Source organism: Sorex fumeus, unplaced genomic scaffold (assembly GCF_029834395.1).
Source record: "Sorex fumeus unplaced genomic scaffold, SorFum_2.1 ptg000063l, whole genome shotgun sequence".
Taxonomy (NCBI): Eukaryota; Metazoa; Chordata; class Mammalia; order Eulipotyphla; family Soricidae; genus Sorex; species Sorex fumeus.
This window is the reverse complement of record NW_026606120.1, coordinates 51,131,308-51,258,716: the sequence shown is the minus strand read 5'-3', so window position 1 is coordinate 51,258,716 and position 127,409 is coordinate 51,131,308. Positions and strand designations below refer to the sequence as shown.

General features: G+C 44.9%; 3 protein-coding genes and 1 non-coding gene across 5 annotated transcripts; 3 read left to right on the top strand and 1 right to left on the bottom strand.

Annotated features, from left to right (window-relative positions):
* Window positions 1-16,257: 16,257 nt before the first annotated feature.
* Window positions 16,258-23,122, top strand: TEFM (transcription elongation factor, mitochondrial). Of its 2 annotated transcripts, none has more exons than XM_056126952.1 (4): window positions 16,258-16,349; window positions 17,314-17,774; window positions 20,503-20,652; window positions 22,101-23,122. In XM_056126952.1, the coding sequence occupies exons 1-4, from the start codon at window positions 16,298-16,300 to the stop codon at window positions 22,536-22,538; spliced, it is 1,101 nt and encodes a 366-aa protein (XP_055982927.1). In that variant the 5' UTR covers window positions 16,258-16,297; the 3' UTR covers window positions 22,539-23,122. The 2 variants fall into 2 exon arrangements, with proteins under 2 accessions (XP_055982927.1, XP_055982928.1); XM_056126953.1 differs by having other exon boundaries at window positions 16,264-16,328.
* Window positions 19,497-19,626, top strand: LOC130036342 (small nucleolar RNA SNORA9). The gene has a single exon (XR_008794378.1). It is a non-coding gene; the product is annotated as a small nucleolar RNA SNORA9 (small nucleolar RNA).
* Window positions 23,123-28,254: 5,132 nt separating the features above from the next.
* ATAD5 (ATPase family AAA domain containing 5) lies at window positions 28,255-75,140 on the bottom strand. The gene is made up of 23 exons (XM_056126513.1): window positions 75,078-75,140; window positions 68,677-70,553; window positions 65,569-65,665; window positions 60,613-60,777; window positions 59,573-59,696; window positions 57,814-57,895; window positions 51,484-51,668; window positions 47,991-48,148; window positions 46,630-46,789; window positions 45,483-45,809; window positions 43,722-43,818; window positions 41,277-41,356; window positions 40,657-40,793; window positions 40,411-40,561; window positions 38,572-38,736; window positions 37,834-37,967; window positions 36,925-37,018; window positions 35,389-35,453; window positions 34,130-34,310; window positions 31,254-31,432; window positions 29,390-30,246; window positions 28,608-28,766; window positions 28,255-28,514 (listed from the first exon to the last, which is right to left on the bottom strand). Exons 1-23 carry the CDS (start codon window positions 75,138-75,140, stop codon window positions 28,436-28,438), a joined length of 5,616 nt encoding a protein of 1,871 aa, XP_055982488.1. The 3' UTR covers window positions 28,255-28,435.
* Window positions 75,141-85,962: 10,822 nt separating this feature from the next.
* CRLF3 (cytokine receptor like factor 3) lies at window positions 85,963-125,822 on the top strand. The gene is made up of 8 exons (XM_056126851.1): window positions 85,963-86,171; window positions 103,008-103,215; window positions 107,335-107,422; window positions 108,100-108,277; window positions 112,235-112,457; window positions 114,090-114,222; window positions 122,687-122,799; window positions 124,134-125,822. Exons 1-8 carry the CDS (start codon window positions 86,055-86,057, stop codon window positions 124,388-124,390), a joined length of 1,317 nt encoding a protein of 438 aa, XP_055982826.1. The 5' UTR covers window positions 85,963-86,054; the 3' UTR covers window positions 124,391-125,822.
* Window positions 125,823-127,409: the final 1,587 nt, after the last annotated feature.

The following is a 127,409-nucleotide window of genomic DNA, read 5'->3' as shown; positions in this document are numbered from 1 at the left end:
ACATTCACTATCACTATCACTATCCTCCCATTGTTCATCGGTTTGCCCCAGCGGGCCCAGTAACATTGTGAAACTTGTTACTGTGTTTGGCATAGCCAATAAGTCACAGGTAGCTTGCCAGGCGTTGCCTTGCGGGCAAGGTACTCTCAGTAGCTTGCCGGGCTCTCGGAGGGGCGGAGGAATCGAACTCTGGTCAGCCATGTTGGCTGCATGAAGGCAAGCGCCCTACCCGCTCTGCTATCACTCCAGCCCTCCGCCTCACATTACTGATATTTATTTATATGTTTATATATTATCACCATCCCCGACACACACACACACACACGTTAGGTGCATGCTAAGTTTTGTTGTGTTTTTTTTGTTTGTTTGTTTGCTTTGGTTTTGGCCATACCCAGCAGTACTCAGAGCTTACTCTTGGTTCTCCTCTCAGAGATCACTGCTAGTGAGGCTTAGGGGACCATCTGGGGTGCCAGGGATAGAACTGGGTTGACCAGGAACAAGGCAGGCGCCTTCCCTGCTGTACTGTTTCTCCACTCTCAGATGCATGGACGTTTTATTTCTGTGTCTCTGATCACTTCTAGCAATGAAAAGCACCTGCACGTTTAGAAGTTAAAAATTAAACCAAACAAACTCCTATGACTGTATTGAACAGCAGAGTGTGGCTTCATCAGCACAGACAGGGCTGGGCACTGTCATTTATGAGATGTGATCTGTAAGACCTTGTGGGGTTTCGAACTTGACATTTCATCACCCCTTCCCCCTTCCTCGTTGTCCCTCATTAACAACATCTTCAGAGACCCTTGGGGCTTGGGAAGGCGTCTATTGCCTACACTGGCCAGCCTCTATAGGGGGATGCTCACGCTTCTTGAAGGATTGCAGTGATATTCCAGCTGGCCCGCCTGTGTCTTCCATTCCACATGTGTACCCACCAAAACACTTACGGCAATCGTGTGTAAGGAAATGGATCCAAAAACTCTAGTTCCATCTCTTACTTTCTGTGTGACCTTGGGCAAGTGTCTTCACATCTCTGGCCATCGGACTCCCTCCCCTGCTGTAAAAGAGGGTTAAGAGATGCACCAGATAGGGCGTCTGATAATTGCCAGTGCCTGGCATAGAAGCCCCTCCATGGAAGGGGGCTCTCTCTGTCCTCTGGAATGTTGTCACTCTGTGGGGCGAAGGGGTCACTCAGGGGTCAATTCTCCAGGAACCTGACCAAGAATAACCAGTCATTTGAGGTCTTGGAGGTGGAGGGAAAGGTCTCGCCCAGGAGCACTAGTGAGAGAGCCCTGCAGAGGTCGAAGGGTATGTGGCTGTTTACCGAAAGGAATAAAAGATGATTCACTTCCGCTGCTTCAGCTGGAAAAAGCAGGGACAGAAATAAATCTCCCAGGAGAAAGATGGGAAAGGAATTCTGAGGTATAAGGCAAGGGGCAGGGAAACTAGGGGGACCAAAAGGGGACAGGCCAAGGGTGTTATTTCTCCCCTGCCCAATGCCAGAGCAAAGTTGTGGGTTGGGATGGGGGATGGTTCTTGGGTACCTTCTGCCACCTTTGAATCTGTGCCCCCCCCCCCCACACACACCGCAGTCCCCCAAGAGCCAACCCAAAGGAAAACAGCATCTTCTTCACCGTGACGAGTTAGAGATTGAAGAGATTCCTTTAGTTTCTGCTCTTCCTGTCCTTAATTTCTAGAAGTTTCCATTGGATAGAAATCCAGCCTTCAGTGGAATTTCAGGCATCCTCTGAACAACAACTCAAAGTGCACTTTGGAGTCCATGTGCGCCCTCTAAGGGCAGAGCGTTATCCTCCGAGGAGTTAAGTTACCCAGGGTCAAGGCTCCAAACAGGGAGTGAGCAGGGCTGGGGCGAGGGCTCCAAGGCTGGAGCGTGCGTGAGTGTCTGAGTGGGATCCCCAACCTGGTACAGTTCCCAGCACCGGCGGGGAGCCCCCTTCTCCACAAAAATAATGAGGACAGAATGGGAGCCTAAATCCAGGTCTCTGTGTAGTGTGGCGGCTCCCATGCCACTTTTGTCAGGAAATCCCAAAGGACAGGCCTGGTCTCCCTTTGATCCTCCCATCCCTGAATTTTTTTTTCATTTTTGGAAAAGTTGTAGTAGGGGAGCTGGAGAGATAAGTATAGCAGGTAAGACATGTGTCTTGCAGTTGGCTGCGGTTCCATCCTCAGAAGCATATGAGCACTGCCAGGAGTGATCCTTGAGCATACCTGGGTGTGGCCCAAACCCTCTTACCTGGAGAAATAGGCTGGAGAGAGAGCCAAATGGGCTGAGTACATGATTTGCATGGCAGAAAGCTCAGTTTGATTTGCAGCATCACTAACCACTGCCATGAACTACCCACTAAGCATAGCGTCAGGAGGAGCCTCAGAGCAACCCAGGTGTCATGAAAAAAAAAATTGTAGTAAACTCAATATAACAAGCAACAAAGAGATAGTTCAAGTGGTAGAGCACATGCCTAACCTGTGAGAAATACTCTCAGTTTGGTCTCCAGTTCTGCATGGTCCACCGAGTAACTCTGCATCTGGACCTGGTGTCCCCCTGCACCACCAAGAATTGCTGGGAGTAACCAAGGGCCCCCCAACCTTTGCAAGAATTGGTCCTGTTTTTAAAATTTTCTAGGGACCAGAGAGAGAGAGGGAAAAAGGGAGGGAGAGAGAGAGAGAGACAGAGAGAGAGAAGGAAGGGCACTTGTCTTGCATGCAGAGAACTTGGGGTTCAATCCCCAGCACCCAATCTGGTTCCCCAAATGGGAACCATCAGTGACCCCTGATCCCAGACCCAGAGCACCACCAAGTTTTTTTTATGAAAACACTGTCACTGTCACTGTCCTCCTGTTGTTCATTGATTGACTCAAGCGTGCCCAGTAACGTCTCCATTGTGACAACTGTTACTGTTTTTGGCATATCGAATACGTCATGGGTAGCTTGCCAGGCTTTGCCGTGTGGGCGAGATAACTCTCGGTAGCTTGCTAGGCTCTCCGAGAGGGACAGAGGAATCGAACTCGGGTCAGCCATGTTGGCCGCTTGCAAGGCAAACACCCTACCCGCTGTACTATCACTCCAGCCCCTTATGAAAACAAAATAAATAAAAACTCCCCTCTAACATAAAATTGGCCGTTTTAACCATTAAGTGCATAATTCAGTGAAATCTTTTTTGTTGTTATTATTGTTTGGTTGGTTAGTTGTTAGGTTGATCGACACCACACTTGTCGATGCTTACAGCGTATTCCTGGCAGTTCACTCAGGGATCACTACTAGCAGGGCTTGGGGTGCCATATGGGATGCTGGAAAATGAATCTGGATCAGCTGCATGCAAAACACGTGCCCTACTCACTATACTATCACTTTGGCCACTGAGTGACATTGTTGTACCCATCAGTGGGTTGCAGCATGGACGTTTGTGTTTTGTTTCGTTGTCTTTGGGTCATACCCAGTGATGCCTGGGGATTACTCCTGGCTCTGCACTAAGGAATTACTCTTGGTGGTGCTTGGGGGACCATATGGGATGACGAGGATCGAACCCAGATTAGCCGCAAGGCAAACGTCCTCCCCACTGTACTATCACTCCAGCCCCCTATAGCATGATGTTTGTGATGAAAAAAATTTGGAAGTGGGGGGGATGGAGTGATAGCACAGCGGGTAGGGCATTTTCCTTGCACATGGCCAACCTGGGTTCGATTCCCAGCATCCTTGGTCCTCCAAGCACCGCCAGGAGTAATTCCTGAGTGCAGAGCCAGGAGTAACCCCTGAGCATTGCCGGGTGTGACACACACACACACACACACACACACACAAATTGGAAGTAGATCACGGAGATGGGTGTACCACTGGTGGATAATGGGCATAATCCAAGCTGAGCTCAGTGCTGGGAAACCTGAAGGTGCTCCTGAGAAAGGGCCCTGTGCCAAAGGCTGGTCAAAAGCATTGGGACAAGATGGACTGCAGCTGAACTAGAGTGATAGTGCAATGAGTAAGGAGATGAATCCAGGTTCAACCTCCAACATCCCATATGCTTCCCCAAGTACCACCAGGAGAGATTCCTGGATTCAGGAGTAAATCCTGGGCATACAGGTGGCCCCCTCCCCAAACCAAAAACAAACATAAAAGGACAGACTGGTCCATATAGCAACTATCTGGGGAGAGGCAACAGGCAGTGGGACATAGCTGTAAATAAAGTTGCCACAGCCCACCCTGCCTGCCCTGCTCACAGAATCAGTCACTGTCTTGGCCGAGCGGACCCAGCTGCAGGAGGGCTGGAAGGAAGCCTTCAACCGCATTCCCAGCCCCAGCCTGGGCTCAGCTCCCCAGGGAGGCTGCCATAACTTCTTGAAAAACTTACTGTTTATTCGTTTCCTACTTTAAAAAAATAATCAGGGGAAGTGTGGGAAATGTCACATAAAAGAAAACATGACCCACAATCCCAACCACTGTTTCATCAGGATGGCTGCAGGTCAGATTCGTTAAATGCCTTATTCTAGGGGCAAGAGCCCAAAGGGCTGGTTTGCCTGATTGGTTCCATCCCCAGCATCGCATGGAGCCCTCAGCAGTTCCCTGAATACTGAGTTGAGAGTAGACCCTTGAAGAATGCTGGGTGTGACCCAAAAACAAATGAACAAAAACAAAAGACAGAAATGCATTATTCCATGTAACAAACTGAGCTAGAGACTATTTTTCTGCCTGTTTTATAGAGAATTTAAGAAACTGTGTCCATGATTATACAATTGTGGTGATATACACGGGATGAAACATAGTACTAGAACTAGGATCGAAATCTAAATTGTCTAAAGCTGTTTCCATCAAAATACTAGATTGAGAGGGCCTGAGAGATTGTACAAGAGGGTAAAGAGCTGGTCTTACATAGTCATCCCTGATTCCATCTCCACACACCATGTGGTTCCTGGAGCATCACCAGAGCACGGAGCCGGGAGTAACCCCTGAGCATCACTGGGTGTGGCCCACATCTTCGCACAAGAATTAGATTGAGGAGTTGGAGTGATAGTACAGTGGGTAGGGCTTTTGCCTTGCATGCAGTCAACCCAGGTTTGATTCCCAGCATCCCATATGGTCCCCCGAGCACTGCCAGGAGTAATTCCTGAGTGCAGAACCAGGAGTAACCCCTGTGCATCACCGGGTGTGACCCAAAAAGAAAAAAATAATAGATTGAACCATATGGAGTTGACACAGAAAAGTGGTAATGTCATGCAGTTCACCCTAATGCTGCAATTTTTGGAGGAGGCACACCTGGTGGTGCTCAGGGCTGACTCTTGGATCTGTGCTTAGGGACCATTCCTGTGGGCTCATATGTGATGACAGGGATTGAACCCGAGTTAGCTGCATGCATGGCAAGCACCCTACTCACTGTTCTATCCACCCGGACCCCCACTGCTGCACTTCTTTTTGTTTGGGAGTCACACCAGCGGTGCTCAGTGCTTACTCCTGGCTCTGCACTCAGGGGTCACTCCAGGCTGGCTCAGGTAATGATATGGGGTGCTGAGGATTGAGCTGAGTAGGCCGAGTGCAAGGCAAATGCCCTTCCCACTATTCTACCGCTCCAGCCCCCTGTTACTCTTCTAATAGGCATGCCTGCCAGGGATCAAACCCAGGCATAGGGGACGACACGAGATTTGGGGATCGAACCCAGGTTGACTGCATGCAAGACAAGCACCTTAGCTGCTGATCTATTTCTCTGCCCTCCTGGAAACGTATTATTGATAGGGAGATCAAGAAAGTCCTCTCTGGAGGGGGGCGTTCTGGTCCGTCCTTCACGCCCTACCGAGGTCACCAGTTGCCCCCCACGAGCGGCTCCCCAGCACGGCCACAGTCCCAGAAGCACAAGGACTTAATGCAGAACCCGGCAGCTTGGAGCAGAAAAGTGAAAGGACTATGCGTTAATCCAGGCCATCAAGTCTGCTGGAGGGGAAAGGGTGTTGCCCCATTCGCCCTCTCTTCTCTGGAAAGAAGGATGGCGGCCGCATGGGAGCCTTGTGGACAGCAGGTACGAGCCGGGGATGTGGGGGCGACTAAAACCTCATGGGAAGGGGGGCGTTCCGGTCCGTCCTTCACGCCCTACCGAGGTCACCAGTTGCCCCCCACGAGCGGCTCTCCAGCACGGCCACAGCCCCAGAAGCACAAGGACTTAATGCAGAACCCAGCAGCTTGGAGCAGAAAAGTGAAAGGACTATGCGTTAATCCAGGCAATCATTTCTGCCCAGAGGGGAAAGGGTGTTGCTCCCTTCCGCCCTCCTCCCTCTGGAAAGAAAGATGGTGGCCACATGGGAGCCTTGTGGACAGCAGGTATGAGCCGGGGGTGTGGGGGCGACTAGAACCTCATGGGAAGGGGGGCGTTCCGGTCCGTCCTTCACGCCCTACCGAGGTCACCAGTCGCCCCCCACGAGCGGCTCTCCAGCACAGCCACGGCCCCAGAAGCACAAGGACTTAATGCAGAACCCAGCAGCTTGGAGCAGAAAAGTGAACGGACTATGCGTTGATCCAGGCCATCAAGTCTGCCGGAGGGGAAAGGGTGTTGCCCCATTCGCCCTCTCCTCTCTGGAAAGAAAGATGGCGGCCACATGGGAGCCTTGTGGACAGCAGGTACGAGCCGGGGGTGTGGGGGCGACTAAAACCTCATGGGAAGGGGGGCGTTCCGGTCCATCCTTCACGCCCTACCGAGGTCACCAGTTGCCCCCCACGAGCGGCTCTCCAGCACGGCCACAGCCCCAGAAGCACAAGGACTTAATGCAGAACCCAGCAGCTTGGAGCAGAAAAGTGAACGGACTATGCGTTGATCCAGGCCATCAAGTCTGCCGGAGGGGAAAGGGTGTTGCCCCATTCGCCCTCTCCTCTCTGGAAAGAAAGATGGCGGCCGCATGGGAGCCTTGTGGACAGCAGGTACGAGCCGGGGGTGTGGGGGCGACTAAAACCTCATGGGAAGGGGGGCGTTCCGGTCCATCCTTCACGCCCTACCGAGGTCACCAGTTGCCCCCCACGAGCGGCTCTCCAGCACGGCCACAGCCCCAGAAGCACAAGGACTTAATGCAGAACCCAGCAGCTTGGAGCAGAAAAGTGAAAGGACTATGCGTTAATCCAGGCAATCATTTCTGCCCAGAGGGGAAAGGGTGTTGCTCCCTTCCGCCCTCCTCCCTCTGGAAAGAAAGATGGCGGCCACATGGGAGCCTTGTGGACAGCAGGTATGAGCCGGGGGAGTGGGGGCGACTAAAACCTCATGGGTCGGGGGGCATTCCGGTCCGTCCTTCACGCCCTACCGAGGTCACCAGTCGCCCCCCACGAGCGGCTCTCCAGCACGGCCATGGCCCCAGAAGCACAAGGACTTAATGCAGAACCCAGCAGCTTGGAGCAGAAAAGTGAACGGACTATGCGTTGATCCAGGCCATCAAGTCTGCCGGAGGGGAAAGGGTGTTGCCTCATTCGCCCTCTCCTCTCTGGAAAGAAAGATGGCGGCCACATGGGAGCCTTGTGGACAGCAGGTATGAGCCGGGAGTGTGGGGGCGACTAAAACCTCATGGGAAGGGGGGTGTTTCGCTCCGCCCTTCACGCCCTACCGAGGCCACCGGTTGTCCCCCGCGAGCGGCTCTCCAGCACGGCCACGACTCCAGAACATAGAAACCAATTTCTTAACTATCTGACTTTCAGTAGAAATACCTCCAGGGTCAATAGGTAAAATAGCCTAAATCCAAAACCAACATTTAATTCTTGAACCCAGCTGTAGAAAGCAAATCACTTCACAATGCTTTTTCAGCATGTCTGATTTGGGGGGGGGGGTAAACTCTAAAAAATAGTGGTGAATCTTTTATTGAAACAATGAATCTAATCAAAGCAGATAGAGTGTTAACTAGAATTCATCTGCCTCACAGGGACGGGGAGGGGTGGGGGGTGGGGTTTTATTGGGGTTCTTCATGGTAAAAAATAAGTATTGGTAAAGGGAAATGTGGTTGATATTTGCATGACTGAGACATAAACCTGAAAGCTTTGTAACCTTTCCCACAGTGATTCAATAAATAAATTAAAAAAAAAAAAAAAAGAAAGTCCTCTCTGAGAGCCAGAGTGATAGTATAGCGGGCAGGGCATTTGCCTTGCAGGTGGCCAACCTGAGTTTTAATCCCTGGCATCCCATATGGTCCCCCAAGTACCTCCAGGAGTAATTCCTGAGTGCAGAGCCAGGAGTAACCCTTGAGCATCGTCAGATGTGACCCAAAAAAAGAAAAAAAGAAAGTCCTCTCTGAGGAGATGGCATGGAAGCAAAGATCTGAGGGAGGGGTTTGCAACAACCAGAAACCATGTAACATGCTTGGGGGCTGCGATCCATCTTTGAACACACGACTGTCCAAGCTCAGCCTCTTCTCCCTGCTCATGCTGTCCCCTCTCCTCCTCCAGCTCCTTCCTCCATTCCACAGCCCTCCCTCCCTGCTCCCACTGACCTGGCAAATTCCTGCTTCTGAACCAAGTCTTAGCCATTGCTACCTGCCCTTGCCTCCCCACTGAGATTCTCACAATTTTTGTATTTCTTTAATCACCATCAAATGATACTATGGGGCTCAAATGTGACAATCAAGTAATCTTTCCCTATAAACTCTTGGTGTCAATGTTGAGCCCGAAAAATATGTGCTGATGATTATCTGTGAAGTGTTCAGGACAGGCACATACAAAAAGATAAGAAAAATATTAGTAGCCGCAGGACTTGAGCGAAGGGGCCTGCAGCGAGACTGTCATTGGGTATGAGATTTCCTTTGAGTGTATTAAAAATGTTTGGGTGGGAGGCCAGAGTGATAGTACAGCGGGTAGGGCATTTGCTTTGTATGCAAGTGACCAGGTTTGATCCCCAGCACCCCTTAAAGTCCCTGGAGAGCTGCCAGGATTTTGTGATCCCTGAGTGAAGAGCCAGGAGTAAGTCCTGAACATCACCACACCCAAAGATTTTTGTTAAAATTGGCCAATGAGAATAGTCTGGGCATTTGCCTGTCATGCGACTGACCCAGGTTTGATCCCCGGCATCCCATATGGTTTCTGGGCATCATCAGGAGTAACGCCTGACTGCAAAGCCCAGAGTAACCTCTGAGCATTGCCTGGTGTAGCAAAAACAGAACAACAAAACAAGCAAAACAGAAGTAACATAAAATGAGGGACAAAAACCCAAAACTCGGGCCAGGAAGATGGCTCAGAGGGCTGAAGCACATACTTTGCATGCTGGAGCCCTGGGTTTGATTCCTGGATTCCCAAGGCCCCCTGTCTCCCCAGCAGTACCAGAAGCCATTGAAAAAAAAATGAATGGGGCCTGTTTTCTTTCCCTCACAAAATACCACTGGCAGGGTGAGCTGAAGAATCAGAGACACATCATGTGTACTGCCTGAGAGTCAGCTGTCCTTTTGTGAGGGCTCTGGCCTCCTTTGAGGAAGTGGATGATTTTGAAGAATAAGTAAACTTTACCACTAAATAAACATCAAAGTTTTTGGGATTTTGTTTTTGGGGTCACACCTGGTGGTGCTCAGGACTTCCTCCTAGCTCTGTGCTCAGGGATTACTCCTGGTGGGTTTGAGGAACCATATGGGTCGCTGGGGATTGAACTCGGTTCAGTTACATGCAAGGCAAGTACCCTACCCCCTGTACTATCTCTCTGGCCAAACCAAGCCCAAACATCCAATCTTTATGTGATGTATGTTTAATTCAAAATGACTTGGAGATTTAAACTTTTAAGTAAATCCTACTGAAGCCCAACAAATATACAGAAAAGTAAACAAATATTAAGTGCATCATTTGATAATTTTTTACAAAATGCACAAACATCTTTAACGAGCACCCAGAGCCAATAAAAATAATTAAAAGAGCATGACCAGCATTCCAGAAAGACATCCGTTTCCCCAAACATAGCCAGATTTTTATCATCATCAACTATTTTGCCTGCTTTTGAGCTTTTCATGAGTGCGTCACTTCTTTCAATGAACTTCATGCTTGTGAGAATCTTCCATGCTGCTGGGTATAGTTGAAGTTTATTCAAAATGGACAAAATCTTTTGACATCTGAAATAGTCCAGGAGATTTTTGTTTTATTTTGTTTTGTCTTGTAGCTGAAGCTTATTCAATATGTACAACAGCTTTTGATGTTCAAAATATTCCAGGGGAGTATTTCTAATTTTGTTTTGGGGTCACACCTGGCTGTACTCAGTTTACTCCTGGCTGTACACTCAGTGATCACTTCCTGATTGGGGGACCATATGAGATTCTAAGATTTGAACCCAGTGCAAGGCAAGTGTCCTAGCTGCTGTACTATTGTTCCAGCTCTAGGTCAGTTTTTTTAGCAATTTTTCTCCTCCAAATCTCATTGTGTTGACACCTGAACTTGACTTGTGCCTGGTCCCTTTTCATTTGCTTCATGAGATGAGAATATCGCTTTTCAATCTTATGGAAAACTGGATCCCTTATTCAATCCCAATACTGTAGCTCCTGAATTCTCTCCTTAAGAGCATTTCTTGGGACTAGAGTGATGCTTGTGACCAGGAGGATGCTTTCCCTACATGCAGCCAACCTAGGTTCAGTACCCGGCACCCCAAATGGTTCCCTGAGCATTCCAGGAGTGATTCCTGATCCCAGAGCCAAGAGTCAACCCCGAGTACTTCCAGGTGTAACCCAAAATCCAAACCAACAAAACACAGATTTTCTTAGCAAGGGGTTTGTCTCAGTGGCAGAGTAAGGCCTGGCGTGTGTGAAATGATACCCAGTACTCCCTGTCTTCCTCACCCTTCACACACATTCTCACAGGACAAGTCATTTCAGAGACTGACAGTCTGCACATCTCCACCCCAGTCCTCTACGACTGGCTATCTTCACCTGATGGCCTGTGGGTGAAAACTGTTTTTAATGAATCTTGCCTTAGTGAAAGCGAATAGGAAGTGTCAAGGTACACCACACACAGAAACGCCTTCTCACATCCTGGTTTTTGTCACTCAGATGTAGAGTTTTCTGGCTTCTCACACCCCTTACCTCACTATGTCAACCTGTTGATCTAAGGTTTCTTCTGACCTTTATGCAGGAGTATAGATTTATATAGCACTGTAGTACTGTCCTCCCATTGTTCATCAATTTGCTCGAGAGGGCCCAGTAACATCTCCATTGTGAGACTTGCTGTTACTGTGTTTGGTATATCGAATACGTCACAGGTAGCTTGCCAGGCTTTGCTGCATGGGTGAGATATTCTCAGTAGCTTGCCGGGCTCTCTGAGAGGGGTGGAGGAATCAAACTTGGCTCAGCCAGGCCAGCCGCGCGCAGGCAAATAGATGTATATCACTGTCACTGTCCTCCCTTTGTTCATCAATTTGCTCGAGCGGGCCCAGTAACATCTCCATTGTGACACTTGTTACTGTGTTTGGCATATCGAATACGTCACGGGTAGCTTGCCAGGCTTTGCTGTGCAGGCGAGATACTCTCAGTAGCTTGCAGGGCTCTACAAGAGGGGCGGACGAATCAAACTTGGGTCAGCCATGTTGGCTGCATGCAAGGCAAACGCCCTACCTGCTGTGCTAATAGATATATATATGAAATAAAAATTTGAAAAGTACATTTCTGGGGCCGGAGAGAATGTTATATGATGTCTAGTTTCTCTTCTTTCTTTTTTATTTTTTGTGAGCCACACCCGGGCTCAGGGGTTGCTCTGCATTCAGGGATCACTCCAGGCATCCAGGCAGTGGTCAGGCAACCACATGGAATTCTGGGAATTGAACCTGGATAGTCTGTGTGTAAGGCAAACACCCACTATCTCTTCATCCCTATCATTTACTTTTCCCTGGCAGTGCTCAGGGGCTACTCCTGGCTTTAGCTCTGGGGATCGGGGGTGGCTCCTGACAGTGCTCAGAGGACCATGCAGCACTAGGAGTTGAACAGGCTTCTGCCTGTCCTCTAGAAATCTGAGCCATCTCCCAGATCTGTAGACACATATATTTTGTTTTGTCTTGTTTCTTTGGCTTTTTGGGTCACTCCCAGTGATACTCAGAGGTCACTCTTGGCGGTGCTTGGGTGACCAGATAGGATGCCGGGGATTGAACCTGAGTCAGCTGCATGCAAGGCAAATGCCTTTCCTGATGTACTATCACTCTGGCCCCAAGCGTATTTTTATTTCACATGTATATCTGTATAAATAAAAATTTTTAAAAAATTAAATTTTTATTTCACATGTCAAGGTGAATCAAGTTTATAAAGAATAGAAATTAGCTAGCAGGTTAGCCCTAGTGATGTAAGGGGTGTGAGGGGTCAGGGATCTTTATGTTTGAGCCACAAAAACCAGGAAGTGTGAAGGCATTTCTGAGGAAGACGAAGACTCTCACTTTGAACACACTGACTCTGATTCACAGCAGAGCTTACACAGCAGCCATCTCTCTCCCAACCTCTATTCAAAGTGTCGTTGTGAGGAATGCGGAACTTTCCCCTCAGGTCATTAATAATTAGCTCTCAAGAAGAGATGATGCTTTAATAAGGGAACTAACCTTTATTGAGCCTTGATTAGATGTCAGGCTCTCTGGAGCCCATTTCTCCTGAATCCTTTTAGCGGCCCTGTGAGGCAGAAACCACCAATTCCATTTTACAAATGAGGAAGCTGAGGCTTACTTAAAAAGAGGATAAGAAACTGGAAGACTGAACAGTTTGCAAGTGATTTCTTGCATCTGGCCAGGGAGCCATGTCAGCTCTAAGGGCGTCTGCATCACGGTTTCCTCATTTCCTCACAGCTTTGTGTAATAGTGTCCGAGGGCTGCTGTACACATGACTGAAAACTGGGGGCCTTTAGCATAATGTGTTCTTTTGTAGCTCCAGAGGCTGGAAGCCCAAAATCACAGGGTCAGTAAAGTTGGTTCCTTCTGAGAGTGAACCTAGGTGAGGGTGACTGTTGGTGGTTCTGGCCTTCATGCCACTCTCTCCATTTTCATCTTTCTGTATGAATTCCTGTCCCGCTGGATTAGTACTCCCACTTCCTGGTCCAGTGTGACCTCATTTTCAGTAATTACATCAGCAAAGACCTGATTTCCAAAGAAGGACACATTCTGAGGCACTGCGGATCAGGTGACTACATCAGGTCTTTCATTGCCTGGATTTTGGTTTCTGTCTTCTGGGTCCCACTCAGTCAGGCTGAGGGGCTACTATGGGCTACGTGCTGCTCCTTGGGGTGTTTGGAGGAGCATGTGGTATTGGAGACCACACAGATCACCCCTGCAGTGCTTGCTCCACACCCTGTGATGTTCAGGTCCATTATGGTGCAGGGGCTCAAAAGGCTCTGGGATTGGAGAGACAGTACAGGAAGTAAGGTGTTTGCCCTGCAGGTGGCTGATGGCAATGCATATGGTCCCCTGTGCACTGACAGGAGTGATCTCTGAGCACACAGGCAGGGAGGGGTAAACTCTGAGCAGCTCCACTGTGGCTCCCAAGCCAACAAACAAAATGGGGCTTAGGTGCAAACAAGGCATGCATTTTTGTTGTTGTTTTTTGCTTTTTGGGTCATACTGGCAATGCACAGGGGTTACTCCTGGTTCTGCATTCAGGAATTACTCCTGGAAGTGTTCAGGGGACCATTTGGGATGCTGGGAATTGAACAGGGTTGGCCACATGCAAGGCAAATGCCCCTATCTTCTGCTGTGCTATCTTGCCAGCCCCAAGGCATGCATTTTTTTGTTTTGTTTTTTGGGTCACACCCAGCGATGCACAGGAATTACTCCTAGCGGGGGAACCATATGGGATGCTGAAAATTGAATGGCCACGTGCAAGGCAAATGCCCAACTGGCTGTGCTATTGCTCCAGCCCCAAGGCATGCATTTTAATCCTTCTACTATCTCCACCAAAACATGTATTTCTGGAGGGATACAATTCAACCCATGCAACCTTATTGCAAAAATAAATCCAGAGCCAGAGAGTGGAGAGGGTGCTTTACCTTGCATGCAGCCAACCTGGGTTTCATCCCTGGCACCTGACACGGTCCTCTAGCCTACCAGGGGTGATCCCTGAGCACAGAGTTTGGAGTAAGCCCTGAGCACTGCTGGGTGTGGCCCAAAAACCAAAAAAAGAAGAAAAAGAAAAAAGAAAAAAATTCAGGGATTGGGGGAAATATTTCCCATTGATTTCAATGATTTTTCCACAAAAGATTAACTTTTTATTTTTGGTGGGAGAGGGGGCACATCTGATACGTGGGGTTCACTCTGGGCAGTTCTAGGGAATCATAATTGGTGCTGGGAATTAGACTTGGGTCAGCTGCATGCAAGGCAAGCAAACGCCTTAACCCTGTACTATTTCTCTGGTTCAAGTATTTATTAGACTCCTAAATTCTGCCCAAATTGACAGTATTTCTAAAATCCTCACAAGTAATTCTAATGAATACTTTTGATTCTCCATGTCCTGTCTCTTGGACAACATCTACACACTCAGCTGCACAAAATCACAGATCCACTAACTCTCCTTCCAAACTGCACTCTGAGAGAGAATGGCTAGTCTAAGTGTGAGATACAATTGAAGGAGTCAGGAAACTGCCTTGGATGGAAATATATCCCTTTGTGCAGACAATGAAGTCTAACAATGACAACTTTCAAGCATTCTCTTAAGCAAACATCTTCGGGCTTGTACAAAGACCTGGTTTCTTCGGTCACCCCCACACCTTTCCATCGTCCATCAGGTTTTTCTTGCAAGTCTGTACACAGTGTCTTTATTAATTTACCTCATTCCTATAACTTGGGAATTCTGGGGTGAGGTCACACCTAGCAGTGCTCAGGACTTACTCCTGGCCCTGCACTCAGAGATCACTCTTGGCAGGATTTGGGGTACTATATGTGGTTTTGGGAATCAAACCTGGGTCAGCAGTGCTAGGCAAGAGCCCTACTTGCTGTTCTATCTCTCTGCCCTTTAACCTAGACTTGTGTAGAAATGGCCCCACTCTCTGAGTGTGGATTCTGTTATTTCAGTAAACTGCTTGCTCTATTTTACAGTACTGCAGTGAGCACCGTTTCTCAACCCTTTTCCAGCTGTGGCCCCCTTCCATCCTTGCTTCCTTTCTATGGTACCCCTGTCTGAATAACTGCCCCTCTAGTCCCCTGCTTTGTCCTCCTGCAGTTTTGATCTATTCACCCCTTGGAATATCCTCACAGGGATAAAGTAGATTCCATGAAGAGATGACTAGCTTAATTCTTTTATCTAAAATGCTTGACATGCTGAGAAAGTCCTTCTTAGTTGGGACCAGAATACTCAGCACATTCACTGACCTGGAAAGGGCTCAGAATATTATATACATCCAGCTGCCACTCATTACTGGAACTGGCTCAGGATATTCTCTAAACAGTTCCCTGTCACTCAATCCACATTCTGCCAAACTGCTGAAAGCAGAAACTTCTTGATTGAACAGCCCAAGAGAGACACACAAAAAGACCCACCGAGACAATGCGAGGGGGACCAATTTCTCAGATCTCCATCATGTCAGTCCAATCAATTAATTCTCTAATACTCTAACAATAAAACAATTTTTTCCCCTTCTCCTTACTTCTTGGTTTTGAGGCCACAGCCAAAGGTGCTCAGGGCTTACTTATTCCTGCTGCACTGTCTTTCGGGTCCTCCCATCCGATTTTCAGGGCTCAAAGTTAAAGTCACTTCTGAGCCGGATCGAGAGTTCAGCAGGTAGGGCACTTGCCCTGCACGCGGCCGACTTGGGCTCGATCCCGGGCAGCCCTTGCGGTCCCTCGAATCCCCTAGGAGTGATCCCTGTGCTCAGAGCCAGGAGTAATCCTGAAGACTGCCTGGGGGTGGCCGCAAACAAAATAGGGATAGGGCTGGAGCAATAGCACAGCGGGTAGGGCGTTTGTCTTGCACGCGGCCAACCCGGGTTCGATTCGCAGCATCCCATATGGTCCTCTGAGCACCGCCAGGGGTAACTCCTGAGCACAGAGCCAGGAGGAACCCCTGTGCATTGCCGGGTATGACCCAAAAAGCAAAAAAAAAAACAAAAAAAAAAAAACCCAAAACAGGGATAAAGTCACCTCTCTCCCCGCGCCTCTCTCTAACCGCCAGCTCGCACTCGGTTCCCGGGTCGGTCGCATTCGTTGTCCCCGGAAATGAGGTTCCTTCCCGCACCACCCACGCCCGCTCCCCGCGTCCCAGCAGCGAAGGTCTGCGGGGTCCCGGGCCCCTCGGCGCTAGCGGCCGCTCCCGCCGGCCAGGAACGGGCTCCGGAGGGCACTTCCGGGCAGGGCACACCGGAACCGGAAGCCGCAGAGGGCGCGTGGCTTGTGGGCTGCGTCCGGGTAACTGCAAACATGAGCGTCACTAGTCTCCTTTTGGCGGGAGGTAGGGCTCCCGGGCTGCTGGGTGCGTATTCCGACCGCGTCCGTCCCGGTGGATCTCTGCCCGTCCAGGCTTCCTTCTACAGCCCTAGCTGAGCCGGGATACGGCCGTGGCCCCGGTGTGGCCCCTGCCCGACCCTTCGCTCGGAGGTTTCCCGCACTAAGCGGCTCGCGTGCCACGGGGGGCTGCGGAGTCCCAGTGACTTTCTGCTGGTTTCCAGCCATTCTGATGGCTCTCCCATCGTTTCTTCTTGCAGAAACATAGTCGTGATAGAGATCTTGAAAATATGTAAGAAAATTAAAACGGCCTTCAAATCTACCGGTCAACTAAAACATTTCGTATGAACTTGATTTTATTTGGCTCCACTAGGTAGCAAATTAGTGAATTTTTGAAATCAGTGGAAATAAATATCCTTAACGAGATCCCTCTAATGTTAAAATATTTCCAAACAAAACAGAACAAACCACGAAAACAGACCAAAACGTGTTAAGATACTTGCTTTCTTGGCTGGGTGGGGGTGGTGGGTAGGGAGGAGACTCCCTTTAACAACCCCAGGGTGCTGGATATAAATCCGGGACTTCAGCAAAGCAGCACTTGAACCTGTTTAGTGATCGGTTTCCCTGGTTCAAATATTTGATGGACATAAGATTTCTTCTTTTTTTTTTTTGCTTTTTGGGTCACACCCCGCGATGCACAGGAGTTACTTCTGGTTCATGCACTCAGGAATTACTCCTGGCGGTGCTCAGGGGACCATATGGGATGCTGGGAATCGAACCTAGGTTGGCTGCGTGCAAGGCAAACGCCCTACCCGCTGTGCTATTGCTCCAGCCTAAGATTTCTAGGTAGTAAAATTTAGACACAGAATGAGAAATTTCATGAATAAAAAACCTAAGGAATTTTTAAAATGCAGGTATATAAATATACATTTTTTTAAAAAGGGAAAGGAAGTAAGATAGTCAGATTTATATTTTGTTAATTTTATTCTTAGTGAAGTGGAGATGTTTCCCAGTTCCGCTAGAGTCATCCTTGTTCCATGCTCTTCCTAATTCCTGCTGCCGGAGAAAATCCACTTCTCCAGAAATTACACCAAATGCTGATGCTTGTGATGAAAAGACAAAAGCACCTGGAAAAGCACTTGACCAGCTCTTCTCTTCAGAACAGCAAACTTCCATCTTGCATGTACTGAATACAGCATCTAATAAAGAACTTGAAGCTTTCAGGCTGCTTCGTGGAAGAAAGTCTACCAACATTGTAGCACACAGAGAAAAGTTTGGGCCATTTCAGAATTTGGAGAGTTTAATGAATGTGCCTTTGTTCCAGTATAAAACTACCGTTCAAGTGTGTAACTCCATTCTTTGTCCAGGGACTAGAGGAAAGAAAAAACAGTCACAGGAAAACCGACTCTTGAAAAAGCTCATCAAGCCTGAGATAGAATTAGAAAGACTTAAGGTATGTCCTTTAACTTAGTGTTTGTTAAATTCCCTAAACAGGTAACAGGGCCAGAAATGTAGCTCAGCAATACAGTCTCTGTCTTACATGTATGAGACCTGGGGTTCAGTCCCAACAATGAGAAAAAAATTTTGAGAACCTATTCTGCAGAACACTGTTCTGAGCACCAAGACAACCAGTGGTTCTTCAGGCAACTTACATTTTAGTTGGTGGATACAGACCTGCATATACAAATACGTAACAAATATACAAAGCAGAATGTGATTAAAACCAAAGAATGAGATATAAGTAAAATCACAGTTTTAAGGAGGGAGAACTGTGGGCTTTGACTGTTGGGGAATTTTACTCAACCTGGATCTTGAAGGGGGATAATCAGGCTTGCTGGGGCAGAACAGGATTCCAGGACGTAAAAACAGTAAATGCAGAGAAGAAGGCCTGTAACAGTCCTGTTTACAAGGAACGTTGAGATGTTTGGCTGTGCTGAGGGTCATGTTGGGAATAAAAAGAAATAAGGATGTAAAGATGGGTTCTGGCTGAGGAATCTTTCCAGAAGTATTTAAAGTTCTTTTAGTTTTGGGGGTCACATCCAGCAGTGTTTAGGGACTGCTCCTGGCAGTGCTTGGGGATCATGTGTATGTTGAGAACAAGGGCCAGCCATAAGCAAGGAAGCAAGTACTATCTCTCTGGCTTTAAAAACCACTTTTAAAGCAAATTTCCCCCCAGTGGTGTTTTTATTTAAAAACAGTTAAATGACTTGACACATCAAATATTAAACCCTGGAGGAACTTAAGTCCTGTGTAACATTGATAATTATTGATTAGTCTCAGTTTTGAGGGAAAGACGTTTCGGAAACATGATGAAAGCTTTAGATCCTCTTTAGGGTGGGTGGTGTATTGTAATTTAATTTTTGTTTGTTTGTTTTTGTTTGGGCGCCCAAACCCAGTGGTCAGGTCTTACTCGTGGCCCTACACTTAGGGATTACCTTTTGTCATGCCCAGTGGACCAAATAGGTACTGGGGATTGAACCCAAATCAGCTGCATGCAAGGCAAACACTCTTCCTACTGTATTCTCTCTGGGCCCCAGTTTTATTATCGTTTTTTTTTTTCCTTTTTGGGTCACACCCGGCAATGCTCAGGGATTTCTCCTGGCTCTGCACTCAGGAATTACTCCTGGTGGTGCTCGGGGAACCATATGGGATGCTGGGAATCAAACCCAAGTTGGCTGCATGCAAGGCAAATGCCTTACCCGCTGTGATGTTGCTCCAGCCCCTTTATTATGGTTTTATACACATAACACATGTAGAGTGTTGCTTATGTTTTCAAGGACTTCCTAATTGCATCCACAATATCCAACTGGAGCTCCTGCTGCTGCAGTTGATCTATAACTTAACTGAATCAAACTTTTCAGAGAATTGGAGTTTCATTCAAAGTTAGATTGAAATGACTCTTTTCACTCAGGCTCTAGTGAAATTGATCTTACTTAGAGAGTTGGCTTTTCAAGTCAGTTTTATTATTGGGAAAGCCCCACAGGAGGAGGCCTTGAGGAAAATGTTGCATCTGAGGTACTGTATACAGATTTTTCCAGTAATCTTTATGCACAATGAATTTTGAATCACTATCACTGTATCACTGTCATCCCATTAAATCATTTACCTAAAAAAAACCCCATTATTTTGTAGATGTGTTCATAGCCTAACTATTCTATCTTAAAAATATTTATTTCTGCAAGCCTTCAGCATGCTGGGATCTGAAGTGAACCTGTGCATTCCTACAGTGCTTGCAAGAACAATGAAATGGTTTGAGGTCTTGCCCTGATCCATCCAGAGTAAGGTTATAGAAAGTTCAGACAAATGAAAAATACATATATAATATATATTTGGAGCTGGAGAAATAGTACAGCAGGTAAGGTACTTGCCTTCCACAGAGCTGACCGGGTAGTATGCCCTCGCCCCGCAAAGACGTTTATTTATTTCTTAGCATTGAACCTACACACTAGTTTTACTCCACTCCTAAGTATAAGATGCCAGGTAGGTATCTGGGTGAAATAAGCTTATCCTTTTCTCTTCTCTCCAGCATCGATGTTCTGTGGTGGCATTTCCTAATACTCTATAGCAATCTTCCCTGCGTCACAGCAGCTGGCATAGTACCTGGCAACACTTTCCTTTTTTGATCCTGACAAAGAATAAAATCTCTTTGCCTTCAACTGATTGCCACTGGTTACTATTTAATAATTACTCTTGCATTTCTTTAATCATTCTGTTCCAGGGGCCAGGAGATAGCTCAGAGGGCAAGGATGCAAGCTTTGCATGTGGTTCCAGTCCCCAGCATGGTCCATTGTTATAGATGGGCGCTAACCCTGAGCACCAAGCCGAGAGTAGCCCCTAGCATGACAGAACATGCCCACAATGAAGCAATTCTTGGCTCATAAACTCTACATACAAGTCTATTATATAAGCTGATTTGACATTTTGACTTGTAGCTTAAAGTTTATATTAGTTGAGATGTTTACACTCCTAGAGCTTAGCCATAGTACAGTGGGGAGGGTGTTTGCCTTGCACACAGCTGACTTGGTTTGATCCCTGGCATCCCATATGACCCCCTGAGCATTGCCAGGAGTAATTCCTGAGCACAGAGCCAGGAGTAAACTCTGAGCATCACTAAGTGTGGTGCCCCCCAAACCCCCCCAAAAATGTTTACATTCATAAGTAAACTGGCCTTTCTGTTTTAGGCAATCAATAGTATTGTATCCATTGTTTTTGGTACTCGAAAAATTGCCTGGGCTCACCTTGATCGGAAATTATCAGTTTTGGACTGGCAGCAAAATGAATGTTGCCGACTGGTTAAAGGAACATACCCTACATCGAACTACTTTGAAAAGGTAAGGCAGTTGCATCTTCAATTCCTACCTGTCCTTGCTTATGTTTAATCTTCTAGTCCCAAAAGGAATGTAATAAAATAAGGATGGACTTTTTATGGTATTTACTACCCTTCTCTATTATGTTTTCCATCATCCTTAACTTTTGAAAACAGAATCTTTGTTTAGTTCAAGAAAAGCCATACATGGTATAGTGAGACAGTACAGCAGGGAATGCTTTTGCTTTGAATGCAGTGAACTTGCATTCTGAGTCTATTATATAAGCACCGCATATAGTACCCAGAGCTCTGCCAGGAGTAAGCCCTGAGCACTGCCCAAAACAAAAAGAGAAATGCAGAAATATGGAAGGCAGAAACTGTGTGTGTGGTGAAAGGGGACTCATTCTTCTGTTGCATGGGGCTGATCACTTTCTCCAACACCTTTTTGTACTATTAAACTTGTTTTAAGCTGGTTGCCTACGTGAGGCTGGAGTGATAGTAAAGTGCTGGCCTTGCATGTGGCTGAGGCAGGTTCAGTCTTCGGCATCCCATATGGTCCTCTCACCACTTCCAGGAATAACTCCTGAGTATCACCAGGTATGGCCCAAAAACAATAACAAAAAAAATTGGTTGCCTGTATTAGCTTTGCTTCTGGGCTTTCAACTCTGTTTTGTTGATCTCCGCATTTTTATTCCAAACGTAGGCTGTTTTAAAAGCTGTTGGGGGGTTTTGTTTGTTTTTGGGCCACACTAGCAGTACTCTTGCCTCTGCACGCAGGAATCACTCTTGGTAGTGCTTAGGGGACCATGTAGGATGATGTGGATTGAACCTGGGTTGGCCACTTGCAAAGCAATCACCTTACCCACTGTACTGTCTCTCCTGCCCCTTAAGACTGTTGCTTTGCAGTATAATTTGAATGCAGGGAGCTTAATGTCTCCATTTTTGTTTTCTCAGGTAGTTTCGGTTATCTGCAGAGGGGTGTCAGTGGGGAATTCAAAAATTTTGGGGGGTTGTTGGGCCACATCTGATTGGTGCTCAGGGGCCATTCTTGGGTCTGTGCTTTAGGGATCACTCCAGCTCAGGGGATTTAACTGGATGAACCATGTGCAAGGCAAGCCCCTTGCCTTCTCTATTATCTCTCTGGTCTGGTTTTCTTAAAAGTTCATATTCTTCACATTGTCTAATCCCAAAGCCAGTGAAGACTGCAAAAAAATAGGAAACATTTATAGACGAAGAAGCTGGCCAGGGAACTGGACCTGAAGACTAAATGGCTTGTCATAGTTCAGCTTCTTTCTTATAGAACAGGACCAGAAATCAGCTATTCTGATTCTCCCTAAAATGCTTGCCCAGTTAGAAATTGTCAAAAGCACTATAATGCAAGTTTTACAGTTGTTTTTTTTTTTTTTTTAAATAGAAATGGGTCAGATGGGCGGCCCAAATAATCAAACTTAATTTGTTTTTGTGTGTCTTTAGATTTCTTCCATCATTACAAAGATGCCTAGAGCGGACTTTTATATTCTGGAAAAAATCGGAATTTCCATTCAGAACTCAACACTGTTCCCTATCTTATTACACTTTCATATCATGGAAGCCATGCTGTACGCCTTATTAAACAAGACTTTTGCGCAGGACGGCCAGCAGCAAGTGCTGAGCATGAACCGGAATGCAGTGGGGAAGCACTTTGAACTGATGGTGGGTGACACCCGAACCAGCGGGAAAGAAATAGTGAAAAAGTTCCTCTCGGAGTCTGTGCTGAGCGCAGAGCCCCGGGTGTCCTTCCCCTCAGACAAGATCGTGCGCTACAGACAGCTGTTCTCATCTACTGAGCACAACCGAGTGGAAGAGGTGTATGATTCACTCTTACAAGCAGTTGCCTTTTTTGAATTGGTAGTTTTTGACGCTGAACCTTAAAATATTCTGAAGTTAACGTATTATTACCTGGTTTAATGTTGTATTACATCACTTTTTATTTGTGAATCCTGCAGTTAAGAATCCCGGCCAGGGATGGAGCTCAGAAATGGAGCACGTGTATTTCATGCATCAGGCTCCAGGTTCAATCTCTGGCACTGCTGAAGTGAAATAGTCATAGAGTCAAGTTCTGAGTGAGTGGAGAAAGCATGCAAAAATGGTTTCTTTGCTTTTTGGGTCACACATGGTGATGCCTAGGGGTTACTCCTGGCTCTGCACTCAGGAATCACTCCTGGCAGTGTTTGGGGGACCAGATGGGATGCCAGGTATCAAACCCGGGTCAGCCACATGCAAAGAAAATGCCCTATCTGCTGTACTATTGTTCTGGCCCTGCTGAAATGTTAATGCTTAACACTTAAACGCTTCAAGTCAGACTTCCGGCTGTTGACAGTGGGCAGGGTGTTTGCCTTGCATAAGGACAATCCAGCATCAATCCCTGCATCTCATATGGTTCCCTGAGCACCGCTAGAGGTGATTCTTGAGTGCAGAGCAAGGGGTACCTTAGAGTACTGCCAGGTGTGGGCCAAAACAAACAGAAAGAATAAAGTGAAATATAATTAAAACTCAGCTGTGGAATCCTGTCATTTTGGTGGTGACAGTGGCATTTTCTAATTATGTGTATAGAATGTACATTGATGCAAAAAGTGATTCCAGTCAAGCCTATAACAAGCAAGCTTTGTGTGTGTGTGTGTGTGTGTGTGTGTGTGTGCGTGCGCACGCACACATGCTCAATTGAGTGCATTGTGCATCCACTGCATGCGCAAGTGTGTGTACACATTTGTGCATCTATCATCCCAAGCAATGTTCAGAGGACCCAGGGGCAGAGATCTCAAGGTTTCGGCCTGGCAATGAGGTACTACTTGGGCCTAGTGCTAGGGGCCACCAGGGCTACAGTTGGGGATGCTGCTGTGTCAGGGACTAAACTCGGGGCCTTTGCGTGCCAGTCATGTCCTCTAGGTAACTCCACAACCTATAGGTCTTTTCTGACTGAAACATTGAGAAAAATAGCTCACCCTCTTGTCCACTCCATTTACATTACATTTGTCTTAATTCAGACCCTCAACTCACTTCGAATCCCTTTAATAGTAAAATATTTGTTTCTTTAAAAGACATTGGGGGCAGGGGCAGAACACAAAGAGATAATTTAGTGAGTAAGGTACTCGCCTTGCACACAGCTGACATGGGTTTATCCCTGGCATCCCACATGCTGCCAGGAGTGGGATGAGCCCACCAGGAATGATCCTTAAGCACTCACAAGTGTGGAGCCCTGCCACCCCGAGAAAGAGGTTCTATTTGGGGGGCTGGAAAGATAGTACAGTGATAAGTGTATTTGCCTTACGTGTGGCCAACTGGGGTTTGGTTCCCCATTACTCCATATGATCCCCTGAGTTCTGCCAGGAGTGATCCTTGAGTGCAATCAGGAGTAATCCCCAAGCACTGCCAGGTATGGCCCATAATAACAAAAACCTAAAAAGTAAAAGACATGGAGCTAGAGAGATAGTGCAGCAGGCATTTCACTTACCTTGAACGCAGGTGATCTGGGGTTCAATTCATAAGGGCCCCGGGCATCACCCGGAGTGATCTCTGAGCATAAGCCAGGAGTAAGTCCTGAATACTTCTGAGTATGGCTCCAAAACCAAAACAAATGAAATATATAGAGAATACATGGAATGGTAGAGACGAGAGAAAGCATCCAGGTAAAGTGATTGCACACGCCCAACCCAGGTTTGATCCTTGACATCCCATGTGGTCCCCTAGGTCCTACCAAGGATGATCCCTGAACACTGCTGGGTGTGGCCCCAAAGCCAAAAACAACAGAAACTTTCCAGCCGGACTGCTGCTAGGTTTGTGTGAGCACAACTGAAGAAATGCAGCCCTGGCCAGCACCATGGCTAAGTGTGCGGCACTGTGAACTGGTGCACAGCTCCTGCTGAGCACTAGGTGTGTGCCAGCTTGCAGCCCCACCCCACCCCCCGCCCAGGGGCCCCAAAATAAGAAGAAAGGATGGGGGAGGGGAGTGATAGGAATATGACTTCCCCCAAATTATGCTAAATTTTAAAAGAAGGGTTACTGAGGAGAGTATCTGTTTGTCCTTGCTTGTTCATGGGGGTGTTCAGGGCCTGTTCCTGGCACCGTGCTCAGGAGTGACCCCTGGTGCTCAGGATACCATACACAGTGCTAGAGAACAAACCAGGGTTTTGAGCTAAGTGCCACAAGCAAGCCAAGGTCTTAGGGCCCCTGCTGTCTCTGTTTATTTTTTCTTTTGTATTGGGGAGGGGGGTTGGCCACACCTGTTAGTATTTAGGGAGACCAGGTGGTGCCAGGAATCAAACCCGGGGCATTCACATGCAGGAATTGCTGCCCTTATTTCCTGACATATGTATTTTTTGAACATTTAAAATTCTGTGGGGGGCCGGAGCGATAGTACAGCAGGTAGGGTGTTTGCTGTGCACACGGCCGACCCGGGTTCAATATCCGGCATCCCATATGGTCCCCCAAGCACCGCCAGGAGTAATTCCTAAGTGCAGAGCCAGCAGTAACCCCTGAACATCGTCGGGTATGACCCAAAAAGAAAAAAAAATTCTATGGTACGATATGCCATAGAAATGCCTCCAGACCCCATGCCAAGCTGTCTCATCCGGGGCAACCTGGAGTGGGGTGGGTGAGTTCTCCTCCCCATCCCAATAGAGCTCCAGCAGCCAAAAACTTCCAGAACTCAATGACCGCCATGCTCACAGCTGATCTCCACAGGCTCAGACCAGCCTCACCTATGAGTGAATCTGCTGAAAAACCCAGGAAGGAATGTGGAACTTGTGAATAAAATCTCCAGGTTCACACAGCTGGGAACAGGTGACCTCCCTCCATCTCCCTATGTTTCTGTAGCCTGGCAGTCACTCCCAGGAACTGCCTCTCTGGTGCCATACAATCTCATTAATGGCCATGATCCGGAGACTCAGAAATATGGAGCTGGAGTGATAGTACAGCTACCTGTTTGCCTTGCACGTGGCCAACCTGGGTTGGATCCCCAGCATCCCTTGTGATCCCCCCAGCACTGCCAGGAGTAATTCCTGAGTCCATAGCCGGGATTAACCCCTGAGCATCGCTGGGTGTGACCCAAAAGCCAAAAAAAAAAAAAAAAAAAAACCCCAAAAAACTAAGAGACTCAAATAAATCTCTCGGAAGAGACCAACACAGAACAATATGCCATAGAGATGCCTCTGAACCTCAAAGTCAGCATCCAGTTTAAAACAAAATTAATAATTTAATTCAGCTGTATAACAATATTTAAAATTTTAGAATCGCGGGGCTGGAGCGACAGCACAGCGGGTAGGGCGTTTGCCTTGCACGCAGTCAAGATGGCTGATACAGGTTCGATTCCCAGCATCCCATACGGTCCCCCAAGCACCGCCAGGAGTGATTCCTGAGTGCATGAGCCAGGAGTAACCCCTGAGCATCGCTGGGTGTGACCCAAAAAGCAAAAAAAAAAAAATTTTTAGAATCGCTGGAGCACATGGCTGGGAACATCTTATTCTTATACAAGGGCTTTTGGCTCAAGGATGAAATACAACAACCTTCACATAAAATAAATAAATAAAATAAAATTTTATGGTGTTATTTTACTTGGTTTTTCAATCGAAATAACTCTAGTAAATTCTAATAAAAGAACAAACGTAAAGATAAGTATAAATAGTGGAAATTCTTATTTAAAAAAAAATGCTTCAAGGCTGGAGAAAAGAGTACAGGGGTTAAAGTGCTTTCTTTGCACATGGCCAACCCTGGTTAAGATCCCTAGCACCACCAGAAATGATCCTTAAGCATAAACCCAGGAGTAATCCCTGAGCACCACTGGGTATAACCCCCAAATCTGAAAAAATAAGTGCTTCAGAAAAAAATTGGCATACATAGCGGTGCTCAGGAATCACTCCTGGTGGTCTTAGGGGACCATATGCAGTACCAGAAATCCAATCCAGGGTGGCCATATGTAAGGCAAGTGCCTTCTCTGCTGTACTATCTCTCCACCCCAGAAGATCATATTTGCTTTTTTATAGAGATGAAATTAGTAAGTCTAAATCCAAACTTGTATAAGATCCATTTGTATCCAGTTGATTACATCAAAAACTTCTGTTTGGGGCTGGAGAGATAGCACAGCAGGTAGGGCGTTTGCCTTGTACGCGGCCAACCCGGGTTCTATTCCCAGCATCCCATATGGTCCCCTGAGCACCGCGAGGAGTAACTCCTGAGTGCAGAGCCAGGAGTAACCCCTGTGCACCGCCAGGTGTGACCCAAAAAGAAAAACAAAAAACAAAAAACAAAAAAACCCTTCTGTTTAAATACTGCATAAAACACTTTAGCCTTTAATTAAATCAGTACGAGAAAAGTTTGAACAAATAAGAGTTAATATCTTCATACACATTTATATACATATATATCTTCAGCTGTACAAAGTCAGGATCCTTACCTTTGGAGTTGAAATTATAATTCACCAGATAATGTAACAGAATATTTATATATAAAAATCTTGAAATAGGAAATCATTTTGATAGACTTAATTAACTGATTAAAAATGATATTAAGTGAAACCTGATGTTTTAAAATGTTATGACTAAAAATATACATTTTCTCCAAACCCATAGCCTTAAGTGGAAAAAAGCTATTACATAGAAACCCTTGATTAGAATTCTTCTTAGTGAATGGCAGTTTGTCAAAATAGATATATTAATATCATCAATATCTTTATGAAATAAAATATTAATGATATGAAAATCCAAGAAGTGAAATGTACAAAATAGCTCTACAAGACAGCTCATTGGAGTTGGCAAAATATACATGATACATAGTAACTAAAACAGTTTATAAAAATATTATTAAATTCATAATTTTAATTTCATTTTGTCAACAAAATCAGTGGCAAAATATGCTGGGGAATATGACAGAAAAAATCGTATCAGACAAATTTTTCTTTCAGGGAGCGAGGGAAGGGTCTGGGCCACTCTTGGCAGTATTCAATGGCTATTCCTGGCTTTTTTACTTAGGTGTGACCCCGGGAAATGCTCAGGGGAGCATCTGTGTCTCTGGGGATGGAACTGGAGTCAGCAGCAGGCAAGACAAGCACCTGAATGAGTCCCTGTACTATCTCTCCAGGATGATCTTTTTAAAAAAATTAAGCATAATTTACTTACTAGTCAGTTTTCTTATGTATTATATATGCACTTTTGTATTTTTATACTATACAAATATATTAAGGAGGGGCTGGAGCAATAGTACAGTGAATAGGGCATTTGCCCTCCATGTGGCTGATTGGGTTCGATCCCTGGCATACCTTATGGTCCCCTGAGCACAACCAGGAGTAATTCCTGAGTGCAGAGCCAAGAGTAACTCCTGAGCGTGATTGTGTGTGCCTCCCACCCCACCAAAAAAAATGATTAATGAAAATTCTCACCTCACTGATTCATATTTACAACTTGATGGTACTAAAACTTGATTGGAGAGAAGTAGATTAAAGATAGCAGGAAAAGGGGGAAATTATGGGTTACTTTAGTATGGAAACATCTTTAGAAATACCTAAGTGAACACTTTCTAGAATCAGCTCACTCACATACAAAAATACTCCAGTAATGTTAAATCAGACCATAGTAAAAATTCAGGGGGGGGGAAAAAAACACTAAAACACAATAATAAATACAATATGTAATTCAATTTTTTCATTTAAATACTTGCATACTAATAAAAATATAGTCTGTTTTAAATGTACATTGAGAAATTAAAACTCCCCCATGAAAATCAATATAAAAATGTATAAAACATCATAATCTGTACAAGGCATTATTAATGTAAAATTATTAAGGAAAGCCAGCTGCCAGGGTATTCAAAGTCTCTTTTGAAAGGTTAAGATGAATTCCTTCAAGATAGTGCAGAAACCTATCAAAATTACAAAAAAAAATTATTTAGTATTTTCATCAGATGAGAATAGTTATTAATCTTGAGATAGCCATTTGAAAGGTTACGCTTTACCTTCTTTTACTTTTGCCTTGTTCTTTCAGCTTCTCAGTCTGACAAATGTTTCGAAGAGTTGGCAAATAGTCAGTTACACTAGCTTGTCTATTACCCAGGTTCAGAAGAGATCGGCTAGAAAATACACTTTTAATGACAGCTATTCTCTTCCAAGCGTTGCTGAAATTAAAAGCAGGACATAACATTTTTATTGTAATTTGCAAAAAAATACAAAAATCGCAAACACAGTCCGCATTTGGTTCTTCCTTCTCTCTGCTTCTAATCTAGACTGGACTAAGGAGATTACAGACTAATTTATATACCAACAAACCAAAAAATGTTTTAACAGCTACCTGTTTTCTACCACGACAAATCCAAACCCCATCTCTATCACTCCAAGTCTCCCAAATCTATCACAACCTAATATCTCATTTTTTCACCAAGGAATTAATCAGTCTGGTCTCCTTAACAGGCTACAGTAAAAGCCATACTACTAATATTGTGGTCTTACCATTATCAAAAGTCCAGCATTTCAAAATTACTAAGAAAAACAGCAATGATTCTTTGTGTTTTGGGTCACACATGGCTGTACTCAGGAATTACTCCTAGCTCTTTGCTTAGGGATCATTCCTGGCAGGGCTTGGAGGACTACAATGGGGGTGTCAGGGATTGAATATGGGTCGGCCATGCAAGACAGTCATACTATCTGCTGTACTATCTCTCCAGCTCCAAAAAGAGTAATCATTTTCCCTTAAGCATTTAGTAGTAAAAAATAAATAAAGGCAAAAGGAAGGAACACTTACTCTAAATTAGCTGCTGAATGGTTGAAATACACATTGTTCCGCTTTTGAGAAACATAACTTGTAAGATCTTCAGTTGGATCACTTCCTAATTTCTTGCAAGCATTCAAGGTTTCTAGTGCTTTTGAAAGAGTAGAAGAACATTTGGTAAAGCTGAGAGCTTGTACAGCTGCTTTTAATTCCCCAGAGTTTTGAGAAGTCCACCCATCATTTTTCTCAAGCCTGCACTCATCACAAAGGCCACTTTTAACCTTTCCATTTGTCCAGCTAAAGTCATCTTTACCAAATTCCTTCTGTTCCCTTACATCAGTCAAAAGGGCATCTAAGAAGGACATATTATCCATAAACTCAGTGAGAGAATTTAAACAGTGCGAAACAAGGGCAGAACTTCTTTTTTCTGCCACTGTTTTAGGAGGACAAGGAAGTGATTCCATATTCAACTCTAAAGATTTGTTCTGTTTCTTTGTCTCTGGATTGCTTTCCTTGTCTTGGGCTTCGTTCTCTTCTGAATTGCAGGCAGGGGTTATGCTGCTCAGTTCATCAGAAAAATCCAATCCTGTGTCAATTAAGTCACTATCATCCAAAGTTATGATCTTTTTCTTATGTTTCTTTTTCTGCGTTTTTTTCGATAGCTGTCCCTCTTCAGTATGCTTCCTTGCAAGACATTTTGCATTATTCGTTGCTGCACTGGTGTCCACATTTACTGAAGGACCAGAAAGGTTTTCCAATTCAGGAATGATACCAACAGGTAAAGGTAGAATGAACTCAAGATTACTATGTAAGAAATCTACTTTCTGTATTTGGAATTCTGTAAGAAGCTGGATGAATTTATGCCATTCTTCCTTTGTTCTAACTGTGTGCTGAAAAACAATTTTGGGGAAAAAAAGGTTATGAAGGCATATAATTTTTAAATATTTTTCTACACATGCAAATACAATGTCATTCCTATTCTTCCTTCAAAGTAATGATTTTGTAGCTCTTAATGATTGTAAGGTCTTCCGCTGGATCACTTCCGACTTTCTTGCAAGCATTTAAGGTTTCCAATGCTTTTGAAAGAGTAGAACAACATTTGGTAAAGCTGAGAGTTTCTACAGCTGTTTTTAATTCCCCAGAACTTTGAGAAGTACACCCATCATTTCTCTCAAGCTTATACTTATCACGAAGACCACTTTGAACCTTTCCATTTGTCCAGCTAAGGCATTTAAATTATAATTAGTTCTAATTTTATTAACCTATCCTCCCTTAATATATCAAAATAGACTGAGTCTAAAAATTAAGAAAATCTGACTTGAAGTGATAGAACAGAGGGTAAAGTGCTTGCCTTGGTTCCCTGAGCCCTGCCAGGAGTGAGTCCTAATTGCAGAGCCAAGAGTAAGTCCAGAACAAATACAGGTATGCCTCCCGCCCCACTGATCCTGACCCCCACAAAAAAAATTAAAACTGAGGGATAAGAAAAGAGTACAAAGGATAGGACACTTGCTTTGCACGTGGCAAGCCCCAGCTTTCAATCCTAATCATCACATCTGGCCTCCCAAACATCAGTCAAAAGAAGTAATCTCTGAGCACAGAGCCAGGAGTAAGCCTTAGGCATGCCAGATGTGGTCCCAAAATAAAACAAAACACACACCAAAATATAAAATTATTCTTATTTGAAATAGACTTCCAAGTCCTATTCTAATTCCCATAATAGACATTTAAAGCAATATCCAAGAAAACTGGAGTCTAAAGGCACCATGTATTAAAACCACAAATCTGAAGCCTGTACAAATTTTAGGCAAATTTAAGGTAACCTAGGAAAAGACAGAAAAGTGTTGAAAGGATGAAAAAGACCTTAAATTTAATATTCCAAATCAGACACTGGAAATACCTTTAAAAATGAAAACAAGTCTTCAGATGGGGAAAAGATGTTCTTCAGGCCAAACACAGTTTCAGCACAGCCTGTGGCACATTTAGGAAGGTCTGAAGGAGTCCTCTGACTATTTTTAGAGTTATTTTTAGAAAAAGGGTCATCGTTGGAGCAAACAAGCTGTACATTTGTATTTTCTCCTACAAAATAAATAAAAGAAAATCCTATCTATCCAAATTTTAACTAATTATATAGTAGGCAAACATTTAAACATCATTCGACATCTCTTGGACCCTCATATACCCTCTCATATACCCTTTCCTTGTTTTTCTCCACTTAAGTATATAATTCATTAAGATGATTTAATACAGGGGCTAGAGCAATAGCACAGCGGGTAGGGCATTTGCCTTGCACGCGGCCGACCCAAGTTTGATTCCCAGCATCCCATATGGTCCCCTCAGCACCGCCAGGAGTAATTCCTGAGTGGAGAGCCACTGTGAGGGGTTACAGGAGTAACCCCTGTGTATTGACGGGTGTGACCAAAAAAGAAAGAAAAAGAAAGATTATTTAATACAAACATTACGTCAAATTTACACTGGTAAAATGGGGTAGTGATGAGGAACTTACAAGTCAATTGAAAAAAATGCCTCGCATGCATGACGTACCTGCTCCACACTTAAAGATAAGATATGGACCCAACTGATATACCAAGAGTAGTACCCCACATTTGATGGGGGTAAAGTAGAAGGCAACCAATCTTGATCTTAATACACACACACACACACACACACACACACACGCACACACACAGAGATAGATATAAGCACACAAAGCTCAACCTGTAACAACATGTTAGTGATATTCTATACAAGGGTTTTATGGCTCCAAAGTGAGACACAATTTTCACACACTTTCCTCTACGGAAACCTTTTTGGATCATTTTAGCAATACAAAACAAATTACTTAACATCTGCCTTTGGGACAGGCTGGGTAGTGGTGAGAAAATTCAAAATAATGGTGGTGGGATTGGTGTTGAAATACTGAATGTAATAAATTATTGTGAACAACTTTATAAAAATAAAATTTAAAAAAAAAAGATAAGAGGCTGGAGCGATAGTACAGCGAGTAGGGCGTTGGCCTCGCACGCGGCTGACCCGGGTTCAATTCCCAGCATCCTATATGGTCCCCTGAGCACTGCCACGAGTAATTCCTGAGTGCAGAGCCAGGAGTAATCCCTGTGCATCACCAGGTGTGACCCAAAAAGAAAAAAAAAAGATAAGGGTCCATGTGGCTTAGTAGCAGAGTACCTGCCTTGCATCCTGAACCTCTAGTTTAATATTTAGTGATCAAAATGCAAGCACTTCAACTAAGCAAATCATAATCACAATAACCGCTTAAAAATGTATATCCCCAGACCAGAGAGATAGATCAGTGCACTGTGCACGCTGCTCAGGACAGCACCTAGGACTGCACCCTTGTTGGTAGTAGTACTGGGGATAAATCCAGGGCCTTAAATGATTGTGCTGCATACGTGTTCATAGCAGACTCTGTCAGACTAACCCTCCCTGGTAACTGAGGTGGACTGAGTGGAAAGTGGAAGCTCTCTGGCTCCCCACTTTACCCAAGCCAACACTCTGTAAGTCAGCCAGGAGTCAGGTGACCTGTAACAGAATCCCAGCCACTCACTTCTCCCTCCTGCAACTTTTCTCTGATCTTACCAATTCATCTTCTGCTGGCTCCGGTCAGAGCCTCAAGAAGACGGGTAATATACTCCCATGGCTTCCAATCCCCTCCAATAGTACTGCAATCCCTAGAAACTCAGAGGCAACAACCATCTGCTCCATAGAGCCTAAACGGACATTTATATGCTGCCTTTAGTTACTCTCTGTCTAGCCTGATCTATCTAACCTTTCCCTCTTTAGGCTACACCTGGCAATGCTCAGGGGTTACTCTTGGCTCTAGACTCAGGAATTACTCCTGGCAGTGCTCGGGCAACCATCTGGGATGCCAAGGATTGAATCCAAGTAGGCTGCATGCCTGGCCCCTTTTGCTTACTATTCCAACACGTAATTAGAATGGTCTTTATATTCTTCTGTAGCAGATAGGTGGCAGGAGGGTCCCAGGCAATTCTTTTTTTCCTTTAGTAATGAAGTCACTTAATAACTAGCTCTGAAGTTGTCCAGCATCAGGAAAGTTAGAACCCTTTGAGATGCAGATACTAATTAAGCTCTCTGGAGAAACTGAGGCACCAAATAGAGAAAGGTGGATCCTTCAGAAAAGGAACTCAAAGAGAAACTAAAGACCATGATAAAAATATAAAAAGCCCAGGGTCAGAACAACAGTACAGCGGGTAGGGGTCTGCCTTGCATGTGTTCAATAATAAATAAAAAGACCATCAAGAATCCAAGAAACTTCCCCTCTTACCCAGGCAAGGGCAGTCTGAGAAAAGCTCTAGGATAAAACCACCTCTGTAAAGGCACACGGGCAGCATTCTCTAGCACCAGCAACTCAGCCTGAGATGCATCACGCCTTTATTTGACTTGATGTCGCATTCTCTAACCTGGGGATCCCCACATTTCAATTTAAGTTGCATACTCTTGACTCTTTTCCCTCTGAAGGAACCCATGTTCCTTTTGAACACCAACAAGATAACTGGATGTTGAAATGTTTATAATCTTCCAAATCTTTTGGTGCTCCAAACCTTTTTTTGTTGTTTTTCTGGGGCCACACCAGGCAATGCTCAGGGCTTACTCCTGACTTGGTACTCAGGAATCACTCCTGGAGTCACTCCTGGAGGGCTCAGGCAAGCACTATACCCGCTGTAATCTTTCTCCAGTCCCAGTATATTTTTAACATAGTCTTTGTATAGAAATTTCTTTTACAACAGATAAACTTACGACAAAGAAATAGTGGTCTTTCTTCAAAAAATCCACCTCCACTTCTGATCCAGAATTGTAAGTAGAGGATACTTTTTCTTATATCACAAGTATTCGCAGTTAAAAACGTAACAAAGTCTTTTACATCTGTTCTAAAATTTTCAGTCAAGCAAATCATCTGTAGGTAGCTGGCAACATTAAGCTGACAGAGAAAGGGGAAGAGAGAAAGGGAGAATTTAGAGGTTCAGAAACATATCAAAACACATTTCCTAAAAGTAAAAGTTTTTAGATACTCAGATTTCAAATTTTGCTGAATTTTGTTGATTATTAAGGTACCCCAAAGAGGTGGAGGGAATGAAGCGATAGTACAGTGGGCAGCGTATCTGCGTTGTACAAAGCCAATTTGGGTTTGAAACCTTGGCATCCCATATGGTCTCCCCCGCCGGCACTGTCAGGAATGATTCCTAAGCACAGGGCCATAAGTAAACTCTGAGCATCCCAGGGTATGGCCCCTAAACCAGAAAGTAAAATAAAACTGCAAGGAAACTTTAATAGGTGATTCTCCAACCCGAACCCCGAGGGAGGCCACATGCAATAGTGCTCTGGAGCTACTCCTGGCTCTGTGTTCAAAGAATTCTCCTGGAGGGGCCAAGGGACCATTCACAGTGCCAAGGATTGGCTACTTTTGAGGCAAGCGCCCCACCCCTGTATTATCTCTCTGGGCTCTACCAACCACCTATGGTGACTGCAGAATGAACACTTTTTGTTGGGGGGAGGAGGGGCTGTGCATTATCAGACGAGATCGGGCGCATTCAGGGTGGTATGGCCGTAGACAATATGGGCTGAAGCGATATGTGGTATGGGCTGAAGTGATAGCACAGCGGTAGGGAGTATGCCTTGCACTCAGCCAGGTCAAGCCGGGTTCGATTCCTTTGCCCCTCTTGGAGAGCCCAGCAAGCTACCGAGAATATCTCGCCCGTGTGGCAAAGCCTAGCAAGCTACCCACGATGTATTCGATATGCCAAATACAGTAACAAGTCTCAAAATGGCGATATTACTGGTCCCGCTCCAGCAAATCAATGAACAATGGGTGGACAGTGTTTGACAGTGTGCATTATCAGAGGCCACACGTAGGTGCTGTTCCAGGGCTTTTTAGACTTTCTCTAAAACTCAAAAAGTTAAAAAAAAAATCCTCAGTAACATTTTAAATGTTTAACAAATATCAAGGTAACCCAACTTCATTTATATCTAACTTATGATCCTCAAAATTCAAAACTTACCAATGAAGGAGTGCTGAAATTAATTTCTTCAAAATAGCCATCAAACATTAATTTAAATGTTGGATCTGTAAGAAAAAAAACATTTTAAAAAACATTAACATTATGAAAATAACTGATTCTGCATTTCAACTGTAATAAGAAAGAAACTAACCTGCAAAGTCCTCATGTGCAAAGAAAGGCAAGCACCTTACCTGTTGTACTTTTCTCTCTGGCTCTGAAATTTTTTTCTTTTTGCATGGGGGTTGGGAGGAGACTAATGCCATGAACAGTAGAAACAAGGGCCAAGAGGACTGGTCCATCGTTGGAGGCTTGCCACAAGTGGGGAGTGGGTGGGGGGGGCAGTTAGAATAGAGAAGGGACTAACATGACAATGACAGTTGGGAATGATGACTGTATATGATAACCTGTATTGCAACCTGTACCTGTATTGCAAACTGTAATTGCCCAGAAGGAGAGAGAAAGAAGAGAGAGATGGGATGTCGGGGATCAACCAGATCAGCTACATGCAGAGCAAGCACCTTAACTGCTGTACTATCTCTCCGGGCCCAAAGAATTTTTTCTTTTTTAATGTGGTCGGTGACATGTATAATGACCTCATGAAGAGTGATAAGGCAGGTACTCTTCCTATAGCTATATCCCTAGCCCAAAAGCACATTTTTTTTTTGTCTTTTTAGGTCACACCCAGTAATGCTCAGGGGTGTCTCCTGGCTCTGCATTCAGGGATCACTCCTGGCAGTGCTGGAGGACCTATGGGATGCCGGGGATCAAACCCGGGTTGGCCGCATGCAAGGCAAATGCCCTACCCACTATACTATCACTCTGGCCCCCAAAAGCACCTTTTTAACAAGAAGAGCATTTTTAACAACAACAACAACAAAATCAGCTTTCCAGCCGAGATAAGTACTGGGAGGTTCACTCCATGGCTTGGAGGCCAGCCCCACATGCTAGGGGAAAAGGCAGCTCACATAGAGAAGGGAGCACAAAGTAAAGAGTGTTGGGAGGATCCTCCCAGGATGAAAATAGACTATAGACTGAACATGATTGCCACTTAATGCCTTTTTTGCAAACCACAGCACCCAAAAGGAGAGAGAGAACAAAAGGGAATGCCCTGCCACAGAGGCAAGGTGGGATGGGGGGATAGGGGGGTGGGAGGGATACTGGGATCACTGGTGGTGAAGAATGGGCACTGGTGAAGGAATGGGTACTCAATCACTGTATAATTGAAACCCAAGTACAAAAATTTATAAGTCTACAATTGTACCTCAGGTGTTTCACTAATAAAAATTAAAAAAAAAAAAGGGCTGGAGTGATAGTACAGCGGGTAGGGCCTTGCACCTGGCTGACCTGGGTTTGATTCCCAGAATCCCATATGGTCCCTTGAGCACCGCCAGGAGTAATTCCTGAGTGCAAAGCCAGGAGTAACCCCTGTGCATCTCCAAGTGTGACCCAAAAAAGCAAAAAAAAAAAAAAAAAAAAAATCAGCTTTCCCAAAATATTTTAACTAAAAGAAATAACTATCAAATCACTGTTACCTACCACTTGTAGTAAGGATGACAGGCCTCTTAGTGGTTGCCATGAATGTTTTGATTGCATTCAAAAACCCAGCATCTTCTTCAAAAATGACATCAACCTAAGAACCATACATTGAAATGTTAATGTACCGAGTAACAAAACACATATCACATAATAGTTGTGCAGACACAGCAGCTTAATTATATGTTGGTTAGGGATAAAGTTTATGAATTTATTAATACTATGAAGTTAGGCCACATTCCAAGCTTACATTGTATTACACTATTCAAGAGTTAAAAAAAAAAGATCAAATATTAAAGTAACCAATTAAATCCGTCACTTATTTAATAATTTAATATTTAATAACTAAGCATGGATCAGATAAATTCTACATTTACTAAACAATAATTCATAACCTTTACTTGCATTAATCATCTCTTGGAAAAGTTCTATGGTAGCGATAATTTTATTTAAAGTAAATACAAATGAAAAAAAAAATCAATAAGCTGCAAGCATCCCTAACATTTACAGGTAGCAGCCTCAGGTGCAGGGGGATGTTTTGTTTATTCACTTGGGGAAGAACTTGTCAGGGTTCTGAGTGAAATTTTTCCTGGAAAAGGGGGCAGTAAGCCAAATAAATATAAGAGCCTCTTTTTTAGAGTACAATACTCAAGAGTCTTTAGAATAGCTTTTAGAGGCTGGAGCAATAGTACAGTGGGTAGGGATTTTGCTTGCATGCGACCAACCCAGGTTCCATCCCCAGTATCTCATACAGTCCCCCAAGCACCACCAAGAGTGATTCCTGAGTATAAAGCCAGGAGTAACTCCTGCACATCACCAGGTTTGACCCCAAAACAAACAAAACATAAAAAAAAATAGCATAAGCTTTCATCACAAGATATCACTCACAAATGTACACCTCTATAAACCTACCTCCTCAAAAAGAATAAGAGACGTTGCATTTTTCCTGTTGAGTTCCTCTGCTCCAAATTCTTTGACATTTGAGTTTGTTGTGTTTGTAGAACTAGTCTGAAAAATTTGTTTCTGTTCAAAAGAATTTGTGATTCCTGCATAGATAAAATTATTTTAGATAAAATTAACTTTTAACAGAACACTATTTCCACAGAAGAAGCTAAAACAAAAAACCATATCAAAATTCAAACAAAATACTAAACCTTCTATATGTAGGATATTCAGTATAGCTGAGATTTAGTAAAAATAAGAACTAGTGGGGCCGGAGTGATAGTACAGTGGGAAGGGTGTTGGCCTTCCATACACTTAACCCACGCTCAATCCCTGGCATCCCATATGGTCCCTTGAGTCCTTCCAGGAATAATTTCTAAGTGCAGAGCCAGGAGTAACTCCTGAGCATCGCCAGGTATGTCCCCAAAACAAAACAAAATAAAAGAACTCATGATAGTTGATAATACTTTAATGTGTCTGGATCATTAACATCAAAATGTCAAATTATAGGCTGGGCAGATAGAACAAAGGAGCACATGTTCTGTATGTGGGAGCCCCAAGTTTGATCACTGAAATAGGTCCCTGAGCACCACAGGGCACAGCCCCAAGCACAGACCCCTGAGCACTGCTGAGTGTGGCCCAAAAGTAAAATGAAAAGATTCCCAGCATCCATGCTCGTAATTTAGTATTTTCAACTTAGTGTCTTACCTTTATTTTTTTCCAGAAGTGCTTCATTATTTTTCGTCTTGGAAGATACTTTAAAATAATTTGCCAAAGTTTTGGGAAGTGCTCGCTTTGCTCCACTGCTTTTTGGTGATGAGGGAGGAAGTTTCCTTGGTGAGGTAACAACTTTCCGAGGAGAATTTAATTTTTCTGCCAGAAACAAATTAGATTTAAAGGTAAATAACTCCAGATAATTCAGAAATCATCTCACAGAGAGCTGGGAATAGTGCTTTCCACAGGCAAGGTGTCAAACTCACCCTAGAGCATAGGATGAATAGGATAATACCTAAATAATGTAATATGATGCCTAAAAAATGTAATAATAATGCCTGCTAATGTCTACCTAAATAATGCAATATAACACCTAAATGTCTGCCTAAATAATGTAATAAAATTAGTCCTGGACTAAATGTAGTATGGTCCAACCAAAAAAACACTTACTAGATTTGAAAATTACAATTTATAATAGGTACATGCCAAAATAAAGTTCAAGAACAGGGGCTGGAGCAACAGTACAGCAAGTAAGGCATTTGCCTTGAACACAGCCAACCCGGGTTTGATTTCTAGCCTCCATAAGGTCCCCTGAGCATGCCAGGAATAGGTCCTGGGAATTGTTGGCTGTGGCCCCAAAACAAACACACGAACAAAGTTCAAGAACAGCTGTAGGCAGGGCCTGGGAATAACTCAGCTGTCGAGCACCTGCCTTGCAAACCTGAGGCTCGTGAGGCTACCAGTTCACTCCCCAGGCACCATCCTACATGTCTGAGTGGATCCCAGCAGCTCGGCAGTGAGATCCCAACAAAGCCCGAGGCTCTCTGGTACATGTACCTATGGTCACTGCAGTAAGGTTTATAATCACCAAGGTCTGGAAACAACCAAGTACCCAACAACAGATAAATGGATAAATGAATGTGGGGTATAGACATAATGGAATACTATTCGACTACGAGCAAAGATGGAATCTTGCATTTTTTCCTATAACCTGGATGGAGCGGAGTCATGGAAAGCGCAATGAGTCAAAAGGACAAGGATAAATACTGGATGATCTCAGTCACAGGTGAAGTAGAAAGAAACAGAGGGAAAGACACAGACCATGTTCAGTTGAAAAATAAAAACCAAAAACCCGAAGATTCTGTCTAGAGAACTGAGTCTGCCAAGTGGGGAGGTAGAGGGGAATGGAGGAGCATGGAAGAAAAGGGACCTAGTGACACAGGTGGAGGGATACTGACACTCTTGTGATGGGTGAGATACAGTAATGTTGGATGCCAAAAACATCAAAAATATTAAAGCAATAATGGAATAGTATACTTCATCCATGAGCCTGCGGGTTTGATCCCTACCACTGCCCCAACATGCTTAGTGCTGTCCTGCTATTCAAGATCCCCAGTGTCACAGCAGAGGGACAATTACTGGTGACCATAAGTGGGTGTGTGTGCCAAAAATAAATAAGTGTGCAACCTGTCAAGCACCAAAGATGTGAGCACTGCAACTGACAGCACAACCACACCAGTTCTTGGAATAATCATGAAGGGAAGTGGAAAATAAAAATAAATAAAATAATAGGGTCTGGAGCAATAGTACAGCGAGTATGGGGCTTGCTTTGCAAGTGGCTGACTTGGGGTTTGATCCCTGGCATCCCAAATGGTCTCCTGAGTACCACCAGGAGTAATTCTTGAGTGCAGAGCCAGGTAAATTTGAGGGAAGACACATGGATATGTACAAGAAAAGATAAAAAAAAATGGCACCATGCTAGTTACCAAAATCACTTTTTGAGACAATTTTCCCCTCCAAAGAATCATGACTGAAGGAAACCGATTTACTTACTTGGTGACTTGCCTAGGTTGTAGTTATTAAAAATACAAGGCTTTTGTGAATTGACACCTTGCTTGTCCACTTGATGGGACTGGGTAGCTTCCTTCAGTTGAGACAGAATTTGCCTACCATTGCGCTGAGAAGAAGCATTCACTTCAAATATCTGAAAGAAAAATACAGGGGCAAGAAAGGCAGGATGGCTTGCATTTTCTTAAAACGCCGCTTGAATGATGACAGCGGTGCTCTCCCCTGACTGACCTTGAATCCCAGCTCCTGAGCACATGCGTACACCGCAGCTGTCTTCCCCACCCCGGTCGGCCCTGTTATAAGCATGGTGTTGCACAGGCGGGTGTCTTCGTCATCTGAGCTGCCTTTAAAATCCGCATCTGACAGATCTGAAACATCATTTAAATGCACATAAAACATTCATTGTTTAAGCAATAATTCTGCCTTGCAAAACCCAATGGTCCACATCCATTTATCATCTTACTGATAAATGCGGAAAACATGACCTCGAATGTAGTGGAGCACATATATGCCTTGTATGAATGAGGAAGCCCAGGGTACAATTCCCAACACTGCATATACACATTATTATTATTATTATTGTTATTATTATTATTATTATTATTTTTACCCAGTAACTCTACAAATGTTTAATGAAACAAGAAAAATGACTCAAGGGGTTGCAGTGATAGCACAGCAGGTAGGGCGTTTGCCTTGCACGTGGCCTGACCCAGGTTAGATTCCCAGCATCCCATATGGTCCCCTCAGCACAGCCAGGAGTAATTCCTGAGTGCATGAACCAGGAGTAACCCCTGTGCATCGCTGGGTGTGACCCCAAAAAGCAAAACAAAACAAAAAAAGACTCAAAATACCTTCCTGTTTTTCCTCCCTTCTTCCCTTCAAATTTTGTCTTTCTTCCAATTCAGCTCTTCTTTTCCAGTCCTTCAGCCAACTGACAAAAGAAAATAGATATTATTAAAAAAAATTCACAGAACATAGGTATTTCTTAAATTAGACATTAAATAACATCTACAGGTAGTTAAGATCTATTGTTAGTTCTTAAGTACTTCACAGTGCTTCGGAATCCACATAAAAATAAAATGCCTTTGGAGCATTGGGATAGGGGGTGGGAGGGATACTGGGATCACTGGTGGTAAAGAATGGGCACTGGTGAAGGAATGGGTACTCAATCACTGTATAATTGAAACCCAAGTACAAAAATTTATAAGTCTACAATTGTACCTCAGGTGTTTCACTAATAAAAATTTTTAAAAAAATGCTGGAGTGATAGCACAGCGAGTAGGGCGTTTGCCTTGCACATGGTCGACCTGGGTTCGATCCCCAGCATCCCATATGGTCCCCCGAGCACCGCCAGGAGCGATTCCTGAGTGCATGAGCCAGGAGTAACCCCTGTGCATCGCCGAGTGTGACCCAAAAAGCAAAAAAAAAAAAAAAAAAAAAAAGGAAAAGCCTAAAAGTACATGAGTATGAGAAAAGATAAAATACACTCACCTGAAAAAACAAACAAAAAACAAAAACCAGAAAACAGAAAACAGCAACTATGAATTCCTCAGGTAGACTGCATCACACCATGAAGGGTGTCATTATACATTCCTCATGTTACTACTTAAACTCAGTCTAACATACAAGGTAAAGTATAAGCAGAAAAATCAAGTTCTAGTCTGAAGCTCAAACACCTGAGTTGAAGTTCAGTTTAAATCACTTTCTAAACAGACAACCTAATAAATGGTTCAACCTCTACTGCTTATCTCTGACATGAGGACAATGTGTCTACCTTCACATACTGCTCTAACGAGTAAATAAATGGGCTATGGGGCTAGGTGAGATGGTTCAAAGGGCTGGAGTACATGCAAGCAAGAGTCCTGGGTTCTAGCCCTGACACCACCAGTTCCCTGTGCATTGCAGGGTGTTACTCCAAAACCAAAAACATACATCTTCTAGAACAATCAAGTCCTTAGAACACTGCCAGGTTCCAAATGTTAATTATCATGGATTCAACACCTTACATGAGATCCTTGGGGCAAGATGAGTTTCAGAACTCAGGCTTAATAGTACAAAGGCAATTTGGTACATATACCACTTATAATAACCCTAATGGAATTTGCGGCAGTACCTTCAAATTCACTTCATATTTTTTTCTAGTTGAAAAAAAATTCATGGAGGCAAGAAGGAAGAACATCAGGTAAGGTACTAGCTTTGCAAGCAGCTAAATGGATTCAATACCAAGCACCACATATGATCCCTTAAGCAACAGAAATGATCCCTGAGCACAGAGCCAGGAGTAAGCCCTGAGTACAACTAGGTGTGGGGGTATACTCCCCTTGCCAAATTTATGCTCCGATCTCAATACAGACCAGTACTCCCAATCAGTACCCGCCTGGACCACCTCCTCCCAATCCCACTGTGGGGTAGGAACTGATGCTATGAAGGATGGCCTCTGCCTATTTTTGGTTTCTTTTGAGTCACATCCCCTGGTGCCTGGGGCTTACTTTCACTCTGTGCTCAGGGATCATTCCTGACTAGCTCAAAGGACCATACGGGGTGCCAGGAGTCCAACCGAAACCAGATAAAGACCATAATAAATTTTATATAATAAAGTTAATACTTTTTGTTTTCAAATCTTTCTGGAAGTGTAAACTGTTCCAAAAATATTATAGAACTGAATTAACAGCAATATATCCTATTTATTAGAAAAAAGGAATATATGCATAAAAATATCGGGGGGGGTTGAAGAGAGATTATAGTGGGTAGGATGTTTGCCTTGCACACACCACACTCAGGCTGGATCTCTAGCAACCCACATGGTCCCCTGAGTATGGCTACGAGTGACCTCTGAGCACAAGGAGTAAGCCCTGAGCACAGCTGGTGAAAAACACAAAACAAAAAATATTTTTATGGGAGGTTTTACATTTAAATAGTGGTAAGAAGCAAGAGATTTACTTTCTATTTTAAATGCATAATTTTTAAGATTTTTATCACACCTTATTTATAATTATTGGACTTTAGTACAAATAAAATTAAAAAGTAAAACAATTCATAAGGGTCGGAGCAATAGTACAGCTGTAGGGCATTTGCCTTGCATGTAATCGACCTGGGTTCAATCCCCAGCATCCCATATGGTTCCCCCCACCCAGCACTGCCAGGAACAATTCTGAGTGCAGAGCCAGAAGTAACCTCTGAGTATCGCTGGGTATGAACCCAAAAGCAATAAATAAGTAAATAAATGGATTAAAAAACTTTTTTTTAAATGAAACAATTCATGAACTACTTTTTATTTCTTTACAAATTTTACCAACCTGTGTAATTTTTTTATAGCTAGCTCATTGCCTATGAGTTCACTGGAGTTCTGAGGTTGATATTTTTCTGTCCAAAGGATATCTTCAGGTCCAGAATCTAAAGCAGAGAATATATATTAAAGAATGTGTTCACCACACACACACACACACACACACACACACACCAATTGCCCCCCCCCACCCCCGCCAGCAGCTTGCTGCAGAGATGCCTCCAGACTTTGCAATAGGCCACTTTCACTGGGCCACTCCAGGTGCTGTCCCTCCGCCTGCCCCCTAAGAATCCTGGTGGCCACCATCTTCTAGAACCCAACAAAAAGTCCATGTACACAGGAGAAGAAACAGCAAAGGCCAGGCGTCATGGGACAGGGGAGAAGCCAGGCTTTCTCCTTCCCCTCGCCCCAATGGGACTCTTAAGATGACGCCCACAAACTGCCCCCAGCTATTCATTAAGCTTCTACACAGCCACGATCCACAGACACACACACAAATCTCAGAACAAGCAGCTTGCTGCAGAGATCTCTCCAGACTCTATTAAAATTTTAGAATTCTTAGAGCTATGGAATTATATGCTATCCATAACAAGCAATACAAAACAAACTGTCTAACATTGCTTTTTCAGCAGGTTTGAGTGGTGGTGGGACTGGTGTTGAAATACTGAATGTAATCATAGTAGAGAGAGCGTATTGTGGAAATTGTCTGCCGCACAGGCAAGGGAAGGGTTCAAATGGGGGTGGATACTGGGTATTTTGGTGGTGGAAAATGTGCACTGGTGAAGGGAGGGGCAATTGATTACTGCATAACCAAAACTCAAATATGAAAGCTTTGCAACTATATCTCACGGTGAATCAGTAAAAAAGGGGGCGGGAAAAATGTGTGGTGGAGAATGGGCACTGGTGGAGGGACGGGTACTCAATCATTGTATAACTGAAACCCAAGCACGAAAGTTTGTAAGTCTACAACTGTATCTCATGGTGTTTCACTAATCAAAAAAAAAAAAATGTGTTCATCGACACAGCATAAAAACTCAGATATTTGTATTACTGCTTCAAAAAGAAAATGTTTATATCAATATTTATATTTACAAAACACCCGAGTAAGCAACTTCAAACTTTTTATTTGTAATTCTTCTTAACAGAGCTTTCCCCTCTTAAAAACTAAGCAACATAAAGTCTCATGACAAGTTTAAAAATGTATTTTAGGGGACAAGAAAAATAGTTTAAGGGCCAAGAGGGTATGCTTTGTGTGCAGACGGCCCAGGTCTGACCCCCAGAACTGTAAGTACTGCCAGGATTCACCAGAATTCAGGTGTAATCCTAGAGCAATGCTGGGTGTAGCCCAAACCAAATATAAGTACATAAAACAAAATTACATTTGGGGCCTGGGAGGAAGCTCAATATATAAGAACATAAGATTTGCATGTGGGGTGCTGGAGCAATAGCACAGCAGGTAGGGTGCCTGCCTTGCACGCGGCCGACCTGAGTTCGATTCCCAGCATTTCATATAGTCCCCCGAGCACCGCCAGGAGTGATTCCTGAGTGCAGAGCTAGGAGTAACCCCTGTGCATCAAGGGTGTGACCCCAAAAAAAAAGAAAAAAAAAAAGATTTGCATGTGGGAGGCCCAGGTTCAATCCCCGGTAATACATGGTCCCCTAGTAGCACCAGAAGTGACCTCCCTGCATCTACCCCAGAAGACCAGGAGTAGCCCAAATACTCCCAGGGGTTGTCCAAAAACAAAGTCCTAGGACCACAGGAGAAACTTACCAGAAACAGAAGACACTTCTGAGATAGAGCTTTCGTCATCTATTATCAGAACATCAGAATCTTCTACTGCTTCTGTTTCCACTTTACATGTTATGTTCAAAGCTGAATCCTTCTTCCTGAATGTTTTAGAGGACAGATCTTTGGAAGAATCAAATTTTGTCCCAGCAGAGAAGTTTCTTTTGTTAAGTTCTTCTGGCTTCCCGTTTACCATTTTTGGACTTTCTGAACACTCATTTGGTTTCTTTCTTTTTGACTTATGACATTCTGTTCCCACTCTTTTTCTTTTAGTTTCTTTCTTTTTGACATCATCCTCTGGATGTGAATTGTCTATTTGGAGAATCATAGAAATATGTACTTATTGATTAGAAATTGTTGACCAGAATTGTACAAAGGCTTATGGTGCTTGACTTGTATGCAGTCAACCCAGTTTCAATCCCAGGCACTACATATGGTCCCAAGCACTATCAGGAATGATCCCTGATCACAGAGCCAGGAGTAAGTCCTGAGCATAGCTGGTATAGTCCAACAACTCCCCACTAGGAAGAAAAAGATACACTTACCAATCAGCCAAAAAGAAAATGTAATACTACATAATCTTAACACCAATCCAAAATATTCTTATATTTCAAAATAGTCTTTTTTGATTTTTTTTTGGGCCATACCTGGCGGTGCTCAGGGGTTACTCCTGGCTCTGTACTATAGAAATCATTCCTGGTGGGCTCAGAGGACCATATAGGACTCTGGGAATTGAATCCAAGTTTGTCACATGCAAGGCAAGCACAGTTACCCGAGTCTCAACAGGACTGATCCCTGAACAGAGGCAGAAATAAGCTGGGGCACGGCCAGATGTGGCCCATAAAACAAAAAAATAATAAACCCCTAATACACTATAAGAAAGCTGGGTATCTTCTTTGAACTGCCCTTTGTATGTGCCACATATGTTAGTTACATTTATCTCACTCAGGTTTTCCTCAAATAATTACTTGAAAATAAGTAAAGCTGTGCTTGGGCTTGCATCTCTAGAACTTGGTAAGGGTTAACAAAGTACGATACATCAGTTGAACAATCCTCCCAGTCAAGAGTCAACAACTAAGCTTTAGTTTTCAAAATCGGAATGTTCACATAAACAATACCAATTATGACTAACCTTGTTTAAGATGACTCTCAGAAAGTACCTGATGCTCAGCCCTTTTTTTCAGTAGCAAAGAAAAATATTTCTTCAAAGGAAATTCAGGATTTGACCACCTAATTTCTTCCAGCAAAAGATTTCTAATTTCTTCAGTTAAGTCTTTCTTTCTCCCCATTAACTGCAATAAAGAACAAAATGCTGAATATCAGACCGACGTTATCTATTAGGAGTAATCATAATATTACCAACTACTTGTTAGCTGTGACAAGTCAATACCAGCGTAGGAATAACTCTAGTTACGAAATACAACCATGAGGGCAAAGCTGGCATTTGCATAGCTTTTGAAAGATTTAATTCGTTTTTATTCTCTCTCTCATTATTATACTTTACACACTGTATCGAATTGCAAAATATCTAAATGTGCTATAAAATTTAATATTCTTTTGAAATTAACTATCATTAGTTCTTTTATCAGGAGGCAAAGGAGGCAGGGTGGGCCATACCCAGTCATGCAGTCAACCCAGGCTTACTCCTGGCACTATACTTGGGGGTTACTCCTAGCATGCTTGGGGAACCATTCAGGGTACTGGGGATCAAATCCGTATCAGCTGCATGCAAAGCAAGTACCTTAGATGCTGTAGTCTCTTCAACCTCATTTATTCTTAAGACTTGTTTTTGATTTTGTTATCGTTGTTTTGGGGTCACACTCAACAATGCTCAGGGGTTACTCCAGGCTCTGCACACAAGAATCACTAGTGGCAGTGCTCAGGGGAGCATATGGGATGCCAGGGAACGATCATGGGTTAGCTGCATGCAGAGCAAACGCTCTACTTGCTGTACTATCTTTCTGGTTCTGCTTAAGATATTTTTAAACTTCTAGCAGTATTTAGGAACCTGAGAGATGGTACAGCAGGTAGGGCATTTCCCTTGTAAATACACAGCCCAGGTTCAATCTCTGATATCTTCTATGGTCCCCCAACCACCACCAGTAGTGATTCCTGAGTGCAGAATCAGGAATAACCCCGGTGCATCACCATGTGTGGCCCAAACAACCCACCTCCCATCCCCCAAATTAGACTCCTACAGAAAGCTAACTGTACACTAAAGAAGTAAGTATTTATCTTTGGAAGAGAGCATAGGAGTTAAAGCACTTTGCACAGTGTCAAACTCCTGTATAATACACCACCTAAGGTCATTCCTGAGCACAGAGCTAGTATACTCCCTAAGCACCACTGTGTGTGATATGAGCCTAACTCCTCCTCAGAGACCCCTTCCCCCCACTCCCCAACACACATACACACACAAACTTATCTTCATTGGTTTTATTCCCTAAAAGTTGTGGAAGAATCATCCTAAGGAGTGCATTTTCCAATACTTACCTTAATAGCAGACTTTTTAATTTCTGAATCTGAATTCAATGTTGAAAATTCACCAAGAGTCATAACACATTTTGAGATATCCATTATCTTTGTATTCTGTTCCTTAAGTTTAGTTAAGAGAGGACAAGTGGGTGATTTCAAATGCCACAAATGACATCCTAAAAATAAAAAAAAGAAAAAATATCTTAATTACTATTATTCACAAGCTATCTATTCATTCACTGAATGCCAAGCATGCAAATATGAGAAGCCTTCACAAACTACCACATAGCATAATAAATGCAAAAGTACCAACCCTGAGTGAGTACAGAGAATAAAATCTTAACCCTCAACAGTAGAAATTAATAAAAATTTTTATATAATTAAAAAAATAATTAAAATAATCTGCTCATCCCTCCCAATTGCTAAAAAATAAGAAAATACCAGCAAACTCTCAAGTGAGCCGTGCTACCCAGTGTTAAAATTTCAAGGGCACTTAGCATCCTGGTTTAAGGTTTAAAGCTTAAACTTTGAAGAAAGACCTGGATCTTATGAACTATGTGAATGTAAGCAAGACCCCAAACATGAATTTCTTCAGTTTTTAAGTATGGGTGACACCAGAACAAATTCTGAGTTGTTGCTGGGATTGCACTAACTCATGCTGGGGATAGAATCCAGGTTGGCCCTGTGCAAGGCAAATGCCCTATCTGCTGTACTATAGCTCTGACCCCAATTCCTCTTCATTTTAATACTGATGCAGAGAAGCCCATCCTGCTTGCCTCATTTGCTCATATGTACATAAATTTTATAGGATCATTCCTATAAAAATGAGCTTATCAAAATTACAAAGGAAAGGCACTGCTAATTTTTAAATTAAGAGTACAGGGTTGGAGCAATAGAATAGTACCTAGGGCGCTTGCCTTAATGTGGCCAATGCAGGTTTGATTCCTAGCATCCGTATGGCTCCCCAACCTTGCCAAGAGTGATACCTGAGTACAGAGTACAGAGTACAGAGTACAGAGTGATACAGAGTGAGTACAGAGAGAGCCAGGAATAAACCCCGAGCACTGCTGGATGTGGCCAAAAACAAAAACACAGAAAATAGTTAAAATTGGGGCTGGAGATGGTTCCCTGAGTACTACCAGAAGAGATTCCTGAGTGCAAAGCCAAGAGTAAGCCCTACCCATCACCAGGTATGGTCCCAAAAAACAAAGCAATAAAGCAACAAAAGAAAACAGTTAAAACATTCTGGCTCCTTGATCTTTGACTCCCAGCCTCCAGAACAGCTGGACTCATGGACACCTTCTGAGTAGTAAAACCTGGGAGGTGATGGGGGTGGAACTAGGTCATTCAAGGATCATGGCATCCTCCTCTGCTCTTCCTCTGGAATCAGTCACTCTGGGAGAAACAGACACATAGGCAGCCCCAAGGGAGGTCACAAATTGACAACCAAGGCCTCCTGTCAGCTGTCATGGTCATGAGACCTCTCAGAAGCAAATTCTTCAGGCCAGGTCAAGCCTTCAGGATAACACATCCTGGTGATCAACCATGAGCCACACCACCTAGCCATGTCGCTCCCAGAATCCCAACTCTCAGAAACAGTGAGACGGAGGCCTCTGCTGTATGAAGTCACTGCATTGGGGAGGAGCATATTCTAATCACCAGTTGTACTGATTTCTCAGTAAAGGGAGATTCACAGGGTCTAAGGAGAACATGTCCATGCTGGCAAAGGCCTTTCCAAGGATCTCCTTCCCTCTCCCTTGCCAAGGGAAGTCAGGTCTGGTGTGTGGGCTTGTGAGAGAAGGCTAGACAAACAACCAGGCCTGGGCTTCCCTGCATTACAGGCTATGTGACTCAGTGCTGGCAGAGGAGATGTAAGCAGAAGCTGATGAAGTTTCTCTGAGGAAGCTTTAAAGAAGATGAACTGGGGACTGGGACGATGGCTCAGTGATCAAGTACATACGTCGCATGTATAAAGCCCTGAATTCCAGCCCAGGTTACTGCAAAATAAAAAATGAAAGCTGGCAAACATATTCTTTCGCCAAAGAAAATACAACTGGAAAATGCTATACAAATCAAGACAGATAGTATAGCAGCTAAGGTACGTGCCTTGCATGCTCATGGCCAACCCACCCAGGTCTGATCCCAATCCTGCAGAGTCCCAAATCCTACCAAGAAGTTGTTTTCTGAGGACAGAACCAGGAACAAGTCCTGAGCATCACCAGGTTTGGCTCAAAAACCAACAATTTTTTTTTTCCCTTTTGGGTCACACCCGGAGATGCACAAGGGTAATTCTTGGCTCTGCACTCAGGAATTATCCCTGGCAGAGCTTAGGGGACCATATGCGATGCTGGGAATTGAACCTGGGTCGGCTGGGTACAAGGCAAATGCCCTACCCGCTGTGCTATCACTCCAGCCCCCCAAAACCAACATTTCTTTTTATTACAATTTTTATTTTATTTTGCTTTTTGGGTCACACCCAGCGATGCACAGGGGTTACTCCTGACTCTGCATTCAAGAATTACCCCTGACGGTGCTCAGTGGACCATGTGGGATGCCGGGAATTGAACCTGGGTTGGCCACGTGCAAGGCAAATGCCCTACTGCTGTGCTATTGCTCCAGACCCACCAACATTTTTTTTAAAAAAGAAGAAAAGAAAGAAGAGAAGGATGAGGAGGAGGAGTTAGAGGAAGAGGTGGAGGAGGAGGAAGAGGAAGAAAGAAAAAAAGAAAGGAAAGAAAGAAAAGAAAGAAGGAAAGAAGGAAGGAAGGAAAGAAGGAAGGAAAGAAAGAAAGAAAGAAAGAAAGAAAGAAAGAAAGAAAGAAAGAAAGAAGAAAAATAACTGTTGGGGCAGGAAAAAGTGCAAAAAACTGAGCACATGTTCTGCACACAGGAGGTCTGGGTTCTAGTCCTGTCCAAGCACAGCCAGGAGCAACCCCCTAGACAAAGGTATAAGGAGCCTCTGAATACCACCAGGTATGGCCCAAAACTGAAAATCAAACAAATTCTCACTAAAATCATTACAAAAGGGCTGGAATAGTATAGTGAGTAAGGCTCTTGTCTTCCATGCAGCCAACTTGGGTTTAATTCCCTGTACCCCACATAGTACCCCAAGCACTGCCAGGCACAGATCCCTGAGCACAGATCCAGAAGTAAGCCATGAGCACTGATAGGGGTGGCCTCCAAACAGAAACAAAAATTGACAATAAATATTATACATCATGGGGCTGGAGAGATAGCACAGCAGGTAGGGCAATTTGCTTTGCATGTGGCTGACCCAGGTTCAATCCCCGGCACCCTACATGGTTCACTGAACCTGCCAGGAGGGATCCCTGATTATAAAACCAGAAGTATGCCCTGAGCACTGCAGGCTGTGGTCAAAAAAAAAAGAGAAAAAAAAATAGAATGACACATTAATCTTAGCCTCATCCTAAATTACAAACATAGCTTTACACACATAACTTCTACCAGTTTAAAAGCAAATGAAGACTCAATGATTATAAATCAAACTTACCATCCTCTTTTTGTTGAACATGAACAACTCTCTGGAAACTGGTACTTGCTGCTTCATACACATCTAGTGCAGCAGCTTTCTTTGCAATTTGTCGTTTCAACAAATCCGGCAGACCACTCATCAGAAAATCACGCTTTGCTTTGAACTGCATGTCACAATTCTGAGATTTTTCAGATGTATCTTGACTTTTGAGAAAATGTAAGAAAGGACAACCAAATTATAGGTACATTTAGGATACCTTTTTATTTAATTTGAAACTATTTAATTGGCTGTGTTAGCTTATCAAAATCTGTTTTGCTTGTCACAAAAAGAAAAGTCTGGGGCTGGAGCAATAGCACAATGGGTAGGGCATTTGCCTTGCACGCGGCCGACCTGGGTTCAATTCCCAGCATCCCATATGGGTCCCCTGAGCAATGCCAGGGATGATTCCTGAGTGCAGAGCCAGGAGTAACCCCTTGTGCATTGCCAGGTGTGACCCAAAAGGAAAAAAAAAAAAGTTCATCAGAGTTAAAAATTAAATAGTTACTGACTTGAACAGTTACCAAGATGTCATCTTTGGGTAGTGATTGAGATTTTTTTCCCTCTTTGCTGTGAGTTTTCTTTTTCATCTTTTAGTGGGAGGGGCCCCAGAAGTTTGAGGCCACACCCAGCAGTACTTAGAGGCTATTCCTGGCACTCTGTTCAGGGATAACCCTAGCAGTGCTCAGTGGGCCAGAAGCATTGTCAAGGATCAAATCTAAAACCCCTGCAAGTAAGGCAAGTACATTGACCCTTGTACTCTCTCTATCCCTGTTTTCTTTCTTTTTTTGTTTGGGGGGTTGTGGGGTGTGTGATGAGATTTAGGTCACAACAGTTGATGCTCAGGGATCACTCTGGTGGTGCATGGGGAACCATATGTGGTACAAGGGAAGGAGCATTTGTCAGCCACATGCAATGCAAGTGCCTTAACCCCTGTACTATTTCTCCAACCCCACTTGCTTTCATTTTTAAATACAGGCATTTATATTCTAAACATAAAATAAGACCTGTGAGATTCTACATATACATATATAAATATACACGTTGTTATATATAAAACCCTGCTCTTTGTTTTTCTCTCTCTATATATGCATATATGTAAATTATATATGTATAGGTCATACTGGCAATGCTCAGGAATCACTCCTAGCAGTGCTTGGGTGTTAATATGTGATGCCTGGGACTGTTCAGCCATGTGTAAGGCAGGAGCCTAACCTGCTGTACTATCTGTTCGATCCTAATTTTTTTATTTTTATTGCTATGAAGGTCATACCTGGCTATGTTCAGGAACAGAAGTGATGGAGTAACAGAGAAGATCAGGTGGCTGGGACTGAATCCAGGGCTTCATACTTGCAAAATATACACTCTTACCCCTTAAACCACTTTCACTGCCTAAAAGTTATATGCTTCTTTTGTTTTGTTTGTCTTTGACCACACCCAATGGTGCAGAGGGCTTACTCTGGCTCTGTACTTCGGGATCACTCTTGATGGGGTTCAGAGGACCATATTGGCTGCTAAGGATAAAAGCTGGCTTGGTTGTGCAAGGCAGGTGCCCTACCTGCTGTAATATAGCCCCAAATTATACATTTTATTTGATTTTTTTTTTTTTGCTTTTTTTGAGGGGTCACACGCAGCAACGCTCAGGGGTTACTCCTGGCTCTGCACTCAGAAATTACTCCTGGCAGTGCGCGGGGGGTCATATGGGATGCCAGGGATTGAACCCGGGTCGGCCGTGTGCAAGGCAAACACCCTTCCCACTGTACTATTGCTCCGGTTCCCCAAATTATACATTTTAAATGGATGTGCTGGGTCTAAAGAGATAGTACAGTGGGAAGGGTGCTTGCTTTTCATGCAGCTGACCCAGGTTAAATCCCTGGCAACCCTGAGGTAGGAGGTTCCCTGTGCACAGAGCCAGACATAAGCCTTGAGCACCACCTGATATAGCCTAAAAACAAACAAACAAACAACTGAAATAAAACAGTGACCAGAGAGATAGTACAGAGGCTAGGGACCCTGCCTTGTATCAAATCTGGTTCAACCCCCAGCACCACATATAGTTCCCTAAGCCTCTGGTTCAACCCCCAGCACCACATATAGTTCCCTAAGCCTAAGAGGAGTAATCCCTAAGCTGACAAGAGTAAGCCAACTGTGGCCCAAAAAAGAACAATAAACAAATTGTGGTTGGCCGTACATCTTTTGATAACAGGATATATTCTAGGAAATGAGAAATGTGTAGTTAGGCATGCTGTCTTTGTAAGAATAACCCAGAATTCAAGTACATAAATCTAGATGGTATGCTTACTAGACACCGAGGGTATATGGTGCAGAGCAATGGTTTTTATCAGCTGGTCTGCAGACTAGTGCCAGTCCAAAGGCATAGAAGATGGAAATTTACTGATATATACTACTAGGATGATGGTCATAGACACAGTCCATCACTGATCAACACTGCTAACACATGACTGTATTACCATCATATAATGAAACTATTGGGCGCTCCACATCTTGGAAGCCAATCTCATGTGCTGGGGGAAAAGGCAGCTGGGATAGAGAAAGGACCACTAAGTAAATGATGGTTGGAGGGCTTGCTCGAGATGGTCGATATGTGCTGAAAGTAGACTATGAACCAAACACGATGGCGTCTTAAGACCTGTACTGCAAACCATAACACCAAGAAGGAGACAGAGAGTAAGAGGGAATGTACTTGCCATAGAGACAGGGGGGCAGGAAGAAGTGGGAGTGACGGGAGGGATACTGAAAATATTGGTGATGGAGAACGGGCACAGGAAGAGGGATGGGTAATACTGTATGACCGAAACATAATTATGCAAAGTTTGTAAGTCTGTAATTATATCTCAGTGATTCATTAAAATAAAAAATTAAAAAAAAAACCTCTTGGGAAATAAAGAACAGACTGAGATTACATCACCTTAACAGAAAGAAGTCAGTGTGCTTTCTGAACGATTTAATTTCTGATACTCTAGAAAAAGCAAACTAATCTATATTAACAGAAAGCAGATGAGAGGTTACACAGGATAGGTAGTGAGAAGCAGTTGTTAACTGTAAAGAAGCTCACATGAACTATCTTAAGTATGATAAATGTCCTATTTATCAAGTCATTCCACAGACATGTACATTTGTTAAACCTCCATCTGTTTTCTTAATATGAGTATATATAATTGCATACTTAAAATGAGTGTTATATGAGTGTACACTATGTTTAAAATAACACTAATATAAAAAATAAAGTGTCTTTTGGGGCCAGCAAGTAGGGGGCTTGCCTTGCATGCAACCAGCCAGAGTTTGATCCCTGGTATTCCATATGGTCTCCCTGAGCCCACCAGGAGTGATCTCTGAGTACAGAGCTAGGAGTAAACCCTGAGCATCAGCAGAAGCGTGACCCTAAAACCAAAAAAAGAGAGAAGAAGTGTCTTTTTATATTGAGCAATAGCAAGGAAGAAGGAATATAAAGCATAGGGACTGAAAAGATAGTACAGGGTTAAGGGCTTGCCTTCCATGTGGCTGACCCCAGTTCAATCCCCAGCACTGAATACAGTCCTCTGATTGCGGCACCACAGGGATCACTACTGAGCAGAGCCAGAAACAGCCCCTAAGCACTGCCAAATATGGCCCACCAAATTTAATAATTAAATAATAAAGCAAGCAAGCAAAATAATAATAATAATAATAATATAAAGGTAAAGGTAAAGGCCCTCCCGTTGATCGTCGATTTGCTCGAGCGGGCCCAGTAACGTCTCCATTGGAGACTTTGTTGTTACAGCCCTGGAGCGATAGCACAGCGGGTTAGGGCGTCTGCCTTGCACGCAGCCAACATGGCCAACCTGAGTTCGATTCCTCCGCCCCTCTCGGAGAGCCCGGCAAGCTACCGAGAGTATTCGATATGCCAAACCCAAAGAAGATAATAATAATAATATAATAATAATAATACAAAACCCTAATCTGGTACAAACAAACAACCTAAATAAAACAAAAACCCACATATGGGCTGGAGAGATGACATGGGTTGGATCCTAATACCTCACAGGCCCCACAGCAATACTGGGAGGAATCCTGACTCAGGAATACCTCCCATCATGACCAGTGTTGCCCAAAACCCTCCCCCTCCACCCTCAATGAATCAACAGTAACAGAAATTAAATTAACTGATCTATAATAGGAATCAGAACACTGGTAACAGTGGTGCTCAGGTGCTATTCCCAGCTCAGTGCTCAGGAGTCACTCTCAGCGGTGCTCACGGGACCATACGTGGTGCTAGAGATTGTACCCAGACCTCCTGTATGTAAACAACTGGCTCTAATCAACAGAGCCATTTCTTTCTTTTTTTTTTTTTTTTTTTGCTTTTTGGGTCACACCCAGCAATGCACAGGGGTTATTTCTGGCTCTGCACTCAAGAATTACTCCTGGCGGTGCTCAGGGGACGATATGGGATGCTGGGAATCGAACTCAGGTCAGCCGCGTGCAAGGCAAACGTCCTACCCTCTGTGCTAATGCTCCAGCCCCCAACAGAGCCATTTCTTTAACTGCAGTCACGGCAACCTTCTATTGTGACAGTGTAGGGGACTTAAAAGAAAAAAAGCATCATCAGGTCATGCCTGGACTCCTGTATCCATTCTAATCCTCCATTTCATTCTTGATGCAACAAACTAAACCAGGCCCAAAGCAATAGTGCAGCAGAGGTGGCGCTTGAACGTGGTTGACCTAAGTTCAATCTCTGCCACCTCAGATGGTCTTCCCAGCATTGTCAGGCAACAGTAAACTCTGAGCAACATCAGGTGTCGCCCAAAAAGATTTTATTTAACAATAATAAAAAAAACAATAATCCAACAGTCATATTACACTTTCCAAACACAGCAGTCAAAACTCTTGACTGTTATCATTTTTTTTTTTTTTTTGGTGGGAGGGCCACACCTAGCGGGGCTCTGGGGTTACTCCCAGCTCTGCACTCAAAAAATTACTACTGGCAGTGCACAGGGAACCATATGGGATGCTGAGAATCAAACCCAGGTCGGCAGCGTGCAAGTCGGAGATGCTGTACTATCTCCCCGACCACGCTTTTATTACTTTTGACATAGTGACCACATTCTTTCACTTGGCCTAAAGGTCCTACAAGGGCTGGCACCCCCTTTCCAGCTTCAGTGCATACTCCTATCACCTTTGATCTCTCTGCCCACATCGGAGGAGAACCCTTCTTCCCCTTGTATATTCCATGCTGCTCGCATCTTCGGGGCCTTTGCACAGAGGGTCCCCCCTCCTCAGCTCTGTTCCCCTAAACTCATCTTTTAGCTCAAATGTCATTTCCTCAGTGAAGTCTCTCTATGCTACCTCAAATCTATTTACTATAAATGGTGAGGTGCCAGAGAGATAGTACAGAAGAGAGGGTATTTGCTTTGCACATAGCTGACCTGTTTCAATTCCTGACATCCCATCTGGTCCCCTAACCACCATCAGGAGTAATTCCTGAGTGCAGTGCCAGGAGTAATCCCTGAGCATTGCCAGGTGTGCCCCCCCCCCAACAAAAAAGAAAAGAAAAACAAACAAAAAATGCAATTAATTCCTCTCCTCAGCACAACAGCAATATTTTTTGTTGTTTCAGGGCACACTCAGTGGGGTTGGTTCAGGGCTTGCCACTGGCTCAGGGATCACTTCTGGCAGGGCTCATGGGACCACATGGGAATGAAACCCTGGGTAGTCACATGTAAGCCAAGACCCTTACCCACTGTACTATCTCTCCTCAACTATAATTTGTTGCTTTTTATTCTCCTGAGAATAAGACATGTATCTTGTTTCCCCTTAATACTCTTAGTAGTAAAAAAAAAAAAAAAAAGCCTGGAATATAGTATTAAATATTGAGATTTAGCTTACAGTAAACTTTTTGCATTTTTTTTTTTTTTTTTGCTTTTTGGGTCACACCCGGCAATGCACAGGGGCCACTCCTGGCTCTGCGCTCAGGAATTACCCCTGGCGGTGCTCAGGGGACCATATGGGATGCTGGGAATTGAACCCGGGTCGGCTGCGTGCAAGGCAAACGCCCTACCCACTGTGCTATTGCTCCAGCCTCACTTTTTGTTATTTTTGTTTGCTAATTTTTCCAACTATTTTGTCCAGAGATAGCAGAAAATGTTTGGAAAAGATCAATATCTTCAAGCTGCAATTATACATTATCAATATCATCTTTAAAATGGACTTTTGAAGCTTCACATAATTTATGCACCATCTTATCAAAGTAAACATCTAAGGAGAATATACATTCAATAAAACTCTTTGGCATTTAAGTATCTATATTGGACTGACCTGTTTTCATCAAAACCAAGAACAGGATCAGCTGTTTTTTGAGACTTCCTGGTTACAAATAAAGGAGCAACTTTCATTTTTCCTTAGAAAAATAAGCATATAAGTTAGTATCAATGTTTATCATCTTCATTGTACTTACTTTCAAAATTACATTTTTTAGTTTTTTTGGTTTTTTTGCTTTTTGGGTCACACCTGGCAATGCACAGGGGTTACTCCTGGCTCATGCACTCAGGAGTTACTCCTGGCGGTGCTCAGGGGACCATATGGGATGCTGGGAATTGAACCCAGGTCGGCCACATGCAAGGCAAATGCCCTACCTGCTGTGCTATCACTCCAACCCCCACAATTACATTTTTTAAATAAAGATTCTTGGGGGCCAGAGGAGATAGCTCAGGGGTCAGGAGTGCACGCCTTGCATGTATAAGTTCTATCCAGATTCAAACTTTAGCACATGGCCCCTGTGCAAAGTAGGGAGCAACACAGGCAACCACCAGGGGTAGCTCCTGAGTATTGAGAATCACTAGGAGTAGCCCTGGAGCCCCCTGAACATATCCTGAGAGATGACCCCAGGAAACAAATAAATTTGAACAAACTTTGGAAGGCCAGAGAGATAGCACAGCAGCTAAGGCTGATCTAGATTTGATCCCTGATACCCTATATGGCTCCTGGAGCCTGACAGAGGTAATCCGGGAGTGCAGAACCAGGAGTAAGCCCTGGGCATAACTATGTATGGCCTCAAAACAAACAAAAAACCAAATCCCTTTTAATTGAAACACTTTCTATCGAATAATTCGGTCTGTCTTTTTTTTTTTGGAGGGGGTGGGCAATGTTCAAGGCCACTCCTGAGAGTACTTAGAGGACTGTGGGGTGCTGGGAATCAAACCTGGAATTACATACAAAGCGCTCCAGCCTCTGCACTCTCCATCTTTCAATAACAATATCAGTTATTTCAATACCAGAATCTCTCAGAGAACATTTTTAAACTAGATTCCTACAGCTCTGGAAATTCTTAGACAAGATGTTTAGAGAAAGATGGAAAGTTTTGTTGTTGGGGTTTTGTTTGTTTTATTTTGCAGGTGGGGGAGTCTAGACCATATCTGGCAGTGCTCAAGGGATCACCTGAAGCGCCAGAGACCAAACTGACGCTGACCACATGCAAGGTAAGCACCTTAATTCCAGAACTATCTCTCCAAACCTTACTGGTTTTTAAAAATATATATGCAGATAATTTTGATAAGTCTTATTTGGTAACACTGACTTAACTAGGAGTAAAAACTTAAAATAGGCAATTACTCTTTGTAAAACTATTCGTAACATTATTTTACTCATTAAAATAGACTTACTTTACTTATTAAAATATGTAACAAAGTTGAAAGTTTACATTTCATAGAACAAGAGATTCAAATAAGGCTACTGAGTGGTCACGGAGATGGCACCAAGGGCTGGAGTTCATACTTTGCGAGTGGGAGCTCCAGGTTAAATTCCTGGCACCCCATGGACTTCCAAGCACTGCGAGAGTAGCCCCTAGGCACCAAGTCAGGAGTAGCCTTGAGTTCTGCCAGGTATGATCAAATAAATAAATAAATAAAAGTATTCAGAACAGTTTACTCCCCTAAGACATTCTATTGCTTATCATAAGTGCTGCACTGTAGCACTGTCTTCCCGCTGTTTATCGATTTGCTCGAGCGGGCCCAATGACGTCTCCATCATGAGACTTGCTGTTACTGTGTTTGGTATAAGAGCTATCAAATATAATTACCAGGGATACTTTTAGGACCCTTAAGTTTTTTTCCTAGCACATCATTCAGATTCTGAAGTTTCTTCTGATTTTCCTCAGGATGCTTTAAAGAAGTAGGACTTGACTCTATTATTATTACAGAGTCCTAAAATAGAAGCAGAAAAAAAAAGTGTTCAGTATCAACTGTCAATACAGTTTCAAAAATTTCTAGTGCTGACGTCACAGACAAGATAATTATATTACCAATTTTATACATCTCCCAGTCGGATCTGAAAACACTTTCGTGTGGCAGTAGTGTATAATTATAACATACAAATTCATGTGATTAAAAAGTACATTCAAGGGTCATAGCAACAGTAGAGCAGGAAAGGCATTTGCCTTGCATATGGCCAACCCAGGTTCAATTTCTAGCATCCCATACGGTTCCCAGAGCACCGACAGGAGTAATTCCTGAGTGCAGAACCAGGAGTAACCCTGAGCACTGCAGGTGTGATCCCCCCTCAAAAAAAAAAAAAAGAAAGGAAAGGAGACAGCTGGAATGATCTTTCAAGGTCAGACTACAAGATGGAAAAAGTGAAACTGGGGGGAATTGAGTACTTATGCACATGAGGCACTCTCATAGTCCTACAAGTACCGCCAGGAGTAATTCCTGAGGGCAAAGCCTGGAATAACCCAAACACTGCTGGGTGTGACCACCCCTCCCAACCTCTGCAAAAAAAGAAAAGAGAAAAAGGGAAAGAAAAAACCTGGAATGGACATTTAAAAATCAGACTATAAGCTGGGAAAACTGAAATCTGGGGGGAACTGAGTACTTGTGCACATGAGGAAGGGCATTGTTTTGAAGAAAGGGAAGAGCTGGCTCAGCCTAGGAAGGCACTTGAATGACTGGGTAAGGATTCAGACTGTATTCTGTAAACATTAGCGAACCCAACACATTTACAGCAAAATTGATCATGATATTCCTTTACCACCCAGATTACCTTAAAATTCTGCATTGTCACTACACAGGTTATAAAGCACTGCAAACAGCACTACCAAAGTTTATACCAATAAATACTTACGTCTGTTTCTGATGATTTCTTCCTTTCAAGAACCATTTGATGTCTAGATGAACGCCTTACAGGTGTCACTATTTCTTCAGTAGCTTTTGATCTATTATTGTGTAAGGCTTTTGCTTTTTCAATCAGTTGTTTTGCTTTCGATACATTTTTTGAAGCCAGGCTTACCTAAACAAATATGTAAAAAAATACTTCTAAATTTTCAAATAGAGAGATGCCTCCAGACCCCGTGCCAGATTGAGTCTCATCTGGGACAACCCGGAATGGGGTGGGTGAGCCCCGCCACCCCACAGTTGCCACCACAACCCCAGGGCTAGAATGATAGCACAGCGGGTAAGGCGTTTGCCTTGCAAGTGGCCAACATGGCTGACCCAAGTTCGATTCCTCTGCCCCTCTCGGAGAGCCCGGCAAGCTACCGAGAGTATCTCACCCACACGGCAAAGCCTGGCAAGCTACCCGTGACGTATTGGATATGCCAAACACATTAACAAGTCTCAAAATGTTTCTGGCCCCGCTCAAGCAAATTGATGAACAACGGGAGGACAGTGACAGTGAAAATAAAAAACATGCAATAAAGTTTCTCTCAAAAACTTTCAGCTGTTATAAGTGGGAAGAAAAGAAAAAGATCATACAGTGGGGAAGGTGCCTGCCTGGCATGCAGCCAACCCATGTTCAATCCCTGGCATTCCATATGATCCCCTAAGCACCTCCATGAGTGATTCCTGAGTGCAGAGCCAGGAGTAACCCCTGAGCATCAATTGTTGGGTGTGGCCCAAAAACCAAAACTGGAAAAAAAAAAGAGATACCAACTTTCTGCCACAGCAGTTTTCATCCCATATTTATCACAGAATCACCTTGGTGGTTTTTTTTTTTTTTTCTCAATTCCAAGACCTATACTTACTCACCTTGGAACAAACAGCTTATTTTGCAAAAGCAACTAGTCTTTTACCTTTCCTCTCCCTTTAGAGCAGTAGTTTTTGAGTAAGGATGATATTTTTCCTTCCAAGGGATATCTGGACTGTCTGGACACATTTTTGGTCATCTTAACTAGGGATGCTGGCAAGTCGTGGGTAGAAGCCAAGACTACTATGAAATACCATGAAACCATACTGCTCATATATAAAGAAGGGAGATGCCATTTATAGAAGTAATTAATTTATAGACATTTACAACTTAGAGGAATAAAATTCAAATTCAATTATGACCCATAAGTATGCATCAGATTGCCTAAATCTTTCACTATTCTTTCAATTACTTTTCTAAGTGTTTTTCTCCACCCCCACCCCCCACCCCAGTTTTTGGGCTACACCTGGTAGTGTTCAAGACTTTTATTCTTGGCTTTGTGTTCAGGGTTTATTCCTGGTGGGCTCGGGGGACCATAGGAGATGCTAGAAATCAAATCTGGGTTGGTTGTGTACAAGGCAAGCGCCCTACCTGCTGTAAATATTCTTATCTATTCTATTTTTCTATACTTGTAAATTGCTTTTATCTCATATCTTCCTATTTTATTAAACTAGAGGAATAGAATAGTTAGTAAAATATTTTTGGCCGAGAGCTCAATATGCTGAGTACATGCTTTGCGTGCAATGAAGCCCAGACTCAATCCCCAGCATCAAATGGCCCTAGGATAACCAGGAGTAATTCCCAAACATACTGCCAGGTATGGTTCAAAACCAGAAAATAGGTCACTGTCACTGTCCTCCCATTGTTCATCGATTTCCTCAAGTGGGCCCAGTAACGTCTCCATTGTGACAATTGTTACTGTGTTTGGCATATTGAATACATCACGGGTAGTTTGCCAGGCTTTGCCATGCAGGTGAGATATTCTCGGTAGCTTGCCGGGCTCTCCGAGAGGGGCGGAGGGATCGAACTCGGGTCGGCCATGTTGGCCGCTTGCAAGGCAAACGCCTTACCCGCTGTGCTATCGCTCCAGCCCAGAAAATAGGCAAGTGAAAAATAATATTATAGTTAAGATACACAATCTAAGTTTACTGAGTACCCTCCAAAATTAAGCTCCCATATGACCCAGCAATTTCACTTTTGAATATCTATTCCCAGGACAAAAAAACACTCATTGAGGGGCTAGAGTGACAGCACAGCGGATAGGACATTTGCCTTGCACGTGGCCGACCCAGGTTCAATTCCCAGCATCCCATATGGTCCCCCGAGCAACACCAGGAGTAATTCCTGAGTGAAGAGCCAGGATGTGACCCAGAAAGCAAAATATCCCCCCTCAAAAAAAAAAACAAAACCCCTACTCATTGAGAAGAACATATACACACCATTATTCACTGCAGCACTCAGTAAAATAGCTAAGATTTGGAATCAACCTAGATGCCCAACAACAGGTAAGTGGATCATAAAGATGTGGTATATATATACACAATGGAATACTATACAACTGTAAGGAACGATGAAATCATGCAATTTTCAGCAACATGGATGGAACCAGAAGATAGTTAAATGAAATAAGCTAGAAGGAAAGGATAAACAAAGGATAAGGTAAAGGTAAAGGTAAAGGCCCTCCCGTTGATCGTCGATTTGCTCGAGCGGGCCCAGTAACGTCTCCATTGGAGACTTTGTTGTTACTGTGTCTGGCATATCGAATACTCTCGGTAGCTTGCCGGGCTCTCCGAGAGGGGTGGAGGAATCGAACTCGGGTTGGCCATGTTGGCCGCTTGTAAGGCGAACGCCCTACCCGCTGTGCTATCGACAAAGGATGCTATTACTTATATGAGGTGTTTAGAGTAACTGGATGAGGGAATACAATGTTTTAAAGGGGTGATACCCAGATCAAACTTGGCCCCATAATATAAAGGGGAGAAGGAAAGAAAGACTGGAGAGGGGGAAGAGAGACAGATGAGAAGCAATGGAGAAGCCAGGTCAGGGGATTAAGGTACAAAGATGGTGTTAAGGAATGATAAAACCAAATATCCAAACCACAGAGTCAACAAACTTTAACAACCAAACTTGACAAACCAAGCATGTCAGGAGGGGAAAAAGGTGGGGGGATAAGGGAGGAAAGCTGGGAACAGTGGTGGAGGAAAGTTGATACTGGTGGTGGGATTGGTGCTATTAATACTGAACACCTAAAACTCAACCATGGGAGTGTATGTGATGCCATCAGCAGGTCAGCCTATACCAGCGAGGTAAGTGGATCACAGCCTGATGGTGCCTTCAGACTTCCTAATACTTCAAAATTGCCACTATGCCTCTAGCCTGACTGCAACAACGGGGGACCAGTTTCCCGAGAAATTAAATGGCTAAAAGTTAGGTATCTGGGAGCCACACCCACAAACCATCTCCAGCTCAGTTGTACAAGCTCATTTATCAACCTTGCTTCAGTTTTTTTTTTTTTTCTTTTTGGGTCACACTTGGCGATGCACAAGTGTTACTGTTACTTCTGCCTCACGCACACAGGAATTACTCCTAGCGATGCCCGGGGGACCATATGGGATGCTGAGAATCGAACCCAGGTCGGCTGCGTGCAAGGCAAACGCCCTACCCACTGTGCTATCTGCTCCAGCCCCTCAGCCTTGCTTCAGAGACCATAAACAAATCTTGAAGGAGATCAAAAGCTGAAGTTAGTCACGGACCCATGCAAGGCTGAACAAAGCAGGGTAAATTGGAGGGGGCGGGTCAGCCTGGTGCCCACCCAGACAGAGTCCCTGGCAGCTGCTTGCTTCAACAATCCAAAATCAGGGCCCAGAGCAATAGTACAGTGGAGAGGTCATTTGCCTTGTATGCGGTCGATCTGGGTTCGATCCCAGCATCCCATATGGTCCCCCAAGCATTGCCAGGCGTGGTTCCAGAGTACAGAGACAGAACTAACTCCTGAGTGTCACTGGGTATGACCCAAAAAATGAAAAAGCAAAAACAAACCAAAGAAATCACCACCATGCCCTCAGTCAGACTCCACCATCTCGGGATGGACCTCATTGAGATATGATCTGCTGAAAATTCAGGTATGTGAATTTTGTGACAGAAATCTCCAGGATTTCTCAGGGTCCGGATGGACAACCTCCCCATACCTCTCTGTAGACTTCTGGAAGCCTCAGGAGTCACATCCACACCCCAACCTACCATCCACTTAAAAAAGGTACTCCAGCCTTACCTTCCCAATAAAAATACTGAATGCCCTGAACAAACATGATGACCTCTTAGTACCTGTATTGCAAACTATAATGCACAAAAGGAGAGAAAGGGGAAAAGTGCCTGCTATACAGGCAGGCTCGGAGGTGATGGTGAATGGTGGGAGGGAAATGGGAGATATGTGCACTAGTGGAAGATGTGGTGTGAAATGTAAACTGGTGGAAGAATGGGTGTTGGATCATTGTATGACTGAAACCCATGAACAGCTTTGTAATGGTCTATCTCACAGTGATTAAATAAAATATTTTTCAATAATAATAAAAAAAAACAAAGGGGGCTGGAGCAATAGCACAGTGGGTAGGGTGTTTGCCTTGCATGCGGCCCACCTGAGTTCAATTCCCAGCATCCCATATGGTCCCCTGAGCACCGCCAAGAGTAATTCCTGAGTGCAGAGCCAGGAGTAACCCCTGTGTATCGCCAGGTGTGACCCAAAAAGAAAAAAATAAATAAATAAATAAATAAATAAAATTTTATTTCAGCATTTGTCAATTTTCCTTTTCCCTGAACTATTTATTTGAAAAGTTAAATTTCAGATATTATCTCAACTCTTACAAAAATTGTATTGATTATTCTAGCTAAACTATTTTAATAAATTCTTTTTAGGGAAAATAATTTTTTTTTTAAAAAAAACCTCAACAATGAATAACTTTGTAAACTGTAAATCGTGGTGCTTTAATTAAAAAACAATTTTTTAAAAAGACACCCAATCGATGATATATGTGATTCTCTTGAATATCAATTCCAACACCAGTAGCTGGTATTTTAGGAAAGCAAAAATCACTACAGAATTCTCTACATATCAATTACCTTTCTAGTCTGAGAAGTGAAATCTTCATCTGTTGCTTCAGATTTCTTGGATCTTTTCTTAGATTTTTTTGGAGTACTAATTCTGGTAAATTTCATTCTGAAAAAATAAAAGAGAATATTCAGAAACACACTCATGGTCATAATGTTTAAGAATTTCAATTAGGAACCGGAGAGATAGTATAGCAAATAGGGTGCTTGCCTTCCACAGGGCTGACCAATTCCTGGTGTCCCGTGTGGTCCTGAGCTCACCAAAAGTGATCCTAAAGCATAACAGATATGTCCCCACCAAAAAAAGAAAGAATTGTGATGCTAGAGTGATGCTATGACTCTAGCATCACAGGTAGGGCACTCCCCTGCTCAAGGCAATTTCCGTTTGAACCCCAGCACAGTACATAGTCCCCTAAACTCCTTCAGGAATGATCCCTGAGGGGCTGGAGCGATAGCACAGTGGGTAGGACGTTTGCCTTGCACGTGGCTAACCCAGATTTGATTCTCAGCATCCCATATGGTTCCCCGAGCGCTGCCAGTAGTTCCTGAGTGCATGACCCAGGAGGAATCCCTGTGCATTGCTGGGTGTGACCCCAAAAAACAGGGGGGTGGGGGGGAATAGTGATCCCTGAGCATAGAGCCTGGATTAAGTCCTGTGTACAGCTGGGTGTGCTGCTTTCTCCAATAAAAAAAATTTTTTTAAAGAAAACTTCAATTAAGGGGCCAGAGAGGTAGTACAGGGTTTAGGATACTAACATTGGCGTGCTCCTGCACCACAAGGCCCTCTGAAGAACAGGTGTGTCAGAGGTGGCCCTGAGCATGGCTAGGGTGGCCCAGGTGGTCCCCAGCACCACAGGGCCCTCACACTGAGCTGTCAGGTACAGCTCAATGAGAATCTTACACAGTAGCTTCAGGACCCCCGTTTGAACACTGTCCTGGCAGGAGGGGGTGTTAGAATACTTTTTTTAGAGGCTGGAGAGATAGTACAGTGAGTAGGGCATTTGTTTTGCATGCAGCTGACTTGGGTTCAATTCCTGACATTCCCAATGGTTCCCCAAACACCACCAGGAGTGATTCCTGAGCACACAGTGCAGTGTAAGTTCTGAGCATCATTGGGTGTGCCCTTCCCCCTCAAAAAAAAAAAAGAAGAAAAAAAAACAGTTCCAAGATTGAGGAGTTGGGGGGGAAGTATGAGGGGACTCAGGGCTCAGACTGGTAATGCTCAGGAGCCACCGCCAGGCTCTCACTGGTGATGTTGGTTGGTAGGAGGCATGCAGCACTGGGGAATCAACCCCGGAACCTCTGCATATGCTCTACTCTTGATCTGCATCCTGATTGATTGATTGATTTTGGGCTTTGGACCATACCTAGCAGTGCTCAGGGGACCATGCAGAGCCAGGGATAGAATCTGGACTTTGTGCCTTAAGCTAGCTCTCCAGCACTATCTTGTTTAACAAATATACAAAATTCCTGTTTAAAAAATACTTCTCCTAGGACTAAAACTGACAAACAGCTACATTATTATTTTTAAAAATTACTACTACATTATTTTTAAAAAAAGGGGGGGGGAGGCTGGAGCGATAGCACAGCGGATAGGGCGTTTGCCTTGCACACAGCTGACCGGGTTCGATTCTCAGCATCCCATATGGTCCCCCAAGCACCGCCAGGGGTAATTTCTGAGTGCATGAGCCAGGAATAACCCCTAGGCATTGCCGGGTGTGACCCAAAAAGATAAAAAGAAAAAAAAAAGAGGGGCTGAAGCAATAGCACAGCGGGTAGTGCGTTTGCCTTGCACGCGGCTGACCTGGGTTCGATTCCCAGCATCCCATATGGTCCCCTGAGTACCTCCAGGGGTAATTTCTGAGTGCAGAGCCAGGAGTAACCCCTGTGCATCTCCAGGTGTGACCCAAAAACAAACAAACAAAAAAATGTTAATCTTAGATGAAGTTTGCATTTTCTTAACTTTAAGTCTTTCTTTTTTCAAACTTATCCTTAGATAAATCTGAGTAAGTTAAAAAAAAAACTGACGAAGAGAACCAGAGTAAGAAAACAGTGGCAACTTGCTCGTCCCGCTGCCACCGACCCAAGTTCTCCAGCATCCCATATGGTCACCTGAGCACTGCCATAAGATTCCTGAGTGCAGAACCAGGAGTAACCCCTGAGCTTCACTGGTGGGGCCCCCAAACTAAAAAAACAGATTAAAAATAAAATAGTGACAAGAGTTTAGAACTCAGGCTGGTATGTAACTTAGCAGCAGAGTTGCTTTGCATACGTGAAGTCAATTTCCAGAACCATAACAAACAAGTAAAGGTAAAAATCTCTCAATTTCATCTAGGAAGGCCAGGGAGACAGCTCAAAGGGCTGGAGCAGACTTACATGTTAAAGCCCCAGGTTCAATATCCCCAACACCAGATGGCCCCCTGTGCACCACCAGAAAGCAACTGTAGAGCACTACTGGATATTGGCCCAAAGCAAAATAAATTTCATCTACAGACTGGGACATGACTAGTAAAATGCCTGCATTACATGTGTGAGGCTTTGGGTTTAATCCTCAGCACTCAATGAATGAACAAATTCAAAACATTTGTCTTTAAATATGGAGAGGCTAGAAAGATGAACTCAATAGCCAGAGCACGTTTTACATGCAGGAGGCCAGAGTTCGATCTTTGGCAACACATGGTCCCCCGAGCACCACTGGGAGTAAAACTAAGCACTAAGCCAGGAGTATCCACTGTCAGTGTGGCCCAAAAACTTAAATGTGATAAAACAGCAGCATTTTAAAATCCTGTTTTCTTTTTTGCAGAGCTGGGATGAAACCCACAAAGTTCTCTCCAATGCAATGTTTTCTTTTTGGAATGCATCAGCAGTGTTGTAGATTAAAAAACAACAACAACAACAACAAAAAACATACCTTTTAGGGCTAGAAAGATAGTACAGAAAGTGCTTGCCTTGCATGACACTAACCTGGTTTAATCCCTGAGTATCAATAAGAGTGATCCCTGAGTGCTGTCAATTATGTTTCAATTTCCTTTTCCCTACCCCCAAAAAATACCCCCCAATGCTTGAAGTTATTTTCCTTCCTTAAATAGAATACTTTAGACACAAAAAACACAAGGTTACCTAATAGGGCTCTCTGAGTCAGAGGACACCATTATTAGTTCCGCTGTATATAGGCTGTGCTTTTCTGATAAGCTGGCTGCTTTGGGAGTGGAAGCCTTCACAGGACTATCATCTCGTTCATCTTCAGAACCTCCAAGGACTGCAGATATGTTGCTACTTCTCAAAGATCTTCTTCTGGTTGATTTGGGAGTGGAATAATTTACCAAACTATCTTCAGTTTGAACTTTAGAATGTATTGTCTTATCCTTAATTGGTGTGCTGGTTCTTCTTATAGATTTATTGCTGCAGAAAGCAGTCATCTTCAAAGGTTTATCATTGGCTTTATCTTCGCCAGCAAGACTTTCACTGTTTCGGGAAACTTCTGTTTTCTTTTTTCTTAAACTCATTCTAAGTCTATTTTGATTTTGCTCATCTTTAAAGAAAAAAGTTGTTTCTTTCTTTTGAAGTTCTTCCTCTCTATTTTCACCTGAAGCAGTAGCAATATTAAACATTTTCTTATTCTTTTTCTTCAGTGTTTTACTCTTCTCCTTATAAAAACTTCCTTTATCAGGGTATGACTGTGAACTGTCATTATTTGAAAGTATTTGTACACTGGGATTTTCCATAATTACTTTAGAATTATGGTCCCCTCCGTCCTCACTTGAAGATTTTTCACAGAGCTCTCTCTGCTTATCAGTCTTTTTACCTCCATTTTTAAGGGCATCTGAACCTGGCTGCCTGAATGCTTTCATAAACTGCTGTCTTTCTTCTAGAGAACATTTTGGTTTCATAGCTTCAGAACTTCCAGCTTCCAATACTGCCAATTCTAATTCTTCCTCCCGGATAACCACATTAGATTTTCGTTTCTGAACTGTCTGTTCATTTTCAGGATCGGACAGACTAGTTTCCATTTCCAACTGCTTTTGCTTCAAGAAAATTGCAGGTATTTTCCCTGTCTTTTTTGGGGGAACAGGGTGAACTTGTGCAAGAACAGTTACTGTTTTAGAGCATACTTGCTGGGAAATTTCACAGGCTTCCCTATCATTTGTACAACCACTTTTGACTGCCTCTTCAATGGCATCAGAATGGATACAAGTTGACACTGTAGAATCTGGTATATGTTCTTGCATTTCTGTCTGACTTTTTAAAAATTCTTCATAGGAAACAGTTATGGTCCTCTCATTGAATTGGGGCGTTTCAGTGACATTATCACCAGAGCTTAGATAAATTTCAGTGCTGTCAATTTCCTTAGTCGGGGAAAGCATTCTCTGTTCACTCTCTTTACCATTTTTCTTAAGACCGAGTCCCTCTGCCCCAAGGAAACTTTCAGATAGCTCTATTATATCCTTGTGCTTTCTTTTTCTCAATTTTTTGCAAGCACTTTTTGTGGTCCTTTCTTTAGGACTGACACTCTCAGAACTTCTGGAGATTGAAGTGCTTGACTGGTTTGGAATATCTGCAACATATTCTGCAAGTTCTTCTACATGCTTGTTATACAGGCACACCGAAGTACTACTTTCCACAAAGTCATGATTTAAACTACCTTCCGTGCTATCATCGCTGAGGATTTCAATTGGCAATTCATTTTTAGGTTGAATATCATTTTGCCGATGAACTCTTTTTCTTCTCCTTTTAAACTCTGTATTTGAGAACATTTCCAAAGGTGTTTTCAAATCTTTGTCTCTGTGAGCCGGCAATGTTATGTGTGAATTTATCTTGCATTCTTTTGCTGATCGAGTCTGTTCATTTGTAGGGGAAGACTTTCTAAAATAATCCAGAATATTACTGGATTTGGGTGAAGAAAAAATCCTGTCCCCAGACTTTCCTACTGGTGATAAATATTCCCTAATTGTTTTGCAGGAAAGTGTGTCATCATCTTTCCTTCGCTTTTTGCATGCCTATGAATTTAAGAGAAGAAAAAAAGGCATTTATTTCAAATACAACCATATAAACCATGCAGCTGACCTGGGTTCAATCCCCAACACCTCATGTAGCCCCCCAAGCCTGCCAGGACTGACCCTTGAGTACAGAGACAGAAGTAAGCCCTGCACACTGCTGGATGTCGTCCAATAACCAAACAAACCAGACAGACATAGGCTAAACATGGATTAATACTTGATGAGAGAACAGAAAATTAAGGTTCCTGCAGGTACCAAACATAACAGACAGGACCAGGCTCTGATTCACAGGTTTTGCTTTCTGTGGTTTCTGTTACCTCTGGTCAAAAATTGTTCAAAAACATTTCAGTCAACATGAAAATTTGAGAGCATAGTCATGTGACTTTTATAAACTATACTGCTGTAATTGCTCTATTTTGTTATGATCATGGTTAGTCTTTTAGTATGTCTAATCCATAAATTAAGCCTTAATATCTATGTGAATGTATGTTAAAAGCTTATTCCATATAGGGTATAGTATTATATTCAGTTTCAAGTCTTGGAAGATATTCTAAGCAAAGAGGAACTACTGTGTTAGAAAGAAAAGGAGGCAGTGGAGAGATAGTACAGTGGTTAAGGTGCTTGCCTTGCAAGCAGCTGACCTGCGTTCAATTCCTGCCATCACATACGATCCCTCAAGCACCACCTGGAGTAACCCCTGAACATTGCTGGGTATGGCCCAAAAGGGAAAAGGAAAGGGAAAGGGGGAAAGGGGAAGGGGAAGGGGAAGAGGAAGGAAAAGGGAAGGAAGGGAAAGAGAGAGAGGAGAGTTTATGCAGCTGACCATGGTCTGCATGCATAAGGTCCTGAGCACTGCCAGAAGTGACCCCCAAGAAGAGTCAGGAGTAAATCCCTGAGTAGAATCAAACATAATCTCTGACCTCCTCCAGGAGTGGTCCAAAAACCTCCCCACATACCAAAAAGAAAAAAAAAAGTTTCACTTACATTGAAATTTCAATATCATATCAAAGGACACACTAAAAACTACGTATCCTTTACTCTAAACATTACACATCAATAAAAATTTCCAAGATCACTATCTTTATAAGTATTGCTAGTATGTTTGACAATCTTTGAATAGTATCAACCACCTCAGAAAATTTCTAATGAACAAGTTTCATAAAAGCATATGAAGCTGGGACTAGAGTGATAGCACAAAGTATGGGGCCCTTACTTAGAATCCCAAAATGTACTGATCATGTGGAAATTATTATGGAGGTCAGAAATAGTGCTTAGGGTACAGACCTAACATGTATCCAACTGGGTTCAATACATGACATCACATCATCTCCCTATCATTGGGGGGGATGGGCTGGAGCGCCCTGGGAAAAACCTAGGTGCCCCGGGTTATCCCCACAGTGCAGGGTGCAAGCAGCCCAGCATGAAAACCTCCAACCCACTGAGAATCATCAGAAAGGCCTCAGATCCTTCTCCTACATCCCTTGGTTGATGCCTGGGAGGCAAAATAAACCAAAAGTCAAATTATGAAGGGAGAATACAAATGAAAACTTTGCAGGGTTTTATTTTGCAATTAAAATGAATTAAAATGAATAATGAATAATCTCTGGGGCCAAAGAGATAGTACAGGAGTTAAGGTGCTTGCATTGCGTGAAATCAACACTGGTTTGATTCTGAGCACCACAAAGGATCTCCTGAGCAGAGTCAAGGAAAGTCCGTATGTATCACCAGGTGTGGCCCATCCTCTCCCCTCCCCACCCCCATCACCCAAAAAACAACAGATAACATCATTGCATGTAATAGGCCCAGGTTTGATCCCTGGCACTGCCTGGTCTCTCCAACTGTGTGTGGGGAGTACTGTAGGAGGCATATATGGAGGGCCCCTCTCCACAAAAACAAAATATCAGATGTTTGTTTCCTATATTACTTGTTATCCTCGCAATATCATGGTACTGTATGGTAAAATGTCCTATTTTTGTTGGTAACAAATAAGTAACTTACAGTATAGTTTATTGGGGGTACAGCAGGAAGGGTAGCTAACTTGAGTAATTCCCAGCAATCTATATGGTCCCCCAAGCCTACCCCAGGAGTGATCCCTAAGCAAGGAACCTGAGGAGGCCAGGTAAGGCCCAAACCACCCTCTTAAAAGAGAAAGAGAGAGAGAGATAGAGAGAGAGAGAGAGAGAGAGAGAGAGAGAGAGAGAAAGGAAAAAGCTTATTGGCTACAAAAAGTTCCATCAGCGGAGTGAGTGAGACAGTACAGAAGGGCAGGGCATTTGGCTAGCACATGGTCAACTAGGTTTCTGTCTCCTGGACCTCATATGGTCCCCCAAAAGTCCGCCATGAGTGACTTCTGAGCACAGCCAGGTGTGGCCCAAAAACTTTTTTTGTTCCTTTCTTGAGGTGGGGAGCGGATGCTTTGGGCCATACCCAGAGGTGCTCAGAACTTACTCTTGGCTCCATGCTCAGTATTCACTCCTGCTACTGCTCAGGGGCCATATGTGATACAGGGAATTTGAATCAGAGTTGGCAGCATGCAAGGCAAGGGTCTTAACCTCATACTATGCAGCCCGAGAAGTGGGGTGAGGGAAGCGAAATGGAGGGAAGCTGTTTTTTCAGTGCCAGTGATCAGCTCAGGGCCTTACCCATGCAGGGGAAGGGCTCTACCACTGAACCATATCCCTGCTTTCTGATTTTACTTTTTAACTTTCTCTCATCAGTAAAAAACAAGAATACCTAATAACAGAGTTGATATTAACTAAAAGAATGTGTATAAGGTTCATATCCTTATAATATCCAATAGGTATCATTACTATGAAATAGTCTCTTTAGATAGCACATCCAAAGCAGAAACTGTAACGAATAGGTTGATCACATAAAAATCAAGAACTGTGGGGTTGGAGATGAAGCACAGTGGGTCAGGCACTTGTATTGCCAGAATGATCCCTGAGTGTGGAGTCAGGAGTAGGAGAAGGGCACTGCTGCGTGTGACCCCCCCCAAAAAAAATATATAAAAAATAAAAACAAATCAAAAACTGTGGGTCCTGGAGCAATAGCACAGTGATCCCTGAGTGCAGAGTCAGAATAAGCCCCACAATTGCTGGATGTGACAAAACAAAAGAAAACAAAACAAAAACAAAACAAAAAAAAACACTTCAAGATCTGTGTAAACATAACCTCAATTTGACAGTATCAAAGTAACAACTATGAGCACACCAACAGGAGTTACTCCATAAAAAAAGTCCCAGGGACCAGAAAGATAATACAGAGGGTACTACCTAGCATTCCAAATGGCTCTCAGAACACTGCCAGGAATAATTCTTGAATGCTGAGTACCCCTGGTTGTGACCATCCTCCAAAAAACAAAAATAAATAAATAAATAAATACAGTGCCAGTAAAATACACATCTTGGCTGGTTCCAAGGACATTTGTATGCTTAGATCAGAATTTTAGCTTGAGATAACAAGATAAAATATTGGGGGCCAGAGAGATAGTCCAGCAGGTAGGGCATTTGCCTTGCATGCAGCCGACCAGGATTCGATCCCCGGTATCCCATTTGATCCTCCAGCACTGTCAGGAGTGCTTCCTGAGTGCAGAGCCAGGAGTATCTCCTGAGCATTGCTGGGTGTGACCCAAGAAGCCAAAAATAAAAAAATTATAAAAGTGGAACGAAGAGATAGTACACTGGGTAAGGGGCTTGGCAAGAGAAAGCCCTGAGCACTACCAGATGTGGCCCCCAAAAAATAACAACAAAATGTATTAAAAACGCAACTGTGTACTCTAGGGTGCACCTTACTCCCGAAAGAGGCATTTATAATCTCTTTACTATGACAGTATCAAAGCTGGAGAGATCGGTAAGACCTGCGCCTTAAACCCGACCCAGACTGGAGCCTAGCATCCTCGGCACCATCCTCAGCATCATATATGTCCCCGCTGAGCACAACTGGTGTGGCCTACGAACAAAAGCTAAAATAAAAACACACAAGACACTTGACTATGAACGCTCTGTGCATTCCACTATAACTTGATGATCATCAAAAAAACGATGAGCACACCACCGAATTATGGTCTGTCCGAAATGCACATATCAGTAACTCTGTAAATCATACCTTTTTAATGAAAAAAAAATTTTTTTAAAGAAAAGAATGAGCACAAAGTGACATGCTGAAAACCGAATCGCATATTAAGCTCTACAGCCCTGAGAAATAATTTTTTTTTAATTAAAAAACAACAACAACAACAAAACGGGTTTGATGCCAGCAGTGACAATCCGAGCCACAAACTTCCCAGAACAAATCGATGGCCGGATTCGGGGAACTTAACATCCCCAAGGCTCAGCTTCCAGGGCTCCTCCCGGGAAAGCCTGGCCGGAGCTACAGGACTCGGCCGAGTCTGTAAAAGCACCGAGGTCCGGCCCCCGCGGTGGGCGCCCGGGGATGCGGCGTCCGCGCGCGTCGGGACCCGCGGCAGCCCCAGCCCTGTCAGGGGTCGAGCAGCGTCCCCGCGCGTCGCCCCCCGCCTCTCACCTTCATCTCGTAGTCCCCCGCCGCCGCCGCCGCCGCCGCCGCCACGGTCAGGACGCCCACCATGCTCGCCGCTGCCCGGGGCCCCGCGCCTAGGGGCCGGGGGCCATGGAGACGCGGGGGCCGGGGGTCGCAGGGGCGGCCTGGCACCGAGGCCGGGCCCAGCGCCGGGCGCGGGAAAGCGCGGGCGGCGAGGCGGCTGGGGCGCGGCCGGGGCGCCTGCGGTGTCCCCTGAGGCGAGGGCTCCCGGCCCAGCGGCCCGGCCCGGGCTCCCGGCACCGAAACCAGGCCCGAACGCAGACCCGAGCCCGGGGCTTCCGAGCGAAGTTCTTGTCAATTGGGTTTTCGCGCCCTCCCGCGCGCAGGGGGCGGGGCGTCGGAGGGCTCCCGGAGGCGGCGGGGACGGCGCGCCGGCAGGGCCAAAATAGTGCGCGGGCGGAGGCCAGGAAGTGGAGTCCGGGGGAAATTTACGGTTGGCCTGGGTTGGGGAGGTTCGGGTTCCTCGGACCCACGGACGCGCAGGAGGACGTAGTTTGAACTAAAGTCGGTGGCTGGCAGAATTACAACCTAGGCTTCTAACGCCCCACGTTGGGCTCTAGTTGAAAAGTGGAAATTTGAAAAAATATGGAAAAAGGAAATAATTGGTGCCGTTCCTCTCATCCAAAATAAAATGTTAGCATCCAGGCAAGCTCGAGATACATCCGTTTGGGGTCCTAGATTAGCTCAAAACTTTTTTCGACTTAAAGAGGCATTTTTCTCTATTTTTCCTTTTTTTGGGGGGTGTTGTTTTGGTTTGTGTTTGGTTTGGGGTTTTGGCCACACCCAACAATACTCAGGGGTTACTCCTGGCTCTGTGCTCAGGAATTATTCCTGACGGTGTTTAGAGGACCATATTAGTTTCTGGGAATCAAACCTGGATTGGCCATGTGCAAAAGTAAGAGCCTTTAGGTCTCTCCCAATCCCAAGGAGGTATTTCTTCTAATGAGTTTCTTCATGGGCTGGAGCAATTGCACAGCAGGTAGGGCAATTGCCTTGCATACGGCCAGCCCGGCCATCCTGGGTTCAATTCCTCTGCCCCTCTCGGAGAGCTCGGCAAGCTACCAAGAGTATCTTGCCCATACAGCAAAGCCTGGAAAACTAACCGTGGAGTATTCAGTAGCAAGTCTCACGATGGTGACATTACTGGGCCAAACACAGTAACAAGTCTCATGATGGTGACATTACTGGGTCCGCTAGAGCAAATCGATGACCAACAGGATGACAGTGTTACAGCGTTACAGAGTTTCTTCATCAATAGCTAAATTGCGGATGGCAATATTCTCAACAGGTTGGGGTGTGCTCCAGTTTTCCCAGGGTACCTGGTAGTCTGGGATTATATGTAGTATAGGAATGGAGCTATGGTTTCCTGAGTGCAAAGCATATTTGTTTGGTCGGTTGGTTTTGTTTTATAGGAATTTTGTTTGGTTTGAAACCCCACTAGGCTATGCTAAAGGCTTACTCCTGGCTCTGAGCTCAAGGTCATTCCTGGCAGTGCTCTGGGAACATCAGAGGAGCCTACCTAGGATCTAACTCGCCGGACTATGCAAGGCAAGCACTCTGGGACTGGAGATATAGTACAGTGTGGTGGGCTATCGCCTTTCACGTGGCTGACCCGGCTTTGATCCCAGGCATCCATATGGTCCTTGGAATACCACCAGCAGTGATTCCTGAGCACAGAGCCAGGACTAACCCCTAAGCATTGTGGGGTGTGGCCCCAAAACAAAAAGGGCAAGACCTGTGCTGTATTTCTATTACTCCAGCCACGAGTGCATTGTTCTGATTTGTTTTTCTTTATCTTGGGGGTCGGGGGAGCAGGAGAATGGCACATCTGGTGGTGCTGAAGCCTGACTCTGTACTTAGAAGTCCATGCAGAGGCTGGGTATTGAACCGGGTGTGCCCTGTGAAAGGGCTCTGCGTGCTATATTATCCTTCCTTGCCTGTCCCACTCCTTGGTGGCATTCATCCATACTGTGCTGTAGTGCCTACAGGAGGTACTGCTCTCACAGGTGCTTGGCAGTGCTGATCAAGAGTCTTGGTTTTTTTGTTTGTTTGTTTTAGGTGTGTATTGGTAGGATTATTCCCAAGAAGTACCTGAATGTGCTGGAAGGAGGGGAGGGGAAGCATTCTACCCTTTGTAATATCAGGCCCCAGCACTTTGTTTTTGGTCTTTGGTTTTACTTTTTCTGTGTGGGGAGGGTGTGAAGTGGGGATCTGATTGTGCTCAGTGCTTACTCCTGGCTCAGTGCTCAGGAGACCTTATATGGTGCTGGTGATTGAAGTATGGTCAACTGCATGCAATGCGGTGAGTGCCCTGCCCCGTACAATCTCTCCCTAGAAGCCAGAGTAATAGTACAGCAGATAAGACACTTAGCTTGAACGGGGCCCATCTGGATCCAATCCCAGGCATCTCATATGGTCCCCTAACCCACCGTGAGTGATTCCTGAGTGCAGAGCCAGGAATAACCCTGGGTCGTGACCAGGTGTGGCCCCAAAACCCAAACCAAAATGAACCAAAAAGAATTTTTACTAAGCCCACTGAGCAATTTTCCTGGGCCCCCGTTTGTTGTTGCTGTTGTTTTTGTTTGTGTATTTTTTGTTTTTTTAGAATTTTTGAGAATTCATTCACTCTTTTTTTTTTTTTTTTTTTTTTGCTTTTGGGTCACACCCGGCAATGCACAGGGGTTACTCCTGGCTCTGTACTCAGGAATTCCTCCTGGCGGTGCTCAGGGGACCATATGGGACGCTGGGAATTGAACCCGGGTCAGCCGCATGCAAGGCAAATGCTCTACCTGCTGTGCTATCGCTCCAGCCCAGAGAATTCATTCACTCTTTTTTCTAGAGGTGTTAGGATCAAACCCAGGACCTCAGGGACTAGAGCGATAGCACAGCGGTAGGGCGTTTGCCTTACAAGCGGCCAACATGGCCGACCCGAGTTCGATTCCTCCACCCCTCTCGGAGGGCCCGGCAAGCTACCAAGAGTATCTCGCCCAAACGGCAGAGCCTGGCAAGCTACCCGTGACGTATTCGATATGCCAAACACAGTAACAAGTCTCATGATGGAGACGTTACTGGGCCCGCTCAAGCAAATCGATGAACAACGGGAGGACCGTGACCGTGACTGTGGCTAACCTGGGTTCAATTCCCCTCAACCCATATGGTTCCCTGAGTACCGCCAGGAGTAATTCCTGAGTGTAGAGCCAGGAGTAACCCCTGTGTATCGCCGGGTGTGACCCAAAAAAAGAAAATAGGACCTCTGACTTGTGTATGAGATAGGAACTTTACTGAGTCATCACCTTCCAACCCCACTTAGTATCAGATTTTTTTTTTTTTTTGCTTTTTGCTTTTTGGGTTACACCCAGCGATGCTCAGAGGTTACTCTTGGCTCTGCACTCAGGAAGCACTCCTGGAGGTGCTTGGGGGACCATATGGGATGCCAGAGATTGAACCCGGGTCAGCCGCTTGCAAGGCATATGCCCTACCCGCTGTACTATCACTCCGGCCCAGTATCAGATTTTTTCTGGAAGAAAGGGGAGAAGGAAGTAGAAGGAGAAAATTACAGAAACAAATGTTACAAAGCGGAGTTTCTGACTTTAGTCTGTCCAAATGCAAGTATTCTCTTCTTTGCCTCTGTGGCAGTAATATTACCTATTTGATGGAGAGCATTGCAATGGGGTGTGTGTGTGTGTGTGTGCGTGTGTGTGTGTATATACACACACATTATCTACATATGTGTATATTTACAAAGAAAATCTTGTTTTGCCTTTATTTACATAAAAGGTAACTCTATAACCATGATTCAGTTATTTGCCTTTTCACCCATTGTTATCAAGAATATTTCCATGTTACATAGCTTGATGTATTGCGTTTCATTCCTGAAATTCTATCCAATTATGCACACTTTATCCATTTCCTTAGAGATGAATATTTAAGCTATCCACAGTTTCCTGTTATTCAAACGACACAATTGATGAACATTGCTGTTCATGTCTCCTTGGACACATGTAATATTTCCCTAAAATGCACACCTAAACGTGGAATTGCTGAGTTAAAGAATACGTATCTAGGACTTTCATTGGGCAGAGGAGGAGTGTACTGAAAGGATTATGCAGTGCCTGAATAGAAACTGAGGCTCCGCCATGTAAAGTGTGCAATAGATTCCCTTGAATAACCTGTCTGGCAAAGACAATTCTGTATATGTGTATGTGAAATAAAGCAAGTTTGTTTGGGAAATAAAGGAAGAAAAAGAGAGAAATATGTGCTCAGGAGTGAACATGGTCTTCTCCTTAGTGGAAAAATGCAGGCACAAATCCCAAATAGGGCTGGGTTGCCTGTTTTCCCCAAATGGGGAAATGTGCCTGAGGCAAGAAAGTCCATAGCTCAGGCAGATGGGGGCCGATGAGGCAAGACCCCAAGATAATCTTCTTTTAATCACTTATTTATTTTGGATTTTGGGCCATACCTAACAGTGTTCAGGGCCTACTCCTGACTCTCATTCCTGGTGGGACTTAGGGAACCACATGAGTGCCAGGGACAAATCCAGGTTGACTGTAGGCACAGCAAATGCCCTTCCCACAGTAGTATTTCCCTGACCCCAAACTTTTATTATTTTGTTTTGTTTCGTTTTTGGGTCACACCCAGCAGTGCTCATGACTTACTCCTGGCTTGGTACTCAGGGATGCTAGGGATTGAAATCAGGTTGGCCACATGCACAATAAGTGCCCTACTCACTATACTATTGCTCTGGCCTGTTGTTTTATTATTTTTATTGTTTTTTTAAATTTTTAATTTAGATTCTGTGGTTTACAATAGTGTTAGCAATCGTTCTCCAAGGCTTTTTTTTTTTTTTTTTTTTTTTTTTTGCTTTTTGGGTCACACCCGGCGATGCACAAGGGTTACTCCTGGCTCTGTACTCAGGAATCACTCCTGGTGATCACTCCTGGTGATGGTCGGGGGACCATATGGCCATATGGGATGCTGGGAATTGAACCTGGGTCAGTCGTGTGCAAGGCAAACACCCTACCCGCTGTGCTATTGCTCCAGCTCAGGTTTTTTGTTTTTTTTTTAAGGTAAGCAGGAGACCCATTGTATTTACTGGTTTGGCATATTGAACGTTCTCCCTTCTGAAATCCAACACACCATTTCGTCGGTAAAGAAGCGAACAGCACCCGTCCCAGACAAGGTCAGACCCGAGCACCTGTAGAACATGCCGTCAGTACTCATCAATTCACTGGCTCGGCTCTTCACATGCTACCTGTCTGAATACAAGGTTCCATCACAATGGAAAACCAGCAGGACTGTACTACTCTACAAGAAGGGAGACATCCACGACATTGGCAACTATTGCCCAATCTGCCTGTTGTCTGTTGTCTACAAGCTGTTCACTTGAGTCATCCTGAATAGTATTGGCAGAACACTAGATGAAGGACAACCATGCGAGCAAGCCAGTTTCCAAAAAGTATAAAGCACAATCGACCATATCCACACGATAACCAAGCTCATTGAGGTTTTCTCGGGAGTTCAAGATGCTGCTCTGTCTAACATTCATTGATTTAAAGAAGGCCTTTGACTCTGTTGAGACGGAAGTGGTCATTGACGCCCTAGCCAAACAGGGAGTTCAAACTCAATACATCAGGCTCCTCCATGAGCTGTATTACGGATTCACTACCAGGATCTCACCATTCTACAAGGAAGTGATCATCCTTGTTAAGAGAGAGGTTCAGCAGGGTGATACCATTTCACCAAAACACTTCAGTGCCACCCTCGAGAACTCGAGAACGTCATGCGACAACTAGAATGGGAAGAAATGGGAGTGAAGATAGATTGTTGGCAACTACACTACCTCTGCTTCACTGAAGACATCGTTCTAATAACACCAAACATTAGCCAAGCGGCACAAATGCTGGCCGACTTCGATCGTGAGTGTGGAAAGGTCAGACTACAGCTGAATCTCACGAAGACAATGTTTATGAGAAACGGTCTCGTTCCTGATGCTCCATTCCCTCTCAAAGGGACAAACATCTCCGAATGCAACAGTTATGTGTACCTAGGTCAAGAAGTCAACATGACCTGGCACTTGAGTTGTGCAGGAGGAAGAGAGCAGCTTGGAACGCCTTCAAGAGCATCAAAGAAATAGCTAAGAGGATGAAGAACCTCCGGCTCAGGGCACATCTCTTTCATTACACTGTTCTTCCTGCATTGACATATGCCTCAGAGACCTGGGCCCTACGCAAACAGGATGAGAACGCTATTCAGGTCTCCCAAAGAGGAATCAAAACAGCTATGCTTGGAGTATCACGCTTCACTCCAATGAGAGAAAGAATTCAGAGTTCCAATCTCCATCGACGATCAAGAATCAGGGACGCTGATTCTTTTACCAAGGTGTCGAAAATCAGATGGGCTGGACACATAATGAGATTTAGAGACAACTGCTGGACTAGAGCCATTACCAACTGAATTCCATGGGACGTCAAAAGATTGCGTGGCCACCCAACTATGATATGGTCAGACTTCTTTGTCAAGACCCTGAATGATTGGTTTGAGGCTCTTTGTGTTCCTAGAACGAGCAGATGCCATTGGGCTACACTAGCATGAGACACGGATGAATGGAGACGTTACTGGAGCCCGCTTGAGTAAATTGATGAGTAACAGGATGTCAAGTGATCAACTGATCAAGTGAAGGTGAGCTGGAGAGATAGATCACTACCAGATGAGGCCCCAAAATCAAAAGCTTAAAAAAGTAAATTAGACTAAAGAGTAGGAGATATGTGTTTGTGTGTTAGGTTCTTGGAATCAGAGCAGAAATGAGATCAATGGCCAAGACTCAGAGACTATAAAATCCAGCTCCCGGACGAGACCAGTGCAGTCTCCTGCCCCCGCGCCTGGCTGTTCCTCGCCGGGGCCCCTTGGAGGGGAGTGGGTTGAGCTTTCCTTCCTGCCCTGACCAGGGCTCCAGCGGCCGAAGACCTCCAGGACCAGCCACCACCATGCTGAGACCACTCTCCGCACACATGAAGGTACTGGCAGAGGGACAAAGCCACGCGGGTTCTGGGGCCGAGATCTCCAAGCCTACTCGGATTGGAGTCGAGCATCCTCCACCCAGATCCTCCAGATTCCAGTAGGTAGGGGTCACACCCACCACCTGGCCCCCTGGCGCCGTGTAATCCCATCAATGGCCAAGACTCAGAGACTATAAAATCCAGCTTCCAGAACCGCGCGGCCGCAAATGCGGCCATCTTATCAAGACATCTTTTTATGACATCTTATTATCTCATTCCTACTTTGGACAAACTTGCAGGCTATCGAATGTAGCCTGCCCACAGGGCAGAGTCTGGCAAACTCCCCGTGGCGTACCAAATATGCCAAATACCAGTAACAATGATGGGTCTCATTCTCCTAAAGAGCCTTGAATATAATCTCAGGGCTAGGATGAAAGAGACCTTACTGGGGCCTGCTCGAGGCAATTGATGAAGGCTGAGGATGCTGCTCAGGGACCAGGTGTGCCGGCAATAGGACCCACATTCAAAGCATGCACTCCAGTTCTTTCAGCAACCTCCCAGCCTTTATACTTTATAATTGAGTGCAGAGAGGAAGCACAGAGAGACATGTCATCTGCTTTCACCTGCAGCTAAAAGTAGACAGAAGGAAGAAGTTATTAGGGAATATTTCTTGGAGAAAGTGAACCTGAGGAGAGACTTGAGGCTTTTCTTGAATAGAACACCTGAACTTTCCTTTTCTTTCCTCCCATTTCCTTTCTCTATAGCCCACTAAAACAATTGTAGAACTAAGGTGCACATGCCTGCATCCCGTCACTTGAGATGTGTACTTTCTTAGCTTTGTATTGCCTGCATCTGCCTGAGATGTAGACTTTTTAAATTGGAAAATGGCCCACATATCCCTGTTTGGGTTGTGTATGTTGCTTTTTCTCACTTTGGAGAAGTTCATGTTCTCCCTTGAGCACATATCTTTATCTAACTTTCTTCTTCCCTCCCTTTATTTCCCAAATAAACTTGTTTTACTCAAAAAGCGGGGTGGGGTGGGGGGAATGGAGAGATAATATAGTGGGTAAGGCGTTTATCTTGCATACAACCAACACCAGTTCGAGCCCAAGTACCCCATAGGGTCCCCTAAGCCCCACCAGGAACAGAAAAGTGCTAGAGAATTCCACACAGTGTTGAAAGAAAGAAATTGGATGGAGTAGTAAATGACCAAGCCAATTGGCAGAAGTTATAACTAAACTGCAGTGAGAGGACCGGAAGGATAGTAGAAGTTAGGGCAATTGCCTTGTACCCCATAGACTCCTGTTCAAATTCCTGGCACGACATTTGGTTTTCTGGGCAGTGCCAGGGCCACTCCTAAGCACAAAACCAGGAATAGCGTCTGTATACTCCACCAGGTGTTCCCACCTCTGCCACCACCCCAAAAGAACCAAACAAATAAATTGCAGTTTATTAAGGAGGATATTCTGAATCAGCGTTTTCTCCCTGAAGACTCCTGAGATACTCGTATTAGGATTCTTTCCTTCCTTCCTTCCTTCCTTCCTTCCTTCCTTCCTTCCTTCCTTTCTTCTTTCCTTTCTTTTTTTCTGTCTTTCCTTTGACCACTTCAGCAGTCCTCCAAGTTTACTGCTAGTTCTGTGCCCACTCCTAGCAGGCTCAGGGGACTATATGGGGTACTGGGGCTCAAGCCCTGGTTGACTACATGCAAAGCAAATGCCTTACCCATTGTACTATCACTCCAGCCCCTGGATCCATATCTTGTACTCTTTAAGTATTGCATAAATAAATATGTGGTTTTACAAGGTTATCTTAGTTTGGGGGGTGGGGGTGGAGGGGTACACTCTGGCAGTGCTCAGAGGCTACTTTCAAACTTAGTGTTTGGTGATGCTCTGGGTGGTTCTTAGGGGACCCTGTGGAGGCAAGAATCAAACTTGGGTCTCCTGCACATGTATAACATGAGCTCCCTGCATGGGCATCTGATTCAGTTTTTGTACAACCCTGTAAAGAAGACATTCACATTATAGTTGATTTAGAGAAGCAGAAACTGTAGTAGAAACTGTAGTTCAGAGATACTTATAAAACTACAAATTTTATGTACCTATTTGGTTTTGGGGCTATAGCGGTGGTGCTCAGGTCTTACTCCTGGCTCCTGGTTGAGGCTTAGGAGATATGTGGTGCCCAGGACTGAACCCTAATTAGTCAGGTGCAAGGCAAGTGTTCTACCCACTGTACTATCTCTGGCCCAGCCCTTTCTTACTCTTAACTTCATCTCCCACTATACTATTTGTTCCTGCCTCTCCAGTCAAAGTGGTCTACTTCTATGCTAAACAAACCATTTACATTTCTTCAACTCCTCATACCCTCCCCTACTTAGCTTTTTCCTGTCTGAGGTGTCTTTCCCCAGTCTGTGTTTTGTTTTGTTTTTGGGGTTCCACCAGATGCTCAGGGGTTACTCCTGATTCTGCACTCAGGGACACTCCTGGTGGTGCAATGCGGGCGGGGAGAGGGGGCATATGGAATGCCAGGGATGGAACCCAGTTTGACCATGTGCAAGATAAGCACCCTACCCACTGTACTATCGCTCTGGTCCTCCCCTCCTTTTTTGTTTAAAAAGTTTACTTAGTTCGATTCTTCCACCCCTCTCAACTTTGCAAGCTACCGTGAGTATCTCATCCACACGGCAAAGCCTGGCAAGCTGCTCGTGACGTATTTAATATGCCAAAAACAGTAACAAGAAGTCTCACAATTTGTTGTGAGACATTACTGATGCCCGCTCAACCAAATCGATGAACATCGGGAGGACAGTGCTACAGTGCTATTTAGTTAAGTATGCTCAGCTACCATTTCTCTTCAGGATAAAGTTAATTTTCTGTGGTGCCCAGGACTTCCCCTTTTACAGTTTCTCTAAGGGTCATTTACTTAGTGCAAAACATGTGACTGAAAACAGCGTTCTTTAGTGAGGCCCAGGAAAAGTAGGGCCTACCCCTTAGTACAGATTCATTGTGTAACCTTGAGCAAATGATGTTCTGGATGATTCCTGGTTGAGGCAACATCCAGTTCTAGTATCCTTGGCCAGGGGTCAGTGTAGGATGGTCGGGTTCTAATCTGGCCCACTGCTTAAGTTTGTTTGGCAGAGACTGAAGAAAGAATGGAGCTGATCTTTTAAGTACCTGGGAAAAGATACTAGGAATATTTCGTGAAAATTACGTATAATTCAAATTTGTGCCTGTAAATTTAATTTGCACATGGTCACGCCCATTTATTATGTTGCAACAGAGACCTCGTCTGTCAAGTTCCAAGTTTTACTACCGGCGCCTTCCAGAAAAAGCTTGCTAAGCTGAACTTCTCCCCGGATGGTTGTATTTACCACTGGGGCGGGCTGATGATTACTTTAGCCCTTGGTCTTCGTGTTCATTATTATTAGACTAGTAGCATCTGGGTGGCAGGACTCGGAAGTGGTGCTTGGCTCACTTTTGTGACTGCTTGGAAGCCTGTTTACTAGGCCTAAGGCGAATGAAGAACCCCTGGGGTTAAAATCCCAAGGGCCTGAGACAGCCGATGCGCCTTACAGTCCAAGTTTCCAACTCCGGGAACAGGAGAAAAGAGGAAAGGCAACGAGGTTAGAATGTGATAGGATGCGAAGCACTTCCAGATGGTAGCTACGCATCTTTCCCCGCGTCCGAGCGTGGCCCGCGGAAGCACAGCGAACCAGGCGCTGCAGGGGCTCCGCGGGAGAGCGGGCGCACGGGACCCCAACAACACCGCGCACCGCTCGGAGTTCCACTGGCCGGCTGCGCGCGGCGCCGGGGCGCGGCTGTCCATCAAGGCCGCGGTGGGGCGGGGCGGGGCGGCGCTTCCGCCTGCGCTGGGCCGCTCGGCGGCGGCGGCCGGGAGAGTCGGCAACCGAGTCCGCACTGGCGGGCCGCGCGGCCGGGCGAGGGGGGCCATGGAGCTGGAGCCCGAACTGCTGCTGCAGGAGGCCCGCGAGAACGTGGAGGCGGCGCAGAGTTACCGGCGGGAGCTGGGCCAGCGCCTGCTGGGGCTGCGGGAGGCGCGGAGGCAGGTCGGAGGGCCGCGCCCGCGGGCGCCCTGGGCCCGGGGGAGGGCCCGAGGGGTCCGGCGGGTGGGCGAGGACCGGGAGGGCTCCGAGGGCTGCGGGTGTCGGAAACTCCCGGAGGGAGTAGGGGGAGACGCTCTGAAAGTGCGCGGAGCCCTGGTGGGGTCTGGGATGGGGGGAGCTGGGGCCGAGGGGGGGCACTTTCTGGGACAAGAGACGAATTTTGGGGGGACCTAGGGGGCTGTGCACGCATTCCCTAAAGAGTTTGGGGGAAGGGGGTCGGGGATGGGGGGGGGGGCGGCGAGGACTTAGATCCGAGGACTTGGACGAGAGCGAAGAACCAGAGCCCAAGACGGGGACGTCCCGGAAAGAACGGACCACGAGTTTGGGGGACGTGGAGATTCTTGGAGAGCACCTCCTGGGGATGCAGATGCGCTTTAGAGCAGGAGCAGAATGTGCGGGCAGTGATTGGGGGCAGAGCGGAGGGCGGAGGCCAAGCGGGTTTTGGAAGGGGACAACTGCCGAGCGGGAGGGGTGGGAGCCAGCTAAATGAATGGGATCTGCGCCCGAAAGCCGCGCGCTGCGGAACTAGGTGGGGGGAAGCCGCTTGGTGGGAAGCCCCATTCTCGAATTTAAGATGATGAAGGAAGGCGAGATTGGAAGGACGAAGAAGATAAACGGAGGGATGGAGCAAGGTGTAAAGGAAACGGACCAAGGTGTAGGGAAACGGACGAACGTGGAAAGTGGGGAGTGCTGAAAGGAGAAGCTAAATATATTCCCCAGCGCAGAGCAGTTATCTGGCCTCTTGGGGACCTGTTGTTGGAGATACTGGAAGGCCATCCCGGAGCCTGGACCAGAACAGATATCAGCCACTCCTAGTGCGGGATAGGACCGATAACCTGCAGGCCACGGTGAACTGCGGTGTTTCATGCTCTCTGAGGGACTGGGATTTCATCTGAGCCATCATTTGCAGGAGTGGGATTTCTCTGAAAATAGACAGCTGGTACCATAGTGCTGTGGCAGCCATGCCTTTGTGTGTGTGTGTGTATTATATTATTTGGGGTGTGTGTGAGGGGAGCCTTGCTACCTCTCTGCTGGCTCAGTTCTCTGGAATCACCCCCCCCGCCCCCCCCCATGCTGGGGACCCATACGCTGTTGGAGGGGCGGTGATGAAACTCCATAGGCATCATGCATAGCTAGTGCCTTCACACCCTGTATGTACTCTCCTCTGGCTGCCCTTGGCTATTTTCATTATTAAGGATACTCATGCTTTAGGTTTGACATAGTTTAAAATTCTCGTTTAAAAAAAAATTCCTTGGAGAGCTGATGTAAGCCAGGAATCATTTATAGTTTTAAGTGCAAAATGAGGAGTACAATTTTGATTTTTGTTTTGTTTTGTTTTTGGTTTCTCTCCAGGCCTGGAAATCTAAATATTGTTACTCTGATTTGATATACTTTTCCAATGTGTTTTCCAGTGTGTTTTTGTTTTGGGATCAGACCTGGCAGTACTCAGAGCTTACTCTTGGCTTTGTGCTGGGGGTTGGTATGGGGTACCAGTGATTGAACCCAGCCAAGTGCAAGGCAAGCACCATAAGTCCTGTGCTATCTCTCTGACCCTGGGTTAACACCTTTCAACTCATTCCTGTTGAGTCCCGTTTGAAAAAAAAATCTTCATTGTTTTATTTTAAACAGAGGTTTTTAATCTAGGACATTGTTTTAAGAGTTTAAAATATTAAAAAAAGTTTCCTTTGCTATGACTAATATTTTAGCCAGTTAGGATATCTTATGAATGTTGTTTTACTGCATCAGAAATTAGAAAGTAGTAGCATGTTGTGAAGATACTGCGTAGCACTGGAAGGCAAGCCCTGCCTCAGCTGGGTCATGGCACCCTAGATTCTCACCAGGTATAGCCCTGGATTCTCCCAGCACCACTGGGGCAATGCTCCCTCCCCCAAATAAAAAGGAAAACAATAGAGCTGACACTGAACTGATGACCCTAGTAGCTTCAAGAACTAGGATTTAATTTAATTTCTTTTTGGTTTTTGAGTGACACTTGGCAGTGCTCAGGGCATATTCTGGACTTCCTGACTGTACTCAGGTTCAATCCTGAGTGGTTAAGGTGCCAGAGATCAAACCCAGATTGGCCATGTACAAGGCAAGAGCCCTACCTGCTGTACTATCTCTCTGGACCCGACTGTACTATCTGCCTAGCCCATACTTAATTTCTTGAGTGATTTGAGTGATTTGACTGCGTTAAAAAATTTAGTATGATCTCATCCTGAATGATTTAATATTTAGTTTCCAAACCTCTGTTCTTTGTTCTTTAAAGTTTTGTATCCAATAATTTAAAAGCAGGACCCAGTTTCCTATCATTTCATTTTGTTTAGTAGGGGTTTCTGTTTGGTTTTCTCTTGGAGACTTTTTGTCTCTGGCCTAAGGTGGAAAACACCGAAAGACTGTCCGTCACAGTTAGGTTCCCGATGACATGACTTCTAAGTAGACAGAGAGTAGTTCTCTCTTGTGAAACAGAATGTGCTTTGTGCCAGTGCCAGTTCCAGCAGCATCTTTTCTCAAAACTAGTTCAAGTGGCTGGTACACATTTGGGTTTGTAAAATGAGTTCTCTGTCAACTTGGTTTTTTTTTAAAAAAAAAAAAACTTGCCTTGGAAGGAAGGTTTGTGTTACAAAAATGTTATCAAAATAAGCAGCTGCTTTTGTTTGGTGGTTAGGATATTTTTAGGCTTGCAGTCATTTTCAGAGTAACTGCATGAAAAATACATGGCTTTTTAGTAAAAGATTTTTTTCATGGGGGGAAGATGAGAGGAGCAGAGAGAAAAGACTCCTCCCCTTCCCCCCCTCTTCGTGTATTTTTCACTCTGATTTTATTTCCTTTTTGGCCTATAATTTTTTTTTCTTATTCAGACACTTGCATACTTTAAAATTCATGCTTTAAGATGTGCAGTTTTGGTGCCGGAGCAATAATATAGCATGATAGGTAGGGCATTTGCTTGCATGCAGCTTACTCAGGTTCTATCTCTGGTATCCCATTTGGTCCCCTGTGAGCACAGCCAGGAGAAATTCCTGAGCACCACGGGGTGTGGCCCAAAAAGGCAAAAAATAAAATCAAATGTGCACTTTAGCAGTTTTTAGTATAGTGACAAAGTTGTGCAATCTTCACCACTATCTAATTTCAAAACATTTTTATAACAAACACACACCCCCCTGCACCCTCAGTGTTTCTTTTAGCTGTCACTTTTCCAACCCTTGGCTACTTTTAAGCTGCTTTCTATTTCGGTTTGCTCGCTCTGGACATTTCCTATAAAATGAATCATACATTTTGTGGCTGTGACTGACTTCTTGGGCTTAACTTAATTTTTCAAGGTTTTTCCTTGTGGTGGCATGGATCTGTATGCTTTATTTCTTCTTTATGATTGAATATCTGCTGTCTGGATATGTCAGATTTTCTTTATAAATTTGTCAATTGCAGCATATTTGAGTCATTTTTACCTTTTGGTTATTAAAATGAGTAAAGGTTGCTATGAATGTTCATGTTCACCATTATTCATATACAAGCTATCTGTGGGCATGTTTTCAGTTGCAGTGTATACTCAGGAATTGTTGGGTATGGTAATAATTCTTTAATCTTTTCACAATTCTCGCCGCTCATTTTTGGGGGGACGAAGGGTTTCAGTTTGGGTCACCAAGTGGTGCTGGAAGGAGGACTACTTCTGGCTCTGTGTTTGGGGGACCCTCCCTGTGGTGCTTTGGGCGGGACCCCATGCAGTTTGGGGAATCAAACCATGGCTCCCTAAAGTTTGATTTGGGGCGCTCCATAGAGTTGACAAAGCATGTACTTCAGCCCTTTGCATTATCTCTTAGTCCTCCTATGGCATACTTTTCCTGCTTATTTGTTTTTGGACTATACATGGCTGTGCTTAGGGACCACCCTGGCAGAACTCAGGGGACCGTATATGGGGCCTGTGATTGAACCCAGTCAGCTGTGTGCAGGGCAAGTGCTTTAACCTCCATATTATCTCACTAGCCCATTTTGACAATTTTAATGTGCACATTTCATTGGCAGTGTTATAAATGTACTAAACCATCACTACTCTGTAGTTCCAGAACATTTTAAATACCACATGAGGAAGTCCTTGGTACTAAGATGTAAATACCCAGTGTCAGTTGCACCCCAGATTCCCTCCCCCCAAGCCCTGAAGCTACTAATATGTTTGTATATTCATATACTGTACTATTTCTCAAGCTCCCTTTGGTTTGCTTCTTTTTTTTTTTCTCCGCCACACTCGGAGGTACTCAGGGCTTATTCCTGGCTCTCTGTACGAGGATTACTCCTGGCAGGGCACAGGACCATATGGGGTGACAGTGATAGAACCTGGTTCAGCTATGTGCAAGGCAAGTGCCCTACCCACTGTACTATCACTCAGGCCCTTGGCATGCTTCTTATCTCTGCTTTTATCTCTTACTGTTAAATATCTCTTGTGAAATTTGTCTCGTGTTGATACATTATATATGAAAATATAGAAGGAAGAAGAAAAAAAATTTTTCAAACCATTTTGTTCAAAACAACTTTTAGCATGTAGCAGTTTCTCCTTGTGGTTAAGATTAGGCCCTCCCCCTCTGTCTTCAGAGAAAAGGAAGTTCTGTGTAGGAAATGCAGGGGTATTCTACAACTCTTACTGTTTAAATAAGTTAAAGGCTAAAGAGCTGCTTATTGTCTTCAGAAAATCAGATAATAGTTACAGCCAGCATGATCTAACTGGTGTTGAAGTTATTGAGAATTATAGTTATCTATAGCTCTCTGGAGTCCTTGGTACTAAGATGTAAATACCAAAGAAATGAACTCCCAGTCTCCTCATTTGGTCATTCACTCATTCAACATTTACTACCTGCCTGCTGCAGGTGAGGGATACTTCTGAGTCCTAGAAATACTGTGTCCTCATGTAGACTTGCTCTTTCCTTTTGGTGGCTGATTACCCCCTAAAAACAAAACAGACTGGAGAAACCTAGGAGCTCTGTATTAAAAAATAAGAGTTCACTCTCATGTTGTTCTTGATTGTTTATTTCTTCCTGTTAGGGTTGCCTTGCCTGTCAAGTAGAGGTAGCTGAGTGAGGCATCACATCATGATGTTGGCTAGCCAGTCAGACATGTCTGGAAGTGGCATTGCCTTGGTGGCTTTGGGGGGCTGGAGATCTAGTACAGTGGGGTAGTCTGCTTGCCTTGCATGTGGCAGACTTCAGTTTGATCCCCACACCACATTCCACATTCCACATCCAGTCCCCTATGCACCTCCAAGAGTGATCCCTGAGCACTGCCAGGAGTTAACCTACTGGTATGGCCTAGAAACCAGCCAGACAAATCTTGACGACTTGGGCAGTCTGGTGCCCTACTCCTAAGGCTGCTCCTTTTTCAGAAGTTCTGACTTTGTACACGATCAAAGGTGAATTAGTTTGAGGAACAAGAACTTCCTGCAGTAAGAAAAACCATTTGCAGTTACAGTTTGCAGTTACAGTTCTCTCTGTAAAATGACTGTGCTAGGGGTCAGGGAGTTGAAGTGGTAGAACATATACCTAGCATGTGAGAGGCCCTGAGTTCTACCCCCAGCTAACGCCCTTCACTCCCCACCACCACAGGACAAGCCCTGGTGGACCCCCAAAACAGCATAAGCAGCCCAGCACCAGCAGGCCAAGCATTGCCAGGAGTGGCCCCATGTCACCTGAGCACCTGAGCACCACTAGGTGTGGTCCCTGTGAAAAAAACTGAATGATTGTGTGGCCTTTGTGTGCCCCTCTCTCTCTCTCTCTCTCTCTCTCTCTCTCTCTCTCTCTCTCTCTCTTTTTCTCTTTCCCTCCTTCTAGTTAGCATGAGTCACTGTGTCTGGGACATTGCCCACAGCATGTCTCTGCGCTTTCAATGTAAATGGCCAGTTCCTGGAACCTAAGTGAGATGCTATTTGGTGAGGACCTGACCCAGCTCTGTCCAGTGATGTCCTTTTGATCTTTGCTAATACCCATATAATCCATGAACACAGCCGAAGTATCATCAGGAGCTTGTGGGGGAATACAACAGAACTGCTGAATCCCAATCTGTCCTTCAACATGATCACCTGGTATAATGTGCGTGCCCCTTAAAAACTCAGACACACAGGACCACGGCTATGGCTCAGCGGTCTGTGATGTACATGGTACCGGTTTCCAGGGTTTGATTCTCAGCATCAGAAGACACAAACACAGTTGAAGCTCACTGCCTTAGAGTATATCCTTGCTACTCTGTCAGCTCTACACCATCTCAAAAGCGCAAGTTGCTAGGTGTAGGTCTCAGTGTAGTTGATCTAAGCCACAGCTTCTCAAACTTACTTGATCTCCTGTTCCTTTTTCAGGGGAAAAAAAAATCATTTTGTGCCTTCAGGAAATTTGCCTTCTTGTTTTTTTTTGTTTTTCCTATTTTTTTGAGTTACACATGGCAATGCACAGGAGTTATTCCTGGCTTTGCATTCAGGAATTACTCCTGGCGGTACTCAGGGAACCATATGGGATGCTGGGAATCGAACCTGAGTCAGCCGCATGCAAGACAAACACCCTACCTGTTGTGCTTTCTAGCCCCAGGAAATTTGCCTTCTTTCCTTGACCTAGCTGAAACCATCTCCATAGTGCTCCCAACGGTACTCAGATATTTGGGTCATCCGAGGGATGGCCCTCAGCTGCAGCTCTGCTCCTGGACTAGTATTGGCCACTGGGAAATGCTGATCTATTTCTGATATCTGTCCAGGTGCTTATAAGATCAGTATTTTGTTTTTGCATCATACCTGGCAGTGCTCAGGGCTTGTTCCTGGCTCTGTGCTGAGGGACCACTCCTGATGGTTCATGGGGGACCATATGGGGTACCAGTGACTGAACATTTGCCCTACTTACCATGCAAATGCCCTACCGCTATGCTGCTGCTCCAGTCCCTTGTAGAAACTAGTATTGATTTGTCAGGGTTTTTTTTTTTTCTCTTTTTGGGTCACACCCAGCGATACTCAGGGGTTACTCCTGGCTCTGCACTCAAGAATTATCTGGGCAGTGCTTGGAGGACCATACAGGATGCTAGAGATCGAACCCGGGTTGGCTGCATGCAAGGCAAACGCCCTACCTGCTGTCTTACCACTCCTTTGTCAGTTTCTTTCTTTCTTTTTTTTGGCTTTTTGGGTCATACCCGGCGATGCACAGGGTTTACTCCTGGCTCATGCACTCAGGAATTACTCCTGCCTGTGCTCAGGGGACCATATGGGATGCTGAGAATCGAACCCCGGTTGGCCGCGCGCAAGGCAAATGCCCTACCCGCTGTACTATATTGCTCTAGCCCCCCAATTTGTCAGTTTCTTAAAAAAAATTTTCTCCTGGCCATGCCAGGAACTGAATCCAGGGTCTCACACATACACTGTAGCACTGTAGCACTGTCCTCTCGTTCATCACACGTATACAGCAGCTCTTTATTGCTGAACCCTGTCCATGTCCTGCGGGAAGCACTGCTCTTCCAAACCATAGGGCGTATCATCACGAATTCCTGTGGCTCATCCAGAAGATTAAAATGCTGTTTGATCTATCAAACATTTGTAGCTAGACAATGATAGACAGGTGAATAATTGGCCATTCTAAAGCAGTGCTAGTCCTAGCATGTCTCAGCATCTGTAATATGACTCTGTCTCTAGGGTGTTTTTTTTTTTTTTTTTGGATGGTGCTTGGGATAGAACTCAGAACTTCACACATGCCAGGCGAGTGTGCTGATGCTGGGCTCTGTTTTCTAGTTTTGAATCATCTTTTGGTTCCTTAACTAGTAGCCTCGCTGTTCCTAGTGTGTACTGCCAAATCTCCTATACAGCATTAGACCACAGGGTTTGTAAACACAGAGCTAAACACTGGGACAGAAATCAGCAGGGGGCAAAAAAAGTTAGGTTATTTCAGAAAACCAGGGCAGGAAGTCTTAGTAGCTCAGCAAAGAAAAGAAGGCTATTATTGCCGCTTTTATCTCCCACTTCCCCTTCTGCTACCCATTTTCAAAACAGTGCAGAAATCTGTTTGTATGTCATTTGTTACAGAGTAGTACTTAAAATAATGCTTTTTTTGTAGCCTACAGAACTAGGGAAAACCTGGAACAGAAGAAATAATTTCTTCTTATGGGCACCCACTTTTTGCATTTGAGCACATATTTTCAAAAATTGAGACTACTGTGTACATGCATTTTTGTATCCTTTTTTTTTTGCCACATCACGTCATTAGCAGTTCTCATGAAAATTTTCTCATGTACTGCCTATTTTTTTAATCGAATCACTGTGAGATACACAGTTACAAAGCTGATCATGATCGTATTTCAGTCATACAACATTCCAATTCCCATCCCTCCACCAGTGTACATTTCTCACTGCCAGTGTCCTTAGTATCCCTCCCACCACCCTTCCACCCTCCAGCCTGCCTCTATGGCAGGCACTTCTCTCTCTCTCTCTCTCTCTCTCTCTCACTCTCTCTCTCTCTCTCTCTCCACTTCTCCCCTCTCCCTCCCTCTCTCATTCTCTCCCTCTCTCCCTCCTTTTGGGCATTATGGTTTGCAGTACAGGTACTGAGAGGTTATCTTGTCTGGTCCTTTATCTAGCTGCCTAAGTTTCAAGGCAAAGGTTAATAAGAGTCTATCACACAGGTTAGAATGTAGTAGTTGGTAGTGGTGGACTGAAATGTATAATTCAGATATGCCAAAATACTGGAAAACAACTGAAAAATCCACAAATGGGGAGAAGTCAAATTTTTACAAATCATCTTTATTTTATTTTACATTTTGTTTTTTTGGGGTTGTTATTTATTTGTTTTGGGCCACACCTACCATGCCCAGGGCTTAATCACTTCGGCAGAGATTGGAGATCATATGGGGTGCCAGGGATTGAACCCAGGTCTGCCATGTGCATGGCAAGCTGTACTCTTTCTTCAGTCCCCCCAAACCAATCTTTAAACATGACACTGAATTAAGTCCAAAACTCAAGTGCAATATAGAAGGATACAGCTAAGAATTAGTTATCCACAATCAATAGTTAATTAAAAGTCTGCGAATGTCACAGAAGTACCTGTTGTTTTCTCCAGATGGCTTTTTGTTTTTGTTTTTGATTTGGGGCCACATCTGGCTATCACGATCACGATCACGACCATCCTGTTATTCGTCGATTGCCTCGAGCAGGCCCCAGTAACGTCTCCTTCGTTCTAGCCCTGAGATTTTTTAAAAAGTGCCAAATTCAAGGCTCTTTCAGAGTTAGGAGAATGAGACCCATCATTGTTACTGGTATTTGGCATATTGGGTACGCCACGGGGAGTTTGCCAGACTCTGCCGTGTGGGCAGGTTACATTCGGTAGCCTGCCAGTTTGTCCAAAGTAGGAATGAGATAATAATTCGTGGCCGCGTGCTTCCGGGAGCTGGGTTTTATAGTCTCTGAGTCTTGGCCGTTGATGGGATTACACGGCGCCAGGGGGCGAGGTGGTGGGTGTGACCCCTGCCTACTGGAATTTGGAGGATCTGGGTGGAGGATGCTCAGCCCAGATCCAAGTAGGCTTGGAGATCTCAGCCCCGGGACCCGCATGCCTTTGTTCCTCTGCTGGTACCTTCATGTGTGCGGAGAGTGGTCTCAGCATGATGGTGGTTGGTTCTGGAGGTCTTCGGCTGCCGGAGCCCTGGTCAGGGCGGGGAGGATCTGGCTATGCTCAGGGGTTACTCCTGGTTCTGTGCTCAAGGATAACTCCTTGTGGGCTCAGGGGACCATATGGAGTGCCAGAGATCAAATCGGATCATCTGCATGCAAGACAAGTGCCATACCCACTGCACTATCTCCATATGTCTTTTTTTTCAACATAATGTTTGCATACTTTTCAATTGTAATGTATGTTTAACTTTGATAGACAAACATTATTGTTTTTACTATTTTTCTGGTAAATATGAAGCTTATTTGTGATCTAAGAAGCCAAATGGGGGAGAGAGATAGTAGAGCAGGTAGGACACTTGCCTTAAACACAGCTTGCCTGGGTTTGATCCTTGTTACTACATACTACAGTGTTCCCTTGGGCCCTGCCAGGAGTGATTCCCTAAGCAGAATGCCAGGAGTGAGCACTGTCAGGTGTGCACCCGCAAAAAAAGAAAACAACCCCAGGACAAAAAAGACAAAGCCACACAAATGTAGGATAGGCTCTTATTATTGAGAGATTATCAGTGGATCACTTAGACTGCAGTTATTGGGGCTGGAGCAATAGCACAGCAGGTAGGGCGCTTGCCTGGCATGCGGCAGACCCAGGTTCCATCCTTTATATTCCTTGTGGTTCCTTGAGCACCATCAGGAGTAATTCCTGAGTGCAGAGCCGGGAGTAACCATTGAGTATCAGTGGGTATGGTTCAAAAACACACACAAAAATTTGCATTTATTTTACTTTGTTGGGCTGGAGCGATAGCACAGCGAGTAGGGCGTTTGCCTTGCACACAGCCAATATGACCGACCCGAGTTCGATTCCTCTGCCCCTCTCGGAGAGCCTGGCAAGCTACCGAGAGTATCTCGCCCGCACAGCAGAGCCTGGCAAGCTACCCGTGACGTATTCGATATGCCAAACACAGTAACGAGTCTCACAATGTTACTGGGCTCGCTTGAGCAAATCGATGAACAACAGGAGGATAGTGACAGTGATTTTACTTTATTAGTACTTACCATCCATTATTAGCAATGAGATCTTGGAAAACACTATTTTCATCCTCTCTTGCCTTTATCTGTATAATTAAGATAAGGATGTTTTACAATTTTCCTGTTACCAGTGTGGAAATTGAGACAAGAAAATGTGGGCCAGAGAGGTAGCTCAGTGCACTAGAAATCAGGAGGCCTGGGTGTGATCCCTGGCAGCACATGCCCTTTAGCACTGCTAGTAATGACCTGTAAGCACCATGCCAAGAGAGGCGGGGGTGGGGCTGGTTGGGGGAGGGGGGGAGAGAGAGAGAGAGAGAGAATTTAAAATGCTTAGCATGACAGCCAGGGATATAGCTCAGTACTTGACTTTCATATATGGGTTTTATCTCTGACATCACAAAGATAAGAGCTTAGCTCAATACTTAAGACACATGAAGTGTTGAGGAGATATTGGCCATAGAAATAATGCACATTAAATATTGTTAATCAAGGTGACATCCTCTATTTCTCCACCTAGCAGTTACAATCTTTCCCAGCAAAACATTTCTTTGTAGCTTTGATGCCAGTTTGTGCTATGTAAGCGTTTAATACATTTTTATTATGGTTTTATATACAGTGTTTATCTCCTTTTCCAGAATGACAGTTTCTGTGAGGCTAAGGTCTTGTTTTATTCCTCTTTATAAACCCAGTACCCGTCACATACTAGACCTCAAAAAACTGAAAGCCTCTGGCGTAATTTTCAGACTTTTTTTTTTTTTTACTGTGGTCTTGTTTATATGCACCCTGTTTATTAATGCAGGTTGCTGGCGTATTAAGCATTCCTTTATTATGTGATCTGATTCTTTGTTGCTGTATAATGAACTTCAAGGGCGTTGTTTTCTTTGCTCACTCTCCTGGGGATCCGCAGTACAGATTTTGCAGCCGTACTCACTGCAGTTGCAGTCACATGGCTGCGCTGTCTGGAATGTTCCTGATAGAATGCGCCCTTACCTGTGTGGGCCTTGGTGTTCGCAGGACTTGTTTGGAATGCTGACTTGGCGGGACCTTCCACTCTTATCTCCTTTCATCTTGTTCTTTCTAGATAGCCAGCCAGGCCTCTTCTCTGGTGGCCCTAGTCCCCAAAGTGCAGAAGCAGAAGCGGCCAGTTCTCAAGGCAGAGGCCCAGGCCTTCGTTGCTCTGTATATCCCTGGATCTTAGACACAGACGCAGCCTGTCTTCAGTGGAGTGGACCCCTTAGATTGGAGTACCAAAGATATGAGGATCAGGGTTCATTTAAGGAGGACACTATTGACTGTTAAATCATACTATAAATGTTTTCTTTTAAAATGTTTCAAATATGGCCAGAGAGAGTACAGTGTATGAGGTGCTGGTCTTGCTGGGTCTTGCACACAGCTAACCTGGGATTAGTCCCTGATACCCCATGTGAGCTCTTCAAACCCCACCGGGAGTGGTCCCTGAGTGCAGAGCCGAAATAAGACCTGTGCACCACAGGTGTGTTCCTCCCCCCCCAAAAAATTAATAATATAATAATAACTAAAAGGTTTCAAATAAGCATTACAAATAAAACACCTAACTGGAAGAGAGAAGGAAATAGAGTGGCATTGATGAGTCCTGATTGAGTTCAGTATGTGTCAGTCTGAATTCAAATTCTCAGTGACTTTCCTCACTTTGTGATGTGGGTAAGCTCTTCTCTGTTCCACTTACATGTTACTTACAGGGGCCTTTTATTTCTTTTTTTACTTTTTAAATTTTGCTGTGCTAGGGATTGAACCTAAGAACTCACACATGCAAGGTGGATGTTCAACTGTTGAGCTACTTCCCCAGACCAGATTTGTAGACGACTGGTCCTTCAAGTAGGTTTTACGATTGTTTGGGAGCTACACCCAATGGAGCTGGGTGTTCTTGCTATGTCTGGTAGACCATCCAGTGCAGTCCAGGGTCCTGCTTGTAGAGCACTCCAGCTTTGAGCTATCTCCCCAACCCCCAGGTTTTATGACTTTCAGGGTAACTAAACTCTGGAGTCAAGTGTCAGCCACGGTTTGTGTATTTTATATTGTGTGACTTAGTACTGAGTTATAAATTTGGCAACTTTCAGGATTTTGATTGAACTTTAGAAACATAATTGCTTTGGAATTAGATTCAACTGCGGTAGAAACTCTGTAAGTTTTAACTATCCATTACAGTAGAGTTTAGTGAAAAAAAAACTTGGCTCAGCATATTATGAACCAACATAAACAATGTATGTTGCAGTTTCTTTTCTGAGACCTCGAATTGTAGATCATTTGTATCCTTAAAGCCACAACCATTCTTTCCTCTAGAAAAGCTAAATGGCATGATTAGTTATTAAAATTCTCTCCTGCATGTGTGTGTCTCTGTGTTTGTGTCTGTGTGTTTGTGTGTGTGTGTGTATGTGTGTGTGTGTGTGCGCACACGTTTGGGTCATGTCTGGCAGTGCTCAGGAATCACTCCTGGCAGAATTGGGGAACCATTAAGGGGTGCTGGAGGTTGAGCTCAGGTTGGTTGGTCATGTGCAAGGCAGGTACCCTACCCACTGTACACTGTACTATCTTACTATCTCTCTGGTCCCCAAGTTCTCTCTGCTTTATTTTTTTTTGGTAGAGTGGAGGAGTAATTGTGGGTGTGCCAATCTTTTAGTACACGGATCCCATGCAATCGAATCTGGGGCTCCCAATTCCTCCATCACCTTCACTGTGTCCCTGGCCCCTGGTCAGACATTCTATTTTTTTAAAGTGGTTTGGGGGGATACAACTGGCAGTGCTCAGAGCTTATTTCTGGCTCTGTGCTCAGGGATCACTCATAGTGGGGCTCGGGAGATCATCTGGTGGATTGAACCTGGTTCAGTCACTTGCAAGGCAAGTGCCCTACGCATTGTTCTGTCTCCCCAGCCCTAGGGATGGAAGCTGGATTGAACCTGGTTCAACCACTTATAAGGCAAGAGCCCTATTCTCTGCCCCGGCCCCTTACACAAGTCTTAATACAAAGAGAATATTTTAAGGTCTTCAGTCAATACATAATTGATTGGTTTGCCTGGGAACTCTTTAGTGGTTGGGGGCTACATCTGATGGTGCTCAGGGATCACTCCCAGCTCTGTGCTGGTGATTACTCCTGGCAGTGCTCAGGGGACTGTATGTGGTACCATATTGGTACCTGGCCTCCCTCTCACATGTGGAGTATATGTTCTGTCCATTGAATGATCTCTCTGGTTTCCTGGGAACACTTAAAGTGATACCTGCATTTTAATGAGATCTGCAGGGCCAGAGAGATAGTACAGTGGTTAGGGTGCTTGGCTTACTCATGGCTGATCCAGGTTTGATCTCCTGGCACTACATACAGTCCCCCAAGCCTGCCAGGGGTGATCCCTGAATGCAGAGCCAGGTATTAGCCCTGAGCACAGCCAGGTATGGCCCCAAAACCAGTAAAATAAAGTAAAAATGGGATCTGCGGTCTGGAGAGGTAGTACAGGAATTAAGACTTGCCAGAGAGAGGAAGCTGGAGGGATAGGAAAGTGTTTGCCTTGCAGGCTCCCGATTTGAGTTTGATTCCCATGGCCCTATATATCATCCCCCGAGCAGTGCCAGCTGTGGTTCCTGAATTCAGAGCCAGGAGTGACCCCTGAGAGCATCGCTGGGTATGGCCCCAAAACAAAACAAAACAAAACGAAAAATGTCTCGCCTGAGAGATAGTATATGTTTTAAGACATCCAAACCTGATCTGATTCCCAGCAGAACACAGTCCCCTGAGCACTGTTGGGAGCAGCCGCTGAGCTATCGTGTGGCCCAAACACTCCCCCATCCCCCCTGAAAAGAGGTCTTAATGTCCTGAACTGCTGGGTGAAGCGGGAAGAGCAAGGTGCTTGGAGTCAGACAGGTTCCAACACTGTAATTTGACTTCCTTCAACCCAACTACCAGACAAACATCTCGTGTCAGTGCCATGGAGAGTTAGTTCATCAGCTGACACGCTGACCATGATACCACGTCAGATATGAAGACATTCACTCAACAGTGAAGTCAGCAGTTTAAAATTAGTTTCATAAGGCTGAGCAGATGAACTTGGATTGAATGAATTATAAAACTTAAATTATAAAACTCCTTCCAGGAGAAGAAAATGATGCTGACCTATTGTCAAGTTTACAGCGTTGATTGTTAGGGAGAGCAAATACCAAGTTCACAGTGAAAGTGTGTTTGGATGTGGATTCTTTCTTCCTGGAACCTCTCTCCGCTCTGAGTTCACAAACTTCCTTTTTACTGGGGTTCTGAAACAAAAGCAAAAAATGGTTGTCAGGCTCCTTCGCAGCTGAAGGGGGTTTTGAATTCTTTCTAAAGAGGAAATTGACTTTACCTAACCAGTGCACTTCCTGTATCCGTTAAAGAGTAACTGGGGGCCTCATTGGTAGTGCCCAACTGCTGAATTTCCTCTCGGTTGTCAGACATACTGTCTTCATTTGTTCTGGTGTCTGTAAGGTCTGTGAATCACCCTGGGGATCTTGGTAAAAATGCAGATTCTGATTCAGTACATATGGTGGGGTCTGAGAATCTGAATTTCTTTCTTTTTTTTCTTTTTTTGGTGGGGGGGAAGGGGCACACTCAGTGATGCTCAGGATTTACTCCTGACTTGACACACAGAAATTACTCCTGGCTGTGCTCTAGGAACCATATGGGGTGCTGGGGAATTGAACCTGGTTAGGCCAAATTCAAGACAAGCTCCTTGCTTGCTGCACTATTTCTCCATCCCTGAGAATCTGCATTTCTAACAGTATCCCATGTGAGATATCAAAATCATAAGATGTCTTTCCCAGATTCTCTGTTGTCTTTGGACAAGGGCATTCTTTTGTTTTTACATAATTATAAACATCTAGGAAATAGTTTTGCTCTTCTGCTTTTAAAATGTAGTATAAATTTTATTTATTTAGTTTTTTTTGGGGGGCCACACGTGTCAGTACTTAGGGTTTACTCCTGACCCTGTGCTCAGGGAACACTCCTGGTGGGCTTTGGGGATCCTGTGGGATACTGGGGATGACAACTGGGTTGGCTTTGTGCAAAACAAATGCCTTACCTGCTGTACTGTTCTTCCAGCCTATGACCCCGATACTTCTTTGTGGGTTTATTTTAGACTTCAAGTGTCCTCAATAAAGGTAAACTCAGCATAGAGTAATGAACAATATGCCATAAGAATCTAATAAATATCTGCTAAATATGTGTTTTATATAATTCAACTGATTTATAGTTATAATCTCCCTGTTTAGTGAAAAAGTTATGTGTAACTTTTGGTGGATACTTGGTGGATCCTTGGAGGTCCTGTTGGATTGCTTAGGGAATGTGCGGTATCAGGGATTGAACCCAGGGACTCCCACATGCAAAGCATTTACACTAGTCTTTTGGCCCTTTGGGACACAGGCGCATTAAACCCTGTACTATTTAACCTAGCCCTGGATTTTATGTTTATTCTGTCGTTTTAGTCACATACAGTGGTGCTGGTGTATCTGTGAGGCTCTGGGTTTGATCTCTTGGCAAAAACAGAATAAAAAAAAAACTAGAAACATCCCAAAGTTTTACTGAAACAAACAATTACCAAGAACTATTCTGTGCAGATAATAACAATATAACAATATCTTCTTTTTTTAAAAAAATTATGAACAACAGTTGCACGGCAAAGCCTGGGAAGCTACCCGTGATGTATTTGATATGCCAAACACAGTAACAAGTCTCACAATGTTACTGGGCCCCCTCGAGCAAATTGATAAACAATGGGAGGACAGTGACAGTGACAGTGATGAACAACAGTGAGAGCTTGGCTATGGCTCAGTGGTAGAACACATGCCTCCTGTGTGCAAGAGCCTGGTTCCCATCCCTGGCACAAGACAAGAGAAGGGGCCGGAGAGATAATATGGCAGGCAGGGCGCTTGCCTTGGTAGTGGCAGACCTGGGTTCCCTCCCCCACACTCTAAATGGTCCCCGAGGTCCTCCAGGAGTCCCTATTTTGTTTCACCCGAAGTCAGTTTTAGGAAATTCACCTGACTCGTTTGATCAGTGAATATGTAGTGCCTTGCGATTTTTTTTATGGGTGATACCTGGGGATTAGTATTTTCTAAAAATTCTGACTGGATTTCTGTGCTGTTTCTTTCAGATCAAAGAGAGTGCATCACAGACAAGAGATGTCCTCAAACAGCATTTTAATGACTTGAAGGGAACCCTAGGAAAGCTTCTGGATGAGAGATTGGTGAGCCTCCTGCAGGAGGTGGACAGCATCGAACAGGAGACCATCAAACCCCTCGATGACTGCCAGAAGCTTATAGAGCACGGAGTCAATACCGCGGAGGACTTGGTGCATGAAGGTGGGCGTCCGGGAGTAGCGCAGTGTGGCACTGGCATAATTTTGTTTCTTTGTTGTTTGTTTGGGGACCACACCCAGCTGTGTGCAAGGCAAGCGCCTTGCTCACTGAGGTGACTCAGAGGACTGGAGTGCATGCATTGCATGTGGGAGCCCCAGGTTTGAGTCCTGCAACTGCAAGGTCCCGAGCAACACTGAGATGCTACCGCAAAAAAGGAAAACTGTGGAATATTTCCTATTGGCACTTGTCAGTCTCCCAGACTGTCAGCAGTGTCCTTGTGATTTGTGTGTGCTTAGTGTGCTCATGGGATGAGAACCTAACAGAGAGGTCTCCCAGGGCAGGTGCAGTTGAATGTCAATTATACGCATCTTCATAACATATACTTTTTTTTATTTTTTGGAGGGGTGGTGAGGTTTCGGCCAGATCCAGCAGTACTAGGGGCGTACCCCTGGGTCTGTGCTCAGGGATCATCTCTGTGGTGTTCCAGGGTCATGTGTGGTGCCGGGGATCAAACAGCCACTAGCACTGGGGTTGGCCGCATTCAGGGCAACCATCTTCACCTCTGTATTGTTTCTCTGGCCCAGGAACGGTTAAACCGTGTCCATACCTTGCATTGCTGCCGCTCTTACCTTTCTTCCTTCTTACCGACATACTTTTCTTCCTTCATAGTCTTGTCAGGTACATTAAATTAAAAGGTGATGGTTTCACCCTGCTCACAGAACAGTGGGCAGGACATCCAGGCTGAGGGACCCCAGGGCCTTTGGGGAGGCCAACAGGGCAGTGCTGAGCTCAGTCTGGAAGGTGTAGGAGAGCTTTCTGTGGAAGGAGTTCTGCGGGGCTAGAAGAAACTCATCAAGCAGACAAAGGAAGAAGGTGAGGAACACCATGATGAAAAGCAGAAGTAACATCACGAGTGTAGTAAAAAATGGCATATCAGGAGTCTATTGAAGTATTTTTGGGAGTGGAATTACACAATATTTCCATTTTAAAAACTCATAGTGCCTATCATTTAAAAAAAATTTTTTTTCATTGGGAACTCGTACCCAGCAATGCTCAGGGCTTGCTCCTGGCTCTGTGCTCAGGGATCAATGCCATGGTGCTCGGGAGATCATGTGGGATGCAGAGGATCAAAGAGAATGCCCTCCAGGGGCTGGAGCAATAGCACAGCAGGGAGGGCATTTGCCTTGTACACGGCTGACCCGGGTTGGATTCCCAGCATCCCATATGGTCCCCTGAGCACCACCAGGGGTGATTCCTGAGTGCAGAACCAGGAGTAACCCCTGTGCATCGCCAGGTGTGACCCCAAAAGAAACAAAACAAAACAAAGTGAATGCCCTCCAGCTGTGCTGTTGCTCCGACTCCATACAGTGTCTGTCATTTGAAGATGTTCTACAGACTGAGAGACGGTAGGTGCCAGGAACCGACTGGAATGTTGCAGCAGTGGGGATCGTCAGGGAGAGGCCTCCCTGAGCTCCTGGGCATGTTTTGCACCATATGGTCCCCTGAGCGAGGCCCCATGTAGCCAGCCTCCCTCTCAAAATGAAAAGAAAGGTTGCAGCAGTGGTGTGGAAAGAAAATGGAGAAGTGACTGCTGAGATGAGGTGCAAAGTTGCTGTTTTTGTTTGCTCAGGACTGACTCCTGGTTCTGTGCCCAGGGATCGCTCCTAGCTGGCTTGGAGGACTAGGTGCAGTGCTGGGGATTGAACCCAGGGAGACCATGTGCAAGGCAAACGCTCGCCCACTGTGCTATCTTTCTGGCCCTGGAAAAGCAGCTTTTAAGATTTTCATAGAATTGATGATCAGTAAGTGTTAACTGTTAGTGATCATCTGACTGTAGAAAAAAAGGGAAAACTGGCCGGAAAGATAGTACAGGGGTCATTGGGTATTGCCTTGCAACTGCCTGACCTCAGTTCGGTTCAGTCCCTGATACTGAATATGATTTTCCAAGCACCACCAGGAATGATCCCTGAGCACAGAGCCAGGAGTTAGCCCTGAGAACCGACAGGTGTGCCCTCTACCCTTCCATACCTAAATACGAAGAAAGGAAAGAGCACTCATCTCTCTGAAGGCTTTTATTCCAACTAGAAATAAATCCTGGTTTTGGTCCCAGATTACAGTATGTCCTCTTTACTGGCTACACTTTTGTGTGTTTGGGGCCTCACCCGGTGATACCCTTTTTCCTCGTTCTGCACTCAGGAATTTCCTGGCAGTATTTGGGGGACCATATGGGTGCTGAGGATCGAATGCGGTCGACTGCATGCAAGACAGTATCCCCACTTGCTGTACTATCTATCCCTATTTATTACATGTTGGTCTTTTATTTTTTGGCAGGGGATTATTGTCCAGTGAAGCTCAGGGTTTATTATATTACTCCTGGCTCTGCACTCAGAAATTATGGAGTGCAGGGGACCCAGCCCAAGTTGTTTGCATGCAATGCAAGTGTCCTTCCCACTGTACATCTCTCCGGTCCCCTACACTTTTGTCGTACTGGCAATAGTGTTTATTTGCTGCTTGGCGTTGCTTCTGAAAAAAAAATTTTTTTTTTGTTCTTGTTTGTTTTGGTTTTTGGGCAACATGGGCAATACTTTATGGTTCAGGGAACACTCCTGGCTCAGGGGACTTGATGGAATGCTGGAGATTGAACCTGGGTCAAGTGCTTGCGTGCAAGGCAAGTGCTCACTGCCTTGCACTGTACTATAGTACCCACTGTACTATTGCTCTGGCCCCTGAAAAAAATTCTTTTAAGCAAAACACAGAATGTCTTTCCCTGGAGACTTTGTATTTGGAAACAAACTCAGAAACAGGTCAGCACAGGTCAGGATGATGTTCCCGTCATCCTGAGGACTGAGACAAACTTGACTTTAGAAAACAATCCTTTGCTTTATTTTGAGATAGATACTATTGCATCTGATAATTTTTTGGGTGGGTTTATTTTTTTTTCACTAATATTTTAGAATGTGCATTCTCCTTCCTTCCCCTCTCCAGGGATAAAATGTATTTTATGGAATTTGAAGGTTTTTTTTTTTTTTTTTTGCTTTTTGGGTCACACCTGGTGATGCACAGGGGTTACTCCTGGCTCTGCACTCAGGAATTACTCCTGGCGGTGCTCAGAGGACCATATGGGATGCTGGGAATCGAACCCAGGTCAGTTGTGTGCAAGGCAAATGCCCTACCCGTTGTGCCATCGCTCCAGCCCCGGAATTTGAAGATTTTGAGGCCATATTCAGTGTCTCTGTTTTTCTTTTTCTTTTCTTTTCTTTTTTTTTGGGGGGGGGGAGGGGGGTCACACCTGGCAATGCACAAGGGTTAGTCCTGGCTTTGCACTCAGGAATTACTCCTGGCCGTGCTCAAGGGACCATATGGGATGCTAGGAATCGAACCTTACATGGGCTGCATGTAAGGCAGACGCCCTCCCCGCTGTACTATCGCTCTAGCCACTCTGTTTTTCTTTTGGTGAGAGAAAGTCAAGTAATCTCCAAACCCTTGAGAAGCTCCGGGGCACATTTAGATGGAACAGAGGGGCTGGTACTGTTCTTCAGCACTGTGGAAGGCTGCGGCAGATGGTTGTCTTTTGAAGCCATTACAGAGTAGCATTTCTTCTTTTATTGTTCTACTGGATCATTTCATTTCTTTTCTTTTCATTTTTTTTTCCAGTCAAACCCAAGAATGCTCAGGGCTTACTCTTAGTGCTGCGCTCGGATCATTCCTGGTGGGGCTTGAGGGACTATATAAGGTGCTGGGGACCAGGCATGCACCCTCCCCACTGTACTATTGTTCCGGCCCCTGCTGTGTCATTTCTAATCAGATGTTCTCTATTAATTATATTAGGCATACTATATACTCTTTGCCGGAGTCAGCTCTTTTGGCTTTCCTACAACCCAAGTCCTTAGTTTCTGAACCTCTGCGTAAATTTGGTTGCTAAACCAGATTTCCTTGAATTCAACTTTCATGTCTGGTAAACTGGTGGCACTGTGTGCCCACCCCTTTTCCCTCTCGTTCTTACCCACAGTTTTGGAAATTTGATGGTGGCATCACTGAGACTCATCAGCACACCTTACCATGGCTGTGTTAACTTGTGTGACGTGACCATTTACCACTGTGTTCTTTCACCGCTGTTTATAGGAGAGATCGCCCTCCTTGGTGGCGTCGGAGAACACAATGAAAAACTCTGGAGCTTTACCAAAAAGGCTTCACACATTCAGCTGGATAGGTAAGAAAGTTATGCCTTTGGCCTGAGTTTATTTATTTTGGGTTTGAGGCCATATCTGGCGGTGTTTGGGGGCTACTCGTGATTCAGTTGCTGGTAGTACTTTGGAAACCATGCATTGTTGGAGATTGAACCCAGGCTTACTGCAAGGGGTCATCTCCTTGGCCCCTCCCCCCCCCTTTTTTTTTGTGGGGGTGGAGGTGGGCCTATACCTGATGATACTCAGGGTTTATTCCTGGTTCTGCACTGGGGAATCACTCCTGTAGTGCTCAGGAATCAGGTACCCCATGGGATACTGGGAATCGAAACTGGGTCCCGTGTGCGAGGCAAGTGCCCTACTCGCTCCTTGACCCCTTTGGATGGACTTTATTTAGTTCTTGGTTCTGGGCTACACCTGGTGGTGCTAACAGTTTACTCTTGGCTCGTACTCAGGAGTTATTCTTGGTGTTGCTTGGATCAAACCCAGATCAGCCACATGCAAAGCAAATACCTTGCCCACTGTACTGTATCTTTCCAGCCCTGAGGAAAGAAAATTCTTACACTCTCTTGCAAACCTCCTCTGCATTAGCTTTATTTATTTGTCTTCAGCATCCTTAGAGTGTGTGATTGATCTCAAGTATTCTTTGTGTTTTTTAACTCCCAGTCAAGAGTCACATAAACATATGAGTTTGTTTCCTTAGCTTACCAGAGGTGCCTTTACTGGTTGATGTGCCCTGTTTATCGGCTCAGTTGGATGACTCGATTCTTAACATAGTAAAAGACCACATTTTTAAGCATGGAACCGTAGCATCTCGCCCACCAGTACAGATAGAAGAACTGATAGAGAAACCTGGAGGTATCATAGTCCGATGGTGTAAGGTATGTGACTTAGAACTGTACGTGGGACTTCCACTTGATGGATTTGAGATTTGGGGACCTTTCACTTTTGGGGGTTTGTTTGCCTTTGTGCCACACCTGGCAGTGCTAAGGGCTTACTCCCGGTTCTGCACTCAGGGGTCACTCCTGGCTGGGTTTTTTAGTAGACCATATTGGATGCTGGGGACCAAAAGTGAGTTGGTCTTATACAAGGCAGGCACCTACCCACTGTGCTATATTCTCTCCAGCACCCTTGAAGATCCTTTGTATTTTCTTTTAAAATTATTTAATCAATAAATTAAATGCCAGTAAATAAATCTACTGCACACAGGACAGTGTTCTGCTATTTATTTGCAGCCCCAGACTTGAATATCCTTTTAAAAATCTCCAGAGCAATATTTCCTCTCCAACTTAACTCTTTGTGAACTGAGGCTTGCCCCCATTTGTTTATTATAAAAGTTAAAAGATGTAATGAGGGGCTGGAGTGATAGCACAGCGGGTAGGGTGTTTGCCTTGCACGTGGCCGACCTGGGTTTGATCCCCGGCATCCTATATGGTCCCCCAAGCACCGCCAGGAGTAATTCCTGAGTGCAGAGCCAGGAATAATCCCTGAGCATAGCTGGGTGTGACCCAAAAAGCAAAAAAAAAAAAAAAATGTTGGGTGTGGGCTATTTTTCTGTTCTGTGTGGAACTAATAATAATACTCTGAAATAAAATGACTAAAGCATGGTTTCTTCATATTCTAAATATTGCCAAGAGTTTTGTGTATTAGATCCTATTTGGTATCTGAATTGCCATATTTTAGACAGACACCAGATCCAGATGAGTCACAGTGCCTTGGCTGTGGTTCATGGACACATCAGCTCAGAGTGGTGGCACAGTGCCAGAAACTTACGTGCTTGGATGTTGGACCACACCCACTAGTATTTGGGGCTACCCCTGGCTTGATGCTTAGAGTTGTTCCTAGTGCTACTGGGGACGGGGATTAAACTAGGAGCTCCCACATGCAAGGGATGCAATTTAGCCCTTTGAGCTGCCTTCCATCCTCTGGGAACTCTTTTCTTAAATGTAATGTTAAAAAAATAAAGCCTTTTGCAGCTCAGATAGAGAAGAGACCATCGAGTAAAGGGTGCTGGGAGGACCTGCTCGGGATGGGAGATGCGGAGTAAAAGTAGACTATAGACCTAACACGATGGCCACTCAGTACCTCTGTTGCAAACCACAACACCCCAAAAGAGAGAGAGAGAGAGAGAGCAAAAGGGAATGCCCTGACACAGAGGTGGGGTAAAGTGGAGGGGACAAAGTGGGGGTGGTGGAAGGGATGCTGGGACCATTGGTGGTGCAGAAAGGGCGCTGGTGGAGGGATGGGTACGAGGATCATTGTATGACTGAAATGCAAGTACGAAAGTTTATAAACCTATAACTGTACCTCATGGTGATTCACTAATTAAAAAAAAAAAAGCTTTTGGCCAGAGCCATAGGACAGGGGATCAGGCACTTGCCTTGCACCTGGGCAAGCACCAGTTTAGTTCCTGGCATTGCATTTAGTCCCTGAAACTTACCCAGGGGTCATTCCTGCACACGAAGCTGGGATTATTCCGAGCACCATAGTGTGTGGCTAGAAAACAAAACAAAAATGAAAAACGAAGTCTTGGGGTCTAGACTGATAGCTCAGCAACAGAGCACTTATCCTGCGTGTGTTGAGGTTCTGGGATCAAATCCTGCCTCTGCTAATATCAATAAAATAAAAATAAAATTAAAATAAAAATATGCACACAAACTTTTATTTGTTAAAAAAAGGATTCAGGGCTAGGGAGGTCATAAGATGAACAGGGTGCTTGCCTTGCACAAGGTCGACCCTGGTTTAGTCCCCGGAGTCCTGTCCCGTGTGGTTCCCTGAGCTCAGCCAGGAGTGATCCGCGAGTGTAGAGCCAGGAGTAAGCCAGGAGTTTGGCCCCTGTGCAGTGTTGCTCCGGCCTCGGTGCTCGGGGGCTGCTCTGGGCAGTGCTGGGTAGGCATACAGTGCCAGCACACAGAGCATATGTTCAACCTGTTAAGCTGTGTTCTTGTACCTCATGTGCTGTGTTATGGACGTTAATTCTCCTGATTATATGAATGGCGTGGTTGTGAGGTACTTAACTTTGCATTTTTAATATTTCTCTTTAATATTATTGCATCAAAAACCAGGCCATTTTCCTTTTCTTTTTTAATAACTTTAAGTCATTAGTTTAGTCACAGACATTCAATATTTGAACACCAGTCCCACCACTATTGCATCTTCACACCATTATTTCCAGTTTTTCCAACCACCCTTGAGCCTGTCCCCATAGCAGGGCCTCAATAATTATTTTACATTGCTTGTTATAAATAATTTGGTAAAAGGATGATCCAAAAATGTTTCCATAGAAGAAAGTTAGAGAAGATGCTGTGTCTCACCAGGGAGCCCATAAGCCCTTGTATAGGAGATGACTGAGATGTTGTTACAGGTTAAGCCTTCTATGTTTACATTTTGTTAATTGAGATTGGTTGCCTTCTCTGTTACATCCCATCCAATCTGGTGTGCTACTCCTGGTTTATCAGTGTTGTAGAGTTTGAAATGTCGCATGGTCAAAATTGTGGCCGCATGCTCCTAGGTGTCCAAAATTTCTAACAGGGTGATAGAACTGGAGTCAAATTCTGGGTGGTGGCTTTGGGACATGTGCATGATTGCCGGACTTTCAGAGGTACAGGGAGATGGGAGGAGGTAGCCCACCCTCAACTCAGTGAAAGCTGGAGATTGAAAAACCCACATACCTGAGTTTTTCAACAAATTAATTTCTGGATGAGGCTCATCTGAGCCATGTGGTCTGGCCGGGAGCATGGTAGCAGTTGTGGAGCATGGAGTTTTTTGGCTGCCAGGGCTCTTTGGGTGGGTGCTGGATTGCCCCAGGTCAACTCAGTCTTATGTGGGATCTGGGAGAAATTCTGCTTCTTATAGATCTCTTTTGAGATTAATTTTGAGTCTCTGGATCATGACCGGTGAAGGAGCTTAAATGGTGCCAAAGGTGCCCCATTGATTTTTACATTAAATTCTGCACCCAGAATGTGGCATTTATTTTCACATTTTGAAAGAAAATTCAAATCAATAGTTCCTGACAATTCCTGACAAGAACCAGCTGCTCTTCCTCAACCTTGGTGCCTTGGTCCAGCTGTGATCTCTGAAAATCTATGTAATCTATGTCTTTTTTTTTTTTTTGGCTTTTTTGGGTCACACCCAGCAATGCTCAGGGGTTACTCTTGGCTCTGCACTCAGGAATGCGGTGCTTGGGGGACCATATGGGATGCTGGGGATTGAACCTGGGTCGGCCACATGCAAGGCAAACACCCTACCTGCTGTACCATCGCTCAGGCCCCTCTATGTCATTTTTTAGAGGAAGTAGATGTTTCTTGTAACAAATGGGGAAGTGTTTATAAAGCATGTGGTCTAAAGAAAAGGAAAGTAGGCGGTCTGCTCTGGACTTGCCCACATCCCAAGCTGGTGTGTGTGTATCCTTTCTCTTACCTCGGGAGGCTCTTTGCTCTCTCTGGGGGACCTGCAGAGAACAGAGAAGGAAAGGAAAGTGTGGAGAGCATGTTCCTACGCCCTTTCTGGGAGCAGCCACGTCAGCATGTCCTCTGTGCTGGGCACACAATGGTCCCATTCAGTGTTTTTTCCTTTTTTTAAAAAAAAAAAAGTTTTTGTTTTGGGACCATATTGGCAGTTCTCAAGGCTTACTCCTGGCTCTACAGTCAGGAATTACTCTTAGCGGTGCTCGGGGGACTATATGGAATGATTGCCATCAAACCCGGGTTGCTGGTATAGAAGGCAAACACCTCCCCCATTCTGCTATTACTCTGGCCTCCCTGTTCAATAGTGTGAAGCAGTGATACTGGCAGAAGTTAAGTTTTGATTTCTGTCTCAAGAAGTGTTTCTCTTTTTAGGTGGACGATGACTTTACAGCCCAAGACTACAGGCTCCAGTTCCGCAAATGCACGGCCAGTCACTTTGAGGACGTGTACGTCGGCTCGGAGACGGAGTTCATTGTGCTGCACATAGACCCCAATGTGGACTACCAGTTCCGAGTGTGTGCCCGGGGAGATGGCCGGCAGGAGTGGAGTCCGTGGAGCGTCCCCCAGACGGGCCACTCCACCCTGGTGCCACATGGTATGCAGATGCCCCCCAGCCCAGAAGCCTTACCGTGGCACAGCGTGTCTTGACACTTGCACTTGTGTCCCTGGCTGTGTCCCCACTGCCTTGTTCATCAGGGGAAAGCACCATGGATGGAAGCAACATGGAATGTGCCTTTACTTCTGGGGTTGTTTTTTTTTTTTACTTTTTGGGTCACTCCCGGCGATGCTCAGGGGTTACTCCTTGCTCTGCACTCAGGAATTACTCCTGGCGGTGCTCAGGGGACCATATGGGATGCTGGGATTTGAACCTGGGTTGGCCGTGTGCAACGCAAACGCCCTACCCGCTGTGCTATCACTCCAGACCCCCTGTTTTTGTTTTTTGAACCATACCCGGCGCTTCTTAGGGCTGACTCCTGGCTCTTTGCTCAGGGATCACTCCTGGCAAGCTTGGGAGACCTAGTGGGATGTCAGGGATTGAATGTTGGTCAGCCACTTACAAGGCAAATGCCCTCCCTGCTGTGCTCTTCTGTTTGAGGCACATACCAGCTTTGAGAGCCCTTTTTCCTTGAAAGAGTTATGATTTGGAATTGATTCCTCTGTATTATTCTCCTGAGAGATTTGTGCTTGTTTTAAAATGAGTTTTCGGGCTGGAGTGATAGCATAGCGGGTAGGGCATTTGCCTTGCACCCGGCCGACACGTGTTTGATTTCCAGCATCCCATATGGTCCCCCAAGCACCACCAGGAGTAATTTCTGAGTGCATAAACCAGGAGGAACCCCTGTGCATCTCTGGGTATGACCCAAAAAGCCCCCGCCCCCCAAAAAAATTAGTTCTCAATTAGGTTGTAATAAGCCTAACCAATTATGCTTTTATCTTTTTTTTGGGGGGGGGGTCACACCTAGTAATGCCCAGGGGTTACTCCTGGCTCTGCACAAGGGAATTACTCCTCGTGGTGCTTGGGGAACCATATGAGATGCCAGGGATTGAACTCAGGGCAGCTGTGTTTAAGGCAAATGCCCTACCCACTGTACTATTGCTCTGACCCCTCCAGCCATATGCTTTTATCTTGATACTCAGATACCCAGGTAACACTTGGTCACTCATTCCAAAACTGCAAAGGGCCGGGGAGATAGCTTAAAGGGTTGGAGCCCTTGTTTGCATGCAGGAGCCCCAGCTTCCCCAAGCCAGCATTAACAGGTGTGTCACCGACTGCTGCGCAGAAACAAAATTCTGCAGAAATTGACAGGTCTTGCGTATTTGTGGGATTAACCACAATTCCCTGTCATTGGATACGTCCTTGCCCGTGACCCCTCAGAGTATGTCTCTTTTACTTTTAAGTTTTTGTTCTTTGTCCTTTTTGCAGTGCTCAGGGAGCCTGGGCTCACTCTGGGTGGCACTTGGTGGTTGATACCTGGCCAGTTGGCTCAGTGCTCAGGCAGAGGGGTACAGTATTGGCTGCTGCCTGGACAGCTGGGGGCCATAAGTACAGTTTAGGAGCCTTCAGGGCTACATCCAGCAGGACTTACGGGGGGCACAGGGTACCCTGACATTTGGACTTGGGTCCCTTCACATACAAGGGATGTGTCTGACCACAGGGACCAAGTTGTATTTGACATATCGGTGTTGAAGATTACAACAACTTTGTATGTCTTTGTTTTCCAAAAAGAGTGGACCACTGGCTTTGAGGGGTACAGTCTGAGCAGCCGAAGAAACATAGCCCTCCGGAACGACTCGGAATCGTCAGGGGTTCTCTACTCCAGTGCTCCAACTTATTTCTGCGGGCAGACCTTAACTTTCAGGCAAGTCAATGTTAAAGTGTCTGTTGCACCTCTCCCGTTCCAATGAAGTGCATAGAACATGCTTATGTGAGCTGCGAATTAAAGGTAGTCCAGGGGCCGGAGCAGTAGCAAAGCAAGGGATGGCACTTGCCTTGCACATGACTCACCTGGGTTCGATCCCTGCCCTCCCCTATAGTCTCTCTGAGCCCGCCAATAGTGACCCCTGAGCACAGAGCCAGGACTAACCCCAAGTACCTCTGAGTGTAGGCCCAAAATACAAATGTATACTAAAAATACATTTTGGTTGGAGCAATAGCACAGCGGGTAGGGCATTTGCCTTGCACACGGCTGACCTGACTGACCCAGGTTCAATTCCTCCGCCCCTCTCGGAGAGCCCGGCAAGCTACCGAGAGTATCTTGCCTGCATGACAAAGCCTGGCAAGCTCCCCGTGACGTATTCGATATGCCAAACACAGTAACAAGTGTCACAATGGAGGTGTTACTGGACCCGCTCGAGCAAATAGATGAACAGCGGCAGGACAGTGATGCTAAAAATAGTCCAAGGAGTCAGGAATGTGACTTCATGGCTGAGCACAGGCCCTGGGTTCGATTTCTGACATTGGGAAAAAAAAATCCTGAATTTATTCCATTACCAGTGGGCAGCGTATGATGATTTCCTTATTTTTTTCTTTGTTTCAGTTTTATCCTATGTATTAACAGGCCTGTTATGAAGGTGAATTGAGATATTGTGTACAGAATGTCTTGATTATGCAGTACACATACGGAGTACTCATTAGGTGTAGGTCTTTCTCTTTCCATTTTTGGACCACAGCTGGCTGTGCTCAGGGCTGACTCTTGGTTCTGTGCTCAGGGATGTCTCCTGGCGGAGCTCAGGGGACCATGTGGGGTGTTGGGGCTCAGACTCGGGTAGGCTGCGTGCAAGGTCCCCTGAGTACCACCAGGAGTAACTCCTGAATGCAGAGTCAGGAGTAACCCCTGTGCATTGCTGGGTGTGACCCAAAAAGCAAGGGAAAAAAAAAAAAAGAACTTATTAAGACACTGGGAAGTATAAAAATAATTTAACCTTTTTTTTAAAATTTTTTTTTCTTTGGCAGGGGGCACATATGTGTTGGTTCTCAGGGCTTACTCCTGGCTCTGTGCTCAGGAATCACACCTGTTGGGCTCGGGGGACCACATGGGGTGCCAGATTGAGCTCACGTTGGCTGTGTGTAAGACATGTGCATTACCCATTGTACTGTTGCTCTGTATTAAATTTAATTATTATCCATGTACTATGTATAGCTTGACATTTATGGCCTTAACAAATTGCCAGCTTCCCCCTCCTCTGGAAATATCAACTGGGCCCCAGGCCTCCACTTAGCCAGCTGATTAAAGTGAACCTTAGGCTAATTGTTACTATTGTTGATCATTTTGGGGGGCTTTACCCAGCAAGGCCCAGACTTCCTCCTGGCAGTGCTCACGACCATGTGGTACTGGGTTTTGAACCCTGGATTCCCGCATACATGAATGCTTTTCTTCTCTTTGAGCTGTCGTCCTCGCCCTAAGCTAGGTGTTGTCATAGTCAGACCCTTGGCAGTTTTGTTGTTTTTTTTCCCCCCATTTGATTGTGTAATGAAATGTTTTCTCTCCTTGTTTAAAGGAATTTCAGGCATCAGTACCAAAGTCAGAAGATGTGAACAGCAGGGGACCCTCCCAGGAAGAGGGAGGGGATAAAGGGAGACCCAGCTGTGAGGGCCCCTGCATAGATCAGACCCAGATGTGAGGGCCCACATAGATGGGATCCAGCTGTGAGGGCCCACATAGACTGGACCCAGTTGTGAGCCCCCCAATAGATGGGATCCAGCTGTGAGAATAACCCCCCTAGATGAGGTCCAGCTGTGAGGGTCCCCTGTAGACAGAATCCAGCTTTGAGGGCCCGCCTGTAGGTGGGGTTCACTCTGCACCCAGGGCCTGTGGGAGTGTCAGTGTTGAGCTGCTGAAGCCCCCCAGAGCTGCTCCTGGCTGGCCCTGGTGCCTTGGTCTGCCCAGGCCTCTCTTCCCAACCCCCTCCCTCCATTTCCTGTCTAAACCAACTGCTTTCCCTGCTCCCCACACTTCCTGACCTCATTGTTGTTGTTTTTTTTAAACCCTTTTCTTGTCTTTTCCTTCTCTAGTACTTCCTTTCTTTGGGAGTGCTTCCTTTTCGGGTGCCTTTTTTGGACCCGGTAGTTTAGGAGGTTATTGTCTTTCTTTTCAGATATGAAACAAAAGTCAGAGAGACAAAGTGACTTGGCAGCCAGCCTTGGGGGTCCCCTTCCTTTGTTGCCCTGCTTAGAGGACAGTGTCCAGGCGCTGGGAACTTCCTTACCCCTCTGATTGCTTCTCAGGTGGGCTGATAATCACAACAGCAGAGGAGTCCACACGGTCAGTGGAGATAGAGTGATTATTCAGGCACTGGAAGCTGGGGATGTAGCTCAGTGCTTAGCGTGTGTGGGGTCCTAGGTTCGATTTCTGACACCACATGGTCCCCCGAGCACCCTCAAGCTAGTATCTCCCAGCACTGCTGTGCCCAATCAGCCCTAGGTTCTGGGCCCGCCAGGAGTGACCTGTGGACCCCCCTAAGCTCTGCTTGGGTCCACCCAGAATAAAAGAGAAATTATATTTGAATTAGTTGTGCAAACTGTAAATTTAATTGCTGGGAAATCGCAGCTGAAGAATGCTGTTCTTTCAGAGGGCCACCGCCTCTGGTGCTGTTTCCAGGGATCTGCGGGTCACTCACTTGCTCTCCCCACAGTGGCTGTCCATCGGGGCCTTCCAGTCATCAGCCTGAACTTCTGTGATCTCTTTGATTAGCTCATAGAATCTTAGAAAAGTTGGTCACACTAGAAAGCCTGGTTTATTTATTTATTTCTGCTTTTTTGGGTTACTCCTTGCTCTGTACTCAGGAATTTCTCCTGGCGGTGCCTGGGGGACCATATGGGATGCTGGGAATCGAACCTGGGTCTGCTATGTGTAAGGCAAACGCCTTTTCCGCTGAGCTATTGCTCCAGCCCCAAGTCTGGTTTCTTTACAGTGCAGGGACACCCCCGCCCCCATGCCCACCCCAGAGGAGAGGTGCAGAGGGCAGAGGGCTGGACGTCCTAGGCAGGAGGACAGCCTTGTTTTCAGGACACAGTCTGACTTGAGCTGCCCCTGTGATCGTTATGGCCCAGGGTGCTTCCTGGACTGAGGGTTGACAGACTCACTCCACTTACTCTCAAGAAAGGGTCATCTGTTAGTGTTAGACTCCAAGCCCCAGCCCTTTAATGACATGTTTGTTCCCTCTGGGTGCACCCCTCCTGAGTCACCTTGTTATCATAAATCTAGGGAGGGGCTCCCTGAGTCATCTCATTAGCACAAGCTGTCAGGAGGGGCCCGGAGGCCCTGAGAATTGCCAGGATGCCCTGGTTACCTGGGGAACATCAGAGTTTCGAGGTTCATTTCCGGGATCAAAGCCAGCCCAAGATTCTTCGTTGTATAATACTGTAATATCTGCTACTTGGAATGAGTAATATTAGCATGTCTTTTTAAGAAAAACGAAGTATTGAAGGACTGGAGAGAGAGCACAGTGGGTAGAGCACTGTCCTTGCACTCAGCTGACCCAGGTTCCATCCCCGCCATCCCATATGGTCCCCTCAACACTGCTGGGAATAATTCATTCTTTCTTCCTTTTTTTTTTAAACATTTCTACTAACTGTATTTGTATTTTTCAGAGATTTAATTTCATAAGAAACACCAATTTTTTCCCCCCTCAGATAAGATGAAAAAATTTTTTTAAATAATTTTTATTAGTGAAACACCATGAGGTACAGTTGTAGACTTACAAATTTTTGTGTTTGGGTTTCGATTATACAATGATCAAATACCCATCCCTCCACCAGGGCCCATTTTCCACCGCCGAAAATGTTTCTTTAAAAACAAAATCTACTCTCTTAGAATAAGACCAGTCTTTTCAGTGAGCACTTGGTCTATTTGGGGAAATCACTATAGCAGAAGCATCAGACAAGCTAAGACTGATCCAATTTTAGGAATAATCTAAACTTCCATGTCTAGTTCAGAAAGGCTCCAAATGGCCATTGCAATTTAAAACTGGAAGGTGGGGCTGGAGCGATAGCACAGCGGGTAGGGCGTTTGCCTTGCATGCAGCCAACCCAGGTTCTATTCCTAGCATCCCATATGGTCCCTGGAGCACCGCCAGGAGTAATTCCTGAGTATGCGAGCCAGGAGTAACCCCTGTGCATCACCAGATGTGACCCAAAAAGAAGCAAAAAAAAAAAACTGGAAGGTGCTCCCCAACACAGCCTCCAAGGCACGTCGCTTAGACCCTGAAGCCTGGTCTTGCTCTCTGCTGCATCACTTACAGGACCCATCCAGCTGCTGCTCCAGTTCCCTCATCACTGTTGAGGGTGTAGATCTCCGCTCTTTGTGCTTCAGCTCCTGTTGGGCTATTTTCTTTCTTTCTTTTTATTTTTATTAAGTTGTTCACAAAAATTTATTGCATTTAATATTCGAACACCAATCACAACCATTACACCTTCCCACCACCCAATATATTGGCTTTTCCCCACCACCACCCAAACCTATCCCAAAAGCAGGCCCTAAATAATTTATTTTGTATTGCTTATTATGACTAATCCACTAAAAATGATCAAAGTTTGCTTAAAAGAAAGTGTGTGAAGATTGTTCTATCTCGGTCTGGAGCCATTAAGCCTTTATGCAAGAGACTACTAACATGCTGTTACAAGTTGAGTCTTGTGTGCTTATATATATATATTTTTTTTTTCCCTTTGGGTCATACCCAGTGATGCACGGGAGTTACTCCTGGCTCATGCACTCAGGAATTACTCCTGGTGGTGCTTGGGATGCTGGGAAGTGAACCTAGGTAGGCCGCGTGCATGGCAAATGCCCTACCCACTGTGCTATTGCTCCAGCCCCTATTTTTTTTTTAAATCGAGATCAGTTGCCTTCTACTTTACACTCATCCAGTGTAGTGTACCACTCCTGATATATCAGTGGTATAGAGTGAACGCAGTCGGACACTCCAGAAGTTCTAAAATTTTAAATAGTTTGAAGTTAAATTTTTAACTGGATGGTGACTTAGGGGTACAGAGGCATCTCTACGGCATGTTACTCTCTTTTTCTTCCAAGATTTATTTGTGAGTCTCTGGATCCTGGCTGTTAATGGGCTTATTTGGTGCCCGAGGCAGTTGGTGGGCATGACTACCAGGCTCCAGGAAGAACAGGGAAGTTGGGGGCAGGTTGCCCATTCCCGACTCCATGTGAGTCTGGATATTTCAGTCACAAAACCCACATACCTGAGTTTCTCAGCAGACTCTCTCATGGATGAGGCTCATCTGAGCCGGTGGAGATAGGCCGCGAACATGGTGGCTAGAGAGCTCTGGGGTTTTTGGCTGCTGGGGCTCTGTTAGGGTGGGTGAGTCCCTCCACCTGACCCCGCTACGAGCTGCCCCAGATCTGAGGTTCAGTCTGGGTGGGGTCCAGAGTCATCTCTGCAGCTTGTTGCTCTCTTCCGAGATTTATTTGTGAGTCTCTGGATCATGGCCGTTAAATCTTTTGGGCTGTTTTCTGCTTGGCCTTCTCTACTTGGCCAACAGGTTCTTAAACTTTGGATTTTTCCTTACGTGCAGGTGTATCCATGACTTGGCTTCGGGATATTTTTAGCTCTGAACTGGACGGTTACAGTAAGGGGCCAATCTTTCCAAGCAAAGCACAATGAAAGCAAGCCCAACAGACCAGAGCTGTGGCCAGTCTCTGGCTTTCCATCCCCTGGCTTGGCCAGGCAGAGCCTCTGTGAAAAGGGACCTGGGTTCTAAGCTCTAGGACCTGGGACCAAGTGGCCATCCTCACCTGCCTGGGTGTCCTTAGGCAAAACCCATTTTGAATCTAAGCCTCAGATTTTCTCTGCTGCAAAACGGGGCAGTAGTCCCTTCCCTGTTCTCCCAAGAGGTGTTGGCGGGGCCCCCGATTAAAAGACCCACAAGAATGTCAGTGACTGTGTCATGCCTGGCTCCACGTGGTACTGTTAGGACAAGCGACTGTCCAGTACGAGGATCACTGCGGACTGGCCAAGGCCGCTGCCCCTCGGCCACAGCTCTCCCACCTGTGCCCCGTATGACAGTCAGGTCCCAGGTCTGCCAGCAGTGCCCTGCACCCAGACTGGCTGGGCCCACCCCCCCAGGGAATAATTCTTGAATGCAGAGCCAGGCGTAACCCCTGAGCATTGCCAGATGTGGCCCCAAAAGTAAAATAATAATTTCAGGAGACCTGTTTTGTTTGGGTTGGCTATATTATCCTGTTTTTGTTTTGTTTTATTTTGGGTCACACCTGGCAATGCTCAGGTATTACTCCTGGCTCTGCACTCAGGAGTCACTCCTGGCAGTGCTCGGGGTACCCTATGGGATGCCAGGGATCGAACCCAGGTCAGCCGTGTGCAAGGCCAGTGCCTTACACTGTGCTGTCTCTCTGGCCCCTCTCCTGGTTCTTTGACAGCCTGTAGTCTTGTGCTGGGATCTACACATTTGAAAAAGCAGTCTCCCCTCCACTCTTGGAGCCTGACTCCATAAGCAGAATGCCTTTACAGAGGAGCCCAGCCGTAGGTCCCCGGCACCTCTGGAACCTTTGTAGGGCAGCTGTGACTACCCAAAGGCTAGTGCACTGTCAGAAAAGTTTTCTGGTTCAGGAGGGTGCGCTGTCTGGCTCCCTCTAGTGTCTTCTCATGATACTGCATGTTCTCTACAGAGCCCACTGGCCCTTTTTATTTATTTATTTTTTAATAACTGGGGCTGGAGCAATAGCACAGCGGTAGGGCGTTTGCCTTGTGCGCAGCCAGCCCTGCCGAACCGGGTTCAATTCCTCTGCCCCTCTTAGAGAGCCCGGCAAGCTACCGCGAGTATCTCGCCCGTACGGCAAAGTCTGGCAAGCTACTCGTGATGTATTCGATATGCCAAACACAGTAACAAGTCTCACAATGTTACTGGGCCCGCTCGAGCAAATCAATGAACAACGGGAGGACAGTGACAGTGATTTTTTAATATTTTTTAAAATTTCTGGTTTTGGGGCCACACCCGGCAGTTCTCAGGGCTTCTGGCTTTGTGCTCAGGGATCACTCCTGGTGGGCTCGGGAAACCGAGTATGGGGTACTGGGGATCAAACCTGTGTTGGTGTGTGCAAAGCAAGTGCCAACCTGCTGTACTCACTCCCTCAGTGGCCCATTGTAATCAGTGGGTACCAGGCATCCAAAATACGCTGCTCCCTCCCCTTGGTAGCCAGATGCTGTCCCTTGAGCTGTCCAGCAGTGATGCGAACAGTGGGAGAACCAGAAGCCCCATCCACTCTTTCTTCCCTCCAGAGAGGCCTGTCGTGCAGGGAAATTGGAGCTTGGTAATAGGGAGTATGTCATGGTATGTAAGTTGGGACTAAAACACAGAACTAGGGTCCGGAGAGAAAGTACAGTAGAAAAGGTGATTTCCTTGTGAGCATCCAACTAGGATTTGGTCCTTAGTACCCCATGGGGTCCCAAGCTCCACCAGGAGTGATCCTTGAGCTCAGCTAGGTGTGAAACCCCCAAAAGAATGTCTAAAACCCCCACATAACTAATATCAGTCACCTAACTTACCTTTGAAAACAATCTTGTTTTGGGGTCTAGAGCGATAGTACAGAGAATAAGATACCTGCTTTGCAGGCAGCTGAATTGGGTTCAGTCCCTGGCATCTCAGGAGCCCTGCCAGAAGTGATTCCCAAGTGGAGCCAGGAGTAACCCCTGAGCATTGCCACGTGTCTAACCTCCCCACCCCCTGCTGCCCACCACACACACACACACATACACACACACACACACAATCTATTTTTCTTTTGTTCCTTAGTTTCTCGTATATAAAATAGGTTTGATAATAATATCATCTGCTTTTTGAGTTCTATGAGTTGAATGGGATTAATTTTCCCATGATGTTGTGGATTGAACCCAGGGCCTTGCACAGGCAGAGTTCTGCTAAGCTGTGTCCCGAGCTTTAACTCAGATGATTTATACATGGGGAAATAATGACTTAATTTTTAGAATAGTGCCACTAGATAATAAATGCTTGATCACTTTTTTTAAAAAAAAATATATATTTGTTTCTGGGCACACCAGGCGGTGCTCAGGGCTTATCCTGGCTTTGGGCTCAAGCATCACTCCTGGTAGTTACTCCTGGCAGTGCTCAGGGAACCATATGAGATGCTGGGAATCAAACCCGGGTCTGCTGCGTGCAAGGCAAACGCCCTACCCGCTCTGCTATCTCTCCAGCCCCCGATGCTTGATCACTTTGAGCTTCCACGGTTTAAAAAAGGCAGTTTTGATGTGATAATTCTTTTTAAGCTTCATAATTGTTGGGTGTCATGTTCATAATGACAGAAAGAATGAAATTTTCTTTCTTCTTTCTTTCTTAAGAGTGGAAACTGTGGGACAGCCAGACAGAAGAGACAGTATCGGAGTGTGTGCAGAAAAGAGGAACGGCCATGAGTCCCTGCAGCGGGATCAGGCGGTGTGCATTAGCACCAATGGTGAGAAATAGCTGTCCGTCTCTGAAGCACCTTGATTCCATAGCAGGGTTCGGATCTGTCCCAGTAGCAACATTGCGTCAGGCAGTGGAGTTGAGACCTTTTTTCTTGTGGGGGTGGGGTGGGGTGTGGGCACACATGGCGGTGCTCAGAGCTTTTTCCTGGCTCTGTGCTTAGGAGATCACTCCTGGTGGGGCTTGGGGACTATCTGGGATGCCCAAGATTGAAACCAAGTTGGCAAGCACCCCACCTGCAGTTCTATTGCTCCAGCCCCTATAGTCTGTTTTTTTTTAATTGATTTTTAATAGTGAGACATCATGAGGTACAGTTGCAGACCTACACATTTTTGTGCTTGAGTTTCAATTATACAATGATCAAATACCCATCCCTCCACCAGTGCCCATTTCCCACCACCACGGATCCCAGTATCCTTCCCACCCCCCATTCCCCCCAACCCACTCTGCCTCTGTGGCAGGTCATACCCCCCTGCCCTCTCTCTCTTATTGGGTATTGTGGTTTGCAAAAGAGGCAATGAGTGACAATCATGTTTAGTCCCTATAGTCTTTTTAAAAAAGAGAATCCTGGGGGCCAGGGATATGGCTCTGTGGCACAGTGTCTGTTTTGTTTTTGTGAGACTTGGATTAGATCCCTGCACACCATAGTTCCCTGAGCACCAGTGGAAGCAGCTCCCAGAGGTACAGTTAAGTGTACCTCTGTTTTCCAAAATAGAAAATTAAAGTTTTTATTTTTTTCACTTGAGAATTTTTTTTTCTTTTTGGGTCACACCAGCAATGCTCAGGGGTTTGCTCAGGGGTTGTTCCTGACCCTGCACTTGGGAATCAGTCTTGGTGAGGCTCAGGACCATATGGGATGCCGAATTGAATACGGGTCAGCTGCATGCAAGGCAAATGCCCTCTCCACTGTATTATCGCTCCGGCCCTTTTACTTGAGATTGGGATCATTAATTAGTTTTATTTAAAATATTGGGGCAGGAATGTGGCTAAGTGGCAAAAAAAATTTGAAAGGGAGCTGGAAAGTTAGTACAATGCGCAGGATGCATGCCTTGTATGCAGCCAACCACAGTTCAATCCCTGGCACCACATATGCTCCCCCAAGCCTGACTGTGAGTGATCCCTGAGCATGGAGCCAAGACATACGCTGTCTGCATAGCCAGAGTGGGCCTCCCCCACACCCCACCCCGCCATTCAAAAAACATGAAAACATACTGGCTTTGATCAGTTGCCACTTCAAAGTGTTTCTTTATATTGCATTAGGAAATGGCTGTTACCTAAATAATGTTTCCGTTCTTAGATATTTTCTTTCCCTTAACCTTTCAGGTGCAGTTTTTGTAAATGGAAAAGAAATGACTAATCAGTTGCCTGCAGTTACTTCTGGATCCACTGTCACATTTGACATTGAAGCTGTGACTCTAGGGTCCATCAATAATAGTGAAGGTGGAAACTTTAAACTTCGAGTAACTATTAGCTCAAATAACAGGGAAGTAGTTTTTGATTGGTTACTTGATCAAACTTGCGGTTCACTTTACTTTGGATGCTCGTTTTTCTATCCTGGATGGAAGGTGTTGGTGTTCTAGATTTTTGGATTTTTGAGTGGATGTCTTTGACTTAAAGAGTTTCACTGTAGCTGCCCTTGGCCCAATTTTATGATAATTGATTTTAAAATGATTAGATTCATCTCTCAGTTAAGCCATGGGAATGGAAAGTGTTTACTGGATATATTTTGGTTATCTTTTTGGGTCACACTCAGCAGTGCTCAGGGGTTCTTCCTGGCTCTGCACTCAGGAGTTACTCCTGGCAGTGTTCAGGGGACCATATGGGATACCTGGGATTGAGCCCGGGTGCAAGGCAAATGCCTTACCCTCTGTACTGCCACTCTGGCCATATTTTGGTATCTTTTCAGTAAGAGACTTGAATATTGTGGACAGAACCATCATACCATCATATTCATTTGTTTGTGTAGTGGTCATTGCAATTTAATAATAAAAATTAATTTGACAGAGTGTGAAGAGATGCAGAGAAGCCTATACCCTTCCCGTGCACTTCTTTTTTGCACTTCTTTTTAAAATTGGGTCTTAGAATAGAAAAATTTGATGTAGCATTTAAAAAAAAAATCTCTATTTTTAAGGAGCCAAGGCCATGTAATGCAACAGGAGTAGACTAGCAAGAAAGAAGACAGAGTATTGAGTGTGCTTGTCCAGGTATTTGTAAGCAGTGTTGGATTTTATCACATGTTCAGTAATTCTGAAGTCTCAAACACATGATTTTTACATTGTTTTGGTTTAGTTTGGTAGCCACACCTAGTGGTGCTCAGGGATTACCCCTAGTGGGGCTCAGGGGACCATGTGGGGTGCCAGGGGTCAAACCTGGGTCAACTGCATTAAGGCAAGTGCCTTACCCACTGTATTACCTCTCTAGCTCCAGAAGTTGTTTAAAATTGACCGAATATCGAAGTGGGCAATGTGTTCTTTTGTTTTCACATTGATTTAGGATAGGCTAGTGGGGCTCCACGAGATACAGCTACTTGGCAAAGGCTGCTGCACAGTGTTGGTGGTTCCCACACACAGAGCCGGCCTTGGTGGCGCATAGGTCACTCTTCATGGGCAGGGCTGAGTCCAGTTTAATGTCAGTTTTTTTCAGTGGTCTTTAGTGGACCAAACAAATAAAGGGTGATTACTTGACCTATTTCTTTAAAGTTTAAATTTGTTTAAAATATTTATTCAAAGGACACAGCTTATAAAAGGTGATCGTAACTGCTATACCCGCCATCAGATTTTTTTTTAATGTGAATTATTTTTTTCATTTTTACCGAGAAAAGTAGAAAAGCAAGTTTGATATTTTTGTAAGATAATTTATTTAGGGACTCAGAGTCCCTGTTAGACAATCATGACCTTTCCCCTTGCCTTATATATGTATATATAAATATATGTTGTCTTTCACTTGTTTAGGTGATGTTAAGATATGCTAGAATGTAGATGCCTTGTCCAACTGTCTGAAATGAAATAAAAGTGTAAGAGTTCTACATGTGTAATTTTTTATTTTATGAGGCTGAATGAAACCAGGGCTTGGGTCACTCCCGGCAGTTCTAGGGATCATATGGTGCTGGGAATTGAACTTAGACCTGTGTTCAGACCTTGAGGCATCTCCCTGGCCCATGAACCAAAACAGATGGACAGGAGAGTGCTTGGGCTCAGTGATGGGGGCTGTTGGGACCAGAACTGCTGAAGCCCCCAGGGCCACACCTGCAGGGGTATTTGGTCTGCAGTGCCAGGACCAAACAGTATCTCATGCATTCATTCACAGGCCAGGCAGTGCTTCAACCTCTGAGCTTTCTCCCTGGTCCTTACTATAATTTATATTTAAAGTAATTATCGATAAGCCGAGGGCTTAAGTTTATTCGTTTACTTTTTTGGGTGTTATTTTCCCAATAGACAAAAATTTTGTTTCTATTATTTCATTGTTTATTTTACCCTTTCCCTTGGGCTGGAGCGATAGCATAGCAGGTAGCGCATTTGCCTTGCTGTGCTGACCCAGGTTTGATTCCTGCACCCCTCTCAGAGACCAGCAAGCTACTAAGTATCTTGCAAGACAAAGCCTGGAAGCTACCTGTGATGTACTGGATATGCCAAAAAACAGTAACAAGTCTCACAATTTGTTGTGAGATGTTACTGGTGCCAGCTGGGCAAATCGTGAACATGGGGAGGACAGTGCAGTGCAGTGTGCTACCCCTTTCCCTTGCCTTCATTATGCTCGTTGCTGAGATTAGGGAAGTTGCCTACGGTTCCCACACTGGCTGTTGGCACATGTAGGCGTTGGCCACTGCAAAGTAAGAGCACTGCCCACTGTACTCTCTCTAGCCCAACCTTAGAAATTTTAGAATTCTATTTTGGTTGTTTAGTCTTCTTTTGGTACTATACCTGGTGATGCTCAGGGCGTACTCCTGGCTCACTGCTGAGGGATTAGTCCAGAGTGGTGCCAGGAATCAAATCCGGGTTGGTTGCATGTACAAAGTACTCTTCCCACTGTAATCTCTCTAGCACCCTAGTGTTTCTGAGTCTCTTTGTATGGCTTTAGTAGTTCTATATATTAATATATAGGTCAATGTTAAAATTTTTCCTTAAGGGTCAGGGAAGTAGCTTGGTACTTACTTTCCATGTATGAGGACCCCAAATTTACATCTTTCGTTTGGCCCTAAAGATGCCTGAAATTGTTGGAGGCTTTTTTTGTTGTTTCATTTGGGAGCTATCTCTAGCAGTGCTCAGGACTCCTAGTGCTACTCGTGGTGATGGATCAAACCAGGGTCAACTACACGCATAAGCCTTAATTCTATATATGCCCAGCCCAACAGATTTTTTTTTTTTTGGGCCACACCAGGCTGTGCTCAGGGATCATCACTCCTGGTGGGCTCAAGAGGACCATATGAGGTATTGGAGATCAAACCAGAGAGCAGACCAGGTGCAAGACAAATCTTCTACTCACTGTACTATCACTTCACCCCTCAGTAGACCTATTTTTACTGACTGCTTTGCAACCTGGTCCAGTGATCTTTGGCTGGCACTGAGCGGTGGTTAGCTAAATTTGTCTTACTAGGCTGCC

Bases quoted from the DNA above. Each gene is read 5' to 3' on its own strand.
- ATAD5 (XM_056126513.1), bottom strand. From the start codon at position 75,140: ATGGTGGGCGTCCTGACCGTGGCGGCGGCGGCGGCGGCGGCGGCGGGG. The intron at 43,819-45,482 runs GTAAGTTTCTCC...TCTCTGCTTTAG, and splicing joins AGAAGTGTCTTCTGTTTCTG to ATTCTGGACCTGAAGATATC. The intron at 37,019-37,833 runs GTAGGTTTATAG...TATGGTTCTTAG, and splicing joins CTCTTATTCTTTTTGAGGAG to GTTGATGTCATTTTTGAAGA.
- TEFM (XM_056126952.1), top strand. From the start codon at position 16,298: ATGAGCGTCACTAGTCTCCTTTTGGCGGGAGGTAGGGCTCCCGGGCTG. The intron at 16,350-17,313 runs GTGCGTATTCCG...TTTTATTCTTAG, and splicing joins TAGGGCTCCCGGGCTGCTGG to TGAAGTGGAGATGTTTCCCA. The intron at 17,775-20,502 runs GTATGTCCTTTA...TTTCTGTTTTAG, and splicing joins TAGAATTAGAAAGACTTAAG to GCAATCAATAGTATTGTATC.
- CRLF3 (XM_056126851.1), top strand. From the start codon at position 86,055: ATGGAGCTGGAGCCCGAACTGCTGCTGCAGGAGGCCCGCGAGAACGTG. The intron at 86,172-103,007 runs GTCGGAGGGCCG...TGTTTCTTTCAG, and splicing joins TGCGGGAGGCGCGGAGGCAG to ATCAAAGAGAGTGCATCACA. The intron at 107,423-108,099 runs GTAAGAAAGTTA...TTGTTTCCTTAG, and splicing joins TCACACATTCAGCTGGATAG to CTTACCAGAGGTGCCTTTAC.